A 144,179-nucleotide genomic window follows, 5' to 3' on the forward strand; every position below is an offset into this window, starting at 1 on the left:
AAAAAAGTATTTCAAATACAACAAGGCTCAAGTTTATGAGTGAATGAAAAGCGGCGCCCTTCGCCAGGCACCTGAAAACCTCCAAACGTCAAGCTGCAGCCAAGCAGACAGAATGGTTGAGACAACAGCGCCGTTTTGGTTTACGTATGCCAATATACAAAGCTGTTGTTGGTTATGTTGATTCATCAACCAACCCATTCTTTTCAAATGTTCCATATTTCAATTAACCAGCGGCATTTCTTTAAGTCGTAAACATGAGACACTCCCACATTTGACCTGGCAAAAGAGAGTAAAACCGGAGCAGTTAAGACAGTGTGGTAATTGGCAAATGGTCAAATGTAACCCGCGAAATACCGTCTGTTACCAATTTTCCTGAATTAGGGGTTTTATTGAAACTGTTCGACGTGTCCCAACACTGTTTTATCAATGACTCTCTGGAAAAATGCTGATAAGAGTAGGAGTTAATTACGAGACGAACACAATCAGTGACCCTAGTTTTCTGATCGGAAAATCAATAGGTCTAATGGCTTTACCAATCAAGATCTGGAAGTATTTACTTTGTACAGTTCCCCGTCTTTCAGTGCTCTCAAGAACCATTCATCCAATCGATTCCATACTTGCTAGGTGTATTGTTGATGACCCAAGAAAGTGCAGGATAGATTACCGAAACACTGAATAGAAATTGAGCTGATAATGCACTGCCTTCCGTACCCATGCATGTATGCTTTTGGTTTAACGTCGTACTTAGCAATTTTTAAGTCATGTGACGGTGAGGAGTCATTAGGTGTTTGCACATATACTATATCTTTTTGTGGAACGGTGAGTCCATGCCACCAAATTGCTGCTGCCATTGAAGTATCATGCCCGAAGACACCAGATATGACAGGCCACCCAGTTACATTGTACTGACACTGCGCCAGTCAGTCCTGTTTCCTTGCTCTAACCTCTCAGTGCTAGGCTCCAAGCAAGGCAGCAACAAGTACCATTTTTAAAGTCCTTGGTATCACTCGACCAAGGTTCGATCCCAAGTATCCCGACTTCTATTTATTTGCTTATTTCATTGGTGTTTTCCTCTGTACTCCAGAATATTTTACTTAGACGACGACCGGTACCGATATCTGAGTTGACAAAGAGATCCAGGGTAAATTCTGGGTCGGGTCACACCTAATTTCTTCGAAGAGGAAGTTCTAGCCTCCTCGCTTCGCGTTCACCATTAGGCCTCAGACCCCCATTAATTTTCCATAAGCGACAAAGTTAACGTCTAGCGCTGTAGCTCAGTCCGAAACATTCCGTGGCCAATAAGCTTTGGTGCATACCTGGCCCAGCCTGTGAGAAAGAAGCCATAAAAATCTTGACATAGGTTGGCCGTCAAAATCGAGACCTTTCCATGCCGGCAGCTGGGAGGAACGCCAGCCTAGCAACGCCAAGGGGACGTCACTCGCAGCCTCATCCCTACCGCACACCTTGTGCCCTCTCGCCCAGAATTTCAAACTTTCATCAATAAAGCTCATACCTCCTCAAAGTTTAGACAGTTTTTACATTTAATATATTTTAATACCAAGCATGCACCTGTACACCAAAAATAGGCGCCTGGGAGCAAAAATAAAAAAGACTTTATACCCTAAAATACACAGAATTACAATCGTCCCTACTGAAAAGCGGTAGTTGTAATGGGGGTCTGTGTTCATTAAGGCGAAGTGTAACGAATGGTTGACCCGCATCAGTATAATGACTCGGGTGGGGCTTCTTACATGGCTTCGGTAAGTCATCTCAATGAAACAGCACTAGACAAAAGAGCCCCGGAAATTCGTCATGCAACAAGAGGCAGATTATATACACTCTAATGACTCCTTCGTCGTCATATGCCTGAAAAATTCTTAAGAATGACGTTAAACCCCAAGCACTCACTCACCCACTTAGATGACGCGGCTGGCATTATGGTGGGAGGTAACAGAGCAGAGCCCGGGGAAACCCATGACCATCCGCAGGTTGTCCCGATTTTGATAAGGATGTTCTAACGATTAGGCAAACGACACAGTCGGTTTGTACAAGCTGCATTCTTAAGATCTCTAAAACGGCTCTCAGCGACTGTCCCATAGCTTGGAACCAATACTATACGAAAAAGAGACATACCAGAGACAAACGGCTAGAAATACAACACATGATACATACTCCTTACAGCGCATGTGACACTCTCTAAACTCCACTGCCATCACCAGACACGCTTGACCTGTCGAGCTTGTGCCAAGCATGCAGGCTTGTTTAGGCTTAGCCTCAAATGAAACATAGGAGAAATGAAACATAATTGAAAATATTTCTCGAGATATGTATAGTTTTATTTTGTACATGTACATGTATGTATACATATATTAAAACAGAGACAAATGAGTATATCAAATACAACAAAGTTGGGTAAACTTCATGAGATAGGAGCTCCCTGTATTGTCACAACTATTTTCCTTGAGCCTGAAACAAGACAAATAAAATGTCAAATTGATCTAAAACAGGACTGACCTGAAAAGACAGTTCAGAGTGGGAAGGTCAGCTAACAGCCTGTGGATGGTCGTGGGTTTCCCCAGGGCTCTGCCTGGTTTCCTCCCACCGTCATGCTGGCCACCGTCGTGACATATTATTGAGTACGACGTAAAACACCAATCAAATAAATAAATAAATAAATAAATATACAGTTCAGACACAAATGCAGATAAAAGCCGTTCAAGACAATGAGAAAATTGAATTTATGAAATTTCTGACTTTTTCAATAAATTTGCATTTTCTCATTTAACTCTGTGATAATGAACTTTTTTTATACCTACATGTACCTTTATATGCCTTCATTCCTTATCAGGAGGTAAATACAAAATATAACTTAATTAAAAAAAAAAAAACTGAAATGGAAGTGTCTGCCTTTGTGCTCGATCTTTTCATATATATTTTGATAAAATATGAATGTTTAGACACATTTAGACGCATTCGTCTTAAGATAACATTGGTGAGGGGGGCAAAACTTCAATTCGCAAAGCCCAAAAATAAGTTTCAAGATGGTACTTCAAATTTCGGCCTAAATGAAAATAACACATTTATGCAGACTATACCTTAAATGAAAGAGCTATACTTAAGGTTAAATAAAATATCTCAATTTTCTGCCAGCAGTGCTTGTTATTGGACTATTTAATAGTTAAACATCAAAGGCTTAGCAGTGTCCTTTAGGACACCATTATAACAGATTACACACGACATTGCGCTTAGCTTTGCCCAGTCACTAGCTCTTCAGGGCATGGCATTCCAGACACATTTTGGCAGCCTACAGCCACAAATGTAGACATGATGTGGCCCTCCGGCACATCCCAAACTCTTCCTTCTCGAGTTGGCATTTACCTTAAAAGCCACAATTATCATGGCATATGAACAGATTCAGCTGAGACTGGAAATGCATATTAATCCCACAGTCGGAGTAAAAGTTCAAGCACAGTGACATCACAATGAATACTCAAGAGAAGGAAAGGAGGCTTTTCATTGTACTAGTCTAAACCATGATAGGACCTTTAATGTGTCTCCAATCTGTGGATTTTACAGAAAATAACAATGTTTAAATCTATTTTTCTCTCTCACCAAAAACATTAAAGAATTGAAAAAAACAAAAAAAACAACAACAGAATTTCACACAGTTTGTATAGCATTTTCAATTAAGGTATAGTTTGTGTTAATGTATTTTCTTTGAAGACAGAAATAGTTTCAGGAATCAGCCCCTGGCTGTAAAACAGCTAGCAAGGACTGTAATATCAGGATTAACAAGAAAGATCAGCAACTCTGATCATTGTGGCATTAGTATAGAGTGAGCAGATTTTATTTCTCCTTTTTTTCCCAACCCTTTGTTATTAGGTGAATTATCAAAGAGTTACCAGAGTTGTCTGCCCTTACCTCCTCTATCTCTGTGCTCGCACAGCCAGAGACCTTGCCATGTGCCTAGATTGGCTTTACCGTCTGTTATAGGTATCGTAACACTGCTGCCAAAAAATAGGGCCTTCAGGTGTGCAGGCTGTAATGAAAGTCAAGGAAAGACTTGTATCCACAAGAGATTACAACCACAAAGATTGCTATATTTACAAGTAATTATTCTGAAATAGAACGTCTTAATGACTTTCAATACGTTGTGATTTGCAGTTGTGGTGGTTGATGTTGTGTCAAGAGCTACTCTGGTAAAACATCCAGATATCTTCCCAACATAGGCTTGTTTGCTTTGGATTTAATACACATATTCAACATTATTTATTAAGGCGGAGCCTCCTTGTAGCAAGCTGGTCTCCATGCTGACACATGTATAGTGCTGCCTCACTAGAATACCATGCCAAAGACACCAGACACGATGCCCCAGGCAGTCACATTTCCAGATTAACACAAGGAGACGACCAGTACTTTACCTATCCTGATATGGTGAAAACTGAAGGTGTATCAACTACATAAGACATAACAGTACTGCCAGCGGAAACCGCAACACGGCCAATGTAAATCAAAACACAGCCTAAGGAAACCATACTACAGCCAAAGGAGACCATATTACAGCCCAGGAAACCACAAAACAGCCCAAGGAAACCACAACACAGCCCCAGGAAACCACATTCATAACAGTAAACTCAAGGAACCGCTATCACAGCCAAAGTAAACCACAACACCGTCTTATGTTTGTTACTGGTCTCCCACCAATATGGTGTGTACGTCTGTATGTCACATGTGGGGAGGTTGTGAGAAACTTGCCATTTGTCAAGGTTTTTGGGTTAATTAAGGCATTCCTGACATGAAACTGACTGCCATTCCATCAGCGAAAATCTCTTACAGCATTTAAGAAATGTCAAATAAAATAGATAAACATGAGACACTGCCAAGATATGACATGGACAGAAATAAATATGGTAACTAAATATCTGTATAAAATTAAATCATCTTACCATATCATCTGGTCCCTCACAGGAATGTTTAAATGGAGTAGACTGAAAGAGATGAGAACATCAATGAACCAGATGGTGACTGTTGTGGAGGAATATTTGAAATGGTCAGAGAGAGCAGGTTCTGATACTCAACATAAACAAAGCATGCAAGTGCCCTGATGCCCTTTCAACACTCTCACTTAAGGTGACTTTAATATCATACAAGGCAAAGGCTTCCCGTATTTAATTTTTAGAGGGTAAAATGATATCTAGTACTTTAAATGAAATGTTCAATAAGCTATTTACCTCTGGTACAAGTTTATTCATGAACATCTCAGTATCGTCTCTGAAAAGAAAATGATTAGATTTATTTAAAGTCACCCAGTTCAATCTTCAGTCAAGCTTGAAAACAGGTGTCACATGTTTTCTTGACATACTGTTTTGGAGAATTAAGTTATACTTGTATTATCCATGTTATATGATACTGGACCATGGTTACTTGTATAAGGTTTCAGGGTCCCGTTTTACGAAGCACTCACAATTTACGCCTGGAGTAATACATCACCATGGTAACTCTGCTTCATGTTGTGACACCTATAGGTTTCAATAGGACAACAGGCAGACAAATGGTCTGCCAACAGACAAACATTTCATTACCAGCTGGGAAATAAAGAGCAGTGCTCACGTGAAGTCATACAGAAATGGGTAGGCTTTATGAAGTCGACATCTAGAGAAAAAACTCAACTCACCTCACAGAAGGATCCCAGTTCTGGGGGGATAAAAACAAAAAAATTTTAAAGTTTGACCATAAAGACATATTGAGTGAATTCTCAGTTATTATATCTTCACACTGACCTGGGAGCTTGGCCATCATACTGTTCTTTTCTCAGTATAGACGAATCCAAAGCATAACATGGGAATAAGACAGGTGTGAGGCTCAGACTGATTTGGCTGTTCCATCTAACTGGGGGACCTGGCTCCTGGGCCTCAGTATTTGTTTTTATATGCATCTGATTGGTGTTTAGGGTCATACATGAAAATTTATCACTTTCAAAACTGAAGTCAGGCTGAGGGGTGAAGGAAAACTGCAGAGTCCGGAATGAATCAGAGAATGGCTAGGAAACTATTGCCTGGTAGCTAACAAGCCATCTGACAGAAACAATGTATTTAAGGTACTAAATTTTATTTAGAGTGAATACTGTACTCAAACATTTTTCTTTTGTATAATCAGCCGCACAATTTAAGGAGAATGGTTACATGTGCAAAGACCCCTCCCCCCCAGATGTACAAAGATCCCCTGAATGTACAAAGATCCCTTGGATGTACAAAGATCCCCCTGACGTACAATGATTCCCCTGACGTACAATGATCCCCCGGATGTACAATGATACTCCAGATGTACAAAGATCCTGTGGATGTACAAAGATCCCCCAGATGTACAAAGATCCCCTTAATATACAAAGATCTCCCGGATGTACAAAGATCCCCTGGATGTACAAAGATCCCAGGATGTACAAATCTCCACGGATGTACAAAGATCTCCCAGATGTACAAAAATCCCCTGAATATACAAAGATCTCCTGGATGTACAAAGACCCCCTTGATGTACAAAGATCCCCTGGATATACAAGATCCCAGGATGTACAAAACGGTAGGTCCACAGAAAATAATCTACATACACTAAACTTATCACCTGAAGTAATGTTAAGAAAAGTCTTTCCATGTACTATTTATTTATTTATTTGATTGGTGTATTTCACTTATACGTAAACACAACTACTTAAAACTGATAAAATGCTTGGAATAATTGTACATGAGTATGAGCTTGAGATTTCCTACAAGCACAGACAATTAACTGGAAGCACTCTTGCATGGAAGCATCACTAAATAATAACCCTTGCTGGTGGAGAAAAACCTCTGACCTCACAGATCAAGGTAAGTATGACGTTAAACCCCAAGCACTCACTCACTCAAAGATCAAGGTAAGTATGACGTTAAACCCCAAGCACTCACTCACTCAAAGATCAAGAACCAAATGGCTGCAAGAACCCAGGGGCCTATTCCACACAGCCAGTCGCAATTTGAGTCAAAATTTAAACCCTCAAAACACGGATTAGTTTTTTGTACTAGAAGGTGAAATTTCCCACATTTGTCTTAAGGTGAGGTTAAGGAAGTCAAAATTTTAATTTCTAGTGACCTAAAAAGAATACTGGCTTTATGGAATAGGCTCATGTGCCTTTATATTGACTGAAAGTGAAACTGTTAGGGGAGGTAATCACTTACCTCATTCAGGGCTATGCTGGCAGATGTATGTTTAACTGGAAAAAAAGGAATGAAGAAAACAAACATGAACAATTGTATCAAATTAATCAAAACATTTAGTGTATGTTATAAATATGAGATAATATATCACTTAATCAATACACCATAACTGTACTGGCAACTGACAAGAAAACGTATGTACATCTGTTCACTTCGTTGGTCGTTGGATCACAAGCAGTTACACCGTCTTAGGCCAACCTTAAAAATTCATTTATGTTGTCTGGATCAAAATAGAACCTGGATGTCCGAAACACCCTCTTTCCCTCTGCAAACCCATTATTGCACAAAGTACCTGAACAGGAGTAATTATGAAAAAAATTACCAGATTTAAATGAAACTTAAGCATGTTCAAGTTCAGATAATAGGAAAAATGCAAGGTAAGTTTGATCAAAATCGCTGTAACTGCGGGTGCACTGGAGGGTGGGGGGTGGTATAAAACTAGGGTCAGTGGGTAAAAAACATGTATTAATACATGTTATATTAAAAGAACATGCATGGAATACTTACTAAGAACATGCATCAGTCCCACTTTGATATTCTTCATCTCTGGTGTATTTCTGTGAACCTCTTCACCTATGAGATGACATCCTCGTTTTTTGGGTGACAGCTGGATCTCTTTCTGATACCATACCGACCCCGTGTAAGCCTTACTGGCCATCACAATGTTCTTTGTCAACAAAGATGATGTACGACCCTGTTGGAATTTGATTCATTTAATTGGGGCTCAGTAAGAATGTTTATATTTATTTATTTGATTGTTGTTTAACTCACGAATTTTTCACATATATGGTAACAGTCAGTTTCATGGGTGTAACTCAAACCACCTGACATAAACCACTGAAAATTGGCAACTCACTGGTGAACTTACTCACATGTGACATACCACAATATGCAATGTATTGGTGAAAGACAAGTGGTCTTTAGCAAACATTAACAATACTGCATGTGCAAAAAGTATTATTCTGGGCCGTATCTAGAGTCACTTTGCTTCTGGAAAACATTTGGGCTCCCAAACTGTTGGCTGCCCAAACTAAACAAGCTGTATTAAAACTGACTAAAGTAAATGTAACAAACAAATGATGGTTTACTAATAAAAAATTAAGTTTTCAGATAAATGTCTTTCATTCACAGACTCAAAAGCTCTTAGAAAGCATGATTTTGTATTGAATTTATAAAATTTCTTTATGCACAGTTACGATGTCACCATTACAGTTTGGGATCAGAACCTTACATGTTTTCCTAGATAAGGCCCTGTGTCATCGGCTACTTACTATCACCAAGGCACCTTAGGCTGTAAGGTGCACGAATCTACAAATTACTCGTCCAAAGCTAGGTTTGAACCAACACTTAATCTGTGCTAACAACTGACAGATAAGTACCATTAACCATTAGAGCGACATTTGTTAGATATGCTGAGTCTGGCAGTACAACAGGCAGTACAAACAAACTCAAGCCCTTGCAGCCCAGAAAATAGCCAATCGATGTTGCACTTGAGAAAAATCGACAGACGAAAATGTTAACAGTACAAGGTGTATTATTGTAGCCCAGACTCCTTTTCCTCCACTGATCTAGTGTGACTTTTATTTGCACGAGACTTGGTGGATAACATAGACAATTGTTCTTGACCTTCGTTGAGTACCACTGTTAGCATCTGAGACCCCATCAACGCTAAGCCGGTATAAGAAAAGGAACTGGAGACTTTTGGGGCTAGTAAGCGTAGTATTACTGCAACCTTAAGGACGTGTGAATGAAGATTTACATAACAGGTAATATTTGTCTCAAAGAAGATCCCAAATCAAAGTATACATTCAACATACAATTTATAAACTACACATGAATTATGTTTCAATGTTCATCATCATAATCAGTTCATCACGTGAACCGATCCACTGCTCGGATCCACTGCCATAGGCCGGCAGTTAGCCCAGACGCTTAACCGCCGGCAGTGTACCTAATATCTGCTACTAACATAACAGTTATATTAGTCCTAGCTAATGTCATCTGCTAAATTCACAGTTTATCCAGCCTTCGAGTTGGAGTTCCATATCTTATTATGAACAATGACAACTGCTCACCACACATCTGTCACCTACCAGTAATTCTTTCACGCAGACTAGCGGCCCTGCCTCTTGCCCTCCACAGACGGAATCAGTAAACAAACTTTTAGCAAAGAAACCAAGAAACAGTCTAACCATGTCCCAGTGCCCGCCGCAACAACAACATGCATAACGTCAAACTCACTAGTCTCTCACGGGTGTTAGATACCTCGCGCTTACCAAGATCATGGACATGTATGAGCCGCCATTTAATCAGAGTTAAGGCGCACCAGGCTAAGTTTATTCGCTGCCTTTGCATAAAAAGCAAATTAAAACGAGCAACTATTTTAATAACGTTGAGAACTATTTGGATTTTCAACCCAACTGCCCACTTTAACCAGGGCTTGTTGACAAATTTACCTCTACGATTGCCGTTATACTGAGAAACATTTTGGTTGGGCTCTAACAATTTCCATACGCACGGAATGCCATGTAGGCTATATCAGTATAGAACCTCCATTGATAGGCCAATTATGCCAAATTCAAACTCGGATAAACCTGAAATACCGAATTTAAAATTCGCCATGATGAATTTCCAAAGTAGCTGTAAAATGAATTTTTCCTAATCACGATCGTGTACATAACATCACATGCATGTGCAGAAAATCCAAAAATAGGCCTATGCAACGGGCAACTGAGGATAATTGATATTCATGGTTTTGCAGCGATGTCATATCTCTGAACCAATCAGCACACTCTATGGCCACGTGACAAGAGTACTGCAGGTGGTAACATAGCGAATTTAACCTAGACACAGAAGAAGATTTTGGAATTTGAAAAAAAAGAAGAAGAAAAATATAGCTTTTAGGTAGGAAATTCTGTCCGGAAAAGTAATTTGGGTGCATCTAGCCTTCAAATATGATAGTTTCAGTGCCCTGTGGCACTTTTGAAAAACTCAGGGTGTCGCCCATTTAGCCCCATGTCATTTATCATCTCCTCCTCTTTGTCAATAACCGGGTGCTCAAAGCTATGAATACGTGCTTCTGTGGAACGGAATGTTTCTTGAACTAATGAAGTGCAGTCCGATTACTGGTACATTGACTGTTGGTTGAGAAATATTTGGATACGCCATGTTCATGGCTGCTCATGAATATGGCGAATCCAAACATTTCTGAACCAATGGTCAGTGTACTCGGACTAACTGAAGTGACACTATATGAAAGGCTTGATTAGTTCCTGACGATTTTCACACACGCGCACGGCGGGGCATATACTTAGGCTACGTTCCGCTCTTCGGCGCAGAAGGTGTGTAGTGAGTGTCAAGGCAAATTTGAAAGCTCTGCTAAGGAGAGTAACTTACCTTTTCCACCATCTGTGACGGTGCACTCATGCTTGGTGCGTTCCTGAAGGGGTAGGTAAAATATTTTCTTGTTTTATTTGTTGTAGCTCTCATCCAAGGAATTCGATATGTGCATTGCGACGAAGGGAATGTAAATTGCTAAGGGGGTTGTAGCCTTTGGCTCGAGTGATCTTGAAAAACGTTGCTTTGGTTGGTAACATTTTTCTGTTGACCGATGTTGTTGTTGTTGTAACGTGACTGACCCAATGGAGTTCCGGCAAACTCCGACTCGAACAGATAAGTCGATACTTTGGGGCAATAAAAATTTTATACGTCTGCGTTAAGCAAAAGAAAATTGTAGGTACACTGACCACATGATCAAGATGTTTCAATACGTTAATTTAAAAGAAAGAGAAAAAAAAAATGTTTGATAGCCTGGTATTTGGCTTAATCTGTGAGAATTGTTGTAATTAATTTGGCGCATGGTAATTTGGATTAAGCTCTACAGATGACGGGTGTGGTCATGGTTTCTGGTGATCCAGTGGCCAAGTTACATGTAATTTGTAATACAGACCATTGGAAAATCAGCCCACCAATGTGAACGCTGGTGAATGTACTTCAGAAATTTATCTCAAATAATTTAAAAATTATTAATGACCAAAAAAACATTGCCTGACTTCATTTTATTATCTGTCAAAATCGGAGTCTTCTCATCAGTTCAAAACTGAAACCATATAAAAACCATAACCCAAGCTGGACAAACCTGTGCATTTATAAAAACCACAGAGATTTGAGTCAGAAGTCTTTTATATGTGGTTTACTGTTGTAGAGTGACTAAAACAGTCACACTGAGATTCGTACAAGATTTAGTGCGGCTTATTGACCTGGACCATATCATTAAGCAGCGTCAGGTATATTTGATATTTTAGGTACACCATGTCGTTTTTTAAAAACCATAGAGCTATGTCTATTAACATGAAGTGAAATAGCCGAACTCAGCTCTTGGCAATTCTGCTGTGCTCAATGGCGCCCCGAAGCTTTGAGTTTATTATACCCCTGTCATATAGATGAATTTTTTCTGCTTGGTTTTCATTAATAGGTGAACTAAGATGAAGTGGGTGTGGTTTGTTGCCTTGGTGTTGGCCTTGACATGTGTGTCCCTCTCCCACCAAGGTCAGCATCCTGATGCTGATATTGAGGACAATGAGTTTGCGGAATTTGAGGAGTTTGATGAAGGTAATGATTGTTGATAGCAACCCATTTATGGGAAACAAGGGGATGACAACAGAGTGATTTATTATTCAAAATAGTAATATATAGGCTACTTGTTGAAAATGCAGTCTTCATAACATAAATATACTTAAGTCAGATCATTTTTGGAAATAACAACTCTGTGTACACGTATCAGCAATGTGTACAGTGTAGACAGTCAAGCCTTGGTTGATGTCTTTTTTTCCTTGTCTTTTTAATATTGTCCCAGATTTCATTCTTCTGATCTTCTTGCCATGATATGGCTGAAATATTGCCGATGTGGCGTTAAGCCATTATCATTCATTCATTCTGATCTTCATTTCTTCAATTCTAGCTGTCTATTTCCTGTTTGGAGTCTGTGACCTTTGGCCTAACTCATTTGATTTACAGGAAGCATTACTTTCAGATTGTCCGAAATTAAGTAGGTTTTACTGATGCAGTCTGAATTGTGCATAGTTTATAACACACATTTATCTCCCTTTGTTTAGATGAGCCAGATGACACTGTAACTGATGACAGAACTGAACACACACTACCTGACGGCGCTGCTTCCATGGACACAGATGTTGATGAAGACGATGCTACAGTGGAGGTGAGTTATGATAAAGCTTTCTTTTTCACATGTATTTGATCAACACTACCCTGTTGTTAAAGTTTTCTATGCAGGGTGAGCGGGCCGCCATGGCTCAGGTGGTTAGCTCAGTGCGGTGCAATGCCACTAACCAGTAAGGTTACTTTGAGCTCAGAAGGCTTCCAGTCGTTCAGCTTTTTGAGTTAAAGTTTATTCATGTCAGCAGTACACAGTTTTAATATTTATAACATCTTTGGACTTGAAGCTGTGAAAAGGCTGTTTCAGATGCTATTGCATAAATGCTAATTTTTATTCCTCTTCATATTGTTTAGATTTTAGGAGGCATGAATCAGAATGTGTCATTGCTGGCTCAGTAATCTCAGGTTTTGCTCTCAAGGCAAACAAGAGGCCTGATCATTGAGGAAGCCTGTTTAAATGTCACATAAACACATCTACCCTTTTGTGATCATGTGATGGAACTTTGGCATTTGTACGCCAACCTCATTTCTTTCTCACAAGCTTTGAAAAATGATAGGAACTGATGTCAGCCTTTTGATACTCAAGAAACAAATCTGCCAGCTAGTGCTTTAGAATTATAGACTTCTGTGGAACTGAAAGTTAAGCTTAACTTCTGTTTGTAATCTATTCACATGCTATTTTTCTTTATTTCGGAAAAAGTATCGCTGCTTTCACAAGCAATGTACATGTACTTCTTGCTTTGAGCAGTCACAATAATAGCTCTCTCTCATAAGAGAACATAAAAATGACAATGATTTTGTTGCAAATGGACAAAATTACCCAATGGCGAAGGAAACGTGTACCAAGTTTCAGTTCAGTACGATCAACAGTTTTGAAGAAAAGTCTGGGTAAAGAGTTTTTCATGATGGAATGACCGAGGAGGTGCAAACTTATAATTCTCCAGAGCTGTGCGATATTTACTAAGAAGGATATGTGAGAGAACAAAAAATTTTCAGGTTTCTACTAAAACCTTTGGTTTTTTTAACATAGAAATATTTGTTGGGAATTAGATTATAGTTTGCAACTTGTTGTTGTCAGGATGAAGATGATGAATTTGATCATTTCACGGATGATGAGGAATTTGAAGGCTTTGACAAGGAGCGTCCAGGAAAAGGACAGTCCAAGGAGAAACCTCCAGATCTGAAAATTACCAAGGTAAGATTTCCGGAGTGTTTTAAAGTGCTTCACATCATGTACATGTAGTCCCTGGTGGATAGAGCATTTGCCTCGAAGTCAGAAAACCTGGGATCAAACCCGTGTAGCGCGAAAATGGTAATCATTGCTGCCTTGGCTGGCGCTTAGAACTGAGAGGTTTTTCAGTTTGACTGGGTGGGTTGTCTTATCTGGTATCTTCAGCATTTTGGCAGCATGGACTCGCCCTGCTACAAGATGACAAAGTACATGTATCTATTGACGTCTTCTCGTCATATCATATGACTGAAATATTGTCAAAAATGATGTAAAAACCCAAGCATACATATGTCCATATATATGTTTGTCTGCCAGACGTCTTTGAAACACTCCTTCAGAGAAAGTGGTACGGCCTATAATGCCCTGTTGCCAGTTGTTCAAAAGTGTATTCTGACTTAAGCTCGGTTTTAACTTAAGTTGAGATGAAAGTGCCATTCGGTTCTCATTACAGTGAGATTGGTATGATTTAAACCTGGATTAACTGTTAATACACTTTTGAACAACCGGCCCCAGGGGCCCATTTTACATTGCTGTCGCAGCGTTAAGCGCCGTTGATGAAGGTGTACATGCAAGTCAGTTAGTTGGAGGATGGCAATGGTTTACTCTAGGCATTCCAGCTTCCTCAACCTACGCACTTTACTGTCATGATAGAAGTACAAAATTCTATAGTGTTTTAAACTCAGGTTTTGTAAGGGGCCTTGAAATAACAGGAATTTGAAACAGATTTCCCAGACCTTGGACGCTTTACAGCCTCAGTTTTTTTTTTCTTTTGTTTTAGTTTTTTTTTTCAAAAAGCTTTGAAATTGAGACTTCAGAGCCAACCTGAACTCCTGTTTATAGTTTGCTGACAGTTTCTTGGAGAAATGTTTTTTCCGGCTTTGCTAAATGGTTAATATGCTGCTGTGTGTATTGAAGTTCGGCTAATTACGATGAATTTACATAACTCTTTATGAATATGGAATATTCATTGAAATAACTTGGATAAAGCCTGGAAATTTGAAATTTTTAAAAGTGTACTACTCTAATTCCGCAACCTTTTCACATATGAAACAGCAACTTTCAGTGCAATTTATGCACATTTTTGGATTTCATTTTGGACACAAAGCTACATTGGTTGTATTGGCCAGTTTCAGGTCTTCATAAAAAGTATAATTTTAATCAGTCCACACAGAAAATTGCCTTCGGTATATGCTTGAATAAACACCTTTCAAACATGCAAAATGGTTGAAGAATTACCGTAACTCTGCTAATAATCAATTCCTATCAAAATCTTTGTTCTCTTTCTCCAGATCCCGTTACATTTGCGGACGAACTGGGACAGTTTTCTGATGGAGATGCTTATGTTGGCTGGACTGGGGGTGTACTTCCTCAACTTCCTGGCTGGGAAGAGCAAGAATCACAAGTTAGCACAAGCCTGGCTGACCTCACACAGAGAGCTGCTGGACAGCAACTTCTCACTGGTTGGTAAGTATGCCAAAACATCGGAAATCTTGAGATATTGGAAATTAAACTTGAAGAAGAATTCCTGCTGTTAAATGGTGAAAGGCTTATCTACGTAAATTGGTGCATAGCATCTATTGTATGCTTGATATCTAGATTTAAAGTTGAGTAAAACACTAAAATAAATTATATATCAGATGAAAGGCGTGATTTAAATAGTCGTGTCAAGATGCTGTAACAGAAACCACTGTCACTACTGATGTCAAGTGATGACAGTGTGCTAATGTCGGATAGAACGATATGACAGTGGCCTCAAACTCCGGTAGTTGTCATAGAAGTCTGCATGAAATGCACATGTAATGTCAGTTGCTTTTCTTGGCAGGCGATGACGGTACCTCTACAGAGGCACAGCCCGGCGTCCTCATGAAGGAGTCTGACAACGTGTACGCACTATGGTGTAGTGGTCGCACCTGCGTGGAGGGAATGCTGGTTGAACTCAAACTGCTCAAGCGACAAGATCTCGTCAACACCATTTCTCGGATATTCAAACCAGCCTCCGATCAAATTGTGAGTACAGATACAACTGGGCCAATCCCAGGTCATTTTTCACGTTAGATTTTTATGTATAAATTGAGGATTTTGCTACTTCACCATCTTGGCTCTTTGTCAGTACATGCATTTATAATATATGTTGCCTGGGTGTGGGCTCACGTATGGTGTCTTTGACATGAAATTTCAGTTCAACAGCACTGTAAATATTTTGGCATTGGTACAAGAAGACACCCCTGTGATTTTTTTCCCCAAAATAACTGACCAAAAGGACTTGTTGCTCTATCTGTGGCCAGGAATTGAGGGGTAATATTATGGGAAAATTTTTAGCTGCTGACCTGTGTTTTCGCTTGGTTTTATGTTGCATTGGCTACTTTTGTATTTCTGTCTGAAAGTATCTGTAACGATGTGTGGTGGTTTCTACCACAGTTTTCTATTTAAATTCCTTCAAACAGTTCAAATTCCTTACCTTATGTATTAGTTTCATAAAGTGCAGTTGTTTGCAACCCATGCCAGAGCCTCGACTCTAAAACCTGGCTTGTATGTAGGAAGGTCTGCCAACAGCGTGTGGATGGCTGTAGGTTTCACCCGGGCTTTGCCTGGTTTCCTCCCAGCATAGTGCTGGCTGCTGTTGTATTTGTATTTTAAAATCATTATTTTTTGATTGGTGTTTTACACCATACCCAACAATATTTCACTTATACGATGGTGGCCAGCGTTGTGGTGGGAGGAAACCCCCAACCATCCGCAGGTTGCTTTCAGACCTTCCCACTTATGACCGGAAAGGAAGCCAGCATAAACTGGACTTGAACTCACAGAGACCGCATTGGTGAGAGGCTCCTGGGTCATTACGTTGCGGGCTAACCAACTGAGCCACAGAGGCCTCGGCTGCCATTGTAGAACTGAAGTGACATATCCTTGAGTATGGCAAAACGTCAGTGAAACCAAAGAAATAATAAACTAGTCTGGTAGTCCCATAGTACAATAATTTGGAATGTTGTCAAATTTTTGATTACAATCATTAAATTTCTAGGACATTGAGTTATTTGTAGAGTAGTATGTTGTGTATGTTGTCAGATGGTGACTGTGAACATGGACCCTAATGCCATGGAGAAGTTTGTGTTTGCGGTGGCTCTGAAGAGGACTTGCGGGAAACTGTCTCGTGAGATGAACGACCTGGTGAGTAGTAATTCTGGTCACCAGGTGTCGCCGAGATTCCGTCCGCTCTCCTTACTATGATATTCATTATATCAGAGTTTGTGAACTGCAACGCAAAACCCAAGGGAACAAACATGTAGCCATGCTACTCTTCTCTTTTCACTTGAATATTTGATTTTTTTACAGTACAAACATACAGCCGTATTATTCTTCTTTTTTCACCTGAATATTTGATTTCTGTCACATAATGCATGGGAACAAGCATGTAGCATTTTTCATTTGAATCCTCCACTTCTGACACCAACAACAAGGGAACAGACATAAGCCAATATATGTAATTTGCATATTCATTACCAGGCCATATTCTACTGAAACCCAGGTTGTTGTTGTAAAGAATGTTACTGCTTCTGTTCTGTTATTAATATTATATTCATTTCATTTCATTCTGATACAGCATACATTTTGTTGTTTGCCGTTACCACTAAAGTTTATTCTTTAGCGAGATCCACCAACTTCAGCCAGCCAATGTCACCTTCTGCTGTAAAGGTTGAAGCTGAGTGGGTTTACCGTACCCTGTTTGATAGGACAGTCAGGTTGTATGTCTGCCCATGATGATTTCTCACCATGCTGAAACTCACCATCCATACATGCATATAGATTAGGTGTACATGTAGAATTGATCATGGAAATCAGCTGTATTATGACTTCTCACGGTTGTTGTGTTTCAGAGTTTATTTTGTCAAGAGAAAAAGGCGTCTGACAGGTTTGACCTGCCTCAAAACTACCAGATGCTGAGTGAGATCGGCGAGGCAACCACTGCTATCATGGACAAAAAGGTACTTTAGTCAGTGTCAGTAAACCAGTGAAATGTAAAACAGAGCAATAGCAAAGGGGTCGATTTCTCAAAGCCATTTCTGACTTAAAGGATACATGAAACGCTTAGTTTTCATTTTAACACAGAGTATTAAGGTGGCCTAGCATATAACAGCTCAAAAAAGCCCCTCAGCTTTGTTTTGGAGAAATATAACTTTAAACTACAGTTTTCCTAAGGTCCAAGCGGCCAGTCTGGAAAATGAGTAGCTGGGTTGAGTGGAATGCTTGAATTGAAGTGCTACGCTGGTCAGGAGCTCATTATGTTCATTGATGATGTCATTTCCCAATATTTTCCAGCATTGATAGAAAATATGCATACTATTGAAGGGTTATTAAATATGCCTCAACAGTGGAATTCTGGCATTTTTTTCTTTATTTTCTTTGAAACCAGACTTTTTGTGTTACGGTACTTTTCCTGTATCCTTTGAGACAAAATTTGAGACCTGTTTCCTCATGTAGGGTTTATTTTTGGGCTGTAAATACATGTATTTACATTTTGACCACCTCATCAGTGCTGCCTGAAGAAAAATATGTCAAAATTTCCGGACCACAAAAACAAAAGCATTGTGGTATGGTTTTAAATTTTGAGTCAGAAATGATTTTGTAGAATCGGCCTCTGATGATGTATAAAATACTAAGCATAAGACATCAGTACGTGTACATGCAAATCACATTTGCAGATGAGGAATTCGGCAAATGTTTCTTAATCTACTTCCTTGTCTCTTTACCTAGGTGTGTCAGTTGCTAACGAAGTATGAAGGCCTGGTTGAGTACATGCATTTTTCTGACCAATTCTCAGGGCCTAAACCACAGGAGTGAGTATTCTTGTACTTCAGCATTTATCAAATGGAATTTGTGTGACCGGGTTGTTAATGATGCTTGTCTTTCTATCAGGGAATTTGTGCGACCGGGTTGTTAATGATGCTTGTCTTTCTATCCCATACATGTTCACCCCTCGTGTCACGCAGGGAATTTATAGATACCTGTACTGAGGTGCTCACAGGTATTTGATGAAAATAAGTTCATTTCCATGTTAAACAGAACTATCTTAGGGTTTTTCCTTCTGATGGCAAGACACAATTACTATGGTCACTATAGGACTTCAGTTTTCCGGATTTCTATACCAGGTTTGCTTGACTTTCAAAACCCTTAGTAATGTGGCGCCATCTTCTGCTGTAGTTTGAAACATCATACACTTAGGTGGCAAAGGGAGAAACCCCCCTAATACAGGCCTTTATTTATTTATTTTTTTTTTTTACCAAAATCTTGGGAATGCACTAGAAGTCAGCCCAGACCTAGTACCATAATGGTGTTGCTTCGGTATAATGTTCTAATGCAGGAAAAAGTGAACAGTGGCCACTAATCATTAATAAGGTTAATCATATGAGATACACCTGTCCACAGGAGGTACAGTAGTTAAGAATTGAAAAATTCGAGAACTTTTGGTCATTTTGAAACTCATTTTTGTGAATTGGATTCCTGTGGTTTTGGATTACAGGAGTCTTGACAAGAATTGAATTCCTGAATTCTCATCAAAATAAAACCTTGGATATAATAATAGGAAAAATAATATGTCAAGTTTATAATGGTGATTGACAGCTGTTAGTTTCTGTGATTTTTATGTTATCATTTCTTTGTTCTTTGCAGTGATTCTCAGCCCAGTAAACTGCCTGATGGGAAGCCTGTCCTTATTTTCTGTTTTAACTGTGAGTAATTTTTGCCCGTTACTGTGTGGATTTGAAGCATGATATTTCGTTCATACCAAGAGGTGTGAAGTACCCGTAATTTTGAACAGGAACAAAGCCAACATTTTAGTATTAAGCGCAATTTCCACAACTCAACAATTACCACAACTGTATATTTGTTTCTTAAATTTTTTCGCATGTTTGCAAGGTGTTTATTCAAACACATTCTATAGGGATTATTCTGTGTTGACTGATAAAATTATACTTTTTGTGAAGCCCTGTCACTGGGCAATTGAAACAATGCAGTTTTGTCTCCAAAATCAAATTAGAAATGTGGATAAATTGTGCTGAAAGTTGCTCTTTCTTATGTGAAAATGTTTAGGAATAACATGTAGGGCATATAAAGTTATTTGTACAGGGGCAGGTCATACATGTAGCTGGGTAGGTAAGGGACTTCCAGTGGCTAGTTCACATGAGGGTTAACTGCAATTCACCGACAGGAAATATGCAGATTGCTCGTTTTCGTTGTTTTGGATCTTCGATGGCAGTTAGTTGTGCACATTCACTCTCGATAGGGTACATAATGCTCTAATGAATTGATGTGGTTTGCTGATGTTGTGATATTTGTTGCATCTGCAGTGTAGTGGCAGTTGTCCTTGATATGTGAACAGTATGATCGACATATAAAACATAGCGACACTTTCTGAAACTGAAATTGTTTTTCAGTGTAGCATAAAACACCAAATGAACTGTCCAGGGAATGAGTAAAACAGTACATGAAGTAAAGTCTGTTCCAACAAACCATCCGTTTTCTTGCTCTGTTTTTGACAGTGCCTGGTAAAGGTAGTACTAGTACTGCTGACATGGAAGATCTCAAGCCTTTACTCAGACTTGTGTTTTACTGTGTAGACAAAGTCAGCAAGATGAATCTATCCAAGGAGGTAAGTGATTGGTCAGAATATTAGCCAATCCACGGCTATTATTATACAGCATCCTATCCCACCTTTATTGACAAAATACAAAGGTTTAATTTCCATAATTGTTCTTAGTTACTTTTGCACAAGTTTGTTTTTTCTGTGATTCCTGGGATTTTTTTGCATTGACTTTTCTTAGAGTTTTAACGGCAGTTGATGTCGTTTGGGATAAGGTTTTTCTTAAGTCTATGCATGTACAAGGGACCTTGGAATGTAACGGAAGTGATTCCATTGGTGCTGGTGATGGAGGTACAGGTAACTGTCCTTGGAGGATTGAGGGATGGGATGTGAGGGCGGTGGGGTGAGGACATAATTCATGTCTGAATGAGGTGCCCACATGCCTTTATTTTTGTTGTGTGGTTAAACCCCAATGAAATGAATAAGTACTGTATTTTCCCTATATTTTCACTGAGAAAATGCATTTTTAGACGCAAATAATATCATTAGATATTACTTCTGGCTTCAGAAACTTAACATTTTTCTGGTGGGAGATCATCTTACCTTCCAGAAAAGCCTTGAAACACATTTATAGGATCAATAAAACTCTCAGAATTAGGTAGTAACTTAACCCTTGATGGCCATTGGTGGGAAGGTGTGCCACCAGTTGTGGGCTTCCCCCAAGCTCTGCCCGGTGTCCTTCCAACGATAATGCTAGCTGCCATCGTATACAGTGTTAGTGAAATAGTTTTGAGTACAGTGTAAAACATCAATCAAATAAATAACCATTAACCAATAAACAACCAGTAGGTTGCATAGAGTAAATAAAGAGACCAACTCTTCAGACAATGATAAAAGTATTATGGACAGATTCACTAATGGATGTCATGTCTAGTTATCATCATGTCAACTGACTTTACTGTAGGCCCGATCTAAAGCTGAGAAACACAGACAAAAAGCGGAGGAGACGTTCTTGAAGCAGGCGCACACGCAGCGGCAGGAAGCAGCGCAGCTCAGGAGGGAGGAGAAGCGCCGCGCTGAGAAAGAGCGCATATTGAATGAAGAGGATCCTGAAAAAGCCAGAAAACTAGAGGTGTGTATTTCCTTTAGGAATATTTCTTCAAGTTTTGCAACATTTTCTTCATGCCAACTGGCATTTCCTTCAAGGTCTGCTTCATTTCCTTGAAGCTATTCCTCATTTCCTTGAAGCTTTTTTTCATTTTTTTCAGTCTCTGAATCCTTTCCTTCAGGCTCTTAATCATTTCCTTTAGGCCAGGCCTCATTTCCTACAAGCTCTGTCTTGTTTGTTTCAGATCTTACCCTGGCAATTGATTAAGTAATAACTTCGACTGACACAAAAACAGCAACCAAAACAAATTAATGTGAAACAGGCTGTTTTTGCTAAGAAACTTTTTATGTAAAATTTGTCACATGTAATCTCAATTTTATATGGTAATAATATGGAGGCCGTTCAGACAAGGTATACTCTCATTTGTTTTCATTGAGGATTAACCTGTGACTATTGATGTTGTATGTTTGTAAGTCCAGAATGTTTGTTGGAAACTTTCTTTCATGTTTTCTGAATGTCTCTTCCTGGTTTCCTCAATTCCAAAATATGTATTATTTTTTTGAAGACTGAAACATTTTTCACAACAGTTGTGTATGGTTGTGCATCAAACAAATTCTTATTCTCCTTTGATTTGCTTTCAGGAGCGTGAGCATCGTAAAGAGATGAAGAAGAAGCACCCAAAGATAAAAACTGCTCAAGACCTAGTCTGCTCACCGTAGTTTGTAAGTCGTGATAAAACTGCCAGAAAGTCTGCGCACTATAGTGTATAAGGCCTGATAAAACTGCTCAAGACCTAGTCTGCTCACCGTAGTTTGTAAGTCGTGATAAAACTGCCAAAAAGTCTGCGCACTATAGTGTAATAGGCCTGATAAAACTGCTCAAGAAATTTGGCTTCTCACCATAGTTTGTAAGTTATGGTAAACTGCTCACATCATAATTTGTTCACCATAGTGTGTAATTCGTGATAAAACTGTTCAAAACTGAGTTTCCTCACAGTTGTGATGAAATGCTCAAATTAACTCTTCTCGTCATAATTTGTAAGCCTTTTTGGATTCGTTTTTGATTTCCAGGTTTCTGACAATAGTTGCAACTACTGTCAGAATATGAAGACAAATTACATGAGAACACTCTTGTATGTTATCTAATTTTTTATCTCTTTTTTTTTCTCTTGCAGTTTAACAATGGGCAGAGACTGCCAAGCATCTCAAGCATCACGTTCCACAAAGATGAAAAACGAGTTTATATACGGACACAAAAGCTGGTGCAAATGTGCATCGATTCATCGTTGTCAAGACCTATGGTGGAATTTGGTGCTGCCTCAGTGACAGACACTATGGTGCAATGGACAATTCTGGAATATACGTATATATGAGGAATGGATAAAAAATGGACGATACGCCAAGAAAACTAAGAGTCAAAATAAGCAAATGTTAAAATGTAAACAAGGATTTGTATGTATATATCTCATTAGTCCCCATATTTGTGTAGATTTCAGGAAACATTCTGGTTATTATAATACATGTATTTTTATTTCACCACTTCCAAGAAGAGGGCTGATGTTAAGGCGGCAGAGGTGGGATCTGCATTAGCTCTGTGCTCAATACGTATGATAATGTTTTATGGTCTCTAGCATTTCATTTAGATTAATGTTACATATAGCCATAGATGGCATAATGCAGTGTTTATATCATACCCCCATGCCTTCGCCAAGGGGCGCTTAAGTAAAAAAAAAAAGACAGAGGCTTGATAATGGTTGGAAAGGTATCATAAGGTCGCTTTCCCATATTAAATGACGTGCCAGCTAATGACATGAAATCTTCAAGGCGTAAATTTACTACTTTGAACACCAGTCAAATAAATAAATAAATAAATAAATAATGGAGACAGGACAATTGGCATGAACACCATTAATTGCTATGCGGTCTTCTGGAAACTGACGATTTCCTTGAGTGGTGAAATACATCAGTTCGCTGCAGGGGGCCTCCCAGCATAAAATATTGGCCTCCCAAGTATGAAGACCGTTGATCTTATTTTTATGTTTCGCCAGAAGGTTTTGCTCTTCGTAAACTTTTCTGCTCTGAAAATATTTGTGTAATATTTTATTTCATTTTTGGATTAAAGAATGCTTCCAACGGTTTGAATCTGTCTTGCCAAAAACAACCACCAGTAGTCCATAAACAATAGCCATACGTTGTTTTAGTCATTGTTAAGTCATGTCTTGCGTTGTGTATAGCATAGAAATGAATGTAATAATTGTTGTGTGAGAAACTCTGGGACTTTCAAAGCTATCCAAAACCGTTTCTTGAAGCCTTCATTTGTTGGCGAATAATGGTGAAAAAGTTTTTCCCATTGTATGCATTGTAAAACTCGCATTTTTACCGCGAAATGTTTGGCTGAAGTAACATTTGCATTTTGTTGCTAATATGAAGGATACCCTGGAATAGAGGGACGCAGTATACAATACTGGCCTCTGAAGTAAGAGGAAAATGTTAAATTTAATTCTCATGATTCGCCAAAGATTCTTTTCATTCTGGACATTTCTGCTGTGGAAATATTCATTTCATTTTTGATTAAAGAATGCTTCCGACGGTTGAATCTGAAGTGGGCCCATCAGGAGATCGGCGGCGTCACGGTACGTCGGCCGATTTCCGTTAATTTACAGGTGGGCATAGAAATGTTGATCACCACGGGAGATCGGGTCGATTTACAGCTTGTGGAATTGGAAGAATGTCCTTCGGAATATCTTCTCTTCTTCCAGCATGATTTTAGAAGGTTGGAAAACCTGGAGGCAGCAGCGCTCCCATCGAGTAGACAGATGGTATTTTGGAAGACCAAGAGAACAAATCTAATCGGCCTTTACATGGGATCTTAGTAACACTATAACCTCAAGCCCAACAGTGTGTAAAAAAAAATATGATTCAAAGTTCATATGGCATCCATATAGTCTATGGCATCGAGTCCAGGTTGCCCTGGCTTTACGGGGTATGACGACAGTTTATGCTTATTTTGAAAGTCAAAATGATGATTTATCACAGGTTCTCTTTCCTATATTAAACCTGACCAAGTTGATGTCAGTAGTGTTTAGTGCATTGTAAACCACCAACCAACGAAAGAAAAAGAAAAAAAATGCGAAAGGCATAAAGAAATAAAAGTGTAAAATTACAAGATGTATACAGTGTTTTGACAAAGCTTTGGCTCAGCACCCTTAAATGCAATGTGATGTCATGTCATGTGAAACACTGCAAAAAAGTAACAAAGCAAATAAATATAGTCTCTATTTTTTACAGTGCACTAACTGATATAGGAGCAAAGAACTCCATGAAGCATTTTATCGTCAGCATTTTCAACATAAAAATGTTAACTGCATAACTGTCCAGATCTACCCAGTGCATTTATACTAAATTTGAATGAATCGTATTGTCCTCGTTTCTGGGTGGTGTTGGGTGCGAATGAATGACCCGATGCCCTTTTTCAAGGATATATTTTAGGCATATAATTATATACATTCTACACAACCGTTTTTATCTGTATTTAGCACATTTATACCCAGAAATAAACCACATGAATATATTACATTGCGGTAAATTGTATCTTTATTTCTATATAGACACATCCTGCATCAGGCTGAAACTTTGTTTAGTAATTCATTTAATTGCCTGAGTGGCATTGCAGAATTTCTCACTTTTAGGCTACGATGACGATGTGTCGTAAGCCCAACGAGCTGAACAAACCTGACATACTCCCTAAAGCGCAGGTGACGCTCTCTGCGATCGCTTTATATCACTGCCATTAATAGACAAGCTTGACCTTTGGAGCCAGAGCGACGCACCTAGGCGAATGCAGGCTTAGCCTCATCACTGGTGTTCACGTGCTGAACTATTTAATCAGCATTCATTAATAAAATTGTTCCAGATGTTGGTTAGAAGTATGTTTTAGACAAAGAGAATGCTTGTGTATAAGGTATTATTAAAAACAAAGGTTGGGGAGGATCTTTTGTGTTTGATGACAATTCCTGCCTTCTCAATGTGACCCCAGTGATCTCGGTGTTGTTTAAGATTTCTGTACAAAATTTACTAGTGATGTAAGGCGAATGTGGAGAGCAACGCGTGCGCTGTCAGGTGTATGAAAACCGGTCGTGCACGGGTTAACAAAAAAAGTTCAAAGAGGCTATACTAATTATCTTATAGCGGGGAAGGAACAGTGTATATGCTTTTACGTGTTTGTCATGAACGATTGGGCCCTGTTACCGAGTGTATTATATGCGGTGGCTAACTACCTGCACTCAAAAAATTAATCCGTTAATTTTATCAGAAAATCTGATCTCTGAGTGACACGAGAATGCATTCTGGTATTACAACACAATATTGTGTCATCTCCAACATAATATCCATTAATCTAATAGAATCGTTAAGTTGAATTAACAGAACACTAGTAAGTGTTTCATATCTAACAGAATAATCTGTTCACATCTAACAGAATAATCTGCTACAAAAACAAGATACATTCTAGCATCATTCAGATAACAGAATGTCTGTAAAAATTAACAGATTATTTTTTTTCAGTGCATGTGGATATAATAATGTTAAAATACATACTGAGTATATTAGAACCCAGCCCTCGCTGTGTCAGCTGCTGAACGAAACAAAATCAGCGGAAACAGTGATGTCAAAATATGTAGGTCTACTTCTTGGACATTTCACTCAAAGATTTAATCTGTTAAATTTAACAGAAAGTCTGCTCTCTGAATGATTCCAGAATGCATTCTGTTATTACAACACAATATTGTGTCATCTCCAACATAATATCCATTAGTCTAATAGAATCGTTATGTTGAATTAATAGAACACTAGTATGTGTTTCATGTCTAACAGAATAATCTACTGCAAAAACAGAATACATTCTAGCATCACTCAGATAACAGACTTTCTGTTAAAATTAACAGATTATTTTTTTGAGAGTTCCGAACGGTTTTAACCTCTCAGTTAAGTTGGTTCGCCTTGTCTGTAAGTCATGCTGTGCTTTTACCATATATAGTGTATTTGATTAGCACGTCTGAAATTTTCTATTTGCGTTAATTCTTTGCCAACTTGAGCAGGTCAGCCGTTGGTTGAATTATACGATGACAGTGTTAAGTTCGCGTATAGAAAGACGTAGGTGTTGGATCAAGGCAGTATTTATTTATTTATTTGATTAGTGTTATACGCCGTACGTGAACTCAAGTATATTCACTTATACGACCACGGTCAGCATTATGATGGGAGGAAACCGGACAGAGCCTGGGGGAAACCGGATGAGCTAAATTTGAACTTACAGATATCGCATTGTGGTGAGAGGATCCTGGGTCATTACGCTGCCCCGGCACGCTAGCCACTGGGCCACGGAATCACCAGGCAATAACTGAAACAGAGTGATTAATAAAAGTTTAGCGACATACATGTATGTAGTTCCGGCTTGATTCTGGCCTTGATGGTCTTGACTTGTATGTTTTGCATTTAGATGTTTGTCTAGTGGTATACATGTGAGGCTCTCTCGTCTCACACACGATTAAACCCTCGAGATCAGCGCCATTGGATAGGCGGCGTTGACTAATCAGGTCTCAGGCCCCCAATTAATTTTCCCTAAGCGCCAATGCTCAAGTTTAATGCTTGCCTTCAGCCTATGGCCAATGCACATTTCTCAAGCTGTGAGAAAATAGAAACCTTGACACTTAGGTTGACAACTGGTAAAATCTGGATCTTACTGTATGCCATAATCTGGGATGGATACTCTCAGAAAATTAATCAGTTAATTTTAATAGAAAGTCTCTTATCTGAGTGATGCTAGAATGCTGTATTGTGTTATTATGACACAATATTCTGTCATATTCAATATAATATCCTGTTAGACTAATAGAATATTTGTGTTGAATGAATAGAATGCGTGTGTTATATTTAACAGAAAAATCTATCACAATAACAGAATACATTCTAGAATCACTCAGATAACAGACTTTCTGTTAAATTAACAGATTCGTTTGTTGAGTGTACCTATCAAGGAGATACCTACATAAGGAGACGTCACCCGGAGCCTTTATCCCGCGTCAGAAAAAATGCTCCACTTTTCATTGGACAACAGTCATCTGGGGTGCTGATATATATCCTCGAATCCTGCTGATAACGTCAGATGTTTGCTGAGTAGGTTATGTCCAACGATGGTCACATCGCCAAAGCGATTCACCTATTCATCGGCCTTCTGCACTGAATTGATGGGTCTTAGCAGGATAAATTCGTTACACGGTGACTCAGTGATAGGATGATCGGCTGATGCCCCGCCCAGTATGAAGATTATTGACACCGTATATTTGCGTATCCTGTCACTGAGTCACCATGTAACAAATACAATCTACCTGACACGTCCCCTGTACCCGAGCATTCGCCAATTTAAGAGTTTCAAACTTTCATCATTAAAACTCAAACCTTCCTAAAGTTTAGACAATTTCTATTATTCTCATACCAAGCATAGGCACATATACACCCAAAATGGCCGACTGTCACCGAAAAAAGTATTTGCACACGAACGCGCACGGGATATGGCTACATTCGTGTAATCCAAAAGCACGGAATATGGCTACATTCGTGTAATCCAAAAGCACGGAATATGGCTACATTCGTGTAATCCAAAAGCACGGAATTGTTGTCCTGGTTTCTATGATTAACCAGTAAAGGTCACAGCCTGGAGGTCGTCATGCAGAGGTTAAAACAAGCTAGGCATTTGATTGTGACCATACGGTGAGCCCCATTCGATAAAGAGTGGATTATAAAGCCTGGACCGAGCATAGTTTACATGCATATATACAGCTAGCCCCATCAGGAATAACTAGGGCTACAGGCGACTTCTATACAACGACATGAAATGCGCCCGCCACATTGGGTGTTCAGCTCATATCTCCTGAATACGTTTTCCAACAACAATATATTTGGTGTGATATTAGACGACCTGTGCGTGGGGACAAAGCCTTTACACAACAAATCAGGAGCATTTGATCACATTTGCAGGAGTCGAACAACCGCGGACAACGCAATTCTAACAAGGGCTCGAAAGGAGAACTCAAAAGCCCTTTTGTGGACAATAAAATGATCAATAAAAGCGAACGCGGCGCTACTTAAATTAAGAGAAGCACTTGATGATTGTTGTAGACAATTACATGGTGAGATGAAGAAAGTCAAAGTTGCCTTGACTCTGAATAATGACACAATTAACTGTCTTCTATCCCGCGTAACATCGATGACAACAACGCCTCGAGCACCGTCTTGATAAGCAACAATGACAGATGCCCTATGAATACTGTTCAAAGGGCCATTTACAGAAAGGACCATTTACAGAAAGGACCATTTACAGAAAGGACAATTTACAGAAAGGACAATTTACAGAAAGGACCATTTACAGAAAGGACAATTTACAGAAAGGACCATTTACAGAAAGGACAATTTACAGAAAGGACAATTTACAGAAAGGACAATTTACAGAAAGGACCATTTACAGAAAGGACAATTTACAGAAAGGACAATTTACAGAAAGGACAATTTACAGAAAGGACAATTTACAGAAAGGACAATTTACAGAAAGGACCATTTACAGAAAGGACAATTTACAGAAAGGACAATTTACAGAAAGGACAATTTCGAATTGTGGAAGAAGCTACATGTAAATGGGCTCCACGTGTTAAATTTCCCCATCCCAGGCAAGTCACAAACTCAAGCGGAGAAAAAGAGCATTATCACCTCAATACAAATTCGACAAGCAGATGGGGTATGTATGAATTTATATAAAGGTTATTTATTTCTCTTATACATGTCTTTTTTTCAATTCACTGATTGTTCAGTCATATATATAGATATATGTATGTACCTTCATTTTAAGCTAATAATTACAACACAGTGATTCCAGCCATTATTTTAATCTCTTCAGGTATAGCTGTGGACTGCTTATTTCCAAAGCCGTCAGTTACATGGCTGCCAAACTAACGCATGGTAAACCCGATCACTACAACTGACTGCCGATTCTCTTGCGATGGGACTCGCTGTCAAAGAAGGACTCGGTGGGAAGGGTTACCAAATTTTTGCAGCTCCAGGACAACCTAGACAAGCAGAAGTTTAGTGACGTACAAGATATGTTTCTTGATCCCATTTATAAATGATGTGCAAGTCGATATCAGATTATTTCTGGTGTCTGTAGTTATTTTTCACTCTCAGCTAGGGCAGCGACGTCAGTCCTTTGTAGGAACCATATACAGCCTATATGATTTATTTGATTTATTTATTTGATTGGTGTTTTATGCCGTACTCAAGAATATTTCACTTATACGACGGCGGCCAGCATTATGGTGGGAGGAAACCGGGCAGAGCCAGGGGGAAACCCACGATCATCCGCAGGTTGCTGACAGACCTTCCCACTTACGGTACAACCTATATGCTCCAAGGTAAATGGATGTGTAAGAAACTATACTGACCAGGCCTCGGTGATTTCCATTTGTGTTTTTGTATGGCACACCGATCATTATTTTGAAATGTTTTCACCATAATTGTTTCAGTAAGCGAGAACGAATGAATGATCAAATATCAATATCTTGACAACAGTAAGAAAACTACACGTTCTTAGCAATTTTCTAAATCGATTTATCCAATAATATCTGTTTATAACGACATGTACTTATATGATTGTTGTTTAACTCAACTTAACGTTTAATGCTTTTTAATCGCATGAGATGCAGATTCAAACCTGACCTTCGGCAGGATATTTGTAGATTCTTCCACTCTCACTGCTTGTGGGGCTGCGGTAACAATAAATGACTGAACAGTCTCGGACGTGTGACCTAACGTTTGTTGAATATGACTTGTATTCCACCAGTATAAATACACGTATATGTAATTCCCTGAGGGTGGCTGTGGGTTTCTCTTCGGGCTTTGTCCGATTTCCTCTCACCATAATGCTAGCCGCCGTCGCACAAGTGACATATTCTTGAGTACGCCCTAAAACAACAGTCAAACAGAAAAATAAATAATTATCGGTTCAAAGTTTGTTATTTCTAATTGACAACATTCTGTGAACAAAAATATTATAATTTTCAAAATAGCTAATATCGGTATTTGTTTTGTCTTATACTGTAACTGTAAAATATAAGGCAACCTACAGGTCTGACATCGATAAATCATTCGTTTGTACAAATATATCGTGCACGGCAGTTGATCACATTTTCAGCACAACTTTCACTGTTTCAAATGACATGTATACCAAGAGGAGAAAGTTGTTATATAAAAATGCAGGCTTGAGCATAAGCCTGTTACATAGAATGATATCCCTTAATACTTTCAGTAAAATCTGTTCCGGAATAGGTGCATGAAAAAATACCATTTCCACCACTAAAGGTTTTTGACGTCGTTTATTTGTCTGTCTGTCGGTCTGTACGTCAGCAATTATATAGACAAAGTTATCTATAGTTACAAAGTTAATTTTGTACAATTTGCGATCGACATTCAGATTCATGGATTTATTAAGCGATTCCTTTCTATTTAGAGATAGGACAGTGTATTGTCCCTTGATCTGTAGTTATTGTGAGAGAATTTGTACATTTCGCTAGCTGGTTTTGGGGTATACAATCTCGGAGTGACTTGTAGTCAACTAAAATGTGTAGGACTGAAGGGTGCATTGGTGAAGCATTCTCAAAGCTTTTTTATAATTCGAATATAAACATGTACACAGTTATATGTATATGTTCTATAGCTGTGTGAACGTCATGTGTTATATTGTATAAGCCTCTATAGGTCAGGTCCGGTTCCCTCCCACCATAATGCTGGCTACCGTCGTATAAGTGAAATGTTCTTGAGTACGGCGTAAAACACCAATCAAATAAATAAATAAACTAAAGGCCGTACGCGGTCGACAGTGTATATGAACAAGCTAGCTTTTAGCTCAAATTCTGATCTGTGTCTGACCGAGCGAATAAAATTTCTCTGCAGGTGTAAACATTTAGATCCCACGGCATATATATACCGGAACTAACAGTATGTACAAACAGCTGGGATGCCGATTTTGTATAAACAAGTATGAGAAAGAAGTACTGGAGTAAATGAATTGGAGCATTCGTGGGTAAAATGATACCGTACTCAGGCCGTCTTGCAGAATATGTCGGCCGGTTAATGATATATCAGGACAGTTTCAACTGCGGAACGTCTATATGTTTATCAACATTTCAGGAAGACATCTGTTCAGAATCGAACCTATGAATATACGAGCAGAACGTTGTTTGCTATAAAAGTATACAGGCGAACCAAATATATTGATATATAGAGAGAAAACTGTAGTATGTGTGTTTATATATGTATGAAGCCTGTATGGGAATAAATAATTATTAATTTATTATTTATTTGATTGGTGTTTTACGCCGTAAGTGTTATTAATTAATCCATATCGTGTCAGTATACTATCACAGACAAGAACCATAATAGCGTACCCATACTGTTTCAAAGTCAGCACCAGTACTCCACGTCAGTGATGTCCGGCGAAGTCTTAGACATATTATAGACTGGCCTGTAGGAATTCGTGCCGAATGACACATTATTTTGACAGCAGAATACTTAATGGACTTAGCAGCTACCGTGACTGTCAAAAGACATATTTCCCACTCTCTCTGCCTGGAGAATTAAGCGAGTTTCTGTAGGTATGTCTATTTAAGAGTCATGGCATTGCAAAATCACCGGAAATCAATCCTGATCGAAAATATGGAAACGTTTGACTAGACTGTTTCGGAGACAGCAGTCCATGGCAATTGCGTGACTCTTGAAGGTGCCACTGAACTGCCGTTTAATTTCGTCGTACATAACATAGTCTGGCCCCTGACGGCGTCCACACATACTGTTTTAGTGGCTGGCATCACTTCTTGATGCTGATATCGAATTACAACTGACGCGACTTTCCGTGCCTGCCTGAGTGTCTGCGTGCCCACAGGTTACACGCATGGGTGGAACGCGATGACTCCATCAGCGACGGTTAAAGCTAAGGCGGACGAAGTGCAAATTGAAATCCAACTGTGGCGTCGAGTTTCACATCCTATATATAACGACTCTCGGCACCCAGTCCGATTTGAAGTGACGTTTAATTGGTGTCGTTAGTTTAGAGGTCTTCGATCAAGTAAAGAGACGTGAATTCATCAGTGAAAGGCGCTAGGTGAGCTGGAGATCTTAACGGGTGGTGGCTGTTGAACTGAGGTAGGGTATACTTGTTGTATGCTGTCGAAAATTAGGATAAATTTTACTAAAAATTTAACTGATTAATCAAACGAGTAGGCCCAACCTGCTTTTTTAAATTTTAAATTGGTACCTTTTCGTGGGGCCTATATATAGGAAAAAGTAGGACGAGTGAGAAGGTTTTCGAGTTCGAGTTTCTAATTGTGTTTAATGTCATCCTTTTGACTTAAGTTGAAAGCTGTTTTCTGAAAGCTAGCCCTGCATGACTGTGTTCAAACTATAACGTGAAGCTACTAGCAACCACCAGCTGAGCATTATCAGTTTGGTTTTTTAAGTACAAATCCATGTTTTGCGCTCTCTCGTAGAAATCATATTTATGCTGTCTAAGGTTTACAAGATACACAAATTCAAAATAGGGGAAAACATTCAGTCGGCTTTCCATGGATACAGTAGCTCTGACAAGCCGTAAGCGAGTGTAGTAGTGTGCACGTTGGTACTGTATCGAAAAGATTTATCGCTGTGTGCAGTTTGGTTAAACCATGTGCTGTGTCCTACTATCGTTGGGCATTTCGTTCGTCTACAGGAAGTACGCCCAGCTGAGAAGCCGGCGAGCGTCTCAAATTCTAGTTCGCTCCGACCCTGTAATGGTCTTAACTAAACGGGCGTGAGTTCAACGGCTCAAGTTTTAAATATTAACAGGCGTTCTGAAATTGAAAAGCGCGTTAGAACATACGTCATGAATTGAGTCATATGATAAACAGTTTACTACATTAAGACATTTTACACGGGTTAGCGTTCTTTATCGCATATAACATGGGCGGATAGTTATACATGTATATAGTGATCTGATCCATGATCGAAGAAAACTAAGGCGTCATAGACCTACTGTTTTGGGGTTTTTTGGGGTTTTTTTTGAAAACGTAAAACAGTGAACACGTTATGTACATAATATTTCTGAAATGGCGTAATAGTTGAGGTGGGGAAATCTTCACTTCCTGAATCGTGGTGTTTCTCCGGTAGTATACAGGTATATGTCGAATACAGCCACGATATGCCTGAATCGTGGTGTTTCTCCGGTAGTATACAGGTATATGTCGAATACAGCCACGATATGCCTGAATCGTGGTGTTTCTCCGGTAGTATACAGGTATATGTCGAATACAGCCACGATATGCCTGAATCGTGGTGTTTCTCCGGTAGTATACAGGTATATGTCGAATACAGCCACGATATGCCTGGAGTATTGTCGATATGGCGTTAAGAGTCAATATTTCATTTATTCTATGTTGAATAATTGCAACACATTCAGTACGTAAAACATGGAGAGGAAATATTGGAAATACTATAATTTCATAGGCAGTACACTACAAGCCTTGTATTATATTAAAGTATATACAGTGATGTTCAGGTGACGTGGCGGACCATTTGATGGATAAAAGTGTTGTGTGTTTATTATAAAATAAATTAAAAAAGAAATGCACGGTGTTGAAAATGTACAGAGTGGTTATAAACACGCGCCTAAATAGGAAATGTGAACAGTGTTAATTAACACATGCAATAATGACCACCAGTTAAGAAAGAAAACTTTACAAACATATATTTCTTTCTTTTGTTTTAAAATTTAGCAACAAATTTATATTTTTAGCCTAATACAGTCTTGGTGTAGAATTATTAGAACACGTGCAGGCGCTGCATGTATTTAGCAGAATAAATCTACCGCTGTAACATAATACATATTATATACCATCAATCAGACGGCACACTTTCTGTTTGATCACGTAATAAATTATTTGAGAATAACTGATAATTATATAACATCAAGGAATGGTGAGTAGTCTGCGTTACCTTTTCTATACCTGTATAGATGATGATTTAAGGTTATGCGCCGCAGGTCTGTATACCTATACTTTGCTTAAAATAACTGAACTTTGCATGGGAATATCATTTTAGAAACCGAAATAAAACTGTTTTTTCCCGATTCGAAGTCCGGAGACTTCGTATCATAGCCGGGTCGGGACATACCAAAGACTACAAATATAGTATTTATTGCTGCCTCGCGTGGCGCTCAGCACTAAAAGGCTATACAGGCATGCAAGGAAACGGGACTGGTTGGCCCGATGTCATGTACTGTGACTGGGTGGGGTGTCATGGTGTCTTCGTCATGATACTTCAGTGGCGGTAGCACTTTAGTGGCACGCACTCGCGCTGCCACAAGAAGACACAGTATATGTACACACACCTAATGACTCCTTGTCGTCACACGACTGAAAAATTGTTAAGTACGACGTTAAAAAAACCCCCAATCATCCGTGCAGTATAGTTATGTCATTTGTGCGAATATAGATTAACCCAGTTTTCATAGTCTAGATTGTGCGAATATGGATATTTGGTAATATAATTTATATAGGCTAGATTGTGCAAATATGGACGTTTGGTAATCCAGTGTATATAGGCTAGTTTGTGCGAATATGGATGTTTGGTAATCCAGTGTATATAGGCTAGATTGTGCGAATATGGATGTTTGGTAATCCAGTGTATATAGGCTAGATTGTGCGAATATGGATGTTTGGTAATCCAGTGTATATAGGCTAGTTTGTGCGAATATGGATGTTTGGTAATCCAGTGTATATAGGCTAGATTGTGCGAATATGGATGTTTGGTAATCCAGTGTATATAGGCTAGATTGTGCGAATGTGGATGTTTGGTAATCCAGTGTTTATAGGCTACATTGTGTGAATACGGATGTCTGGTAATCCAGTGTATATAGGCTAGTTTGTGCGAATGTGGATATTTGGTAATCCAGTGTATATAGGCTAGATTGTGCGAATATGGATGTTTGGTAATCCAGTGTATATAGGCTAGATTGTGCGAATATGGATGTTTGGTAATCCAGTGTATATAGGCTAGATTGTGTGAATATGGATGTTTGGTAATCCAGTGTATATAGGCTAGATTGTGCGAATATGGATGTTTGGTAATCCAGTGTATATAGGCTAGTTTGTGTGAATACGGATGTCTGGTAATCCAGTGTATATAGGCTAGATTGTGCGAATATGGATGTTTGGTAATCCAGTGTATATAGGCTAGATTGTGCGAATATGGATGTTTGGTAATCCAGTGTATATAGGCTAGATTGTGCGAATATGGATGTTTGGTAATCCAGTGTATATAGGCTAGATTGTGCGAATGTGGATGTTTGGTAATCCAGTGTATATAGGCTAGATTGTGTGAATACGGATGTCTGGTAATCCAGTGTATATAGGCTAGTTTGTGCGAATATGGATGTTTGGTAATCCAGTGTATATAGGCTAGATTGTGTGAATATGAATGTTTGGTAATCCAGTGTATATAGGCTAGATTGTGCGAATATGGATGTTTGGTAATCCAGTGTATATAGGCTAGATTGTGCGAATATGGATGTTTGGTAATCCAGTGTATATAGGCTAGATTGTGCGAATGTGGATATTTGGTAATCCAGTGTATATAGGCTAGTTTGTGCGAATGCGGATGTTTGGTAATTCTGGAAGGAATAGTTCAAATGTATCTAACATTACTTGCACACATAAAAGAGAATATATTTTAACTCGTGTACAGGTCAAAGTCTAGAAATGTTTACGCATGTCCATATATATTAATCAAAACCATACCGATACAATTTCTGCAAATTTTTGTGATTTTGTAAAATGTCGTGCTTTTCCGGTGAATGTCCGGAGCAGACCCAACAACAGGACATCGTCCATTGTTCCACTTTATTGACGTCATATAACTTTTCAATTTTCTTTGACTTGAGTCAGAGAGGCCACGGGGTGTATGCGCGCATGTGTGTGTGTGTATTTGACGATAAAGTAAGACAGTATTGGCGCTTAACTGGAAGTAGCCACGCGTTATTGCGGAAATATGGGTGGAAGAAGAGAGTACGTAATTATCGATACACCGATACTTCGAGATTGTTTTATCTTCAATCGTGCATCTCTTGAGAACCCGTTATAGAAATGTCCCACATAATTGCGTCGTTTTCGAAAGCCAAATAATTGACGTCACTCTTTGTAACTGTGTCTATATACTCGTTTGTAGAATCCTGAGTTGCCTATTTATCCTGAACTGTAAGGAATGGAATATTTTGTCTCTAATTTCCATTAGATATATCAGTTCGCTTTTACTTAGTAACACTACTGTTATTTAGCGATGAGAAAAACTTGGTCCTGTACACAAATAAATGTATTATACAAACACAAATAAATGCAACAGCAATATTTAAAATGTCGGACAGTGTATTCAAATTTTCATGTTTAATTCACAACAGCGTGGTAAATTTTCATGATTTTTTAAAATGATTATACGGATCGGTATTAATATAAGAAATCGCACGCCTGTTCACCAAAGCTTAATTTTTGTCCATGCGCCCTAAAAATATTGTTTACATCAATAATTGTCAGTTAACTGCACAAAAAATTTTCCGCAATTCTCATTGGCTGAATGGTACTCGCTTCCATTATTTCATGGCACGTGTGCCTTTCAGTTGTTAGAACACAAGAGATGTGGGTTTAAACACGTCCTAGGACAACGAATTGGTAGATTTCCCGTCCACTGTTGCTTGTGGGAGATTGGTGACAATAAACTGTTGGCGGCCCTCAAGAAATCGTTTGCACAGCTTGTAATATTCGTTGAACATCGCTTAATTTCCACCCGTATAATGTTTATATCTGCATGTTACGTGTTAAAATGCTCGTATGTAAGTTGCCAAAGGTGAGTGGTTTATGCCTGACACCCCAATTTCCTCCTCCTGTATAACACTGACTCACATGTATATGTATTTTGTAGACGAATTTCATGATGTTGATAATTTCAAGAAGTTCTGTAACTATTTTTTTAAGCAAAAGTCACTTAATTTGACGTAGCTTACATTGTGCATTTTGACTTTCCTGTACAAAGTTATGTATTAAGAAAGAAAAAAAGAAACTATTGTTTGCTTATAAACTTCATTAGATATATAAGTCCTTTGATTCAATTTAGCTGAAACCCATAAATGTTTAAGTTAATTATCTCAGTTAAGAATACTTCCATGTATTCTCCTTTAGGCGTATTTATCACTTCGGAAACTGTCGACCATTTCCGGTGAATGTTCCGGGATCGCTCGAGTAGCGGACACTGCCAGTTACCGCCCTTCTATTATACTGAGAGTGAACGACGTCATTGGACTTAAATTTAAATTTTCTTCGTCGGTTGAGATACTTGAGATGAAGTGGTGGTTTACTTAAGAACTGGCATACAAATGCCCGCTCTACCGGAAGTCACTGCCGAGGATATAGTGTAATTCATCTCTATGAGATTTCTGCTTCCATCAGCTAAATGAATCCTGACTTGTAAGAAATATTGTGACAAATTATTGTCAGTAATACATAGAGAAATTGGCAAATTGTTTAATTAATTTACTGTGACCTTACACCATATTCTGGAATATTTCCCAGTGAAGTGCTGTGGAGTCAAGAGTGAAAATCAACAACTGAACGAACAACAAAAGTAGTATTTTATTGGTGTTTTACGTCGTACTCAAGAATACATTTCACTTATACAATGGCCGCCAGCATTGTGGTCGAGGGAAACCGGATAGAGCCCCGGGGAACTCACAACCATCTCCAGGTTACTTGAACTCACAGGTATCGCATTGGTGATGGGCTCCTGGATAAATATATAAATGAATGAGTAAATAAATAAATAGGCTATGTAAAGCTAGAAGGCTGTGTTCATGTTAGTGATACAATAACCAGCTAAAAGTGTTCATAATACTGGAAAGATCTAACCCTTATTTAATGTATGGCGCTATATACGAACATGCAAAATTTCCCAAAAATAATTTTTATAGCGATTTAATTGAAGAATGACTCAAACTGGGCATTAGGGATTTCTTTTTGCCACTTGTTTCATTGGTGTTAAACGCTGTGCACATTTTCCAATATGACGGGGGTCAGCTTTATGGGGTGGATTAAATCGGAATGCCCAGATTCTATAGCCTACGACCTCACTGGCCAAGGGCCGATCGTTGTAATGGAGAAGCAAACTCTTTAGCCGAATGAGTTTCTTGGATACGGTGGGATTTTCATAGGAGGAATTTACAGAAAGACACTACTCTGTCCGGGAATGCCCGAACGTGGCCGCAATCGCCCAACACACGACGGAGTGTTCCGGAGTGTCGTTTGTGGTTTATCGGACGCTTTCCATCTGTGTGGCAGGACAGGCACTTCACGACACGAGCTGATTCGGAAACCACTGTTCCGCAATAAAGCTTGTGTGACCTGAAATATGAATGTCAGCGAGAGGGTGTGGTTAGAGTAAAAATAGCGTAGTAAACAGGCATAGCCGGGCTTCATGCGCCAACAGGGGGCATAGAAAGATCATGTGAACAAATACATGTGAATGGAAAGAAACTATAAATAATTAAGATAAAAAATGAGGAGCTGGCTATTCATTAACATTGACGTCATTGGTTCTGACATTTGTTCTCTGTGACAGATATACCAGTGAATAAATATCTCTTTTACGAAGGCGCAATTTTCTTCTTTTGCAATAAATAATTCCCCAATTTTCGAAGGAACATGCAGTTGCCATCTTTACCAATCAGTAATTATCCCTTTTACCAAAGGAAAACTTATCTTCTGTACCAAAAACACTAGCATCATTACCAGTGAAGAATTACTATTGACTGGCTAGCGCAGCGTATTGACCCAGAGTTTCTTACCAGTGCGGTCGCTGTGAGTTCAAGTCCAGCTCATGCTGGCTTCCTCTCCGGCCGTAAGTGGGAATGTCTGTCTGTAACCTGTGTGCTCTGTCCGGTTTCCTCCCAATATAATGCTAACCGCCGTTGTATAAGTGAAATATTGTTGAGTACAGCGTAAAATACCAATCAAATAAATAAATAAATACTATTGAGTGTAAATATCATAATATGTGCAGAGGAGAGACTTTATTAACGTTGGTCTACATGGGCACTATCTGAAACTATTTATATATACATATGGTTATAACCTATAGCTTTACATCTGTTTTTAATGCTTTTAAGGATAAATTTTTTCTTTATTACTTGACGTCTTAAGATTCTTGTCTATTGACGATTGGGGACAGAAGTGTACAAGTGTAGGAGCAATGATGATTACACGCAGAGGTAAGGCTTGTCTAGCTCTACAGGCTTAATATCCTAACTGGGGTAACACGACAACAGGCCATATTTAACCAGTTACGCGTGACCATTTGCCAGCTATCACACTGTCGTCGCTGCTCTGGCGTTAATCTGTGCTGTATGCCCTCAATTACATTGTATTCCTGCATGAATCAGGATTCTGCTGGTGGACTAAGCACTCCCGAGGGAGGGTGCCTTTAATGTGGCCGTATGTTAAATGTGATGACAATACAGCATTTTGAAACCTGATACTGCTTAAGCCATGGTGCTAGGAGCATGCAAATTGCTACTATTTTTGCATTAACATGAACAGTTAGAATGAAACCCTGACTGAGGTAAATTGACAAGAGACCGTATTTCACCGGTTACGCATGACCATTTGTCAGCTTTTTGTCATGCCAAAGACACCTGACATGACACCTTACCTAGTCACATTATACCAACACCGGGCCAACCAGTCCTGTTTCCCTGCTCTAACCTCTGACTGCTGAGCTCTAAGCGATGCAACAACAAGTACCATTTTTAAAGTGTTTGGTATGACCCAATCTGGATTTGATCCCGTGCATGCCGACTTCCAATAAGCTTAGTATCACGGTTACCGTTTTCCTGTTTTAAGGTATGCTTTTGAAGTGAGGGTAGTCGGGATTTTACGGATAGACTAAATTTCATAGTGACATAAAACTTAACTATCTGAATATATGGACTGATTTTGTTGATAAATTGATAGATTACCTGCTGCAACTAGTTATATATTCTCAGTAGTGGTCTTTGTAAATATATTGAGATCGCGTCATGGATAAAATTCTGCTATATGCAGATGAACTGCTTTTGAATCATTTTCGTGTGGCAAGTACTTTTTCATAAGTAACACGGATTAAATACTCATTTAATGGTGAAATAAAACCGCTGAGTCTTGCTTCCAAATTGAGTTGCCTGTAACACGAAGGGATGCCCAATATATGCTGACTGACTGACAATGGAGATAGGATTTATGGGGTTAAAGTTCCCAGCCTTGGTCGTGCTTGAATAAATGTACAGTACCGGTTCCTAACCTTCATCTTCGCCTAGCAAGGATTCTGAAAGCTGATGGGTCTAATATTTTTATTAGACCCATATACAAGCACATGGTACGTGGGAAGGTCGGTCAGCAACCTGCGAATGGTCGTGAGTTTCCCTCGGGCTCTGTCCGGTTTCCTCCCACCATAATGCTGGCCGCCGTACAGCGTAAAACACCAATCAAATAAATAAATAAATACAAGCACGTGTTGAAGATGTTCGCTGTTGGCGTTTAATTACTCCTCGGACTTCTGGTTACATTCACTTTCCCGAGATTACATCATTTTGGCTCCATAATAAAAAGGAATTAAGATGAACACGGAAATTGATCTATGTCCAAGGTGGGCATTTGTTTTTGAAGTGACCGCGTATATCACGTGAAGACCATTTGAGTAAAAATGTATCGATCACTGATCTACATCTGATAATCACTAATCATTTTTTTAACAAATGACCAGGTGGTTTTACACAGATCATGTTGGTCACGTGACGTGATAATCACGCATCAAACAGACGCCGTCTTTATAACCTGTGCTCAAGATGGCTGCAAAAGAAAGAGAGGATTATTAGTGGTCTTAACAAGCAATATCAACTTGCGGAACGAATTGGTTCTACAAATCACTATAAAATGGAAATGAAAGATGAAAGCTAATATAGAAATACTTGATCCATTCTTAGATAACCAAATCAAAGACGGAAAAATGGAATTTAAGGTGGATGCTAATGTGTTAGCCGTCTGCCACGGCAAAGAGAAACAAATCTTGATCACAGAACTTGGCAGCGCCCTCTATAACAAGTTGGGGAGATAGGTCTGCCCATGACAAAAACTGTGAACAAAAGTTTTTCACTTTGTAATATGTTACATATGTTAATATAATTGTCCTCATAAAGCAATTTAAAAAGAATTAAAATTCGAATCGGGATTTTGTGGTCAGTTAAACTGTTTCAAAAAATTATCTTTTTCACAACAGCTTGATACAGACAATAATAAAGGATGTCAGGAATTTTTCGAGTTCTCTTCTGTTGGAGCCTAGAATGTCTGTGTTAGTAGATCTTTTATGAGGGGATGGGCTGATATAACGATATAATGAAAAGTCTCAGGAGACTTTAAGTGCTTGTATTACTACATTTAATAGTAGACAACATCACTCCACTGGAAAACGTAGTTCTGGTCACACTTTCCAGAGGAATTGCAAGTCAAACTTCTCTCTACTTTTTACCTCCAAGAAAGTAATTCTGTACAAAGCCGCGTTGTCCTTTGTTCAGCAAACTGGTAATTGTTTACTCATGCATCTTAAGGACACAATAGTCAGTCCTGTTTGGGCCCTTGGCGTATATTTGTCATTGTGAAAAGGTACCCCAAAGTTGTCGCGACAATTAAAAAAAGGTTTTGCACGAAGTTTTTGGGAAGTTTTTACTCAGGTGTCAACTCCACGTGTGATCGCAGTGAAAGAAAGTCACAGCGAAACGTCAAAGATTGTCATCATAGTGTCACGTGAGGACAGGCGATTATATTAGATTCTAGCAGTTTTTTTAACACCTGTCACGCGACAACTACCTGTAATTAAGACCACATAATCCCATCTATACACATGAATAGATTAACCGGCTTTGTACTAATCTTTTAATTGCTCTAATTACTAATTGACTTAATGATTTTCACAATCCCAATACTACATGTATGCACTGCATATACCGTATTTCGCTTAAAGTTTGGTATGTAAAATACACTTTCTCAAGCATATAAAGGACATAAAATGATTGTTTTGATGCCAATATTCAATTTTTTGTGGTAAGAAATTACTCAAACTTCACAAAAAAATTTCAAGTGGCCTCACAATATGGTTAAATCGATCAGAATCAAGTAAAATTTGCCCATTGTAAAGAATGCTAAACTTTATGTGAAATACAGTAAGTATATTTCTTCTTCAGACGCTCATGAATAATCATGAACATCTTGTCCAATCACACTGTACCTAATGTAGAGGTCAACGCGTGAGGTCAACAAAACTAAACTAATGAAAACGTCAGGCGAACAAAACACATCTTACTGCTCTCGATTCCAGCTGTAACAATATCTTAGTTTTCAACTTACCCGTATATTTCCGGTAAATAGCCTGTCCATCATAGATTTTAGATCATATCATATTCAAAACCCTCCGTAGGTCTAAATTTGATTAATTTCGCAGATATTGACATCTCCCACAATTACAGGGATACAGAATCCATGATGACTGGCTGACAGTTGAGATAGGATTTCCTGGGTTAAAGCTACAATCTTGGTCACGTATGAATACATGTTCCATACTTTCCATGTGCATGCGAAGACGCATTTTCATTGGTCCAACTTCATCGAACGTTTCTGAACTGGTTGTCGTATTCGCACTGTCAAGGGATGACGTTCAGCAAGCCGGATTTTCTCAAATCTGATATGTATGTTGTTATATATAGTGTAACTGCTGATTCATTATGGCTCCATAAGACGCTGGAAGAACCTATACAATCATTCGCAAATTGTTATCTTTTGTTGAAAGAACAGGTATTCTTCTTTTTTTTTCTCAATAAGCACCTATAATTAATCTTTATATGAATTGCTAATAAACTAAGATGAATATCAAGTATAGCATTCTTTTTATATATTCAACGCACGAAAATGGCAAATGAAGATCCCAAAGCAGACTCCAATAAATAGGCCACCATGCAGTTTATATCCTTAACGTCATTTTTACGGCTGCTTCCTCTTGTGTACGGCTTTTCAAATATATTTCTTTAGAAAGTGTTAACCGTCAAGTTTCTCAAGTATTTGTGTTTGATCTTCCTGTCGCAATGTTGTTTGCCTCCCTTATGGTGTACAGCAGGGGATTCATTAAGAAGATGGATTCGTGCCAATACCTTACTTTAATCTCGTGCTGTTTTCTCGGCTGAGAACGTCTACTTTGTTTTAAAGAGTATAATTGTCCGTTTTAATCTAAAACAACTGTAGACTCTGCTCAGTTTTACCGATGTTGTGGTTTATTATTTTGAATTTCTTGAATTTTGGTATTATAGTCTTTATAGAAAAATAAACTATGCCACGAAGAATTAGTGTGCTGTGAAAGGAAAAGAGAGTGTTTTGTAGAAATGAAAAATTGTTCTTTGAAACAAGAAAAATGTACTACTAAGCGAAAGTGTTTAACGAAGCAAAAGTATTTAACGAAGAGAAAGTTTGTTGAAGAGAAGATTGTGTCCTTTAGTAAGATCGTATCCTTAAGTAGAAAAAGAAAGTGTGCTATAGAAAAGAAAGTGTTCTCAGACACGGTACAGACTGACCATTGATTTCGCTGAAGAACCCCCCCCCCCCCAAAAACCCTCAAAACAGACTACATGTAACACATGCTACCCAACTTAAATGAAGGAATTAAGATTGGTTATAGACCTATATGATTCAAAGTATTGCATTACGTTGAGTAATTTCTGAGAACCACCGAAGCACTGACATGAATAGCTAGTCTGTATTTACACAAGGCGGAAACATATTTATGTAACAGTATACATCACTGCAGCTATTATTTGAAGTTTTTTTCCGGTTCAGCTATACTACTGTACACACATGCGACACGATGCATACACCGCATGCGATGTCTTATATCCTGCCCTCAATCACCATCTTTCCAATCTGCCATAGATGTATGTTCCACAGTTTCAGTACTGGATATTTAGAGATGCGTGTAAACACACGTGTATCCAGTCTCGTCTGATCCGATCTGTGTGCCTGTCTGTCTGCCTGTCAGATTGTTGTTACAAAGATTAACTCAAATTAAAAAAATAACAACAGCAACAACATTAAAAAAACAACTGCAAAAGTGTATTGAACGATGTTGTTTGAGGTTGTCTTCTACAATATGTTGTTGTCAGCGCATTGGGAAATTATAGCTGTGTACATCTGAACGCATGGAAATAAGGACAGCGGCTTAATTACTCTTTGGGACCTCCGTGGCTTGTAGTTGGTTAGCGCGCTAGCGCAGCGTAATGGCCCAGAACCCCTCACCAATGCGGTCGCTATGAGTTCAAGTCCAGCTCATGCTGGCTTCCTCTCCGGCCGTACATGGAAAGGTCTCCCAGCAACCAGCGGATGTTGGTGGGTTTCCCCCGGACTCTGCCTGGTTTCTTCCCACCATAATGCTGGCCGCCGTCGTATAAGTGAAATATTCTTGAGTGCGGCGTAAAACACCTATCAAAAAAATATATAAATAAATTAAATACTCTGTATTCACTAGACCAGTGGCAACAGATTGCAACGTACATCACCCCAGTTTTGTTTACCCACCTCTGCTTAAGACATGGCGCTAGGACATGAACAGTATGAATAAAACCCCAATTGACAAGAGGTCGTATTTGACCCTCTACATGTGACCATTTACCGAGTATCACACAGCCTGTGGCTGCCCTGGTTTTAACCTATTTTATATTGATACGGACTGCAGCTTATCCTAGATTACGTATAACCACGTAGTCTTTTTACCACTTTTGGAAAGACCGATTGTTGAAAGACCAATTTATCGTCATTTTACAATTGAACTTCACTTCATTATTGACAGTTTACATAGCGAGTCTACCGAACTGAAATCATGCTCGATCATGGTTGTCTCGGGATAAGTTTGTGTCGCTTTCAAGTTTTGTGTCACCTGACACAAACTTTGGTCTACCAGCATGGGGTTCCTTATGAGTGGGGCTAATTCCAGTGTTAGTATGTTACAGTATTATTCATTGTCTATACAAACACCAGCATTCAGGAAGGTACCTCCCCCATCGAGAGCCTCTGGTGAGCATCGGCCTATATAACGTAATAATTATCCGGTGGGAGGGAATACTTATCGAAAACGACTGAAGTGCTCACATGTTCTCACAGAGGTCCGCGCTATACATGTACTTACATCTGCTAGTGGTCAAACACCTGGGATATTCTGACTTGACAAACTTCTCACCTGTTGACTTTAAACAGCAATCCTAACGCATAATATTAACAGGTAAGTGAGCTGGAAATTTTGATACCCTGAATATGTAGAGAAACCTGTAATGTCACTGGCGTTGATTTGATGCTGAATATGGTAATCAGTTCTAACGCGACTATGTTTTACCTGATTTAGGTTTTAGTAACAAAAAATGAAACTGTTTTTGCGAGAAAAAGTCTATGATAATAGTAATACACTTATTTACAGGACCTATGCTGTTGTTAGAAAGTGCAGGTTTTGTGATTTCGATGAGTTTCATGACCGAAAATGATTGTTTTGATAAGTGTAATTATATGAGTCATAACCCGACTATCAGGTGTCGGAACTGCTGGCTGTCCACAGCAGTGTGGCTTTTGTGCATAGTGCTATGTGCTAAAATAGCTTGTAATACAGGACAACTGAAAAACACTAAACACCACAGCAAAGCAACCCTTCCTCAGGTGCGTTGTATTAAATTGCGTCAGCAAAGGTAATGGAAGGTGAAAAGATTCTCAGAGTTGTTCGGGATTCACAGCTTACAGGATTGAAGTTTATTTAAATAGATCGCTTACAAATTACATGATCAGCGCGGGCACTTTAAGCTTGAGACGATACAGTTTGACTTTTCTTGTGACCTCCACGGTGCTTGCATGCATGGATGACACGAACAGGGTGTGTTTGGCTGCTACTAGAGTGCGTGCGTATTGGCCGTTATAAGCAGTGGGCTACACAGATGGGGTGGATGGGTTTACGTAGGATGGAGATCAAGTTTGCACAAAACGGCTTGTATATGTGTGCTGTCAGAATTTGATATAAGCTGAGATTCCAAGCCTTGAATCGGATAATTTATCTGATAAAGACATGATGTTGTCTGGATTTAAAAAAAAAAAGAACATACTCGGGATAATTCATTTCACTTACACAGAGGAGAAATTAACCAGCACGGAAGAATTGAAATGCCCAGCATGAAGGCGGATTGCACGTGTATAGCGACGCAAGCTGTATCCGAACTCACTACCCATAGTTGGAGATGAAAGCTTTGCTCGAACATATGCGCTGTGTTTCAATTGTGTATTACAAACCTGATTTAGATATCATTACGTGCCCATAATAGTTTTACTTTCATGATGATAGATGAAAGTAGGTGTGACATCACAATTTATTTATTTATTTGATTGCTGTTTTACGCCATACTGAAGAATATTTTCATTTATACGACAACAGCCAGCATTATGGTGGGTGGAAACCTGGCAGAGACCGGGGAAAACCCACGACCGTCCGCAGGTTGTTGGCTCACCCTGCTAGGTGTGAGACTTTGATATGAACGGAGGGTAATAATTATTGTTTGTGAGAAGGCTAGTGAGTAAAAACTGCATGGTGTTATACCTTGTTTGTATCTTGGCAAAATTCGGTGGTTTTACCCCTGGCAGTCTGATAGGTGGTCAGGAGTTCTGCCAAACACGTGATCACTAAATGCATGATTCTTGTCTCCGCCCACACCTCAATAACCCCGTGAGAACACTGGGTAGCTAAACGACCTCATTCATTCGTCCTACGGCTGCACCGAATGGACTGGGGAATAACCCCAAGGGTTACAATAACAATAAGAATGGAACCTATCATCAATAATCTATATCTCGTGCAGAGGGAACGGGAATGAAGATCCCCAGGTGAAGGTCATTTTAATCGACCACACGGAATTTACGCCTTTGTCATTCTAACGTTTCTCGAACACAAACGCAACAGTTTCATTGTTCCAATTTCACAAAGCTTGTTTTCATTGGTCCAAATATGAAGTCTGTTTTGCATACCGAGCTGTCACCTAGCGTTATACTGAACTCCCAAGTAGTGACTTGTCAAAAATCGCTTTGTGCAATGCCTCGATCAAAAGAGCCAAGACATTAAAACTCACAGTGAACAACGTTCTGATATAGGCCTGTTTTCCCGGGAGAGAGCTGCGTTGAAGTGGTGCAGACAGTAAACGTTAGCCTCCACCTCAAAGCTTACCAAATATGAAATCTTTAGTGGAATACAGAGACGCCATGCTGAGGTAATAATCGAATTTCCCACGCACCAATTCATGCAGTTCCTCACTTAGGTGTAGGTTATTGTAAATTTTCACTTACCCCCCAACCTTTCCCCACCCTTCCCATTGAATCTTCAAGCCATCCAAAGACCGCTGTCCCCCACGTGCAACACGTATGTTCAAGTTCCCGTGCCATGCAGAGCTCCAGGTGCCTCCCCTCCCCCCGCTTCTCGTTCATTTTTGTCGATACCCGGTACAGAAAATAATAATTAAGATTTTGGGGGACGTACCCACCGGAATACTACCTGCAGACAATCATCGCGGGCCTTTATAGATCAAAGCGAGGGACGTCGAAATTAGGTCTACATAATCAAGTTTTGACGCGGTCGATACAGAAGCTATGCCAGTACATAAAGTATATATACTGGAACATTTTCAAGGTAAACTCACAGTTGTTACGTTTCCTCAGATAAATAAGGCGTGAAAAAAGGTGATTTAAAAAAAAATTAAACTTGCATTAGAAATATTTCTGAGGAATTCCGTTGTAAGATTTCAACATCCTGCATATTTTATCGCCTCACAAAGTCTTCAGTATTTTATTTATTTATTTATTTATTTATATAATTGGTGTTTTACGCCGTATTCAAGAATATTTTACTTACACGACGGCGGCCAGCATTATGTTAGGCGGAAACCGGTCAGAGCCCGGGGAAACCCACGACCATCCACAGGTTGCTGCTAGACGTTCCCTCGTACGGCCGAAGAGGAAGCCAGCACGAGCTTCAGTATGATGCGACTGGAATACAATTCTATACTAATACATGTATTAAGATTTCCCGTTGTTTCTATTCAAATATAATTTCTGATCAACGCTAACGGCTAGTTCATCTGCTATCTGTACTTTAAGCACATATCTGTTCGATATCGCAATACGCGAACTTGTGACCTACGTGTAGCTACAAACTTTAATTTCTGGTTGCTGATTTAAGCATGGTTAGGCACTCCAACAAGGTCAGTCCAACAAGCTCAATATTTATATGGTGAAAATAGTATACAAGCTCAATATTTATACGGTGAAAATAGTATTATGTGGAAGGAAGTAGTAAAATGTTCCATACGGTTGGCGCTATTCGACCACGTGATTGTTCCATGAGGGCGATAGCCACCTTCTCGTCTGATATAGATTGATTATGCAGCAATATTAGTCAGTCAGAATTTGTCGTTCGTTTTGCTGCAGTGTTATGCGAAATAGTGGCATCGCCCAAAAATTTGGAAGAGTCATATAGGGTACTAAAACATTTCGGACTTATTATTTAGGTCGATACAGTTTTTTTATAGTTCCAATGGCGAAAACTCTCCATTATCTACCGGTACTTCGCGAAAAGGCCACAGCTTTTCAATCACAACCGTATTAATTGATCATTTACATGGTTCGTCAAGTGACTCTATTCAACCTCCTACTGTTTGACTGTTTCAGGATTATGGACCGTTTTCCAAGTTTGATCGGTAAACATCGGCACTTTTCGGACTCGGACCGGCTACCTGGACCTCATACGCCGTACTCAGGCTGCCGGAAATTGTCCAATATGGAGGCTCTGGAGGATACCCTTGCCAGTCTGAACCAGAGGATCAGTGTGATGAGTTTGTCGTCACGACCCGCACTGGACAGCTGGGAGTCCGGTAAGTAAGCCATCACCATCAACAAACGTGACAGCACTATGTGCATGTCGCATATCAGCGAGGCGACACTATAAGTATGTCGATATTAAAATGGGACTGCCACAGTAGGTTCTACATTAGCATTGCCAACAAAGACACATCTGCACTAGCATTACCAGCACAGTTCTGGATGGGTCTAAGCATTTCCAGTACAGTTCTGGATGGGCCTAAGCATTACCAGCACAGTTCTGGATGGGCCTAAGCATTACCAGCACAGTTCTGGATGGGTCTAAGCATTTCCAGTACAGTTCTGGATGGGCCTAAGCATTACCAGCACAGTTCTGGATGGGCCTAAGCATTACCAGCACAGTTCTGGATGGGTCTAAGCATTTCCAGTACAGTTCTGGATGGGCCTAAGCATTTCCAGTACAGTTCTGGATGGGCCTAAGCATTACCAGCACAGTTCTGGATGGGTCTAAGCATTTCCAGTACAGTTCTGGATGGGCCTAAGCATTACCAGCACAGTTCTGGATGGGTCTAAGCATTTCCAGTACAGTTCTGGATGGGCCTAAGCATTTCCAGTACAGTTCTGGATGGGCCTAAGCATTACCAGCACAGTTCTGGATGGGCCTAAGCATTTCCAGTACAGTTCTGGATGGGTCTAAGCATTTCCAGTACAGTTCTGGGTGAGTTTAAGCCCCGAATGGATCTTAGCACTGCCAGCATAGTTCTTCATCAGCATCAAACACAACAAACAGTCGTCGGCCTTAGCATAGGAGCACAGTTCTACATGAGCATCAAACATTATTGACACAGCTCCATTACCAGCACAGTTGTGGATGGGTCCATGTATTACCAGCACCGTTGTGGATGGGTCCAGGTATTATTAGCACAGTTGTGGATGGGTGCATGTATTACCAGCACCGTTGTGGAAGGGTCCAGGTATTATCAGCGCAGTTGTGGATGGGTCCAGGTATTATCAGCACAGTTGTGGATGGGTGCATGTGTTACCAGCACAGTTGTGGATGGGTCTAGGTATTATCAGCACAGTTGTGGATGGTTCCAGGTATTACCAGCACAGTTGTGGATAGTTCCAGGTATTACCAGCACAGTTGTGGATGGGTCTAGGTATTATTAGCACAGTTGTGGATGAGTCTAGGTATTATCAGCACAGCTGTGGATGGGTGCATGTGTCACCAGCACAGTTGTGGATGGGTCCAGGTATTATCAGCACAGTTGTGGATGGTTCCAGGTATTACCAGCACAGTTGTGGATGGTTCCAGGTATTATTAGCACAGTTGTGGATGGGTCTAGGTATTATCAGCACAGTTGTGGATGGGTCTAGGTATTATTAGCACAGTTGTGGATGGGTGCATGTGTTACCAGCACAGTTGTGGATGGGTCCAGGTATTATCAGCACAGTTGTGGATGGGTCCAGGTATTATCAACACAGTTGTGGATGGTTCCAGGTATTACCAGCACAGTTGTGGATGGTTCCAGGTATTATTAGCACAGTTGTGGATGGGTCTAGGTATTATCAGCACAGTTGTGGATGGGTGCATGTGTTACCAGCACAGTTGTGGATGGGTGCATGTGTTACCAGCACAGTTGTGGATGGTTCCAGGTATTATTAGCACAGTTGTGGATGGGTGCATGTGTTACCAGCACAGTTGTGGATGGTTCCAGGTATTATTAGCACAGTTGTGGATGGGTATAGGTATTAACAGCACAGTTCTGAATCCGCTCAGTACAGTGCAGATACAAAGGTCCCAATGGCTACGTGCGTCCATTTGACAATTGTCAGACTGTAGTTACTGCTCTGGTTTTATTCTCTGTGCTGATATTATATCATAATTACCCACACATCTACATAAGAATCAGCACTACGATACTCACAAAAAACATCTACATTAACATTTATCAGACATCAAAGCAACAGTCTTATCCGCGTGAGTTGGATTGGAACCCGTGATCTCATTGTTGATAGCTTGAACAACCTGCTTGCCGGCTTAGTCATTTATCTATATATGTGATGCTGACCCTACCTTGAGTTTAGACCATCAAAATTTTCTCCAATAAAACTAATGGGCACAGAAAGTAGTCTAATCGTTTGTCTTGATCGTGCAGTGACACAGTTCTACATACCTATTTATATATTCTAAGTAAGCCACGTGGCCATAAACCGCTGTAAGAATAACAACAGGTAAGGTCTTTTAAGTGTGCTTGACGATTATAAATGTCACAAAACTGTGTCGCGAAAGGATATATTGGCTAATTTAAGGCGGGTCTTTGCTACAACTATAGAATAATACTGACCTTTGTGTATGTGGGCTACAAATATTCGTGTAGTCATCCGTCAACTCTAGCTGTTTTCGACATTGCACAAAACCTTCATGGATATATAGCAACCGCATACATGTCAGAAATGCCTAAGCAATCTTTTGCTGAAATGTTCGTCTGACTGGATACTGAATTACAACATCGATTTGGACGAACATTATACGGTTTGTACTGGCAAATTATAGGCTCCACATAGAGGTCTCAATAGCTGGTGTCGCTCACAGTGTCTGCGTCGGGATGATTCACTGCGGCAGCGCCATGTATTCTGGCAATGTGAAACCATCCTATGACACGAAGACATCGTCATGAGAGCGACTTTTATTCCAAAGTAGACAACAACCTTAATGACCTTGAGTATGACCTTGAGTTTATTATTCGTGTTACAGAATACTCCAGTGGATATGATGAGATGAGTTTACAAAGTGGCAGCAGTGTGGACTCCTGCTTCAGTAGTGAGGACAGCCTGGACTACACGGTCATCCCCAACCCACGGGACGAGAAGACCCCCACCCAAGGACAGGCACAACTGCCAGACTTCTCAGGTAGAGTACAGCCGTGAAGGTCGTGGCAATGTCACGCAATTTTCTCTCTTTACACAATATTGTATTTCTGTCTGAGGATAGGTTCTGTAGTATGGAATATACCCGCTAGATTGAATCATTTCCTGATACAAGATCAAATAAAACAAAATATAGGAAAGTATATTTAAAGGTGAAAATTCTTACGAGCATGTTTATTATAGCAAAAACAGTGGTAACTTTAATAATTGCAAATTATGTTGTGTTTTTATGCCTAATCTCATCATCTCTGACTTCAGGCCGCCCCGATTTCTTGCAAAGAAGTTTCTCCACTCCCAACAGCTTTCCATCTGTACCACCTCGCCGTGATGTCAGACGGTCGTTGCGTGAATCAGTGACGTCACAATCTTCAAACTACAGCGTGATCGTTTCAGCGCAGTTGAAAGACCCAAGCAAGGTATTTTGACTTAACATCATTTTTATTACATTTTTCGGCTGTTTGACACGTGTGTGCGCATATGCTCGTTTGTTTTAATTAGGTACAGCCTTGAAATAATAAATTTAATAGCAGCGAGACTACTTATAGTCCACGGTATGTTTAATTCAGTTGTCGTTAGGATGTCATTCAAAAATTAGTTACAAATTTTATTCTCAGAAAGAAACTGGCTGGCGGACATGGTTACGTGGTCAGAGCAGGCTGTCGCTAAGAGACAACAGCACGCGCAATAAGGTAAGCGGTGAGGCCAAATATTCGAGATTACAGACAGAAAAAAAATGGAAAAACCTATAACTAAGGGAAACTACTGAAAACTATACGATTAGGAGGCCAAGATGTGAACAGGGTTACATGTTGGACTTTTTTGTTCCCTCAGACGAAGTTGACGGTGTTTGACGAAGGCGGAGGAAGTCACGCGGTTTTGGTGGACGAGAAGACGACAGCTGGAGACTTGGTCAAGTCGATGGTGGCCCGAACACAGAGCAAGGACAGCATTCATTGGTCAATAATCGAAGACCTGGATCTTGGAAGAGCAGGTTAGGGTTGTCTCCACTTTAAAACAAATATTTATTTAAAAAGATAAACAAAAGCAGTAAACCGCCATATTGTATGTAAGGTCTCCCAGTAAATCGATTAGCCCAAAATGAAGCTTTTATTTTCTATCCCCAGATTTTAGTTATTTTATTGAAATAAAAAATGAAGAAGAAAAAAACATGACTGGATACATGATAATTGTTTGGCTGAAATTGCGAATCTGCCAATAGCGCTCACATATCCTTCTGTCGAACATCAGTTATACAATTATAATTTTATTCAATTTTTTTGTACACCAGAATTAAGCCACTGTTAGAAGAGGTGATTTCGAGAGGTGTTCTGTCCTTCAGTTAACCAATCAAGCGATCCATATTCGAATTTTCAGAAAGACTAGTTGAAGACCATGAGCAGATTTTGTCCATCCGAACAAACTGGACATCGGCCCGGATGAACAAAATCGTATTCAAAAATGAACCCAGGAAAAACGACCCATTCATGCATCCAGAGGTGAGTTGTGTGGAGACAGACACGCGTCTGGCCTCTACAAACTGACTGCATGTGTACATACACTTCCGGACGAAATCTCTTCATAGAGACACACGCTTTAAGCTCTATGATTTATGACGTGTTTCCAAAAATAAGCAATGTTTATAAAAAGTAGACACATTATAAAACACTTATAATCCGGAGCTGGAATCTTGAAGGTCAAAACTAATTTTAGTGGTACATTTCAACTCTAAAAACTAAAGATTTATTTTTTTAACAAGTAGCAGCCTTCTATGTGGTATTGTTTCTTGCATTTAATTAGAGACTCACCAAATGAGAATACTATAATATCATGTAGACCCTAGCTAAAATACGAGACTGCTTTTTTTCATCTGGGAACTTCCTATATTGTGAAATAAAAATCGAGTATCAGTTAACGTATGGATAAGGGCGATATAGGCTATACAAAATGACAAAAAATTATTTGGTTGAAGGGAAATATTCTTGTCATAAACTCGCACTGTCCCAAAGACTAAACATTACTGACACACTATTAAGATTTGTAGTAAATACTTATACAGCTAATCTCGGTTTTTCCAGCGTCTTTTCTCCGAGCACATGAAGGACCAGAAGTCCGACCGGAAGCGGTTGACAGCAGACGCGGAGAGAGCACGGGAAATCCTTATGATGGTTGGTCACAATTTCAGTCCATTTTACCGCCAAAAATTTATCTCCATTGACTTATAACTGCGTTTAATGTGATTAAAAGTAACTTATATCTGACGCGAAAATATTTATATTTTTGACAGGTAGTCATTGACTGTATTTTAACACAGCGTTTCTTAACCTGACATCATTCACTGCGCGTTGTATAACCATGACTGTTTTGGTGGTCGGATGTGAAACTGTCACAAGAATTTGTCCAGTTCTTAACACTACACTGTCCATTTTGACATGTACATCATGCTTATCAACTTATTCGTGTTCTCTATGTCCACAGGACTTAGTAGCGGAGTCAGACCGCACACCTGACCTCCAGGGAAAGCTGCACCTGAAGTTAGCCGGGGAGAGCAAATGGAGGAAGGCCTACTGTTACTTGAGGGGTTCGGGACTGCACTACTCAACTAAGGGCAAAACTCAGGTATTTATGTTTTAATTTATTTCATTGTGGTTTAACACCGTACTGAAGAATTTATCGGTTGCCTGACGGCGGCCAGGATAATAGTTTAGGGAGACTTAAAGTAAGGGTTGATATGGCTCTCATCTCCAAATTTGTGCCCATCACCTTTCATGGATAAGATATAAAAGGGAAAAATTTGAGCAAAGCTTAGCACCCCCCCCCCAAAATCTGGGTACATTGGGAAACCGCAATCAATCAAGAACTCTCGACTTCCCTCTCGCACATGGTTAAATTGTTGACTCATTGCATCTATCAGGCCCTTGACCATAGAAGTCACGTGTTCGAATCAAACTCTGGTTATCCGGCTGCGGCTTCAGGTAAAGAGACTTGCCTGGAACCAGACGAAGGTCGATGGTTCACTCCGGTTTCCTCCAACATGACCGTCGTCAAATTCTTAATCACGGCATTAAACACCAACCAATCATTCGATCAATAATTCAATCAGTCAGTCAATCAATCAAATTACTGAGACAGGCACACCCACACGGGTATGGTAGTCACAGTCTTATTCAAATGTTTCCATTGTAGGATCCTAAACACTTGCGTTGTTTCTGTCGGCTTGAAGACGTGGACATTTTCCTGGTGAGGCGTTCTGAGAAGAAGGACAAACTCCCGACGAGACACTGTCTTATGCTCAAGGTTCGTCATCATTTAGGTTATCATTAGCCAGGTTATATCTTTGACAGTATACTCCAGAATTTTCACCTATACGACTTTTACAGTCAGGTTTGTATATTGTTGAAATCGGTGTTCACGTTAATCCATTGCCCTTCTCCACGTACCATACAAATCTGATGACATACAGCTGCAACCGAATTATAGCGAGAGATTCTAACCTGTGTCATCACTGACTAGTGAATATAAGTTATGGATATCAGGTTAACAGTAACCGAAATAGGCTCTGAAACACATTTTAGCACATATACTAGTAGCTCTTGAAAATTTTATTTATACACCAAGCCAGCGAGGACCTTCTTTGAATTACATATTAATCTATTTCACCTAACATCGGTCCTGCATAAATGTCATATCAGAGTGAGGGCTTTGACATGATAATTCTGATGTCAACGCTTTGGGTTTTCCTCGGAACAAGTTCATCAGACTTCACAAAAAAGCTCGTAATTGGGTGGATAAGGTGGATGGATGGGTGGATAAGGTGGATGGATGGGTGGATAAGGTGGATGGATGGGTGGATAAGGTGGATGGATGGGTGGATAAGGTGGATGGATGGGTGGATAAGGTGGATTGATGAATCGGAATCAAGGAAAATGTGTCACTTAAAAATACCGAACTTCAGGTGAAAATACAGTACAATGTGTACTGGGATAGGCGCCTATTTTACAGGATGCAGACTATGTACGGATAATTATACAAATTTCTGATTTGTGTTCTTCTTTTTTTTTTTTTTTAGAATAAGAGGATCCCATTGGGAGAGGGTATCAAAGAAGTGGGCTGTATCTGTGCTAAAGACGAGGAGTCCTTTCTCACGTGGTTGTCAGGGTTACGGATTGGAAAGGTAACTGATTCATTTCGCGCGCTTCATACGAACACCAGTAGAATGCAGAGTAAAACTAGAGCGGGGATGACAGTGTAATAGTTGGCAAATGGTCATACACAGGCAGTGAAATCCGGCCTCTTGTCAAGAGCTAATTTGTAGGCATTCGTACATGCATTATTATTTATTTTTCGCCTTGGGTTTATTAAATATCACTTTTATTATTATTTCTACCATAGCAATACTGTAAAAGTTGTTATGTCCCTTTGTTGTTCCAGTTTGGACCCCTTCTACGTCACAGCTTCAAACGGAGGCTCGGAAGTGCTGACATCACATTTTTGGCGGAGTCGTGATGACGTCATTGCGCGTGGGCATTATTTATTCTGTCATTCTATCATCATATACTTGGAGTCAATACTCACTGTGGCACAAGCGCATTAAGGACTGACTAAACCTAGATGCAGAACGTCTATATAGATAAGACTTGATCAAGTGCCCAAATACGTATACACTGTATATCCTCCCACTGTATACACTCCGAATCTCCTCTCACATGGTTTCTTAGAGAAAACAACCACCTGTGAGGAAAATGCAGCAGTAATCAATACATATTCATATTCTATGCAGATTAGTATTATGGATCACGTGTGTAAAGGTTCCAATAATATTTAACGTTATCGGTATTTATTGCACAATTCATGTATTATTTATCGAACAGATGAAAGGATAAAGCGCATGGCCATTAAATCCAAAACTATGCAGGCCTACATCGTAATGGTCCTTGATGGCTGAGCGACGTAATGGGCTCTGCCTCGTGTCCACTTGCCGTGAGTCCACTTGGTGAGGTCGTAGCTTCCAGTCCAAACTTTGCTGGATCAGCTTTGGATGCAAATCTGTTTCTTTCAAATGTAAACTTGGCGGGTGTCACAGAAGTGAAATACTCCTGAGTTCGACGTAACACAATGGAATAAATAAATTCTACATCTGTAATGTGCGAGTGTGCAGGTGATACCCAGGTACTCACTTTTTAGCCATTGACATTTCGTTCGACGATTTGTTACAGCCGGGTTGTCTCCCCTGGGGTGTGCCGTTTTTCTTCATCCACAATTTGTACCTGATCCCATTGTCCACTGTGCAAGTGAGTTTTATCGTTGCTGGGTGAAAATACGATCGCCAAAGAAACAACAACAACAACATAACTAATCACTTTAGTGCTATAACAGATTGAACGCGGAAATGCTTAAATTTTATTGAAGAATGTTACTGTAGATATACACAGGTGCTCTAGTCTCTCGCCCTTTCAACAATTAATCTGTGTTCTAGTCTCTCGCCATTTTCCTAGAAATGTGGGCACTTATGGGCGTTTATTGACAAGAAAACACGACTTCTGAATTCCCAATCTTCAGCAATATTTATATGCCTCGCATGCATCTGATTTCACAGTAAATATTTGTTGGAATAAGTCAACATATACAGCAATGCGAACATGCGAATTCCTTGTGAAATAGGGTAGAGGGGCAAATTTCATGGAGCGTAAAACTTGCGGAGATATTTCTTGCAATACACGCTGTCCGTGCTGTGGTTCTGTGTGAAAATTCAAATGGCGTCATTTGCGGAAGAATATCTCCATATATGAAGCAGCCCGAGGTATTATTCCAGCCATCATATCACGTGACCAAAGAAATTTACAAATTGTATGTACAGCTGTTCTCTGCGCTTAAATTTGTGGAAACATTTACTCCAGTACAAACTCTTGTTCACTTCACACGTAACAGTACGCTCAAATTTGAGGAAATGTTTACCCCATTCATGATATTAGTACATTTTAGCCGTTTTGCTCAAAATTGGGCATCTGTTACTATGCTCAAACTGGGGAAACCTTCATTTCATTTTTAATCTGTGTGCAGATCAGTTTATCGCTCATATTCTGTTTTTATTATTGTCTCGTTTAATTGTGCCATTGACCAAAGTTATATATGAATATACAATATTTAGTCAAAAGACACGTTATATTTTTAGATTATTCTTTACGGAATAAATAGTTGCTGTTTTAATTCGATTATTGCTTGTGTTTTCATTTATAACTGCCAGAGGAATGGCGTTATGGTCACTTAGCCCATTTGATAGCCAAAATGATAGGGCATACACGTCGTAAAGGCCCCTGGTTCGAATCCCAGTCGAGTTATACTCAAGACTAGATTTTTATTTTCATTGTTTTTCTGCATATTCAGTTAGCAGAATGGTTTTGATTGGTGGCAGACTAAAATACATCATTTTCTGACGAAAAGCTGCAATGTTTGTGTACTTCAATCGTGAAATTTAAAGTTGAATGTATATATAGGCTTGCGTGTTTTGAACTGTCGGACAACATGCTCAAGAATGGGATCCAACACCAAAAGCCCAAGTTAGAATCTGTATAAATGTAGTGATGACAACAAGAAAGACTGCGAATTAAATAAATATTGTGCCTGGCCTGAATACCAGAATTGCTTAATATGCGATATATCAAGTGATTTCGAATTGCTGTCTTAGTCAGCAGAAAACTGTGCATATATATAAGTTGCTATATGGAGGTTAAAGGAGAAGAAAACACAAAAATGATGCCAAAATCAGATAAAGGAGCATCAAAACTTATTTGCAAATATTATCTTTAATATTTTTTTTTCAAAAGAAAAGGATATTTGAAAATATTTGTGTATGATGGGTTTTTGGAACCAACTTTTGGTATTTATCGTTGTTGCATAATAATGTTCTAAATAAGGATGTCATGCTTGTCTAATACATTCATTTGAATGTAAATTTGTTCGAAACATATGCATTTTATCTAACTTATGATAATATTTATGAACATATTAAAAAAATAATATGATCCAAATTAAGGTTTAATACATTTGCTAGCTGAAAAGACCAAATTCTAGAGCATATTTATTAAACCTGTGTTACATCCTCATTTATGACATTGAATACCAAAAGGTGGTCATAAATACCCACCATACAAAAATATTTTTCAAGCGTCTTTTTCACCTGAAGGAAAAATCAGAAAAAGTATTGAAGACCACATTAGGAATAACTTTTCGCACTCTTTCCTCTGAACTTTCCTCACCTTAATAGATCTGAATAGGAGAGTTTTTTTCACAAATCACATGTAGAGTATGTCTGTTTTACCTTTACCGACAAAAGAGTTCGAATTCGGAACTCCTCCATTATACGAGATTGAGGGGTTATTTGTTTAAATAAATGCACATACACTCAGAAACACTTAAATCTTAGCGCGGTGGGGTGAGGTGAGGAGTTCCATTAAATTCTCAGTGCATCAAATATTTCAGTTTGCTAAAAGCATTGTAAATACTATATTACTTTGGTGTATTCACGCATTGTGCAGAAATATCCAATTGTTCTCTCCCGTCAGCATTATGGTGGGAGGAAACCGGGCAGAGCCCAGGGGGAAACGGACGACCATCCCCATGATGCTGGCAGACCTTCCCACGTACACCTGGAGAGGAAGCCAGCATGAGCTGGACTGGAAGCCGGGAGGTTTATGTTTTAGTAGTTTATATTTGTCTGTGTGCTATCTGTCTGTCAGCAGCTTTACGGGAAAAGTTATTGACAGATTTGGATGGAGTTTTGTATACAACATGGCTTTAGACAGAAACAGGAAATCATCAAAGCTTGAGTGTTGTCCACATAGTTCACCGTAGAGACTCACCCACCGTAAAGTGTAAAAAGTGTCATAACACAAATAAAACGATATTTGGAATCCGCAGATAAAATCACTTTAAATGGTCTGTTCACTTAATACAGGCCCCGCCCCTTAATTTTCGTTGCAGATGTCCACACATGAATGCAATACCATGTATAGACTCTAATCTCACTTCTTGTGACAACGTTACTGTCCATGGTAACCTGTCAAACGTTCGGCAGCAGGACATCAGAGTATTCTATCTAGCATTAGTTTATCTATTCTAGAATGAAGTTACAGGTTACTAGTTGAACTTGTTTCTTCTAACCGTAAAGGTCGCTAGTGACGTCATTTTATCACGATGAGCTGAGCAGGGAACATCCGACGTCACATTAAAGACAGTACGACGCTACAATAGAAACTGATACATTGTAATATTGTAGACGTTGCGCTATAATTCACTTTTGATGTAAGAATGGTTTGAGGTCTTGCTTCCCACTAGCGCCACCTCACCTGATTAAAAAATATCCAGCCTCCTGATTCCATTCTCGCAATAGGCAGCGCTGCGGCCAAGTGAAACTTGTCTTTTGTTGCGCGACGTCAATCATGTTGCGCGATGTGGTTTAATCTATGACGTAAAAGGTGTTATTATTTATATATCAGTGAAATCCCAGTATTTCCTTCACTGATAAAAATGATATCTTTACAAGTTAGATATCACTTTTTTTTTATTATATTTTGCTATTACACTGCTGGAGACCTTCACCCATGACCCACAGTTGACCTTGCCGGAACTACTTTTGTACATGCCGTCTGCTACATTCACGTCTGGATTTCACGTCCGCCGTGAAATCTTCGTGGACCGCATCACAAGGCCCTGCACTTCCGTGCAATATATAGTTCACCAAAAAAGAGGTAAAAAACTATTCATTTGCATAATTTACGTAAATACCTATATTGCATTAGCATTAAGCACCCTGGTGGAATGTCTAATTACTTACAGACAGCGTTTACAACTGCAAAAAGGTTTTGTGAGCGCGGACTTGAACGAAATTCCAGCGCGTATGAATGAAATCAGAAATACGACGAAGATGGCACATTGTTTATTTTTTTCACGGATGCAACAGATAAACTGATACGCATTTATATCCATGTAGAGAAAATGTCAGGATATAAATAATAAGTAGAATATTGCACAGTGAAGGCTGAATAGTATAAATATTGTTCTCGTGAAAGGTAGTAATGATAACTCACGAGAACAACATATATGGTATTCAACCTTCACTGAGCAATATTCTCTATTTCTCACTCTGACTTTGCGTTACTGTCGAAGCGGTATAGAACGTTGCTGTAGCTAGACCGGGCTACTAGGAGGTATTCTTCCGGTAGACAATGACATTAACAATTCAGATCATGACTATGATTGCTTAAATGTATATTCTTGGTTGACAGTTTGGACATGTCTTTTCACGTCTTCATGAAAGGGCCGTTATGATTATTAACCCAAGATTGTGACGTAAAAATGCCATAACCATGGGATGTTGATACGTTTTGTGACGTCACGTCAACATCAAACTTTCAAACTGATGACATATCTCGCACGAAATGTCGGCATAGTTCCAGACGTCATAATTGTTCGCAAAGCGTCATGAAACGTCACAGAAGACGCTGATCGGGACAAATTTGGCGGATGCTATGTTCAAAATGGTTACAGAAGCATGACTAAAGTTTAGCCGTACAAATATGCCCCAGGGCGAGATAGAGGGAGACGTATCGCCTATCGGGGCCAGATTGAACGAAACAAGATGGCCGACTTGTGAAGCACCGGTACCGATATCGACAGAGTAAGTCAGAAAAAATGTACGGGCAGGCTCAACGGTTTGCAAATGGCGGCCTTGAAGTTGTTGTTGTTGATATACATGTATATGTGATGTATTGTACAGACAGGCTTTTCCCAGTAGCTGCGGTTATTCTACAACTAACCTCTATACAATATACAGATAATAGCAAACATAGATTTATATCTTTTTGTCGTTTGGGAAATGGTACAGGAGATGTTGCCTGTATAAAAAACGATTTTTTCTATGGGCCCCGTATAGCTCTCTGCAACGGTCAGGCTCTTGGCCAACGAGGTCGCGTGTTTGAGTCCCGCTTTTGATGTTTATAAGGATTTAGGTCAGCGGGTGAGGTACCTGGCAAAGGTCGGTAGTCCATCGCGTCCTCCATCTTTAACACCCTGTAATTTATGCTGGGGGTGTGTTGCCTCTCAGCCAATGAGAGTCGTTGTTCGAGAGGCTTGTTGGTGTAAACTCGGAACCTACGTCCAACATTCCGGTTTCCCGATCGTCAAGCGGAAAACGAACTATACTGTTCGATACCTTCTGGGAGGAAGAGTTCTACCGGAAATGTACAGCACTTCGGCGGTTTTCGACGGCAATTTTCCTACACAGAAGAATTTTCAACACAGAAGTCTTTAGGGCTAGTTCTTAGGCAAGATGGAGTCGCCTACAACGACTTTTGGCGCTGACTTTACTTATAATTTATCAACTTGAGGTACATATTAGAATTTTTTTATGGCATACACCTGCGAGGAAATGCATACTCTTTTCATTGGTATTTGTTTGATATTTACATTTTCTTCTCCTTTAACTATTTCTCCATTCTTTCCCCGCCAGACTCACCTCGCCACCCAAAGTAGTGGATGGGGCGACCTTCGGTGGTCAATGCGCATGCGGGGTCGTTCTCTTGGCGCTATATATCGTACTGTGTAACTACTGGCCTGAGGTGAGAAATCATGCATATACCTGGGGTTAGCTTCAAGAGTACAGACAGGCTGAGTCTAAATTGACAAAGGGTCGAATTACATCCATTACGTGTGACCGTTTACCAACTATCATTCTGTCGTCGCTGTTATTGTTAATTTTCTTCTCTGATGTACTGTAGGCTTTCATATTTCATATTCATGAGAACGCATTAAAGTTGATTAGCCAAGAACACACTAGTCAGTGCGCCTGTGTTGGGTACTGATGAATATGGATGAATAGTTCTATTAAAATTTGAAATCTATATTGTTCCGTTTCTCAGTATATGTAGACAATGGATGTGGGATACAGACTACAGCTAATGTCATTAGTAATGGATGAACTTCACGTAGTTAGCCACACTTAAAAATCTTTTTATATTAACAGAAAATCTATTGTCTGACTAATACTAGAATGTATTCTGTTATCATAACACGATATTCTGCCGTATAAAACATAATATCTTGTTAGTGTGATGGAATATTTGTCTTGAATTAATAAAATATGTGTGTGATATTGTAACGGAATAATCTGCTACAATAGCGGAATACATTCTAGAATGACTCAGACAAAAGACTTTCTGTTAAATTTAACGGATTATTTTTTGAGAGTATTGTGGATTTAGGCTCCAATAGTGACCATTTACTTTTGTTTAGAATTTTTATCCTTCTTATACATTGTTTCATTGCGAGAGCTGACTGTGACGTCATTGTTTATGTTCTCAGATCCCCACAGCATTTCTGGCTCTTGTGACAGCTGTCGGTCTCTCCGGCTTTTTGGACAAGAAACCAGTCGCAACAGGTAACAGTTGAGTGGCATCAAAAATATCTAATAAAATCACAAATACAGAAAAATGTCCACTCTCTACAGAAATAATCTGTTAAATTTAACTTTTGTCCGAGTGATGCTAAAACGCATTTCTGTATATAGTGCTACTGATTACACATTCTGTTAATAAATATAGCGCTCATATTCTAGTAATTCAACATAAAGATTCTATTTGGCTACCACGGTATTATGTTGAATGTGACACGATATTATGTTAAAGCCTATACATTACTCAATCAACAGACTTAAATATTAACAGATTTATATTACAAGCAGCCATTGTAACCGTGCATGTTAAACCGGAAAACATGTATCAACAATGGTAACCATAAAAATGTTAAACCGGTATACATTTATCAACAATGGTAACCATGAAAAATGTTTAACGGGTACACATGAATCAACAATGGTAGCCATGAAAAATATACAGATCATGACCTTCTTGCCTTATGGCCGCAAATGCTTATATATATAGCACAAAATTTGTGCTATTACAGTACATATAATATCAGTACATATGTATTACAGTACATATGTACATATCAGTACATATAAATACGGTTTCTCTCCGACCGTGCGTGGTAAGGTCTGACAGCAACCGGTGGGTTTCCGCCGGGGTTTGTCGAGTGTACCCTGGATATCAACCTGCATGTACATGGAACACAAATTGTCCGGTTTTGTGTTGATAAAAAAAGATGTTGCCGCTTTTGACAGTGCGAACGTACGACCATTGACAGGTATTACCAAAAGCATTTTATGCCTGTAAAGTAATGCATCATGTGATTCTGTACGCAGGATTTCTGTTTACAGTGTCTTCACAAACGTCGAGTACAAACCAGGCCACATATACACAGACGGAGGGTCAAACGTGCCCCTGGTCCAGTCATTTACATTACAAGACGAACCAAGAGAGCGTCCACGAAGAACGACGATTGAGCTTAAAGGTAACCCACAAAGAACACCAACTGTTCCCCCAGCCAGGTGAAACAGAACATGAAACGAATGACCTAGGTCAGAGAGAACACCAGTCGTTGTCAGAGCTAACCCACAGAGAGGGACACACGAATGACCTACATGTAGGCCAAAGAGAACACCTCTCGTGCTTAGAGCTTGCCCATAGAGAACGTCAGACGAATGACCTGGGCCAGAGACATCGTCATTCGTGTTCCGAACTAGCCCATAGAGAACGTCAAACGAATGAACTAGGCCAGAGAGAATATCAATCGTACTCAGAACTAACCCAGAGAGACCATCAAACGAATGACTTAGGCCATAGGCTTCGTCTATTATGTTCAGAATTAAACCAGAGAGAACGTCAAACGGATGATCTGGGCCACCACCATCTTCAGTCGTCTTCAGAACTAGCCAAGAGAGAACATCAAAGAGCTGAAGAAAACCATAGGGATCATCTACTAAACGTACGTTCAGAGCTAGCTCAGACAGATCGTCAAACAAATTACCTGTGCCAGAGGGATAGTCAGTCGTGTTCAGAGCTAGACCATGGAGAGTTTCGAACACAGCTATCCCACAGTGAAACTCGGACGAATTCGGTGGATCTACGCCTGTCAGAATTTAAAATGGGCTCGGGGCTGATCCAAACAGAATCCGAAGCAAATGTAGAACACACCGACGCGGAATACAATGGAGGAGAGTTTGCTACTCCAAACGTATACCCCAGTCAGTATTATGGAGGGACAACATTGAGTCAAGGCGTACAAACTGACGAAGACGAAACAACGAATATCAATGGAATTTTTCAACGAACCGTGCGACAGCCGTTTGTTAAAACGAGAGATTTTTCCGGATCAACAACGGATGATAACGAATGGCCAGATTTATCCGATGCTGAGACAAATGTGGAAGATTCAAACCTGGAGGCAGATTTGGCGACAGCAAAACCGGCTGGCGATACTTCTCCTGGAGCACAAGTTAAGGAGCATGTGTCCCAAGCTGTGGATGGGGCACCAAAGGGGGGCGAAAGACACGCATCCGTCTTGAAGAAACAATCACCAAATTTCAAGCACATCAAAACACAAAACGGCCAACAGAGTTTGTCAGCGACTAAGGCCAAGAGAAGCCCCAGAGTCGCGCCACGAGTACGAGTGGCATCCTCCGAGACCGTCACCAGCAGATTGGAAATACCGGCATTCGGCAAGGTTTGGCGGGAACCGGAAGAGCGGGTAAGGCAAGCCGATGTTAGCCATGCAGGCAATTTCCAGCAAAACAAAAGCCCAGAAGACGGTCATATTGCCGAGGATGTAACGAGAGAACCAGATAAACCATCTGCTTACAACGAACCTTCAAACGACTGTAGTTCAATAGTCACAGGTAATTCCATGGACCAAAATCTCAATTGTCACAACTGTTCTATGTATGGCCACGCTTCGTCAGACTGTCTTCGTGAGCCTATTTCGTCGAGGTCCGAGGAAAAGGGTAAGAGTCAAAACGCTGACAGTTCAGCACTTCAGTCGAGGAATAAACCTAGTATAGATTTTAATGGCGTACACGGGGAGCATGCACAAGCGCCTGACAGCGGAGTTTCACAAGTGCCGTCAGTGGTAGACGGCGGTGTATCAGCAACGCCCCCAACCGGCGAAGCTCACACTCAAACTGTTTTGTTCTCGGACATTTTGAGGATCAACATTCGGAGACAGCTTCAGACTGAGACAAGACGCTTCCACACTCGGCGTAGTCGGCTTCGGCTCAGATACGCCCGAGAATGTAAGTATTGGAGCGTCTTTGATGGCGTCCACACTACAAGCACCTTTCATAGCACCCAAACTCCAAACACTTTTAATAGTACCCAAACTCCAGACCTCGATATGGTGTTATATTGGACACTTGGAATGGCATGACTTCATCTAGGACACTATGGTAGTTCACTTTCGGAGAGAAATAGGATTACACTAGTACATGTCCTGGTAATATGTCTTTCGTTTAAACTTACGAATCGAGCAGTCGATCGTGTTTTAATTACGAACTTCCGCCAAGCTAAAGGAACGCGCATGCGGTCGTTCGAAGATTTCTTCCTACGCAACCTTTCGTTGAGAATTTGTTTTGTATAGGCCTTCTTATACTTGTTTTTTTTCATTTGAAATATAAGGTTGCTCTTGGGACCATTTGATTTCGTTGTCAGAGTCTATCTATCAAATAGTCAACGCGTTCCTTACTACATCTTGGAGGAAAGTCGAATATAAAGCATGGTGAACGTTGCTTCGACTTGGTCTATTAAAAATTTTAAACCGCTTGAATTACTGTTAAAAATGGTTATCGATGCAGGCTTTGACGTTTCTGCACTTTGGATGACTTAGAGAATCAGTGTATACCAAATAAGTGGAAGGGTTCGAGTTGTACAAGTCAGTGGAAGTAATAGTGAACTCTAAATAAGGATAACTCAGCTGACCTTGGAACTAGTCCTTGACACACGAGAGTTTTGCAGAATGATGGTGTGTCTGTCCATTGCTGGCCACTTTCACAAACTTCGTAAATCAATCTTTCGTAACGCTTCTCGTAAATGACGTCTTATGGCACGATGACGTAAAAAACGTCGAAAAAAAGTTACGACAAATACGACTTACGAAGTTTTGTGAAAGTGGTCCCAGCGTCTAAACCTTGTCTAAATATTGGTCACTATAATATATTACTGTTCCATGTTCAGTGTAAACATGGCGAGTGTGTTTTATTGGAACAGTGGAGAAGCTGAGACGGGAACTTGTAGGGAAGAACCAAATCCTGTCCTCCTTACAGCTCAAGATCCCTACCCTGGAGCAAGAGATCCACGGACTCAGGATGGAGAAGGCTGAGATAATCCGGGCCCTACAGGAGGAGAGAGGGAAAACCCTCACCCTGATGGGACGCTTAAAGGACGTGTACGACAGACTCATGGTGATCAACTCCGCCCAGCTGCTACAACAACAACATCTGCAGTTTGATCATTCCATGTAGGCTAGCTTCCGGGACGCTAAATGTAGAGTGTGTGGACAATGCATGTAATGTTGGAATTAGGGTATATCCGAAACAACTCAGAATATCTAGAGACTAATTTTCATTTCGAATAGTTAAAACAATTGAGATGTTTGTTTTGTGAAAGAAGAAACACAATAATGGTGGTATCATGAAAGGACACGCATATTCACAGTGCGTTGTACGTGGCATTTTCTGACGGTTTTCGGCGCTATAAAGTCTTTACGCAGTTACCATGTATTTCTCTCATCGGTCATCATTTGTACGTTGGAAATATCATGTATTGGACCAACATTCTTTGAATAAAAATATCATTTTAAGAGAGATGGCGGATGCCGTTCTTCTGCTTATGATGGGCCTACATCCGTTAAGCGAAAAATCTCACGGATATTTCGTCTCCCAGCTCCCTTAAGCTTTTAACGGAATTGTGTAGGCCAGGGCCCTCTTCCACAAAACTTCGTAAATCAGTTCTTTTTAACTTTTCTCGTAAATGACGTCGCCTTATGGCAATTTAACCTAGACAACGTCTTTTAGGAAAACGTTTGGTTTCTGAAAGTGGTCCCCACTCTTTGTTGGTGCATAAACTCGTGACATGATTTTGCATTTTGCATATTTTGTTTATTTATTTACTTATTCATTTATTTATATATATGATTGGTGTTTTACGTCCTAGTCAAGAATATTTCACTTATACGACGGCGGCCAGCATTATGGTTGGAGGAAACCGGGCAGAGCCCGGACGAAACCCACGACCATCCGCAGGTTGCTGACAGACCTTCCCACGTACGGCCGGAGAGGAAGCCAGCATGAGCTCACATCGACCGCATTAGTGAGAGGCTCCTGGGTCGATACGCTGCACTAGCGCGCTAACCAACTGAGCCACGGAAGCCCCAGCATGGTCATGTAAACCGTTGCTTAAATGATCAAGAATAAATGCTATTATATAATGGTTCTCCATCTTTCTATTCTCCTTTTGGCGGGGGCCTCCGTGGCTCAGTTGGTTAGCGCGCTAGCGCAGCGTAATGACCCAGGAATCTCTCACCAGTGCGGTCGCTGTGAGTTCAAGTCCAGCTCATGCTGGCTTCCTCTCCGGTTGTACGTGGGAAGGTCTGACAGCAACCTGCGGATGATCGTGGGTTTCCCCCGGGCTCTGCCCGGTTTCCTCCCACCATAATGCTGACCGCCGTCGTATAAGTGAAATATTCTTGAGTATGGTGTAAAACACCAATCAAATAAATAAATAAATAAATATTCTCCTTTTGAAGATCTTCTGGGAGCCCGCTGATGGTGATGGGTTTCCTTCGGGCTCTGTCTGGATTCCTCCGCAAATAACATTGGCCGGCATCGTATTAGTGAAATATTCTTGAGTATGGCGTAATACACCAATAAAATAAATAAATATATGTTTTTGGATAACAAAGGTGCGTGTTTAACCAATAATTGACTTCATACAGACACTCCAAAATTAGACAGACAGACAATCGCATATTCGTTTACACTACTAATCACATTCCAGTGATCAGGCCACCAAACAAGGGTATCTGCGATCCAAACAACTGACACAACCGGTCCCTCCTTCCAATTATGTTGGAGTGGGTGAGTGAGTGCTTGGGGTTTAACATCGTACTTAGCAATTTTTCAATCATATGACGACGAAGGAGTCCTTATAGTCCTGCAAAAAGGAGGCACATTACACGATAATTTACTGTTGGGTTTCGACAATTTTACGTTTTGTTAATTTGTCAACTTTTGCAGGCAAAACTGGCTGCTCAACAAAATTTGTATTTAATTTTTTGGAATTTATGATTACGAATAATTTGTATTATACATATACATCCATTTTATACTTATAAAATAGAAACTACGCAGAGGCTTCGTATTCGAAAACAATATTTTTCTCATAAACTAAAATAAGATGAAAAAAATGTCTAAATAATCTATATTTTCAAATACATCTGTTACAGAAAACAAATAAAACTGCATACGATGCCTGTAAACCGACTCAAATTGAATACGTTATGGCATGCACGAGTTGATACTGTGAATCATAGTAAGCTATAACCAGTCTGCCATGCTGAAACATTTCAACCAGTCAAACTGAGCATGTTGGTAGAAGCTACAAGACGATATTATTTAAGACGATGGGAATTTTGCCCGTCGGGGATTTTGTCCGCGAGGTTCCTGTCCGCGAGGTTTTTTTTCGCGGGGTTTTTGTCCGCCGGGGCTTTTGTCCTGGATTACATCGGGGTCGGTCGGATTATATTGGCACTGTAACTGCCTCTCTCCTCGTACAGGATTTCGTGTAGTCTTCCGCTCAGGTCAAACGTTAAGCGAATGACAAATGTTTAAAGATCGGAGGACCAGGTTCAAAGATAAGATGTCAAACATTCTGATTGACCGATGGACAGGCAGAACGACTGATTTCTAGACCAGAGACGTCTAATAAATTGCAATTAACATCACTGTTTTTTTTTTACCTAATTCTGCTTCAGCCATGGTAATTGGGGGCGTGCAATTTGCTATTATTTATGCATTTAAATGAAATTAGAATAAAACTCTAACTCACATAAACTGACAAGAGGCCGTATTTTACCGGTTACGTGTGATCACGCTGTCGTCGCTGCTCTGGTTTTGCTCTATATGCTGTACGTGTACCATACTGTCATCTCTACTCTGGTTTTTCTCCCTATGCTGTATATCTATCACACTGTGGTCGCTGCCCTGGTTTTTCTCCCTGTGCTGCACGTCTATCACACTGTCGACGCTACTCTGGTTTTACACTCTATGCTGTACATCTATCACGCTGTCGTCGCTACTCTGCTTTTTCTCTCTATGCTGCACGTCTATCATACTGTCGTCGCTGCTCTGTTTTTACACTGTATGCTGTACATCTATCGCACTGTCGTCGCTACTCTGGTTTTACACTCTATGCTGTACATCTATCGCACTGTCGTCGCTACTCTGGTTTTACACTCTATGCTGTACGTCTATCACGCTGTCGTCGCTACTCTGGTTTTACACTCTATGTTGTACGTCTATCACGCTGTCGTCACTGCTGTGGTTTTACTCTCTATGCTGTACGTCTATCGCACTGTCGTCGCTGTTCTGGTTTTACACTCTATGCTGTACGTCTATCGCACTGTCGTCGCTACTCTGGTTTTACACTCTATGCTGTACGTCTATCACGCTGTCGTCGCTACTCTGGTTTTACACTCTATGCTGTACGTCTTTCACGCTGTCGTCGCTGCTATGGTTTTACTCTCTATGCTGTACGTCTATCACACTGTCGTCGATGCTCTGTTTTTACACTCTGTGCTGTACGTCTATCGCACTGTGGTCGCTACTCTGGTTTTCTCTCTGTGCTATGCGTCTTAATTATGGCCACGAGTTGTTTGCATCTGAAGCTTGGTTCAAGTCGATCTGTTGTGCGAAAAGTTAGTCATGCGTGTCTTGTCGGTTTTACCTTGTAAGCCTACATATCCTTCTTTATCGTCCTACATGGCATTTATACTTTTAAAGATCGGAGTACCAGGTTAAAGATAACATGTCCAAAATTTTGATTGATCGACCGACTCGAAATCCAATGGGCAACGCCAGCCCAAGTTCGAATCCTCCTCGCAGCGGTGGAAGGTTTTGTAAAACATATTTTTTAAATTCTTTTTTCTTGCAGGCTAACGGACTGAGATATAGTTACGGAAATTTTCCCAGCCTTGCTTCATTCTCTCAACCCAGATAATATTTTATTCAAAAATAACTTTTTTGCAACTTTCACGGAATATCTTTACTTTGAATTTTCACTTTATTTCTCGCAGTTTCGAACCCTGCTCGCAGCGATTCTTTTTCATTTGGTCTTTTGCAAATTCCACTACTTCCCGTTTTGGACTTGGTGCTTTGCATCTTTAAACTACTCTAAATTTAGACATCACAAGATCATTTTTCTTGCATACAATGCGGTTGTCAAGAGAAATTAGCTGGCATTTAGCCAAGTAAAATTACCTAAGCTCTGATCAATGCTCGAGAGTAATGAATAGTTGGGCGTTGTCTTTTAAAGAGATGTGATGGCTAAGTGGTTAATGTGTTGGACTCGAAATCCAATGGGTAATTCCCACGCAGTTTCTAACCTTACTCGCAGCGGAAGAATGTTTTCTAAAACATATTTTTTGTAAAACATAATTTTTAAATTCTTATTTCTTGCAAGCTCACAGGCTGAAATGTGCCTTGGGAAACTTTCCTGGCTTTGTTCCATTCTCACCAGCAAGGAAATATTTTATGGAAAAATAACTTTTTTTTGCAACTTTCACGAGGTTAATTTACCTTGAACACGCACATAGAAGATGATTTTTGATAAAATCACATTAAAGTAAATCACATTTATCATAAACATCCAAGCGGCTGTCAGCAGAAATGAAGTAGCAACTAGTTAAAAGAAATGAACTAATCTCTGGTCAATACTTGAGAGTAATGGATATTTAGGCGCTGTTTTTATCACAGCTGTGATGGCCGAGTGGTTACGGCGGATGTTCAGTGTAGGCACTGGACACAGACCTCTATTACAACTTCCGTTTTTCGGGAGGGACGAATGTAATTCTGTGTATTTTAGGGTGTAAAGTCTTTTTTTTTAATAATGAAAGTTTAAAATTCTGGGCGAGAGGACACAGGGAAACAGGTGATGATGAGGCTGCGAGTGACGTCCCCTTGGCATTGCTAGGCACCCGTCCCATCTGCCGGCATAGAAAGGTCCAGATTTTAACGGTCAACCTATGTCAACTTTTATTGATTCTTACTCACAGGCTGCTCCAGGTGTGCACCAAAGCTTATTGGGCACGGAGAGAGTGAGCGAGAGAGGAAACAGGTGATGATGAGGCTGCGAGTGACGTCCCCTTGGCATTGCTAGGCACCCGTCACATCTGCCGGCATAGAAAGGTCCAGATTTTAACGGTCAACCTATGTCAAGACTTTTATTGATTCTTACTCACAGGCTGCTCCAGGTGTGCACCAAAGCTTATTGGGCACGGAGAGAGTGAGCGAGTGCTTGGGGTTTAACGTCGTACTAAACAATTTATCAGTCATATGACGACGAAGGAATCTTTAGAGCGCATGTAATGTGCCTCCTTGTTGCTGGACGGATTTCCACTGCTCTTTTATCTAGTGCTGCTTCACTGAGACGCCTTACGGTAGGCCAGTAGGCCAGTGTAGGCCATTACACTGATACGGGTCAACCAGTCGTTGCACTATCCCCTTCATGCTGAACGCCAAGCGAGGAGGTTACAACTTCCTCTTTAAGGTCTTACGTGTGACTCGACCCAGGATTGACCTTGGATCTACCACTCCCGAAGCGGACGCTCTACCAACTGTACTATTGGGGCTGGTACTATTGTCCACGGAATGTTTGGGACTGAGCTACTGCGCTAAACGTTAACATTGTCGCTTATGGAAAATAATAGGGTCTGTGGCCAACTGAGGTGATCGGACCTGTTTTTGGAGTTGCGAGTTGTTGATGTTGTAAGCGTTGTTTCCCGAATCGATATTCTCGGAGTGGACGATCTTACCAGAAGGATTTATCGCTGCTTGTGGAGATTAGAAATAACTCTGAAAGTCGAAAGTCATTTTGACTCGACATTTCTGCATTCTGTGTTTACCGTCATTACAAGAGAATTTCGCTTTTCAGAGTTATAATACTTGTGTATTGCGTATATACATTGGGTTTCGTCTATCCTGGCTGTAATCGTCTTAGTCTAAATCCGCGTTCACACGGCGCAATTTGTCGTATCGACAGATCGAATTCGACACGTGGAATAGTACAAGTTTATTTAATAAGCCATGTTCAGACGACACGATTTGTCGAATGTTACAATCGTATCATATTTTCCTTGGACTAGTCGAATCCGACTGAATACTTCGGCCTTTCTGAACTGTCCATACCACGTGGTCAATCATGACATTTACTGAATACTTCGGCCTTTCTGAACTGTCCATACCACGTGTACAGTCATGACATTTACTGAATACTCCGGCCTTTCTGAACTGTCCATACCACGTGGACAATCGTGACATTTACTGAATGGTCGTACAGACTTTGCATTGAGAAATGGATTTGACCCAAGATCTATATATAAACTGACGTCCAAAAGAAACTTTACAAAGAGTTCAAATCAATTTATTCTGCCAAAGCAAAAAAAAAAAAAAAAAAAAGGATGATTGAAGTTTAATACATTGAAAAGACCAATCACTTTAGATATTGAAAATCTTGAGTAAGAACGGACAAAGCAGCCCTCAAATCATTTAACAAGTGAAGAAACAGAGCCGGGATAGAAAAATAACCATTCCATCTTGGTTATCAATGGGTAGAGTATACAAAAAGTTGATTATTTTTAAAATCAGTCAATATCAAAACCAATGAATATAGCGTGTGACCACCCCTTGCATCAATGCATGCAAAACCTCTCTAACGCAAGGAAAAAGTCGGTCGTCTGATGAGATGACGTGGGATTTCTTTGCCATTCACCTTGGAGAGTGATCGCCAGTTCTTGTCGGTTGGCTTCAAGGTGTGGCCGTTGTCTTACTCGACGACCCATGATATCCCAAAGGTGTTCTATGGGGGACATATTTGGGGAATGTGCAGGCCACGGCAAGACCTTGACGTTGTTGGCGTCCAGGAAGTTCTGTACAACTTGAGCTGTATGGGGCCTGGCGTTGTTATGCTGGTACAGGACACCACGTGGCTGCTGTTGAAGGAATGGCAGGACAACAGGACGTAGAATTTCATCCACGTAACGTTGAGCTGTTAGGTTCCCGTTGATGATGACCAGTGTCGTAAGTTTCTCTCCACAAATTCCACCCCACACCATCACGCTGCCGCCCCCAAACGGTACCAACTCCTGGGTGCATGATCGTTCGCTTTTTCGACGGTAAACTCGTTGTCTGCCATCGGCTCGGAACAGGCAGAAACGGCTTTCATCCGTGAAAACAACACGTTGCCAATCACATCGCTGCCAATGGCGTACAATGCGAGCCCATCGCAACCACTGGCGACGATGTTCGGCTGTCAACAACTGCCCTCTGAATGGTCGATAGGCCCTAATTCCGTGAGCCATGCGTCTCCTGGACACGATCTGCCGACTGACTCGGTGACCTAAGGCATTGATTGATATCACTGTCAGGAAGCGGTTCATCAGGTGTAAGGTGCGCAGGTACCCGTCTTCTCTTGGCGTAGATACCCGAGACCTGCCTGTTCTTGGCCTGTCCGATGTCTGCCCTGTCTGTTTGTAACGTTGCCTCAAGTTTGACACAGTTACACGCGAGTTGCCGAAGATCCTTGCAATGTGGGCATGGGTGGCTCCCATGAATACCATACCATGGCCCACTCGCGTTGTTCTGGAATCAATCGAGGCATTACTTTGGTGGTTTTTAGTCAGTATGCAAGTTCAGCAGACTGTGTGTAACTTTTTTGTACACTTATTACATATGCAGTTGCGGCCATAAATGGGTCACGTGATTTTTCAACTGTCTCTGTTGTCTAAAAACAAATTCGTGTGGGCGTATATGACGCTTGTCGCACCTGGGAATATGCTTCGTACGTTTTCCTACAATAATTTGGTATTAATTTGCTGAAAAGGCTGGTTAAATTTAACTCACGCAGTCGTAAAGTTTCTTTTGGTCGTCAGTTTAGTTATGAACGGCACAGGTAGTACAAAAATTTAGACCAATTCCGTTTGGACTGTCAGTGTATGAAATCTGATTTCGACGCTTATATTTTGGAACTCCCTGGTCTTAAAATTTTGAAAACGTGACAATTTATTATGTTAAAACAAATGTATAACAAACTTAAGTTTAATTGCAAACTATGCAACATAAAAAAGGTTCGAATGACGTTTTCTGGGTTAAAGGGATGTAGAATCGATTCTGATTGGCTGGTGCGGGAGATAGGCAAGCCCAGACTAGGCCTAGCCCAAGATGAATTTTAGGTATGGTTAATTTATCCAAGTGTGATCATGGCTGCTGTGTTTAACCCAGGGAATCCCATCTCCACTGTCAGCCAATCAGCATCGATTCTGTGTCCCTTTGCGTGGACAAAAGGCGATCTTTTTTACGGGAAATTTACAAAAAATTGATTCACCAATTTTTGTAGAGGGTCCATGCTCCTGTGTGGGCTCTTGAGGCAGTTTACCCAGGATAGAGAAGTGAGATGGAACAATCCATTCTTATCTCAGACAGTGATTCAAAATAAAAAGCCATCGTTAGGACTGTCGCAACAATTTTACTTTCGTAATTGTTTTGTACATCAACTTCATACATGTACGAGTCTTAAACATTGTATTACAAAGATAATACTTCAACAAGCCATCCAGAAGATAAATTCTATTCAATCTCAAAACATGTGTGAATGTTAACATACGTTGTCAAAAATGCATCAAGGTTAAATGTATGCCGATGTTAAGTGGTGATACATGCCCACTGAAATGACGAACAAAATGGCACATGAATTTGGGAAGGTAAGTGGAATGCATTGGGTTAAGCCTGCTCCCACCTGAACATAAATATACACAAGTCTAGGTATATATATATATATGTGTGTGTGTGTTAGCTAAACGAGTAAAACAATGAAAACATTTAACAATGTACTATACCGTTCCAATTAGCTGTATGTTCAGCAGAGACTTTTTATGTCTTATAGTTGGCTCGATACGTCAGTAGGCCTACATCTCTAAGATCAATCCAGCCACATGTGCGGCTACAGTAGGCACAGAATATGCAGTATTAGCCGTGATTACACTAGAACAATTAGTAGGCTGACGACGGCTCGCACGTTTACACTAGAGAAAAGGGCTCCATATGGACCGGCTCTTTCTCATTTTAGGGGCCTAAATTAGAACGGCTTGGTTTGGTCCACAATTTCCGTCCGTGTAGAAACGGCAATTACCGGTTCAGGCACATACTAATATTCGATCTGACAGCCACGTGTTCATACAAGTGGCGTGATGTGATGTGACGTCACATGACGTTCTTCACAATTTCCCCTTAATTTGTCCATGTGACATTTTGAATATAGTTAATTTTTGTGAATCACCTCTGATGAACTACCTTAAAGCAGTTTTAATAAGTTTTAATTCATTTTAAAACCCTGGTTCAAATCCTTGTCTAACTTGGTCATAACAGCCGCTAAAATGTAACGGAACATGTACATTTCGACTGTCTTGGGTTTATTACAATACATTAAAATTTGCAAAGCACTGTCACGTTGTTAGACCAGCTAACAATTTATTGAAGACACGCTCAAAACTAAATCCAGTATGTCATGAATACCATTTGCATACTAATCAAAAACCTTCAATAAGAGATTGCAAACCATCAATAAAAAATATCAGTGCAATAACATATATGAAGTTAACTTTTTACATCTCACTTGTTATTTTCAGCCAGCTGAGAAAGAGAACCTAATATTCAAATATATATTCTTTAACATTAAAACTGATTAATGTATTCTTTGCTGAGTGAGTGAGTGAGTTAGTGCTTGGGGTTTAGTGTCGTACTTGACAATTTTTCAGTCATATGATGCTTCACTGAATATGACTTAGAAGGCAAGCAAGGCGACCCGCAACCTATCAGTTATAAGGTCATTTTCAACAAATTTCAACCACTACCAATGGTTTCGAGGATAAGTGAGTCCAATTCCCTACAACAATAACGCATGAAGATGCTATGACCTTCAGAGACCTACATGCAAACCCCCTTAACAAATCCTGAGGTGCTGATTTGCTACTTCTTGTCACATGATACAATGTTGCACAGCAGTTGTCAGGACGTAAAAAAATGTATTGGAATGACTGGGTGTTTATGACATAAAAATACTGTAGGGAATATTAACTTTGCCATGTAAGAAATAAGTGGTTTCCAACTGTTTATTAAAAATAAGATAAAAAAAGAAATGGTTTTGCTGTGACAGGTGACCGAGTTCACGTTCCAGTGATTTTAAGAAAACAGTATTGGGCTTTAAATGCCGCCTTGAAAGGTAATAAAATATCAATTTTGGAGGTGAAACTTAGATACTCGGTATTGGACAAGTATCATGCTTCTAATATCAACAGAATTATCAGAATCAGACATAATAAACAACTTAGTCGAGGAAATAAGAATTCATGTAGACAGGAAGAAGAAATGAGATGTGGTAAGTACAGCTTTCATGAAAATGATTCCGGATTCATACCAATGTGTGCAGCATCTATTGAATAAAAATCATCTGCGCATACATATTATTATTACATGGGGAAAATGCACAGGTAAAAATTTATATTGGCTCAAAATACATTTTGTTAAAGTTCAACTATGGTGGAAATTTCAGAAAAATTTGTGTTGGGTTAAAACAATAATATCAAAAATAAAAAAATAGTGAAATTGTACTTCAAAAAAATGTTCAACAATGTTGCATATCAACAATGTTTTATCGTACTGCTGCCCGGATGTCCACTGAAACCAACGGGGAAAATCACTAAAAATTGAGTTCATTGTAAATAAACTTAAAGGGCATCTAGAAAATCTAGTAAAACTATTCAGGTAGGTAAAATGTGCACATTAAGAATAAATATCAAAAATGACATGTACCCCTTCTCAATATCCTATAGCACGGCAGTCATTAGTGGTATGCCTACGCCATGGACGATTAAGCTATCCGAAATCCTCACACTTGGCTGTTATGAAAGATGAAAAAAAAAATTAATTTTATCATTGTAGCAATGCCCTTAAAATATGGCTAAAGTAATAAACACCATGTCTCATGCCAACAAGTAAAGAAAATACAGTATACATGTAGATGTATATTCTGATGTCAAGCAAACTTCTGTATCCCTGAAGAAATACTGGAGACCTCCAGTAAACATCTGCATCACTGAAGAACTACTGGAGACCTCCAGTAAACATCTGCATCCCTGAAGAACTACTGGAGGCCTCCAGTAAACATCTGCATCACTGAAGAACTACTGGAGACCTCCAGTAAACATCTGCATCACTGAAGAACTATTGGAGACCTCCAGTAAACATCTGCATCCCTGAAGAACTACTGGAGACCTCCAGTAAACATCTGCATTCCTGAAGAACTACTGGAGACCTCCAGTAAACATCTGCATCACTGAAGAACTACTGGAGACCTCCAGTAAACATCTGCATCACTGAAGAACTACTGCAGACCTCCAGTAAACATCTGCATCACTGAAGAACTACTGCAGACCTCTAGTAAATTTTGCCTTTCAATGTTCACTTCAACAACAATCGTGTCTCTCCTTGTAGCAGGCCCATCGTAATGCCATGTTTATTTACAGTGCTGCCTCACTAAACCACCATGCTTAATACACTGCATGTGGAGGTGTGACTCAAAGTTCACCAGCACACAGCCTTTGTCCTATTAAAATCTGAGTACCAAGTAAGGATTCTGAAGAAGGTAGCCCGACGGCTTATTTCAAGGTCTTGTAAACATCAATCAAACAGAAAACCTAAAAACCAGGCTCTTTCTTTTACCCATCCTTCCTCTATGCACCTCTTATCACCTCTTATTTTCCCTAAACATGGACAGTCATGTTTACCACAGCACACACGTCTGTTCGTCCTGTCATGGACTTGAATGATGGAGATCGGGACAAAAACAGTCATGTTTAGCACAGCACACACGTCTCTCCGCCCTGTCATGTGCTTGAATGATGGAGATCGGGACAAGGACAGTCATGTTTCAGATTAAAATATCTACATTAGACACTTGCAATAATAAAACATTGCATGTTTAACACAAACAACATAATCAAGCAGCACGCTGTTGTACATCAAATGTCCAGGGGCCTATTGCAGAAAGCCATCGTAGCCTAAGTTGACTGTAACTTAAAAATACCACTGCAACATATGCTTTTAACATGTGTCACCATGGTAGTTACGATCGAGTTAGGCTGCAATTACTTTATGCAAACAGCCAGTGAACTGGCAAATTTAAGACTTTTCACTTAATACATTTCATTGATGATCTACACATGGCAAGATAATAACTTGTGTGAAATCTGTTCACTTTGGACATGTGATATACTAATAAGAAATGACTTACTGTAATTCGTCAACCTTTTCGCATGTTTGCAAGCTGTTTATTCAAGGATATTCCCCTGGCATTATTCCGTGAAGAGTAATAATACTTTTTTCGGAATCCAACCAATGCAGTTTTGTCTCCAAAATCTAATCGTAAATATGCCTAAATTGCACTGAAAGTTGCTCTGTCATATGTGGAAAGGTTGAGGAATTAGGGTACTTGTAAGGGTAAAAAATTCCAGCACACTCCCTCTCCAATGTACAATAGTCACATTACATGCTAAATGTTTCCATATAACACCGCTTGCTTATTTACGAAGAACTTTTGCTATCAGCACACTGTTGACGACCTTTATCACCTCCCGTTTTATTCTCCCTCGCATCAGTCCCTAACCTTGTCCCTGACTTTGTTCTTGACCCTAAATTAGAATTTGAACCAAGGTCTGGTTTAGGCCCTGAGTTTGTCCTTGCCCTTAACCCTATTTCTGACCTTGACCCAGTTTCTGTTCTGGACTCCACAGAATCTCTGTAGCTATGCTGGTCAGGATAGTGCCGATGCCTGTGTCTTCGTTTTTCCACGCTTTCCCATTTTGCATCCTCGAATACCTCGTCTCCTCTAGCCTGCCTGTGCTCCCTGCTACTTTCCTCCGGACCCTCGTGGAGTACTGGCGAATTGGAGTGCGCAAACTTCTTGGACATACTACTCCCGGTCAGGCTGTTGTCTTTACGGTGGTAAGTGTGACCCCCACTCTGCACCCTCCTGTATGGCGGATCATTCGAGGGCTGAACAGCCTCATCTTGGTCACTGAAGCTTCGACGAAAATTCCTGTCGCTGATCTGCCCCCCTTGTCCTCTTCCTCTCCATGAGCCCCTCTTCTGTCGCTGGTCAAACCCCCTTCTTGGACCTCCCTCAAACTGCCAATCATTTCGGTAGCCACGCCCACCTTGCCACTGAGGACTGTATCCCCTCCCACGGCCACGCCTTCCTCCTCTTCCTCTCCTGTTGTGATTGGCGGACTCTTGAACATGACTAAAGCTCTTGGACCTACGCGTGTCTACGTCCGTCTTCATCACATCTTTGTTACCACTGGCCTGTGCCCTGGGTGAGTGACCCTGGGGCTTCATTGAGCTCTTACACTTACAGCAAACCTCTGCATAACTCAAGTTCAGAGGATCTTGAGGCTTTCCATCAGAATCACTGTCAGAGAAGCCAGCAAGGTTGTCTCCCTTGGCAGCAGAGCTCTTCTGGGTTTGTGAGCTACCAATGTTGTTGTTGCTCCGGGAGTATTGGATATCAGAGTCTGACATGACGTGAGTGAGCCAGGGGAAAGGCGGCAGTGACTTAGCTGTGCCCGGGATAGGCTTTGGAGAGAAAGAGGCAGGGATATTTGGCACGGAGGGTTTCCGCCCCATCACAACACTGGACCACACATTCGGATCTAGAACATCACAAGTACGAAGTTCTAATAAGCATCAGTTTAAAATATGAGCCTGAGTGGGGAAGATGTGTAATCCAAACACAGATATGCTAAGTCAGATTTGAGTGAGTGAGTGAGTGAGTGCTTGGGGTTTAACGTCGTACACAACAATTTTTCAGTCATATGACGACGAAGGAATCATTAGGGTGCATGTACGTGTAATGTGCCTCCTTGTTGCAGGACGGATTTCCACCGCTCTTTTATTTAGTGCTGCTTCACTGAGACGACTTACCGAGGGCAAGTAAGCCAGCCCGCCCGAGCCATTATACTGATTCGGGTCAACCAGTCGTTGCACTATCCCCTTCATGCTGAATGCCAAGCGAGGAAGTTACAACTTCCTCTTTTAAAGTCTTAGGTGTGACTCGATCAAGGATTGATCCTGGATCTACCGGCCCCGAAGCGGACGCTCTACCAACTGTGCTATCCGGGCTGGTAAGTCAGATTTGACACCACATGACAGATAATGCTACATGATTCAGGCCACCCCAAACAAACTGTTTGTTGAGGTATCCAAACCCTATCAGAACAAACAGGGTAGGTCAGTAGGGAAATTTATTTGTTTTTTTCTTTTCAGTCTGAATAATGAAAAAAATTTGGATTTTAAACATATAAACCTTGAGAGAAAACCAAGGAGAAAAGGAAAAGAGACGGCATCAAAAGCCCCATAAAAACTCTAGAGTAAACCTTTGTGGAGGGTCAGTTAAATCACCCCCAACAAACATTTATGCAAAATAGCGAGTTATCTTAAAGCAGGTTCAGAAGCATCCTAAGCGGAATCTCTTAGCACGTAACATTGTGACGAGGTCTTCTCACCACAGCTGTTTAACTAACTGATAAACAGGAATGTAAGTTCAAATCCAGGTCTTGTTCATTTAGCTGCAGCTTTAAGCTTTGTCAGGAGATATCTGGCAAAACTATGTGGTGAACTCCAGCATTCTCCACCCATAAAACCTGAAGGCGTGGAAGTGAAAAATTGACAAGTGGGGCATTTAACACCAATCCAAAGCAAATAAACTTACCCGTAAGAATTATCGCGGTGGAAGATCATACTCAGTTTTAATGACTCACTTTTATTCCTGGGGACACTGACGTGAAACTGGGGTCTGTCCCACACCCCCTGGGGCTGAGGCTTGTGGCTGCTGACGACGGACTGACATGACTGATAGGACTGATAGGACAAGGGGGGCGTGTCAAACCCTGAATCGCTTGTGCCCATGGAGGGGTGGAGGGTCAAGGTGACGTCTCTCTGGGAAGTGGATGACTGGCCTGATGGGTCAATCTTGTGGCTATATTTTGTGGACTTGGGTTTCTTCACTTTGTCAGTCTAAGAAGACAAACATCAATGGTTAGAATTATTGTCAGGTTGACTCTGTAAAAGACATATTATGTTTGTGACTTGGTTTGGTTATTTGTCTTTTATTTATTTATTTATTTAAATATTTGTCTTTTAGATCCAACAGCATACATATACCCTAAACCTGGTATGTACCCTGCAAAATTGTTAACTATTTACTTATAGATATGATTGGTGTTTACAGTTTAGAGTATTTCACTTCTCTCACAGTATTCCTGCAAAGAAAGAGTGGAGAAAACCATGCAGCATAGGTGGGAAAACCATGCCACTTTACCAAGAACCTCACAAACACCTTGATTTAAGTTAGTATTTATTTGATGGTTGTTGAACACCACACTCAAGAAGTTTATGCAACAGTGGCCAGTTTCATGAGTGGTTGAAATTGGATTGCCTGGAGTAAACCACATAGCTGTGGTAAGTTACTGACAAACTTTCTCATGTATTCTCACATATTTCACACTGTTAACAGCTTCTTCCCACCACGGCCAGGCCAACAAAAATTCATTGACCAGGAGTGGGATTGAACCCACATGTTGTCTCACGTAGTGATTGAAAGGTAAGCATTTCCACCACATGGCTACAATCTGCTTTCTTTCCAGTTTCAATTGGCAGATAAATTAGTACCAGGTGGAACTGAACCCATGTCCTTATTTATTTACTGATTTATGTATTTATTTGATTGGTGTTTTACGCCATACTCCAGAGTATTTCACTTATACAACGGCAGCCAGCATTATGGTGGGTGGAAACTGCGCAGAGCCCGGGGGAAACCTACGACCATCTGCAGGTTGCTGACAGACCTTCCCACGTACGGACGGAGAGGAAGCCAGCATGAGCTGGACTTGCCCATGTCCTTATTGATGAAGGGCTTATCATCTTCCAGGAAAATCTAGCCCTGGTCAGCAGAAGTCCTAGCCAATAATTAACTGATATTCATGAAAGTTGATGGAACCTTGAGCTTTACGAGCAAAGGAAGAACGGATCAAATACAGAATTTACACATACCTCGTACGAGACGGTACAGTCTATCACCATGTCAGGACCAATCCCTACACACCACTTCTCCATAATGTAAGGTGGCTGCCAAAATACACACGCAACAAGTTCAGCACATTTACATCGCACTTTTAGGAACTTGATCTGAGGGGCCACAACATTAAGCTGCTCACAAAATTATAAAAAAATCAGACAATATTTGTAGCAGATATTGCAGGGAAATGTGAGCCAGATGGACAGACACATAGACAAACCCCACACAAACTCAGGCTTGCCTATAGGAGACACATGGATGCAAAACTTCAGCTCAACGCATACACTACTGAAACATTTACCTTAAACATGGAGTCCAATACACAACAAAGATATGCAGGGCATCAACAATGGAGGATCACGCTTGAGTTATTCTCCTTTGATTAGCGCGCTCAACCATACACAAGATTTATTAGTGGAAGAAACAGAGTGGCCGGAATAAACCACCGACATTTGTTAAGTGCCTGATAAACCTCCTGACCCACAGGGCAGATCTACTGGTGAAGGTCACATCATGAACAGACACTCATTAGTTTCACTTGATTGGCCCTTTATACTCACATGAGAAACCTTAAAGCTGTCATGAGGAGGAGATCTACGAGTGAAAGTCACATCTCTGATGCACATCAGTGGGTTAGTTTCACTTTCACTATCTTCATCCAGCTCCAAATACATCTTCCACTTGTGTTCCTGTAAAATTGCGTTCTTTACAAGTAGCTAACTTTAGACTGACAGGCTTTTAGATTACTCTAAAATGGTCGTACCGTCTATTCTGGTGCATGGCCATAATTTGGGTGCATCCAAAATTTTCAAAGACTACCCCTCATTTTAACGAACCATTTGATTTGATTTATTTATTTCACAGAAATTTTACGCCATACTCAAGAATATTTTACTCATATCATGGTGGATGTCGTTACGGTGCACGGAAACCTGGCAGAGCCCAGGGAAAACCCACGACCATCTGCAGGTTGTTCGCAGGCCTTCCCACGTACGAGCGGAAAGGAAGCCAGCATGACCTGGCTTTGAACACGTCCACTGCATTGGTGAAGTGAATCACTCTAGTCTCTTTAATTAACAAAATGAAAACAAAATTCTTACTTGACTGATGAATTGTGTATACCCCACAGTCAGTTCTTTTACTATTTATAAATTTTTCATAAAGCCCAGTGTTGATACATTGTACACATTCACACAACACAGACATGATGTATTCATGTGCATAGTTCAAATGAAGCTTTTTGTCATTGGTGTTTGATGCTGTGCCAAAGTTGCTTGGCAAAAAATGGCTGCTACTCGCCATTTATATATACCTACCACCCTTTCAGGTAAGAAGGTGAGTTACCTGCGGTGAGGCACCCAGCCTAATGTGGTGACCAAACATGAGAGTGACTTTCACGCACTGATAGGAGTTCATCTGCTGGACTTTGGACGGTGTGGAGATCTGGAAGTGAAGACACAAGCACTCATCACACGACTGCTCAATAAATGTCAGCCTCAAAAAAGTGCCTTAAAATTCTGTGGCATATCTATTTTTCATCTTAGAACTTTTTGTTTGCTCAGAACAACATGAAAATGTTTAAATGCTATTGCCGTTGTATGTGTCATTCTAGTTATGTGTTTGGCGCATAAGACACAATGATCTCACACTTCATTCCCACCAAACACGGAAGAGCTCTTGTACATGTCTATAAGTATTGTGTAATTCTTCAACCTTTTAATACGTCTGACAGGTGTTTACTCAATCACATTCTGAAGGCATTAATACCTGTTCACTGATAAAATTATACTTTTTGTGAACCCTTGAAACTGGCTAATCCAACCAATGTAGGTTTGTGTCTAAAATCAAATTAAAAATGTGCATAAATTGCACTGAAGCTTGATATTTCATATACGAAATGGTTGAGGAATTAAGAGGACATTTATACATGTATTGTACATGGTCAGCGTTAGATTTGTGCAATAATATCAAGATGAGCATAAAGCACGTCAAAAATACATCGCTGGAAGGACGAGGATCCTTGGGAAGGAGGAGGATCACTGGAAGGATGAGGATCACTGGAAGGAAAAGGACAGCTGGAAGGACGAGGATCGCTGGAAGGAAAAGGATAGCTGGAAGGACGAGGATCGCTGGAAGGAAAAGGATAGCTGGAAGGACGAGGATCGCTGGAAGGAAAAGGATAGCTGGAAGGACGAGGATCGCTGGAAGGAAAAGGATAGCTGGAAGGACGAGGATCCTTGGGAAGGAAAAGGATAGCTGGAAGGACGAGGAGCGCTGGAAGGAAAAGGATAGCTGGAAGGACGAGGATCGCTGGAAGGAAAAGGATAGCTGGAAGGACGAGGATCCTTGGGAATGCTGTCAGAACACTAATGTAGAGGTAACATGTAGCTATCTCATGGTCAATATACTTGAATAATTGAAATATTCACACTACACTACGACTTTATCAGGTTTTCACTTACCACTGATAGAGGTGGAAAATTCAACAGCCTGTAATTGTGTGCTTTGAGCAGTTCAATTTCGGTCTGTAAAAAAAAAATCAAGGAAAATTTATAAAGTTTTAAAAAATCCACATTGAAATCATAAGTCACAACACATTTACATTTATTTCAAAAGTGTCACAACAAATGTAGAAAGATTTACAATAATGTTTCATAATTCAGGATAAAAAATTTTAAGCTCTAATAAAACAGAGGAATTATAAAAGTAATTGCTATAACCATCATCAGGGAATACATTAATATTTATTTTGTATTGAATCTCTAACAGTGAAATTTTGGATGAGTCCAATGAAAATTATGGCCCTCACCAAGCATGCCATTGCCATCTGGCTGGACAGTTCAGTTGGTAGAGCTTAAAGGCTAGTTATTGAATCCCAGTCAAACTAGTATTTTCACTAGTGTGGTGACACTTGCAGTAGATATTTAGATTTGAACAATATCATAGATAATGTGGACGCAATTATTTGGGTGTAGACTAAAAGTTCAATATCATCATTAAATAGAAACAGGCAAATGTGGTTCAAGGAGTTCAAGTCCAGCTCTTGCTGGCTTTCTCTTCATGGGAAGGTCTGCCAGCAGTCTGCGAATGGTTGTGGAATTCCTCTGGGGCTCTGCCCCGGTTTCATCCCACCACATTGCTGGCTGCCGTTGTATAAGTGAAATATTATTGCGTGAAACACCACTCAAGTCAATAAATAAATAACTAAATACGTACAAAGAGATCAAGGATGTGCCCGACAGATGAAATGCCCATGTCTTTGAGGTCAGCCTGGGTCATACGTAACAAGCGCTTCCCGTTGATGTTGTTCTTCATGAACAGTTCAGCATACTCGGCCAGGTCAGGATGATCTGCAGGACAACAAATATCTAGTGATTTCAAAATTTAAATTCAAAATAAACCTGTGATGTTTTAAAGATGAAATTGAAAGCTTTTGATGAATTTTTCTGAAGCAGATTTACAAGGGAGTTCTTTCTGCTGTTAATTTCCAAACCTTTTCATCTGCGGATCTGAAAATTTTTTTCGTATTTTTTTTCTTCATATTTTGGAATCTGAATTATATGCACTTCCTTTAAATTGTTTCCCATCTCATTTGCATATAGATAAGTGTCAGGCATCACTGCCTGGTAACTAGACAAATCTGTGACATATATAGTTAGGGCATTACTAGAAATCAAGACTGGGTTTGTTTATAATTCTGCACATGGTTACAATTAGGAACACCCTTTGTCACTTCTATTTCAACAAACAATTCCACAAATGCAGAAGAGCAAGCCAAGGCACTGGATGTAGTGACTTACCATTAGCTAACTGCAAAATCCACTGGCACTAGCAAAATGAACAGAAAATAAACATGACCAAATCAAAGTGTACAGCACAATATAAATTTTAAAGTTGGCTGCAAAGCAAATTGACTGATTCATTGATTGAAATGATCAAAAGAGTGAGTGAGTGCTTGGGGTTTAACGTTGTACAGTTTTTCAGTCATATGACGACGAAGGAATCCTTCATGTGCCTTCATGTGTCATGTGCCTCCTTGTTGCAGGACAGATTTCCACCACTCTTTTGTATAGTGCTGCTTCACTGAGACGACTTACCGAAGGCAAGCAAGCCACCCCACCCGAGCCATTATACTGATACTGATACAAGCAGTCATTGAACCATCTTCCTAATGCCGAACACCAAGCGAGGAAGCTCTAACTTCTTCATTTAAGGTCTTAAGTGAGACCCGACCCAGGATAGACCCTGGACATACAAACCCCGAAGCCGAGGATGTACCAACTGAGCTTAAGTGAGACCCGACCCAGGATTGACCCTGGACATACCATCCCCGAAGCCGAGGATGTACCAACTGAGCTTAAGTGAGACCCGACCCAGGATTGACCCTGGACATACCAACCCCGAAGCCGAGGATGTATCAACTGAGCTTAAGTGAGACCCGACCCAGGATTGACCCTGGACATACCAACCCTGAAGCCGAGGATGTACCAACTGAGCTTAAGTGAGACCCGACCCAGGATTGACCCTGGACATACAAACCCCGAAGCCGAGGATGTACCAACTGAGCTTAAGTGAGACCCGACCCAGGATTGACCCTGGACATACCAACCCCGAAGCCGAGGATGTACCAACTGAGCTTAAGTGAGACCCGACCCAGGATTGACCCTGGACATACCAACCCCGAAGCCGAGGATGTACCAACTGAGCTATCGGGACCTGCCGCATTGATCAGAAGAGCCAAAGCAGGTTTTCACAAAACTTCTATAGTAACCGTTTTGTTTGTCCTTTGATTTTTTTTTTTTTTTTTTTTTTTGATTGGTGTTTTACGCCGTACTCAAGAATATTTCACTTATACGACAGCGGCCAGCATTATGGTGGGCGGAAACCGGGCAGAGCCCGGGGGAAACCCACGACCATCCGCAGGTTGCTGCAGACCTTCCCACTTACGGCCGGAGAGGAAGCCAGCATGAGCTGGACTTGAACTCACAGCGACCGCATGGTGAGAGACTCCTGGGTCATTACGCTGCGCTAGCGCGCTAACCAACTGAGCCACGGAGGCCCCGTTTGTCCTTTGCGTAGGTGGATTAAACTCTTGTTGTTGTTTTGAAGTATCTGTAGAAAACCACATGCATTTGGCCAGCACTTCACGGTTTTTCCCACATGGAAGTGTGTATGTCCTATAATGTATTATGTGCTTTCATTACCTCGTTTATTATTTGATTGGGGTAAATGCTATACTCCATGTTATATGTTATTATTTAACACTAATATCACACTTATTTGATGGCATTTACTTGGCTCTAAAAACACATTTTTTTTAGGACAAAAGTTAAGATCGTTTACCATACTTGTGTTTACCTTCAGAGATCAGACTTACCACATCTACCTCCCTCCATGTCTGCACATCATATGAGTCCAGCTTCTACAACAACAACCGGTGTAATTCATTTATTTATTTATTTATATCACTGTTGTTCAATGCTCAAGAATTTTTTACTTATATGATGGCGGTAAATTTTATGGGTACAGGAAACCGACCTTTGGCAATGCACTAATAAACATTACAATAACAACAGATACACACACCATACTGGTGGAAGACAAGGTGGTCTTAAATGAGTATTAGACAGTACAAAACAGGCAAATGACTGCCTTCAACTACTTATTGTCATCACGTCCCATGAGCTGTGAAAGCCCAGGAATCTTTACATATTATCTGTCCCAGACCAGGCTAGAACATTTCTCACAGCCAGACAGCATTGAACAAATAACAGGTCACAGCACAGTTCAGGCTACTGCACCTTCCAAAAGACATCCCAAAACTTCCCGATGTGAAGTCATGATTGACCCAAATCTGAACACAAGAACTCTTCTAGCCTGTATGAGACACCCGTAACCATGCTCAGTCAGAAAACTTCAATACACTGTACATGAGTACTATTACTTCATTTGATTGATATTTTACGCTGTACTCAAGAATATTTCACTTATACGGCGGTGGCCAACATTATGGCCATCCGAAGGTTGCTGGCAGACCTTCCCACGTACAGCTGGAGAGGAAGCCAGAATGAGCTGGACTTAAACTCCCAGCAGCCACATTGGCAGGGGAGGCTCCTGAGTCACTGCGTCATGCTGGCATGCTAACCCCCTCGGTCCCAGAGTACTGTACTGTGGTTTATCCATCACAATCCTTGCCCCCTATGAATGCATTTCGGTTTGTTCCTGGTCTTTATCAAATATCAGTCTTTATGCAAACTATCTGGCACAGGTTTAAAGCTCGTTACCACCAACCCATTTACTTATTTACCTGATTGGTGCTTTTCACAGTACTGAAGAGTATTTCACTCATACGATGGCCCCAGCATTATGGAGAGAGGAAACAGAACAGATACAAAAAAAACACCAAAAAAACCCCCAACCATCCGCAGGTTGCTGTCAGGCCTTCCAGCATGAGGTTCAATCCTTTACATACTATTTATATACTAATTTATTACCACTACAACTGAACATTTAATTGTTGTACTTTGTGTGTACATTACAAGAAAGATAATACTAACGACAACTTTAAACTGCTGTTCAAGGTTTTCCTCTCGTTGCTGTAGTTTCACTTCTCTCTCACGAAGTTCTCTTTCTTTTGCACTCAGGTCTCTTTCAGCTTTCTTCAGGCGATCCAGTGTCAGCTGAATTTCTTTCCTAAAAGCAAGAGAAACAAATTATGATAAACGATCACTTATTTTTGTTTGTGTGTGTGTGTGTTTGTCTGGTCTAAATGGGGGAAAAATTAAACAAGTATCAGTAGAAAGACGACCGACTACTGTATGTGGAAATACCTTGTTTATTTGGGGTTATTCTGACTGTTAAATGTAGTCAAATGTTTTGCTTGTACGCTCGGCTACTGTAAATCGTCAACCTTTTCAACCACTAAAGAACTTTTTTGAGTGGAATTTATGCATGCAATTATTAAGAAAATACCGCTCCATACACCAAAACAAACCTGAACAACTGCAGAAATGGACAAATGTATGTCGCAACACATCATCATCTCTTATATATCCACCAAAAATGAAGATTACTCAGTTGGAGCTATAGCCTGGACATGAAATCGTATCTATTTATATAGTATATATAGGGAAATTGGCAATCTGGTAAACAATAACAAACATGGAAATGAATAAATGTGAGTTGTGACACATCGTAATCTGTGCGTGTGTGTATCCACCAAAAATTAAAACTCTTTGCAGAAAACAGTTGGAGTTATAGCTCGGACTTGAAATCATATCTATTTATATAGTCTATAACAGGAAAATGACTATCTGGTTACCATGACAACCACAACAATAGACAAGAATGAGTCACGACAAATAATCATCTGCGTATCCATTTATCCACCAAAAATTAAAACTAAATTAAAACGAGCTAATTATTTCTCCACACCAGATAGCCCTCTCAGAATGTTTAAAAATATTTGTTGCAGAGGTGGATGAAAAAGTTGTAAAAATTATCGTAAATTACATTGTCAATGAGAATGTGTCCTTTTTGGTGGAATCAAGTGATTTCCACCTTCATGTACATCGACATAAACAAGCAAAGTTAATCAAAGCCAACAATGCAGCCAGTGACTGAGGCTGGGATTGAACCAGCAACTCTTCTGTTCAGGCAAATTAAAGAAAAGAATCTGAACCATGTAGTCTTCTGTTAAATCGTTTGAATAACACCATGAGCCACAGAACTTTTCAAGTCACACCGTGACGCACAGAATAAATGCCAGTTTGGAACAAACGAATGAATGGTAATGATTTTATAAACTGTCAGCAATTTCAGGGATAATACTGAGCCGAACATTAGTGGAGGTGTTTTCTTCCACATGTACAAGGTGATTTGAAACTTATACCATGTGCCTGGGCAAGGATTACGGATTGTTCAAAAGCTGAAAATGTTAGTACGAGGGCAATACTAACTGAAACATTAACATTTAATATTGTGCAATCTTTATGTCTGTCTCTTCAAGTCACTGAAAGAATTCGGAAACAGACATCTTTGGCATCTATGGAGGAAAGAACATTGCATGCAAACTCAGGGGGAGACAACTGCAGACCGCATAGAAAGCCCTGGAAAGTTGGATGGTCTTAAGATCCAATCAACGACATCACTCTTAAATTTTGCAAACAATAGTGAGTAAACTTACTTCCAGATCTCCTTGTGCTCCAGGAAGGAATTGGTCAGGTCGGGTAGGCTGACTGCAAAACAAAACATCAATACTTATATAATACACAGCAATTTTTCACAAGTTTGATGAAATATAAAATGAGGAAAGCATAAACAGTCCAAGTGCTTTAGTCTTTTAGATAGATCACAGGAAAAAGCAAGTGGAAATGTCTTTACTAACTTCATTTTTGTATTGATGTTTATTTTGGGGAATTCATGGCCAAATATTTGTGGTCTGATAGACGAGAGAATTTTTAAGTAAAATGTTAAGTTTGACTTTTACCGTCAGAAAACATCTTCTCCACACAGGTAAGTATCTGCCTGAAGGAGGGACGTTCTTTAGGTTCAGTCTTCCAGCAGTTCCTCATCAGGTCAGCAAAGCTGTCAGGACAGGTGCTGGGGATGGTCAGTCTCTGCAAAGATAATAACCCACATATTTGTTCCAGATGTCAAACTCATGAAAGTTTGCATGAAGTTGCAAAAATCACTGTTTCTGCATCAAAATCTGATTTCACACCAATCCTCTTGACATGGTCAAAGCTCTGGGAGAAGCCATTTATTATTATTATTATTATTTTCCAAAATACTGTATTTCACCTCAAATTTAGCATTTTTCGCGTAACACATTTTGCTTGAGTCTGACTGATTCATCAACCTTATAGGACCAGTCAGGAGCTTTCTGTAAAGTTCAATTAATACCTTATCGGCAAAACTTCAGTCCTGGCATCGGAAAGTACATGATGTTTTGCATACCAAACTTTCGGTGAAATACTGTTTACAGAAAGTTAAGAGTGATGGGTTAAAGGTTTAGCACAGGTAACCAGAAGAAAGAAACTTATAAAGCAATAACTGCCTCTTTTATTGTGGGGGTGAATTAAGCCCAACAAACACTGACAAGTGGCGTTGATGCTTTATTAACAATCTTCGGTGTCTAATCCAAGAGATGAAATATTTACTAGCCGAAAGCTGGAATACAAATGTCAGACATGGGGCTTACCTTATAATTGTTTTCTGCTAGAAAACACATTGAAGAATATGGTGCAAAATACATTAAAGAATTAACTCCCGTACCTAGCCTGGAAGCTTGCTAGATTATTTCAACTGCTAAGGGACTAGACTTGCGGACTTACCTCCCCTTTCTCCACTACCAGCCAGGCCACCTGGAAGCCTTCAATGTCTTTAAAGGGCACTTCATGTGTCAGTAGTTCCCATAATACCTGGGCATAGAAATCATAAAACACCATCAAACAACGGTTCAAATGTTTGGAAATGAAGTTATCAATGAACATGGGGCGAGCTTAGTGCCCATATTTGGTGCTTCAACCAATAAACTTGTTCTGACACTGCTGATGTCACCATGACGTCAGGCTATTTCATTTCCGGGACTGGCCTCTTGGGCCTTATGGAAACTGCGATTTAAAGACATTTTTATGTCTAAAGAAGAAAGATGGGCTTTTTTGCACATTCCACATTAGAACATATCCTAAAATGAATATTAGAAGATGGAACCAAATATTACTTGTATCCTTTAAGGTTTTATTGTCATGGTGGGATCATGCCCTGAACAGATCACTCTGAAAATACAATATGGCATTAAACACCAACAAAAGCACTTTGTTGAAACAGCAAACAAATGTCATAATCTAATTTATTTATTTGATTCGTGTTTTTTTAAGCAATATTCAAGAATATTTCATTTATATGATGGCGGCCAGCATTATGGTGGGCAGAAACCAACCAGAGCTCACGGGAAACCCACGACCATCTGCAGGTTGCTAAAAAAACCTTCCCACGAATGGCCGAAGAGGAAGCCAGCATGAGCTGTCATAATACAAACAAAATATTCTGTAGGAATGACTATTCTACCATCAAATCAAAATTTAACATATTACATGTAGTTTGTAGAGTGTATAGTCAAGTTCACAAGCCGCAGTTGACGTTGTTGTAACTCACCACTCCGTATGACCAGGTGTCACAAGCTTCTGAAACTGGTAAACTCTGAATCACCTACAACACAAACACCCCTACACAATGTAATGAAACAGATCTGGGACAGACAGGACCCAGGCAAAATGAACAATACCATTCTTTTTTAAAGGGGTTACAGTTTCTGAAAGTGTGACAAACACACAGACATACGGATACACAGACACCATACTGTAACTCCTGAGCTTTAAGGTAAAAGAAAGCTAAAATATGAAGTAAGGTTCATCTTACAGACAACTGAAAACTATGTGTAAAAATACTTTCATTCATTTTTTTTAGATTTTTTAAGAGTGTTGAAAAGCATTCCAATATCTGAAAACTATGGTGGGCCATATGAGCCATACTGACAGTATCAAGGAACTCTTCATGTCACATCACCTTGTCTTCCTAATATTCACCAGAAGGAAGGAATTTTTGGGGAACATTATTTCAGTAATCTTTCATACATGGGTAAAAACAGTTATTCTAACATTCAGTGTCGTAATAGAGTTGAAAAACTCCCTGTGATGTCAGAGTTCCTAACCTCTGATACTATGATCCATAAAACCCACATTAGAATTCAAATGCATGAGCACCCTTAACTCTTTTCACAAAAATCTTAAAAAAATAAATGAAAGTATATTTATGTATAGTTTTAAGTGGTCTAATTAGTGATAGCTACTACGATTTTTAGAGGTCTTTTTCTTTAATAGTCTAGCTCATACATTTACATAATTTATTTGACAGTCGTTTAACATCATATTCAAACACTTTAATTCATTTGAAGGTGGTCAGTTTTACGGGTGGAGGACCATAGGCCTTTAACAATGTAACTGACAGAATTTCTCATGTATGACAGGTTGACTTGCACGCCTGATTTGGGACAGACAAGTAGTCTTCAATGAATGTAAGCAGCCACCCTTTTCCAGGCACTAATGAATTTTAAAAAAAACCTGATAGAATTAAAAAAAAAAAATGGTGGGAATACTGATGTCAGCGGCCTAGCCTGGCCAATCACCAGGTGTTTTCATCACAATCATTCTGTTCAAAGCAGTTCAAATCAGGGTGACCAGATAATCCAAAAAATACCCTTGCTCATAGGATTCTGCTAAACTGTGCTATTCTGAGTGAAATTGTTTTTCAAACTGTAGGTTTAAGAGCAGGAATGCTTTTGTGAAAAAAGTAGGAGGTATATGTGTACTTAAATTGCATGGCCCTGGGCCGGTTTCATGAAACATACTTAGTGTTAAGTATCCCTCAGTGAAGTGCACTTAATATCTATATATGTAACCATGGCAGTTAAGGGCTTATTTAACTGAGTGTGCTTCATGAAACCGGTCCAAGGTTAGTATGTTTCCTGGTCTGGACTGTGTCATGTGCTCCTGCTCTAACGTTACCTCTGGAGCCATCCATGGGAACGTGCCGGCCAACGACATTTTGGTTGTGCTGCCCATAAAGCGTGAAGCACCAAAGTCACAGATCTGAAGGAAAACAATACACAGATAATGAAAACGAAGTACTACAGGTAATCAACTATTTTCTCCCAGGGTCTGTTTTACAAATCCCTAAGTCCTGTTAAGCACCTACCTGTAATTACCATGACACACAGCATTTTAGGCAAGACACCTGTAGTTATAAGCAAATAAAAAAATGAAATTATTTATTTGACTGTTGTTACATGCCAGACTCAATAATTGCTGAAAGCAGTCAGCTCTGTGACTTGGGGCAACCCGAATATCCAGGGTAAACCACCAACACTTCACAAGTTCCTGATCAACTTTCACTCTTGTGACTGCAAGGTGTCTTAAACGAATTCTCGACTTCTCAAATGACAAAATGACTGTCTCTGACAGCTTATTGCCAAATGAAGGCCTAAAAAACAGTGAAATCACAGGGAGATCATGTCATACATATAATTCAAAATGGACCAATAATCCGATAATCTGGAGAGAATTAAGACATGGAGCGTAATTTACACACCTAGATTCACACTCCTCAGATTACTGATTTTAAAAGACCACCTATGACTTTAAGTTTGAACTGTTTTTACCTGATTTTGAGAAATGATCTTAGAACAGTGTTTTGAGGTTTGTCTCGAAGACAAGATAGTATCCTACCGGTAAGTTTCATCACAAAAAGCAAGATTTTGGGACATTTCAAATAGGAATGCACACTGTACACTGAATGAAAACCAGGAGTCATATAAAGCCAATTATCTCACTGCTATTCTGAGAATGGGAAATTCAATAAAGTACATCAGTTCAGTGAAAATTTACTGCAATACTTCGTAGGACTGAGACTTGTTTACCTTGCATGTCCAATCTTCTGTGATGACCACTGCAAAAACAAAAAAGACAAACACATATAGATATAAATCAGTGCATTTCACAGAAACAGAAACTTTTATGTTTCATTGATTAGTGTTAAGTTGAAAGGATTTTTGACTTTAAATTAGCTGATCTTCACTTATTCAAACTTTTTGAGACTACAAATTGTACAGGTAAATTTATGAGATATTTAATGAAAGGCAACAAAAAGCAACTACCCAAAGAAACCGAAAAAAACAATATAAAAACTGGTAATAATTTTATGGTTAATTCATTTCTATATGAGATTTATGAGTTTGCCATGTGTCCAAGAGACTGTATGTTAATGTTACAAGCCATCAGGACAAGGATACGAAAGTTGTTTGATCTCACCATTCTTTGATTTGAGATCTCTGTGTATGACTGTAACAGGGGCTTCTTCATGAAGGTAGTTCATTCCTATATAGAAAGGGAAAGTAAAAGTACACATGTACATATACTGATGAAATGGATCTGTTGGGAATTAAACAAGAACTCAAAGACAATTCACAACGAGAAAATGTAAGTAAAATGACAACAACCATCACAACATGGTTACCACAAGCACTTGTTATACTGCAAAACTTATCACTTTTACTACACAACAGAGAGAAGGTGCAGTAGAGTGAGTGAGTGAGTGCTTGGGGTTTAATGTCGTACAATTTTTCAGTCATATGATAAGACAACAGTCCTTAAAGAGCATGTAGTGTGCCTCCTTGTTGCAGGACGGTTTTCCACTGCTCTTTTATCTAGTGCTGCTTCTCTGAGACGACTTACCCATGGTAAGTAAGCCGCCCTGCCTGAGCCATAAAACTAATACAGATCAACCAGTCGTTGCGAGGAAGTTATAACTTCCTCTTTTAAGGTCTTAGGTGTGACCCGACGCAGGATTGACCCTAGATCTACCGCCCAGGGTAGTGGATCCGAAGCGAACGCTGTACCAACTGAGCTATTGAGGACGGTTAAGGGCTGTAGAAACCAGGGCCCATTTGTTCAAAAGTGAAGTGGCAGTTAATCCTAGTATAAACTATAGTCTGGACACAAGTTCAACTGATTTTGCATTCAAAGAAGACTGGTGCTAAGATTTAAGCCTGGCTTAAGTTAAGTACAATTTTGAACAACTGGCCTTGAAGTGTTTGGGGTACACTGCCTCCCTCAATTTACTGGGTAATCCTTGTGACTCAAAACCAAGAGCATGGTAAACATCACCAGAGTATACTTGGTAATCTTTGTGACACAAAACCATGAGCATGGTAAACATTACCAGAGTATACTTGGTAATCCTTGTGACTAAAACCATGAGCATGGCAAACATTACCAGAGTATACTTGGTAATCCATGTGATTAAAACCATGAGCATGGCAAACATTACCAGAGTATACTTGGTAATCCTTGTGACTCAAAACCATGAGCACAGCAAACATTACCAGAGTATACTTGGTAATCCTTGTGACACAAAACCATGAGTATGGCAAACATTACCAGAGTATACTTGGTAATCCTTGTGACACAAAACCATGAGCATGGCAAACATTACCAGAGTATACTTGGTAATCTTTGTGACGCAAAACCATGAGCACAGTAAACATTACCAGAGTATACTTGGTAATCCTTGTGACTAAAACCATGAGTATGGCAAACATTACCAGAGTATACTTGGTAATCTTTGTGACGCAAAACCATGAACATGGCAAACATTACCAAAGTATACTATTCCTAAAGTCTGATTACATTACCTAAAGCGATTTCTTTTGCCCATTGTAGAATGCACTGGAAGTCCAGGACAGCTGCAGGGTTTTGCAAAAGAGCATATAAGGAACCATTTGCTGCAAACTCTGAAATGTAAAAGCAAAATAAGGTCAAATGTCATTTAATGTATTTTCAAGCATCCACTGATGTATATGAGCAACCTCAATTTAATCAAAATCAAGTTAACATTAAAATATTTGTTTTGTGAGCCTATTGGTACATGACACACAAAGTGTACTACTGTCATTTTTCAACCTTTTCGCATGAATGCAAGGTGTTTAAGGCATTGAAACATATTCTGCAGGCGTTTTTCTAGTTATACTTTTTGTAAAGCCCTGAAACTGGCCAATCCAACCTAAATGTAGTTTTATCTCTAAAATAAATTATAAAATGTGCATGAATTGCACTGAAAGTTGCTCTTTCATACGCGAAGAATTTGGGTAGCATAAGAACCAAACCAAAGCCATACAGGTGGACGGCAAACGGTAGCTGACAAACTTCATGTAAGGCAACACCGAAGAGCACTTTCCCTCACCTATTGTCCCCCATACCCAGCCTAAGACAGCGACTTTTAAGTCTTACCTATGACCCCACTGGGTCATATGAACACCTTCTGATTAAAAGAAAAGGGCATCAAGTGGAGGCACATGTGCATGACTTAGATTTGGTGGCAAGACTACCAGAGCTCGCGCCCTCATATACACTATTCTTGAGTATTAAAACACAAATCAAATGAAATAAATAAATAAATAAATCAATAAATACATATCAGAGCTCACCTATAGGAGAACATACTTTGGAAGAATATAAAAGCCTTGTAATACTATACCTTGGAAGAACATAAACGCCTTGTAATACTATACCTTTGGAAAAACATAAAAGCCTTGTAATACTATACCTTTGGAAAAACATAAAAGCCTTGTAATACTACACCTTTGGAAGAACACAGAAGCCTTGTAATACTATACCTTTGGAAGAACATAAAGACCTTGTAATACTATACCTTTGGAAGAACATAAAGACCTTGTAATACTATACCTTTGGAAGAACAAAAAAGCCTTGTAATACTGTACTTTAAAAGAGCACAAAGCCTTATAATACTATACCTTTGGAAGAACATAAAAGCCTTGTAATACTATACCTTTGGAAGAACATAAAAGCCTTGTAATACTATACCTTTGGAAGAACATAAAAGCCTTGTAATACCTGTTTACTACAGATTTCATAAAAGGATGAATACTGTACATGACTTAAAATTACATTGATGCATATTACATTTAAAATTAATCATTTTCCCGGATCCTGAGAGTCCTGTTGACCTTAGAAAGGTGTTACAATGTCTTCTTGGAAAGTCCAGGTAAGATGATGTCAGCCCAAAAAAACAATACTTTATACCAGTAACCTTAACCTGCACATAAAAATGCATTTTTCTTAACGCAGTGGATTTTAGGTCTTTTACAATGCTTGGGAAATTATTAGCGTACAAACCTGTAACCAGACAGTAATTTGGCTCCTCCGTCACCGCCCCGTAAAACTGGATTATATTTCTGTGGCTCAGGACACTTAGCACTTGGGCCTGTGAGCATAAAGATGAACACATGAAATACTTCACATAGTAGGTTATACTGTTGATACGCCCAACCAGAATGTGTATGAGTTTACATTGAATACAGTTAAGAACACACTCACAGAAGATATTATTCATTGCACACTGGCTTCAACTCAGGTATGTGACTTCCTGAGCTACATGTATACTGGATCTCTGGCCGTATGTGAGAAGGTCTGCTAGCAACCTACGGATGGTCGTGGGTTTCCCCAGGGCTCTGTCCAGTTTCCTCCCACCATAATGCTGGTCGCCGTCGCATAAGTGAAATATTCTTGAGTACAGCGTAAAACACCAATCAAATAAATAAATAAATATACTGGAAGTACAGTATGACATATTGGGATGCCTTTATTTGATTTATTTATTTGATTGGTGTTTTACGCCGTACTGAAGAATATTTCACTTATACGATGGCAGGAAGCAATATGACAGGAGGAAACCAAAACCAGGTTGCTGGCAGACATTCCCACGTACTGTATGGCTGGAGAGGGAACCAACATGACCTGGACTTGAACTCATGGCGACTGCACTGGGGTGGGGCTCCTGGGTCATTGAGCCACGCTGGCTTACCAACCTCCTCGGCCACAGAAGCCCCTGGATGCCTTCAGAAAGGAATCCCAACCAAACAGCGCTTTCCCAACCGCATTGAAAGGAATCCAATATGCCCACATGGATTCCCGTGGGAAGGCGGTATGTCGATGGAAAATCTATACTGACAGAATGCAGACTTATTATGAATCCGTGTGTATTGAACGCAGCCGTATTTGGTGTGTCAACACCTTTACTCTCATCTTCAATCTGCTACTCAAGATTTGCTGTCAAGATGCTGCTATTAAAACTTAGATAATAACTGACCACTTAATACACCAACAATAACCACACCATACAAATGTGCTCTAACTAGATGTTCACGTGATGAGTAAACTTCGTCAGCTAAAATGCTGACATCAACCAATAACAATTACAAGTAGGCTGATGATGTATTTTGATAGGCAGGTGTTCGGTCAATTATGGCCTTTCATCACATTTGTGATTTTACATAAAAAGTGTTATGATTAGGCATGGAAAGTGAAGCAAGCATAGAATGTATCCAAAACAAGGCCATCTTATACAGACATTACTTAGGGTTTATAGTTCTTTTTGACATTATTTCAGCTACATACACCACAACAATTTGTCAGGCAGGCTGAATGGGCCTACCCAAATTGACAAAATGTAAAGTAAATATGGTGCACAGCTTTAAAATATCTATTGCTTTTTAAAATTCAATTGATTTCTTGCCATGTTACAATTCCTCAATGTTTAATGAACATTACTATAAAAAGTAGAAAACGGAATTAAATTTAAGGCTGAATTAGCAAATTTTACAAAATCCTTATCAGATCAGAGTTGGACCAAATCATAGCAATTCATAGCCCTACCAAATTAACACCGCCTAAGGAAGACCACCCACCTCCTTCTCCAGCATCAGCAGCTTTTTGATGGCGACTTCCTTATCTCTAGACTTCCACAGCGCTCTATAGACGCTGCCAAATGCACCTCCTCCACAGCGCTCAAAGAACAGAAGATCGTCAAACTCAATCTGGTGGAAAACCTGCCCTCCGTCCATTGTCTCGTCTTATCCAATTGTTCCACTTTCCTAAAACATGATCCAACAAACAAGGTTTAATATCTGATACAAAAAACTGGGCCTGAAAGCATGATCCCATGAAGCAATGCTGGACACAGTGAATCAGTGATGAAAACATGATCCGGTGAATCAGTGCTGAAAACAGGACCCAGTAAATCAGTGCTGAAAACATGATCCAGTGAATCAGTGCTGAAAGACGACCCAGTGAATCAGTGCTGAAAACATGATCCAATGAAGCAATGTTGAAAACATGATCCGGTGAATCAGAGCTGAAAACATGATCCAGTGAATTAGTGCTGAAAACATAACCAGTGAATCAGAGCTGAAAACATGATCCAATGAAGCAGGGCTGACAACATGGTCCAGTGAATCAGTGATGAAAACATGATCCAATGAAGCAATGCTGAAAACATGATCCAGTGAATCAGGGCTGAAAACATGATCCAGTGAATCAGTGCTGAAAACATGATCCAGTGAATCAGTGATGAAAACATGATCTAGTGGATCAGTGCTGAAAACATGATCCAGTGAATCAGAGCTGAAAACATGATCCAGTGAATCAGAGCTGAAAACATGACCAGTGAATCAGCGCTGAAAACATGATCTTGTGAATCAGTGCTGAAAACATGATCTTGTGAATCAGTGCTGAAAATATGATCCAATGAAGCAGTGCTGAAAACATGATCAAGTGAATCAGTGCTGAAAACATGATCCAATGAATCAGTGCTGAAAACATGATCCAATGAATCAGTGCTGAAAACATGACTAGTGAATCAGAGCTGAAACATGATCCAGTGAATCAGTGCTGAAAACATGATCCAATGAATCAGTGCTGAAAACATGATCCAATGAAGCAGTGTTGAAAATATGATCCAATGAATCAGTGCTGAAAAAATGATCTGGTGAATCAGTGCTGAAAACATGATCCAGTGGAGCAGCACTGAAAACATGATCCAGTAAATCAGTGCTGAAAACATGATCCAGTGAATCAGTGCTGAAAACATGATCCAATGAAGCAGTGCTGAAAACATGATCAAGTGAATCAGTGCTGAAAACATGACCAGTGAATCAGAGCTGAGAACATGATCCAATGAAGCAGGGCTGAAAACATGATCCGGTGAATCAGGGCTGGAAACATGACCAGTGAAGCAGTGCTGAAAACATGATCCAAGGTCGGGAACAATTGGTGTGCCAGTTTGTCAAAATTATAAAGCAGTACAAGGGAGCATGTGGATCGTGGTCAAGAGGTTTATAAGTTTGTATGGCTGCTGGCATGGCTTAACGTCCCATGGAAGACTACTTGTCTTCCACTTTTCAGCTGCCACCAAAGTCATATAACAGGGTGTGCATTTCAGTACATCACATTACGGAAAAGTTTCTCAGTAATTTGTCAACTGGTTTGGTTTCCACCACCCATAAAATTGACCAACATTGAATAAATGATGAATATTTCATATGACATTAAACAGCAACATATGATCAAATCATATTAAATCAACTGAAGTAGTACAATCCGGTGGTTCCCCCCCCTGAGATTTGGCCGGATATTTTCTTCATGAAGCACCATGCAATAAACCATCACTGTGCATATATAATATATAATATAAGAGAAGCAACAATGGGATCAGTATTGATTATTGCAGGCCTACCCTTAAATTGCTACTCAGGACATAAACAAATGCTGTTTCAATTTTAGTCTCGGAGATCGAATCCCCGACTGAAATATTCCACACCTCGATCCACTAACTTCTGGTCTTCCCTTGGGTTAAGATAGACGTCATCTTAATCTTAACCCTTTCCATGCGTAATTCCATATTACATAACATATAGCCCTTGCGTAATTAATTACGGCTTTTTTGATCAAATTGCTATCCTTGCTCTTGTTATGGTTTTTATAGAGTCAAGTGTATAATTTTAGCCAAGAACTGAGAGGGAATTAATTATCCTCTATTTCTCTTTTTTTGAAACACCAACAGTGCGGTACCCATTCACAGGGATGCCCATTGGGAAGGGCAAAAAGGGCACTATATGCTATGTAGATATGAATTTTCAAAAAAACAATGTATATATAGCCACAGAAATCCACAAAAAATAAAACTGATGGTGATGAAATCTCATTTATTTATGAATCCTATGAATTCCAGGGTCTATTCGGCACTAGTAATTTTTTTTAGTGTGGTACAAGCCAAAACAGGGGGCTGGGTGGAGGGCTGGGTGGGAGCCGCATGTACTACAATAATGAACTGATTCTGATTCTGTGTGTTGAGAACTGTCACCGCCTGAATGATCGTCATCAAACTGGTCTTCTACTTCAAAATCACTTCCGTGATCACTATTTGCACTGTCATTGCTTCCTAGGCTATCTTCCGAATCATATTCGTCATCGTCCAACCAGTCACTGATAATGCTACGAGCTTGTTCAGCGGAATATCGCTGACGTTTTCTTCCCTCACATGCGGCTTGCATGGGCGCCGCCATTTTGTTGGCCTCTCGCCTTGTAAACAAAGTCTGACTTAGTTTTACCCAACAGTCCTAGTCGGGATAAATGAAAACGAGGCTAGATCGCTCTAAATTTAGGCTTTAGTTAAGGGGGAATCCCTTACAGGTCACCAGAATAGCCTAGCCTCGTTCTCAGAAAAACTACATCACGGAACTCCCTACCTGCATAAATTACGCGTTTACGCGTCTAACGCAAGCTGATGTGGTCTACAGAAAACGCGTATACGCGTCAAACGCATGGAAAGGGTTAAACCCAGGTCTTCCACACAGTTCGTAAGGAACATTTAATTAATTACTATTTTACTTACATGACATTAATGTGCCAGCTTCGGTGACCTAATCTGTGCCGCATACAGATTGGATCATACCAAAGACCAAAAATGGTACTTAACTGTTGGCCCAGTGTCAGTATAATGTATAATTTAAAGTGTACTGTGTCATGCTGGTGTCTTTGGCATGACACCAGTGGCGGCACAGACTGGCTGTTTGCCGAGGATGGTATACCGGGGAAGCCTTCATGGCTATAATAATAAATCTATTCTAAATTGAGTGGCGTCGTCTGGTGGTGGTGGTGAGGTGCGGTGCGGAAAGCAGGTCTTTAGGCTGGTGTCTTTTATTTGCGCGAGGCCTGTTCAATAACAAAGACAATCAACCTGGACCTTTGTTGAGTATGAAATTAACATTGTTAGCATCGAGACTCCAACGACATTATGCCAGTATAAGAAAAGGAGTTCAAGTCTTTCTAGGTTAGTGGATCTATATGACTGCAGTGATATCAAACGCTATAAGAATACGTCACATTCACACTGATTTTACAAATTGTATGAAATAACTTTTGTTGGGAATTTTAAAGCGGAGGTTGCTGTCTCCTGGTAGAGTTTTTTCACAATAAACATCTGTGATGCCTGATGGGGTTCATTGATTAACACAAGGATCAACCTGGTCTTTACAAATCTCCTTTTGTGTTGGTTTTGTTTCACTAATCCAATTTTCCAACACACTTTCGACCTGTCGAGCGATGCATGGCCTATAGGGATGCTATATTCTCTGCATCGCACGAGGGCGTTGCCGTTGGCAGGGAAACGAAGACATGACCATGGATCGATGTCATGAAAGGATGCTGTGACAGCGAGCATACGACTGGAAAAAATAAAGAAAACAAAATGAGCATAAACAGAAATGGGTACAATGTGAGAGTTACCTTTTCTACAATCTCGAAGACAGACGGCGGCATTGCCTCTATCTTTGAACTTTACCAATGCTAGTCATACCACATCAATAATGTGAACTTGCACCTGCGGAAATGTGTATGCCACAAAAGGGTCTACCTTATGGCTGTTGTCGTAATATTATGTGCATTCCTACAACAGAGCTGTTCAGATGTGATTGATATAATTAAATTCGAGTGCTCTTTGTATTGATTGATAGATGATCATGTAATGATATTTTATTTAGAAAGTTGTGGTTTCGGGGATCCTTTACCAAGCTGCCTCTGATTCAGTAGCCTGTTAACGACAACCGGAAGTGGGTCGTTAATGTATTCGGTAAGCATGGAGAAAAAACAAGAGGACTTCGGCGACGAACTTGTGACGGCATTTCTTCTACAATTCTTATTAAGCGAAGTAAACCTGGGACAAACCATGCGCTCGGTCACGTGAGGTAATATTTTTTTTGTAATTACCAGCATCCTTCGTTTGGTGATAAATTTGTTTCTCGCGCCGAGCGGGAAGAAATCTAGCCGTGGACTAATCCATCTAGATGACTCAGTGTACTATTTTAAAATTCTAACATTCGCTGTCGCCACTCTTCCTCTCTGGACCCATCCTGCTATCCTGGGATTCGTGTTCTCTGACAGCCTTTATTCTGCCTCTCAATGGTGAAGAGACCGACCACTTTGATTTGGAATGCTATGCTTCGTACAAAAGTAAATAAACAGTATACGTAGGCCTACATACTCAAAATAAGCAGAAACAGAACTTTTTCTTCAACATAAACCAATATCTAACCTGTCTCTTAAAGAGCGCTCACTCTAGAGCTGTGCCAGTGGCATAATGTATTCGAGACAGCCCCAGCAGAGTCCAGAGTTCACCTCACCTCTCATCCACTTTATATGTAACATACTGGGCCTAGGCTAACTTAGTTTGAATCCCTGATCTGGCTGGTTCGGTCCAAAAAGTAGCTTTAGGTCAAAGCATTCATCAGATACCTTATTGCTCTGTAGGTTTAACCATGAATGTGTTGTGTGTATTTACAGGTGTTGTCATGGTGACTGCAGCATCAATCATGACAGACCCTGCAGAACTGACATATTCGGCCGAGCAGATTCAGCGCCTTTTGAGGTGTCCAGTTTGCTTAGACAGGTACCAGGAGCCTCGACTCCTACCATGCCAGCACACCTTCTGTCTGAGGCCCTGTTTAGAGGGGTTGGCAGATGCAGGTACCCGAACCCTTCGTTGTCCTGAGTGTAGAGCTGAGCACAGATTGCCCATGAGGGGTATCTCAGCACTGCCCAAAAACTTGACTGTCATTAGCTTCCTGGAGCTTCCTTCTCCAACCAATGGAGTGAGTTCATCAACACCCAGAGACCCAGGGCGCACCCCGAGGAACGAAGGCACTGTGGAGGCTCATTGCGCTGGCTGCAGTCAACATGGCCCTCTGACACTTTGCCCTCACTGTAATGATCAGATTTGTGATACCTGCTCCCGTTCACATGCCTCACAGCTGCGCCAAGACATTGCCAGACTTGTTGGTCAGATTAGACGAGGACTGCCCAAGCTGTCGAAAATGTTTTCTTTGACTAGCCAGAGATCTGACCAGCTGAAGCAAAACTGTGAGGTTGTGTCAACGGCCATTCAAGATGCAATAGAGGGCTTGATCAGAGAGCTGAAATCTCGCCAAGTAATGCTGAAAAGTGAACTGAACACCTTTCTGCTTGGAGAGCAGCACTCACTCCGACTCATTCAGGAGACCCTGGAGGTGGAGGCTGCCACTGTGGCAAGTTTTTGTGACCTGACTGAGTCGGTGCTGCAGTGTCCTCAGAATGAAGTACCTATTGGAGACTTGGTGCCAATGCAGCAGCAGTGCACCGAGCACCTCCAGACAATCCGTACCCAGAGCAGTGCCGGGGATGGACTCATGGCTGTCAGACAGCCTCGCTTTGTGTGCGACACGCAGGAAGCTTTGAACATTATATCAAATCTTGGTGAGCTCGTCGTCAATACTGGGTCCAACCCGACCTCATTTGGGAGAGGGAGTCTTCCGTCTTCGTCAGTGAGACAGACTGCCTTCAGTGAAACATCTTCAACTCCTTTGCAGACCAGGTCATCGATCTTGTCCATCAGAACAGATTTTTCTCCCCACACAAGACATGTGTCAAGGTACCTGCGCAGGCTACCTGTTGAGGAGAGGAATGGACTGCAGGCTGCTCAAGCTGACCAGGGAGGGGAGCTGAATAGGAGAAACCCCAGGGATCGTAACAATTCTGAGAGAATGGCTGGCTTGATTACTGGGGACCCAAACCCTAGCAGGTCTCGTCGCACTTGGAATGTCAACAACCGCATCAGGCCGTTAGAGATGGTGGCTTCGGAGAGGTCAAATAGCAGGGCGGAGAGCACACCTGAGCAGTCGTCAGAGACGAATTCTGATGCTCCCACCCAGCCCAGTGGAAATATTGATGAACCAAGGAGCAGACAGACAGATATTCCACGTGTTATCCGGCGCCCTATCCCAGCCCCAGTGCGCTTTGATATAGACATTAACGAAAACCTTGAAGACCTTGCAGATGACCTTGAAAACACTATGACATTTCGGTACAGCACAGGTGACAGCAGCTTAGTGTCCACACCCAGGAACAACTACCAGCAAAAAGGCCGATCCATTTTGAGATTCGGTGAGAGAGGAAACGGACAGAACCAATTCACCTGGCCCAGGGGCGTGGCAGTTCACACAGTGACAAATGACATTCTGGTGGCTGACAGCAGCAATCATAGAATACAGGTGTTTGATGATTGTGGACGCTTCGTACGAACCATTGGCTCATATGGTCAGCGGGAGGGCGAGATCGACTGTCTGGCGGGGATCACAGTAAACTCGGCTGGTGACATCATCATCGCTGACCGATACAACCAACGTGTGCAGGTTTTTGACTCAAATGGTCAGTTCAAGTCTACGTTTGGTGCAGAAGGTTCAGAAGATAGTGAATTAAACTACCCTTGGGGTGTGGCATGTGACCAGCAAGGTAACATCTACGTCTGCGACAAGGAGAACCATCGGGTGCAAGTCTTTAGGGCAGATGGAACCTTCCTGCGCAAGTTTGGACAATTGGGAAGCCGACCGGGACAGTTCGAAAACCCCAGTTACATTGCTGTGAACCATAATGGTAAAGTTTATGTGACAGACAGCAATAACCATCGTGTACAGGTGTTCGATGAAAACGGTGCCTACTTGTTCATGTTTGGGGTTCAGGGGACGCAAAGGGGGCAAGTGAAGTACCCCAAAGGGATTGCAATAGATGAACAAGGGTTTGTGCTCGTGGCAGATAGTGGCAACAACAGAGTGCAAGTCTTCAGACAAGATGGCCGATTTTATTGTATGTTTGGATCTTGGGGTAGTGAAAATGGCCAGTTTAAAGGTCTGGAAGGTGTTGCTATTATGCCGAATGGAAATGTGGTTGTGAGTGACAGAGAAAATCACAGGATCCAAGTCTTCTAGCTCATTATAGCGCACAGCTGATGTGAAGTGGTTCCCACAGTATAAACATGTACTGTATTCATTATTTGGAGAGGGCAGACATACATGTTCAAAGATTAGGCATATATGGTGGGTTGCCATTGTACATTCATTGCACCTGCCATATGTGTGTTCATAGTTTAAATGTGGATTATGCTGCTTTGCAGACATGCATACACATTTGTGTGCTATATTGCTCAATTTCTTATTGTGAAAACCTTATATAATATGCAGAGATATGTTAGAGCTTGTATGAAAAAACTTCCTTTTTTGTCTTTTCTCAAAAGGTACATGTACATGTTCTGTTTTTGTTACAACAAATTGCTTTACTTATAAAGTATTGCTTTGCTCATGAAGTATTGATTTACTTATGAAGTATTGGTTAACTCATGAAGTAATATTTCACTTGTGAAATTTGTGTATTACTCACAAGTTATTGCTTTACTTGTTAAGTACAGCTGTACTCACATGAAATACTCATGAAATTTTGTTTTTTACATGAAGAATTGCTTTTCTCATCAAGAATTCCTTTACTCTTGAAGAATTGCTTTTCTCATCAAGAATTGCATTTCCATCAAGAATTGCTTTACTGATGAAGTAGTGAGTCTCTTATGTTGCTTCATATGTGTGCTAGCAAAATTTGTAGACATGATTTCCTATCGAGAAAGTGCTGAATTTAATTTAACTTAATTACATTAATGTGTCTACACATATAATAGACCTCTTGCACATTTCTGGCTTCTGAATTTCAAGATTGTACCTGAAAGTAGCAATTTGTAAGCACAGAAGGTAGCAATTTGTAAACACAGAAGGTAGCAATTTGTAAACACAGAAGGTAGAAATTTGTAAGGGGCCTATTTAGCCTGTGTCGTGCCATAAATTGCTAATTTACCAGCCCCATAAAACTCACTGCCATCATACAAGTGAAAAATTCTTGAGTATGGTGAACAAATATTAAATGGACTCTAATTTGACCAATGTTATTAATTCTGGTAAAGTTAGGGTACTGCTTTATAGCTGTTTTCTTGGACAATGTGTGAAAAAAAAAGTTTTGCTTACTGCTTGTCTTTTCTAAAGTCTAAATTTGTTGCACAATCTTTTTTTGTCTAATATGCAAATATTCTGTAAGAGTGTAACTAAGGTTAACTCTTTGTTAGTGAACAAGTTAATTAATATTTAATGACCAATTTTATGTCTCATTTATGTTAATTTGGATTTGAGGTGGGATGGTTTGGCGAGGGGAGGAGAGGAGGTGTGAGGGGGGCTTTTGATACCTACGTTCATATCTATAATGCTCATTTCGTGATATGGTTTGACGTGGTATAAAACGATTAAACGTCTTCGGATGCACATGAATCGAGAGAAGTTTATCACTGTGTTATATACGTATGATAGACCGTAAGTCTGTTTTCCTGCCGGTCTCAGAGATGTCTTGGGCAAAGTTACTTAAAATAAGCTATACTGAGGAATTATGGAAAATAATGTGTTCTGCATGTCCTTGATCAGCCAGCACTGTCAGTTTCACTAGAATGCATTGTGCCATTCATCCATAAAACAGAAATGTCTGATTGGCTATTGCTCTGACAGTATGCACTAATCAATGTGGAGTGGGAGTATCTAGATGGAGAATAGTGTAAAGAGGGTGTGGCACACTTCTGTCTGTTCATGTACTTGGCTATTGCTCTGACAGTATGCACTAATCAATGTGGAGTGGGAGTGTCTAGATGGAGAAAGTGTAAAGAGGGTGTGGCACACTTCTGTCTGTTCATGTACTTCTGGCGTCATGTTATGTACATCATGTTTATAATTTGTGGTTACATATATTGTGTGGATCCCCCCCCCCATATCCTGGGGGTACTTTTTGTTAAGACTTTTTTTGTCTGTTAGTACAGTTCTATTTATCCTACTTTTCTAGAATGCATTTACATATCTTTATCTTTTGTTGACTGTGATCATATTTGTCTGGGTTATCCAAGATCCATAGTTATGTGTTTTTGTTTTTTGTTTTTTTGGAAAATGTAAATAATTTTTTGGTTGAGACTATGATATCTTGCAGGTGTTGTGGCAAGGAAAGTCATAACATGTCTACTGAGTTTTCTCCCTCCTTTATAATATGCCCATGAGAATGTGATTTAGTAACACTCATCCTTGCAAATTATGTACTTGTATAGATTAGTCCACAGGATTAAGAGATTAAATAACTGTTTAACGCTTACCGTGTTTTTGTGACCAGTTTCACATCGGTGATGGGCTGGGTTCAGAATGCTTCCCCAGACCTTGTCGAACTTTAAATAGAACAGCTATAGTTCAGCTATAGAATTTTCTACACTTCAGTTGTTGTGTAATCCATATTACATAGAAGTGACCTACAGCCCTGCAAAAGTATGAAGTTCCACTGGAATTGCATGTACGTATAAATAGGTGCAGATAAATTGGGATCACCAGTCAGTCTGGTGCTTTCATATGCTAATTGTCTGTCCAACCACACGGTGCCCGGTTGTTCAACTTTCACGAATCTGGCCTAACATTTGAGTAATGCAAGGCTTAATTTGCTGACCTAATTATTAAATTAAAAGATGATTAACAGCTGAAGCTCAACTGTCACATCAACAACAGTGTTTCTGCAATAGGGTTGTGGTGAAGCCAGTATTAATTAAGGCTTGTAATTAATACTGCATGGGGCTGTGTTTACTGACCTTATAATGCTCTGGAATGAACTGATGGATGGATAGGCCTGCTGTTCGGGTCATTTAGTTTGTGGGTTTGCTGTCCAATTGCTATGGAAACCAAGTAAGCCTTAGTTCTTAATAAATTCGCATATTTATGGACAAACCAAACACACTCCCCATTTAGTATTTCCAGGAGTCAAAATATTTGGTTAGTCACTTGTTTTATAAGTGCTCCAAATAAAAATGACGAACTCATATTGAACTGTAAAGATGACTTTGTATCATGATGTCATATGTAAATAATTTTATTTATTAGTGATATTTCATCCATTTCATTCCGTTTTACTGTGGTACAAATGGAATATAATATATTTGACTCCTGTTTTGGTCGTATGATTAGATGACGTCATTCTGAAGAGCTATAAGTATCAAACATTTCTGACCCCTGATTTCAGTCGAATGTGTGTTATTCTGGGCACATTATTGTGGCTTTCTAACTTCTCCAGTCGAGGGGTATCCTGTATTTATATAACCCCTGAGGCATATAACATGCACTTTGAGGACTCCTTCGTTGGCATATGAATGAAACATTGTTCAGCACGACATTAAATCCAGTGCACTCACTCAAATTGTGCACGTATACATGTTACCTAGTGTCATACTAGATCCCTATTTAAAATGAGATCTTCCAACTCAAATTTGTGTTGGATATAAAACAAAAAATTGCACAATCTACAGTATAAGGTTGATTTTGGAAAATGTGGGCTTGATATGGGATGCTATAATTTCTCATTTTACTGGCTGGAATTGCTTAGAATGTGTTTCAGACAATTTGAGGTCATAAACCGACCCTGGGCTATCATCTCTGAAAACATCAAGCTGTGCCTGTAAACCGAAGTTTCTAATTTGTTCTTTTCATGTGCGATACTTAATTATGGTGAGGTTAATTATTCCCATGAAATTTATGGATTCGATGGCAACACAATAATGCAAATGTGCACAAACCTGATCTGTTGCCGTATCAGGTGATACTGGTATTCAAATTTTGCCTGCAGGTTGAGCCAGTTATATGGTTTGCTTGTCCATTTTTCATATCTTGCTCTCATTAATAACATCTCCACATACATTAGGCTAATGCTGCATGTTATATTGGGATATTAAGAGTGTCGAGCTTAATCACTTGTTAATTAATTGTCTTTTTACGTATTTACCTGGTACGTTGGTGAATGAATTGCCTCCCTTTCATTGTTGTACATGCCTACTATTATGTATTGACTTATTAGGCCTGTTACATGCAATAAAAGCTACCAAACTTCTTTCTAAAATTTCGGACAGATGTTAGTAGTGTTGAAAGCAGAATAGTACATTTCTTTACCAGCCTTTTGGAAAAGTAAAGATATGAGTATGTTGTTCATTAGATGGTACCGTATAACCATGTGAGACAAAAGAAATTCAGCGTTCCTGCTAGAATTACATACATATTGGCTGAAATGAGCAGACCAGGTCTCCCAAATTTTAGAAGAAATAAGGTACACGTTCTGATGTAATGTATTTTCTCATGGAATAGAGATAGAGAAAAGTAACTTAAAATACATTGTCTCTGTGGGAATTGAGATACATGTAGGCCTACGCAATGATCACTGAAAAATGTCTGATTTAATGTCTGACAACAAAACGGCTTGTTATTTTTTTGTTTTTTTGCTCACGTCTGATTTTTGAAAGCTGTATGCTTACATTTGTTTATGGGTGTTAAGACCAGTGTGAATGTTACGAATATATAAATTATTGTTTTCATTTTTTGGAAATACAACACCTTGAATCATTGACTGTATACCTGTGTACTTCATTCATTTCTTAACTTATGTGCATATTCTTGTGTTAAATTAACAGGCGGTACAGAAAGTAAACATGAAAGCATGGTGATTATAAGGTAAATCAGAGTCCCGGGCTGTACTGTGATTCAATTATGAAGGTTGAAGTTGTTCTTGCAGACGGCAATGGACATATAATAGTTTACTTGAGGATTTCAATAACACAACTCAGTTGCATTTCAAATCCAGAATTAGGTCACGTGACACTTCAAAATGGCTGTCGACGGCGAAGCACTTGGTACCGCCAAAGTTCTAGGAGTCAATGTGACCACCATTTAGCGAGTTTCATAGGTGAGGACAGTAAATTAAGAGGATATTATTAGAGATTCCACGATATAATTACATATAGATGAGTCGAGGGAGTGAGTTAGATGGCCATAAGTGAGATGAAGTTTGAAGTTCGCGCGAAAATAGCACTTAAAGTGCATCTTGATGGACTATAGTCTCTCTAAACCAGACCGTCAAAACCTACCGGTTGAGTTGGGTAGACTTACGGCTACGGCCCTCTGCATAAGAAGAGTAGATGGACTATAGTAGCATTAAGTTCTTTTTTCAATTTTTGTTTTGTTTAAATTTCAGCTCTTTTAAATTTTTCTGATTCAGCACATTATTTGTGCACAATAATAAATACAGCATGGTAGAGAATTAGAAGTACTTAAAGTTTCTTATGTTCTACGAAGAGGTTCTCACTGCATCTCTGGCCTTCCCAATTGATCGAGATCAACAAGGTCTGGAATATTGTCGCTTTCTTCTTTTTATTTGTTTATTTATTCTTAAACAAACGTGTTTAGTGCTTAAAGGTACAAACAATACATTCAAAACTATTTTGGTCAATGGTAATTGGCAGAGTAACCTATAAGGTGGATGGGGCTTACGGAAACCAGTTTGCACAACCACGTGGGCGACTGTGGACGCTTCCATTTTGTTTCAGTCACATGACCTACAAGGGATGACGGTAATACTCATTAGTGCCACCCCAATTGCCCATACATTGACGTGGCATGTGCAACGACGTTTCATCCACGTCCGCCATTTTAAGTAGGTTACAGGTTCTGATAGGTATAAAAGATCTGGTCATCAAAGGGGATTCAAAGCGATAGATAGTTTGGATTCAAGTAAGAGGATATTCTTACTTACAGGTAATTTGAAAGAACAAATTGCTGAGTTCTTATAGGGTTTACTTTCGATACAGGAATGTTGTGAAAACCGGCACCCGATATTTTTTACTGTGAGGTTTGTTGATGACCTGGGCGAAGTGGTTTTGATTTATGTCCAATTTTGCGTTGTAATTTCCGCAGAATTTATAGGTATGTGGTCCTTTGGAGTGGAAGGTTAAATTCCACTTTTAGCGATGTATTAATTTAAAGTTGGGCTTTGATAAACAAGCCAGATTTCGATGATTGTCAATTATGTGATTTGACACTCAAGCGACTGTAGTTAACACCGGTACCGGTAAGTTTAGGTTGTATTAATTTGTACAGTTTGGGATTCTTGCATTTATGACTTTGAACCTTTAAGCATTTGTATGAATCAAGTTACCAACTATTGGTAGTATTTCTGTCTTCTATAGCTAGGTAAAAGTTTATTGGGTTGTCATACAACAAGTCTTGACATGCCATGCAAGCCAAACATAATTTGTAAACAGTATCCATCATACATGTAATTAAATATTAAAGTTTTGCTTAATTTATGAACTTTATAATTTAGTTAGCAACAACTGCTTCATTGATTGTAAAACGTGCTAGTACAATCGTTGCTAATGGAACCTGGTTTTAATGAATGTATGACCCACGCACATTGTCAATTAAGTCGCATCAAGCCAAAACACTAAAGCCCAGCGCATGCAGACAACATTTGTTTTTGAAAGTAGGACTTCATGATCTATTCAACAAAATATCTTCAATATTTGTCCTGTGTGCAGGGTAACTACAACAAAGAACCATGTTGCACCATCTGAGTCTCTGACAAGTCTTGCCCATGTGCGGGTAACATGTTCCAAATCATTTGAGACCAGGGTCTGAAAATCCAGTCTTAGACAAGCAATTTTGTTCGTGTGTGCTGGTCTTAAAAATGTGCTAGTCGCAACTACTCTGATAATTGCTGAACTAATGTGTGTACTATCGTCTCAAACGTCAACCTGTTCAGGGCTGAAAGTTGTTCCCTGTGGCATACCTTTCTATATGCTCCGTCTTTGCTGCAAAAACACTATGGAAACCCACTGTCTGTGTTTTTCCCCACATTGCTGTGAGGAATTAAACATCTCCTTCCTACCTGTTGTTTCTAGTTTCGGCCACCGAAACGTGTTTGCTATTTTCACCCACAACTTTGCAGTGTCTCGCAAGAAACAAAATCTCTCCAGCTCAACTGAACTGAACTGACAACTCTCCACAATGTGACTTTTTGATAGAGCTTCCTTGTTCATGCAAAGTGCTCGATCATACTGCGAATACTAAAAGTGGAGGGAACATCATATCAGTTCACAGCCTAGGTGTACATTGGGGTTGATTTAATCCAGCACATTTTCAGTATATCAGTAATGTATCATAGTAACACTTTCTACTTGAAACTTTCATGTTCATGAATCTTTTGCTTTATATTAATATGTAATTTCATTGATACAATATGATGTAATAAACATACTTTTGCTAGCTTAGGTTGTATATCTGGAGTGAAAATGAGCAGTCCAGAAAAGGATTAACCAAGTTCTTAAAATGTTTGGGACAGATAGCAGTAGTGTTGAAAGTGGAATATTTTCTTACCAGCCTTTTGGAAATGTAAATAAATGAGTTTGTTGTTCATTTGATGGTCTAACCATGTAATAAAAAAAAAACTCAAAATTCCCGCTACACTTTCATATATGTTGGCTAAAATGAACAGATCAGGTGTCCCGAAAATTAGAAGAAATAAGGTACCACGAGATCCAGAGCCATATCAAGAAACATTTCGGTTCCGGAAAACATTTAGGCCCCTAAACTAATAAAGCAAAGCTAGTTTAAGTAGTATATCTGGAGTGAAAATGTCAAGTGAATGATTACCACATGATTCAGAACCATGTCTAGAAATGTTTGGGGTTCCTAAACTAATAAAGCAAAGTTAACAAAAATATGGTTATACAGAGTTTTCAGTTGCAGTGTATATTGTGGCTTTTGCGCGTCATGATGCTGTAAGCAGAAGGTGGATAGTGAACTACCTCATTATGTCTATCTACTTTATTTTGACAGCATAGTAGTCAATATCTCCACATTTTAATCATGTTTCATTTTGCTTTTCAATTTTAATCTACATAGGACTTAACAACTAGTGAATGTCTAAATGCTGTTCCACTTTGTCTCTTTCTTTTTTACTCTTACAATTTTGGTAAATTTCCTGGTTATGATTGTTCTTTTCAGCTCTCGGCTGCAGACCCATACTGAGAGTGATTTCCTGAAGAGCAGGCACCATGGGGGCCTTTCAGAGTTTGTTCAAAAACCTTTTTGGGAAGAAAGAAATGAGAATATTAATGGTGGGTCTTGATGCTGCTGGAAAAACCACAATTCTGTATAAGCTCAAACTAGGTGAAATTGTCACGACCATCCCAACAATAGGTGAGTAGCATTTGATTTCTAGTAACAAATACATAGAGGCCAAGATCTGTTGACTAAGTAGTGTTGCAACTTATGGTTTTTGAGTCCACTTTACTGGCACATTGGTTGTAGCTATATTTGGGAAGGTTTATGCAACACAATCACACTGTTCGTGGGGCTTGGCATTTGCGTGTGGTCGGCAATCGTGTGGCTGTTACCACAGTCTAACGTCCATTGGAAGACTATGTCACCAGTATAATTTGCTTATATCTTCATTATATGTGAGGAAGCTTCTCAATAAGTGACTAAAAGGTCAATGGTTAACTCTTGGCATCCTAGTTTCTTCCACCCATAAAACTGGCTGTCCTTGCACAAGTGAAAAACTATTTGGCAACAATGAAATGAATAAGTAATTAACTGTCTAGTAAGTATATGTTTCCAGGCAAGTTGGTTTTGTGAGGATGCTCATACTGGTTTCCTCTTGAATTGTGCATGATGTACATGGATGTGTGTGGACTACCCTCTGGCTCTTCCAGGTTTCCTCCAGAAGTAGTGCTGGCTACTGTTATATAAGTGAAATATTCTTCTATGATGAAAAACACCAATTAAAATACATACATATTTAAATATTGCAACAAAATATTTGAGCTCAACAAAGAATTTTCAACAGTACAGTATTAAGTAGTAAGGATTTTGGGGTCTTTTATGCAGATTTTAATGTGTCTCGTGTTACTTTCAGGTTTTAATGTAGAAACTGTAGAATACAAAAATATAAGTTTTACGGTATGGGATGTTGGTGGACAGGATAAGATTCGACCACTGTGGCGTCATTATTTCCAGAACACACAAGGTGAGTGACTTAAGTATGTAACTACAGTGGGACACCACACTTGTGTATAGTGGACATTCAAAAGCATGTAAATGTGTTCAGCTCAATCCAGATAAAAGTTTTGAGTCCTGTTTTGATTTCTGGTCTCTCTTCTGCTCCTTTTTTTTAAAACTGGACCATCATTCTACTTCTGGTTGTGTTTCTTTCAGACTAGTCAATATATCGTGCTTATTTCACTGTTCAATAATCTTGTGGCAACTTGGTCTCTGAAACTGAAAGTTAGTATTTCGCCTGAAATTTAGCTTTTTCATCTGATGCATTTAGCTTGATTCAGCCACTTGACAAATCTAACCAGGGTGAAATAGAGTATTTATATTCTTGATCGGCAATTTAATTCATTCGCTCAGGGGAGTGGCTTAAGCCCCACCATAGCCATACCCCTTGGTCCTCGTGAGCGGCTCAAGCTGCACATATGACGGCACCTCATTTCCCCGTCTCTGATTGTTCTATTTTTGCATGGAAATTGGGATTTTTAGGGAGCTAAACCAATCAAATACTGCCTTATTAGACCCTATGGAAGCCACACAAGCAGTGTTCATAGATTTTCATTGGTTACAAGCGATAAAAAGGCGCGGAAAAATGTTGAAAAGATTTGACGACTTTCTTTGAGGCATTTGCCGATATGGCAAACTCAAGTGCAGACGACGATTATGAGCGCTTTATGAATAGACATTTGAGAGGATTTCGATTTGGATATTCGGTTTCAGATGTTAGCAGTGACATAGAAGAGTCTTCCGACAAAGGGGTATTAACTTTAGGTCAATTATGCTTCAGAATTAATGAGAGACGAGAACCTGCCCAGTAACAACAACAACGCAAACTATGGAAAAACAATTTTACTCAAATCTACAGATACATTGTTCTAATAAAGTGATTAATTTTACGTTTACACGCTTCACAGAACAAAAATATAAACTGCCACAGAATATCTGATGGTGGAATTATCCCAAAATCGTAAAACAAAAACTTCGAATTTTTTAGGGCAAAATTGTATTTCTGCTGTGGCCTGCTGGGGACCAAGCGGTGATCAGGGCTGCAGTAACCAGGGCTGTATGACGTTGTGGTAGCAAATGAGTTAATTCATTGATAAATGTTAAGGTGTCAAATGAAACCCAGAATAATAATAAACAGGGCTATCACTAATTCCTGGTAGGTAAAACTTGCATATTATGTATTGTGGTCCATTTGATTCGACTCGCATTGTTCTGGTATACACTGCTGGGCATAATGTCAGTTCAAAGAGAGAGAAGTCAGTAAATCCATTAGCTCTGTAGGGCTGTGATTACATCCCTTGCTGGCTTCAGAATACCACTGCTGGGCACCAAATAATTTGTCTGTTCGTAGTCAGTCACCTCGGCTATCAATGCCAGATGGGTGTTACCACGTGTTGGAATTTGTCCAGCATCTACTGTGACTATGGACAGACAAATTATTTGGTGCCCAGCAGTAGTATACAGAACCCAGCAGGGGAAATACAGAGGTGTTCAAGGTAAGCGTATGGAACATGACACGGCTGTGATAGTATACGTAATCACAGCTCTACGGAGCTCTGTAAATAAATCCATGTACATGTATAATGCTCTTCATGTTCGTGCCCTTGTAACAGTTTTGTTAATGTCCACTTTTACTTTGAAAATTAACTGCCAAATTATCAGATTCTGTCTGCAGTCAACACATAACATCCAAGGAGGGGGCTGTTGTGAATTCAGTAGATTTGACGTGTCAGTCACTGTGATAAGGAATTTAAGTGCGTTTTACTTCAGGCTTCAGTCTGGTAGAATTCTTACACATCATATAAACATAGTAACATCTGACAAGTATGCTACAAATTCAGCCGTTGGATGCATGTTAATTGCCCCAATGAGCTTATCAAGTGTAACTGCATTAAGGTCCTTTCACCCTGCTCTAGTGAGCCGCCAATTCCCCGCATCTCAATCCCATGGAATGTTTGTGGGACCAGTTGCAACAAGGGGTGTATCACCGTGTTACAATGGTGTTCAATCTTGTCTAATGATGTTAGACATCTGCTTCAGGTTTATACCAGATTTTAACATTATTTGGTCGCATCAGTAGTCAGTGCACTGTTTAAAATCTCACGTATGTTCCACACTTAATTTTATACCAGTAGTTTCTCATTTGTCTTGTACATTGTAAATTGGCATTGGGTTTTATGTAGCAGGCCCTGATTTTTTGTAGTGGGAAGTAAGTAGTAGAACAATATAGATTGAATTCAAGAAAAGTTTTGTAGCATTTTATAGATGTGTACGATACAGGAAAGCTGCAATAGACACCCACTTTTCTTGACTGGGTTATCTCCCCTGAGCTGTCCAGTTTTTTTTTTTTTAACAATAGCAATCTGGTATGCCTTCAAACAGTTTGTGTGTATTAAATTTCAGGAACTGCAAAGTTTCATGCTTCTTAAGTGTGAAAAACAAGACGTGAAGAAATATGGCATACAAATAAACAATATTGCAGTGCTGATATTTTAGAATTGTAGTTAAATCCTCCAGTAGCACTGTGTTAGAAAAGTTTATGTCTCTGTCCACTGCATTGACAATCTGCAAGGACATGGTTTTGGCTCACTTTACCCAAGTTGGCATTAGATATGTAATATTTCTGCCTCTGCACGGCTTGTTAATTGTAGCTTTCCTTGTTATGTTATGGTCCAGATGAACTTCATGTCTTAGTTTGTTGTGAAGTAATGTGTTTCTGCCGCTCAACTTGGCCTCGGTGCAAACTTCTTGTACATTGTCTTAATGAAACAGCTAAAAGGATACAGCAATGTTTTGTTGCCATGGCTTTCACTTCTGTAAGGTATTGTTTTTTTGTGTGCAGGTCTTATATTTGTGGTAGACAGCAATGACAGAGAGAGAATACAGGAAGCAAGAGAGGAGTTAATGCGAATGCTTGCTGAGGACGAACTCAGGGAGGCAGTGTTACTGGTCTTCGCTAACAAACAGGTTTGTACACCTTATAGCTGTTCTCCTAACAGTGAGGATTGCATTCAGTCCCACCTTGGACAACGAATTTATAGATTTCCTCTATTTTTGTCCATCGGGACCTAGTTGATGATAGGTTGACCGCGTTCGTTACATCACTGGTCTTCCACCAGTATTGCTTACAAGGCTGTATGTCACTCGTAGGAAAGGTCGTTCGTGACTTGCCTAAGATTGTTGATTTACCTTGGGTACTCCAGTTTTTACCTTCCCATAAAACTGGACATATAGCATAAGTGAAAAATTCTTGAGTATTCTTCAAACAAGAGTCAGAAAATCGATTGTCATAGGTTTGCTTTTGTTTCTTAACTGAAATTATTCGGGATTAAAGCGGTATTAATACATTAATATGTGATAGCTTTGATACACACATTACTTTACTGACCCTTGTCTTGTGAGGTCCCACGTTCAAAGCAGGATCTAGATGATTTTGGCTTGTGCCTTATTGTTCTACCATGATGTTTTCATCGTATACAGTAGAGAACAGTAGTTCTCACCCAAACACTTCTGCTGTATTTTTTTTCCTACAGTGTAAAACTCCCCATTATGTTTATATAAATTTGGTCTCTCACTTAGTTTTTATAACTCCTCCAAATTTTGTCTTCAAATTCAGCTCAAAACGAACTATATGACCCTGAGTGGCTGTTAGTTTCTGTGCAATAGCTGCTTTAAATAGGGATCAGCTGTGTGAATATTTGGTGTGTATATTCACTTTGTGTATTAGACCATACATCAAACCAACTGGACCCATGCACAAGTGTTACATCCCATGTTCAGCATGTAATATAAATTCTTTGATTGTTTTTTTGTTTTTTTTTTAGGATCTACCCAATGCTATGAATGCAGCGGAGATAACAGATAAACTAGGGCTGCATACACTACGTAACAGACAGTGGTACATTCAGGCGACTTGTGCTACCAGCGGCGACGGACTCTATGAGGGCTTAGATTGGCTATCAAACACACTGAAGAACGCAAAATGAACACAGACTGGGCAACATAGGAGAAATTAACACATAGCTTTGTGGGGGGTTTCATTCTTTTCAGGGAGCAAAGATTTGGGGTCCAGTCGAATGGGCTCCTCCAGGTACTGTTCATTCTGCAATGAGCTGACCGTTAAAAAAAAAAAAACTTGATAATAGCAAATTTTGTATGTATGTCTGTCTAAATCTTAAATAATAGAGGAAGAACCAGTTTTGTGACTGTTTATTATTTGATATGTCCTGAATATTCCTTTGTTCTATATACCACATGTTTTTGTGGGCCATGGTTATCTTTGTAATTTTATTGTCATGGTTTTTCCGCTTGTCAACTGTCGGCCGGCTGCATATAATTTATACATGTTAACATATGTGGGCAAGAGAGTGCCTTTAGCACACGGCACAACTTCAACAGTTATGGCTAGTTTATTGTGTGTATTATTGAGCAATTTCTGAACGAATGACCATTGAAACTTGTACAAATAAACTCACCTTACCATCCAGTGTGCATGTGTTGGCTTGTCACAGACTTTCCAAATCCTCTCTGTGAATAGTGGTGTAGCATTGAACACACGACTCACTTTCGAATGTAGCACGATTTAGGCTTCCCTTATTAGGACCTAACCGGTATTCCTTGTTCTCGTTGACTGACGCTTTTGTTATTAAATGGCATTACAGTGATTCTCATGAAGTACCATTAATTAATGCTATTAACTTCACCCATGTTAGAATTTAGTTGCACAGGTGTTTTCGAGTGGTGTGTTGGATCCTTCAGTGTCCAGGAGAAGTGAAGTGAACTACGGCTGAAATGAGCGGCATATAATCACGCCACAGTATTCACGTTCAATTTTGATGGTGTCATTGTTTAACCTTGTGAATAAATCGATGCACGCTTGCAGGATTCTCCTTTGGGGCAAGGGTGAGTGGGGTGTTAGTACATTGACCTGTACTATCAACAACGCAAACTCTCTCATTTCTGTTGAACGCCTTGACAGCTTTTTAACTTTGCACAGTGGACATTCTTTCACACATGTCCCCCAGCTTCACAAAAAATTAATATATGCTACCTGTAGAACTTTCATTATATGCACCATCGTCTAGCAATTCGTGATGCCTGTTGCGACGATGTAATACTGACTGTTCAAGACAAACGCCGTCTGAAGACAAATCTAAAATCAGTGACCAGTATCACTGTTCAGTAGCTTGGGGCGGTTTTGATAGGTTCCGCTGGTTACCTGGAGGAGTAAGGATGACTTCAAGAGTAGCAGTGTCGGACGAAAAATTCGTTATCAGCATATATGTTCTTGCTGAAATGACTTTCAAAAGAAAATTACAATTTGTTTCTGTTTTGTCGCCTAGATACTAGGCTCTAATGACTGGTATGGCAATCAAGACAATTGATCGTTCAGACTCCCCCCCCCCCCCCAAATCCCCACCTTTCAGCGTGTTTGGTTAAATTCACTTGTGTAGTTTTTCTTGTCTAAATCATTCCGGAGTGACAGTTGAATCTGTACTCTCAACCTACTTGTTGCATGTAAAACGCATGCAAGGGCGGAATGACCAACGCCCAATATTGTATGATAAATACGAACAAGTATAGCTGCACTGCAATGGTTAGTGTTTCTATAGCAGACCGAGGAGTTACGGACTGTAAAGGCCACGGTTAGTGGCTTTTTAGTAGAATGACCTGTAAGTTATTGCATAGCACATTAAAGTAAATTGTTACCATTGTGAATATATTTTCATTTTGACACCGTTTCGTCTGTACAAAGTGCAAAGAAAATAGGGGTGGTAAAGTAGATAATTGTATGTACATCTATTCCCAAAAGTAATGACATTTATACGATAAGAACTGGCTAATATTAATAAAGTACTCCAGTGTATACTGAACGATTGGTCGATTTGCTTTTATTTTTAGTATCCTTATGGCTAGCCACTGAACTCGTTGCTTAAACATTTGGTGAGGAGAGAACTTCTTCGTCATACAGATTTATGTGAAATTTCTCACTACAGGGCATTTAACACCAGTCAAGTGAAATACAAGCATATTTACGTTCAGTATAGGCTATACTGTTTGTGTAGCCATGAATAACCTCGCACCAAGAGCTGATGTAGCCAAATGATAAAGAGGGTGGTCCGGGGCCCCCTATAGGATCCACATGCTGTAGTAGCCGGTGACGCGTTTTAGCTGAATTTTGGCGGCCAGATATCTGCTTGGTGTGAAATTGACATCCAAGTTTTTATAAGAACATGCAAATTTGCATATGGGCAAGCATGATGGCTTATGACCTTCATATATATTTATATATGTGCACTTCTATGTCTATCATAGTCTAAAGGCTGCTAATCTTGAGTGTGTCAGTCGTAGATTGGAAGTTTATCAACATCCTGTGGATGGTCCTGGGTTTCCTCGCACCTGAATGCCGGCCGCCGTCGTACAAAGGAAATATTCTTGAATATTGCAGAAAACAGATCAAATCAAATTCTATGCAGAATTTGTCTGTTTTGACCTATGACAATGCTGCTTTCACATTTAAACCACATTCAGGAACGAAATTTTGAGAAATCCTTTGTAGCGGCTTCAGCTACTGCTGACAAGGAGTTTTTGTACACAACTGGCATACGCTTAATTGTCTTTGGCTTTTCAACCAGTCAGAAAGAATCTGACTGCGGATATCAAGCGCTGACATCAGACGATCGAAATTTTCATGGGAATGCTCGTCCTTAACTTTTTTTCATCTTGAGATCAGGTGATGTTCGAATGCAGTTGTCGACAGCCCACACCCATAATGAGACTATCTTGTCATGTAACAGTATTATCGCTATTAGGGGGTATAGTTTCTTCATATAGCACAGATTCTGTAGTGTTGAAAACTTGGTGAGTCCAGCAATTTACATGCCTACCGTCTTGCAGAGATGGCAATTGGGACTCGTACGTTTTTCTGTTTGACTTCGGAGGCCTATATCCTTACATTCATTTGTTCATTAGTCAGCTCAGTTTGCATCACTATCATAATTTCAATAATCAATAGAGTTGATGCCCGGAGATTCGCACAGATGGTCAGTGTGACAATTTCGCTATTTGTTTACCAACCTGCTGCTTAACTTGCGTGACAGCGATATTTCTGGGTCGTTTGAAGTTCGCGGAGTGCTGTGGAGTTGAACTAAACACGTGGGGCTGAAAACTGCTGGCGTCTTTTTTTTTTTTTTTTAGTACCATCATGACTTTTTTTAATTCCAGTTTTCAAAGAATGGATAGTAAAGGACAGATCCCACTGTCAATAACCAAAATCTGGAGAAATATAACAAGCGGGGCACTGTTTCTTAAAATGTAGTTGTTACAATCTTTTCCATTTCATTTGATTTCCACACGGCTATAGCCCGGGTCATCCCGTTCAAAGTATAAACAACATTTGAACGTGCTTTTAACAGGCGTAGTTGCGTTGACCAATTTTTCACCGTTAGTTGCATCTCTTCAGAATTTGTCTCTTCCCACTTTACGGATTCAATTTATAAGCGTAGTTAGGAGAGGATTAGCCCTGTAGACGTGACTTCGGCATGCAGTTCGTCCCTGAGGCGACCCATGACAGCTCGGAACAAAATGGAGCCCTTTTCCGCTCAAACGAATACCAATCCTGTACTGGCGGCCATCTTTTCGCTTTGCTGATTATGAAGCGGTTTGGCTGAATGACTTGAAAATTCTTCCACTGCGTATTTAATTTATTATTGTTTCTTTATCTACTACCGACTGCCGTCGTACAAGTAAAATAGTCTTACATACGTACGGCGTAAAACAACAATCAGACAAATAACTTAAATAAATAACCACGGGGTGGGGGGGGGGGGGATAACTGATGAATTTTATTGTTGATTAATGTATTTGCGTTCAAAATCGCTCGAGAAAAAGGCAGGTTAGAGGCAAATTATAAAATACTTACTATTTGTGCTGTAACTCGCATCTTCACAGCAGAACACCTTCCAAACAAACCTTGAAACACCTTTGTTATTCTAAGGTGAATAAATGTTCCAGAATGACCCACGACCATTAACTCACTCATTGGCAACATTTCAGGTCAAATATCGCGTTAGTTTACATTCAGGCGATTTTGTTGAAAGTCTGTTGGCATAGTATAGCAAATTAGTTATCATGTTAGATATGTACCTTATTAGTGTCGCCACGATATGCCTCAGATATTGCTGATGTGGCGTTATTTATTTATTTATTTGATCGGTGTTCTACGCCGTACAGCAGAATACTTCAGGTTGATGCCAAACCTTCCCACATACGGCAGGAGTGGAAGCCAGCATGAGCTGGTCTTGAACTCAAACATCTCAGCGACTACATTGGTGAGAGGCTCCTGGGTCATTGCGCCGCGCTTGCATGCTATGGAACACGGAGTTGATTAAGGAATGAGCACGTCATATAGAATGGAAGACAAAGATGGTTAAGGAATGAGTACGTCGTATAGGATGGAAGACAAAGACGGTTAAGGAATGAGCACGTCATATAGGATGGAAAACAAAGATGGTTAAGAAATGAGTACGTCGTATAGGATGGAAGACAAAGACGGTTAAGGAATGAGCACGTCATATAGGATGGAAGACAAAGATGGTTAAGGAATAAGCACGTCATATAGAATGGAAGACAAAGACGGTTCAGGAATCTGACGTCTTATAGGGTGGAAGACATAGATGGTTAAGGGATGAGTACGTCGAATAGGATGGAAAAAACAAAGACGGTTAAATAATGAGCACGTCATATAGGATGGAAGACAAAGATGATTAAAGAATAAGCACGTCATATAGGATGGAAGACAAAGACGGTTAAGGAATCTGACGTATTATAGGGTGGAAGACATAGATGGTTAAGGAATGAGTACGTCGTATAGGATGGAAGACAAAGATGATTAAAGAATAAGCACGTCATATAGGATGGATGACAAAGATGGTTAAAAGGATAAGCACGTCGTATAGGATAGAAGACGGTTAAGGAATGAGCACGTCATATAGGATGGAAGACAAAGATCGTTAAGGAATGAGCACGTCATATAGAATGGAAGACAAAGACGGTTAAGGAATCTGACGTCTTATAGGGTGGAAGAAAAAGCTACTTAAGGAATGAGTACGTCGTAAAGGATGGAAGACAAAGATGATTAAAGAATAAGCACGTCATATAGGATGGAAGACAAAGACGGTTAAGGAATGAGTACGTCGTATAGGATGGAAGACAAAGATGGTTAAGGAATAAGCACGCCATATAGAATCGAAGACAAAGATGGTTAAGGAATAAGCACGTCATATAGGATGGAAGACAAAGATGGTTAAGGAATAGGCACGTCATATAGGATGGAAGACAAAGACGGTTAAGGAATGAGTACGTCGTATAGGATGGAAAACAAAGACGGTTAAGGAATGAGCACGTCATATAGGATGGAAGACAAAGATGGTTAAGGAATGAGTACGTCATATAGGATGGTAAAAGACGGTTAAGGAATGAGTACGTCGTATAGAATGGAAGACATAGATGGTTAAGGAATGAGCACATCGTATAGAATGGAAGACATAGATGGTTAAGGAATGAGCACATCGTATAGAATGGAAGACAAAGATGGTTAAGGAATGAGCACGTCGTATAGAATGAAAGACAAATACGGTTAAGGAATGAGCACGTCGTATAGAATGGAAGACAAAGATGGTTAAGGAATGAGTACGTCGTATAGAATGGAAGATAAAGATGGTTAAGGAATGAGTACGTCGTATAGAATGGAAGATAAAGATGGTTAAGGAATGAGTACGTCATATAGGATGGAAGACATAGATGGTTAAGGAATGAGCACGTCATATAGGATGGAAGACAAAGATGGTTAAGGAATAAGCACGTCATATAGGATGGAAGACATAGATGGTTAAGGAATGAGTAGGTCATATAGGATAGAAAACAAAGATAGTTAAGGAATGAGTACGTCGTATAGGATGGAAGACAAAGACGGTTAAGGAATGAGCACGTCATATAGGATGGAAGACAAAGATGGTTAAAAAGATAAGCACGTCGTATAGGATAGAAGACAAAGCTGGTTAAGGAATGAGTACGTCATATAGAATGGAAGACAAAGAAGGTTAAGGAATAAGCACGTCATGTAGGATGGAAGACAAAGATGCTTAAGTAACTGGATGACTTTTGTGTTCGCCATAAATGTCAGACAGTTTCATGGCAATAACTGACGATTCTTTCATGTAGATTTTGTAACCACACGACACACATGTACCCCACTGGGTAGATAACACCAATAACAACGGCGACAAAGTGGACGATCCATGAAAGCTCAAATTAATTAATCACCCGTAATTGTATTTCATAAATCAGGCTGCTGTATCCCACTGTTATCCAGTCCTCTTGCTCATTCATTCCATTTGCCCTGACTGTATAAACCCATCAGGTACACTCATTTACGCCAAATTTAAATGAGCTGCGATATTTCATCCCTGTCTTCAAGTGACTTCGAGTGACTGGGGCACTCTTAGTCACGAAGTTCGCCCACGTGGTACGACATAGAAAGGTGAAATATCTTGGATATGAACAAGAGCTCACATACCGTTCTTTATGCGACAATTGTTCGACATGGAACATTCCTCCCTGGAATACTTGATTTTATGATTGACTTCATAGTAGTACGGCGATAACTATTGCGATAACGCTAATACTACATCTGTGTTGATAGCGGTAATACCATAACTGCGATAATGACAACGACAACACCCATACTGATATCGATGACACGTTCTATGCTGATAACTGTAGAAGTACCGTATATAATATAACTTCTGATAACCATAACACCACAGATATATTAATATGTCGGGGCCTCCATGGCCTAGTTATTAGCATGCTATCAACCATAGTGTCTTAAGTGCAGCTCATGCTGACTTACCATCCGGTCCTACGTGGGAAGGTCTTCCAGCAACTTGCGGGTGGCCTTGGGTTTTCCTCGCGATCTGCAATGTTTCTTCTCAAAATAAAGCTGGCCGCCGTCATATAAGTGAAATGCTCTTGAGTACGGCGTGAAACACCAATCAAGCAAATATTCGGGGTTCAGCGAGAGTCTTGTCCTTAAGTCTTTACGTAATCTTCGCACTACCTTGTTTGGCGATCAGCATAAGACGAGTGAAGCAATTACTGGTTGGCCCAGTGTCGGTATAATGTAACTTGGTGGGGCGTCGGATGGCGTTCCAGTGAGGCAGCATTATAAGTATGTCGTTATTTCAGGTCTTCTGCATGGAGACACCTCTGTGCTATGACTGAAATGAGGTTGTCAGCCATCTTGAACGACTAATCAGCAATTAGCACACGTACTTTGTGGATATGTTCATTTTAGTATTCCACAGGCGAATCAAAGGCGGAAAACAGGTGGAACACAGGCAAATAACAGGCCGAAAAACAGACAAGCGATAGTTCAGCGGCTGATTGTTTAGAACGGTTAGAGTAATCTCATACAATCTGATATGTCAGGTCTTACCATTACTCCAAAGGAGAGACCAGCCAAGGAGTTACATGTACTTTTTAGTGCACCACAACTCATAGCTGTTCAAAATCATGACGCAAGTTAGATGAAGCTCTGACTGTCAGTATCACCTATTTTATGTATGTTTATGGATGGAGCTCCACGCTGAGGGGTTATTCATAAAGAAAAAAGGTCGGGGTCTACCAGTTATTAAAAGCTAAGGTGTATCTTGCGCTTCCATGTACTGCTAATATTGATGCTCCACGCGATGTACCCCCTTTCTGTTTGAACTCGTCATATATTGCCATATTGCCTTCACTGGATTTGATCTGCTCACCAACGCGCGCACCTTTTACTCCATAGTTGTCAGTCCGTCAGCACATATTGAAAATAGGAGGGCTAGATACATGACTGTATCTTGAGGTACAGTAAGTGAATTCTTTGTTTTTTAATTAGAAGGCGATTTTATTGGCAGCAGTAAAGTGGTGAGGTACATTGGCGGCTAAGTGTTTAGACAGGTTGTTAGGCTTACTAAACGCAATGTCTTAACTTAGACATACGTTACTTGGACAAGCCTGAGGTACTTACACACTGCAAATGTCTGGAAATATTCATGGAAAATAACTCTTTGTGTGGGAATTATTTCACTCGGTTATTCATACTAAACTCCACAACTGTCTTAAAATCTAGTCATGTTTCCACTAGTTCACTGAATGTTCTACTTTCAGAAGATTCATCAAAAGTTTCGATATGATGGTGTGGATCACTGTTCCAGACGAGTATACTTTCGCACTCTCATTTTGTCGTAATCTCTCACAATCTTACTTTAGCTCTGGTGTCGCAGTAATCCAGAAAAGTGTTGGCGCAGTAACATATTTCCGCTTATTACCAACTGCGTTGACAAATGGTACTTTGAAATGAAAAAACGGATTGTCGTTTAAAATGTACTTACTTATCTGAAACGTCTGAAAACGCCGAGACTGACGTGGCAGCTATTCTGGTTTTTTGTACTTAACTAAATGGTTTGTTCTCCATGCTCGATGTTTCACAAGGCTGAAATGCTTTCAACGTCGTTGTGTCACAAAACCAACCGTAGGTGATACTGTTAGGAAACTTCCAGTTACCGTGATCTCTGCCTTCTGCCTTCTTTATCCTTCGAATCGCACAGAAAGCTATGTATACATGATTCAAAATAAGTCCTCATTAAACACAGAAACTGAAGATCAGATAGGTCAGCGTTGTTAGTGTCTAACAGCTCATAATTCAAAGATTCCATGAAAATGTAAAGTTTCTGCTGACTAGACAAGGGTTGGTCGTAAAGCATGACAAGTTCCTGGTAACGGTTGTGGTGGGGCTTGGCAATTAAGAAAGAAAGGATGGGGCCGTACTGCATTACACACCAATTCAGCAAGGCCTTCACAGGACACCCTACTGCTCGGGGACGCCTTTGGCCGCTCTTTTCACATTTCGTTTGATGAAAGCGTTCCGCCAGTTCTGTAGTCCCGCCGTGTTTGGGGTGCCAGCCGCGCCGAATACCCGCGCGGAGTTGTCAAAGCCTCTCTTACTGGAACCCCCCAGAACAGCCTGCCAGTTGATAAACTTGCTCCTAGAGGGAGACCAAATTCCGAAGCCATCATCATGGCCCATCATTTGACGCTTCTCTTGTCCATTTCCCCATTTTTGAAAGTCGGCTTTACTAAGACTGTTACTGTGTCCGAAATCAGGACTGTTCCTTCCAAAGTCGAAGTCGGAGAAGGCTGAAACGACCGATGTAAAGGCGGTCAAAGCGATGATTACAGCCGAGAAAGTGAAGATAGCCGATGTGGACATGGTATGTAGGCTTGATGAGAAATCTGATGAAAGTATTTCAAAGTTCCAGAGATCAGACGTCGGCCGGACACTAAAAGCAACAGGGAACTCACAGAGGTAAGAATCTTTCTGAAAGGGATCGCAAAACCACCCGGAGAGACAGACTCCTCCGTTTTAAAAGAATCGCCCTAACAAAATGTTGAGTGAACTGATCGAATAGAGAGCGGTTAATCACTGAACGGCGGGCAGGGCGGTGCGAGCAGATGCCCTTGTTGAAACGCCTCGTCTGCTGATTGGTGGTTACGGCAAACGGAGTTTCGTGTAGCTCGATCGATAAAGCAATGTGCCATTTGGTTCGAAGATCTACGAATATAAGGAACCACGATCAGCGTGCTTTAATAGTTCAGTAAAGCTGACTGAAATACCAGAGCACAGATATGGATGACAAAAATATACAATCTACAATAAGTAATTAAAACTCACAGCCATACCGTAAAAAGTACACAGCTCACGTGGTACAATTACTGCGTTTAATGAATACACCAATATAATGCTATATGTACCTTGAACATTTTGTATTGATCGATTGCATTGAGCCAAACGTCGCGTTCTGCGCACTACTTTAGTGATATCAGGATTTTATAACAGCTGCGGCTAGCGATGCCGCATGTTGGTTATGTCTCATTGTAAATATGGCCGTCGTCTGGTTTTCTCCAAACACTAAACAGCTGGTTGAAATGACATCAGCATATAAAACGAATAACTTAATTAAAAATCAATATATATATTCATACACACACAAAGCGGTTTCCGGTCGATAATGTTACCTGCAATTTTATTTTTTCATTAGCAAACACATTATAATTCATTTCATTTGGATTGAAAGGTGAATCGCTCATGACAGAAGTTCGATTCTCGGCGAAACTATGCTCCTTTACTCCAGATTGTGCGGGATCGAACTGTGTAGGGTATTGAATTATACGCAAATGTGACGCAAATGTGATCATATGCGTCAAATATGTTTCATATATGATTTGTGCACTTAGGACCCTGAGTGAAGTTGGCATGTTCTCTGTCCGGCATGTTCTCTACACAGCATGTTCTCTGTCCGGCATGTTCTCTATACAGCATCTTCTCTATCCGGTATGTTCTCTATCCGTCATGTTCTCTATCCAACATGTTTTCTGTCCGGCATGTTCCCTTTTTTAGATCATCTGCGGTTTGAAAAACGACTATAGATCGAGACACTTTCAAGTAAAACCAAATAAAAAAATTGACAGGCTACATAAATCGATTGTAGTACAATCACATCATTTTCCGCAGTAACCTTGCAGTGCTTTTGTACTAATAAAGTAAGTGTTTTCCTTTGGACCGCTCTGTTAAAAACTGGGACAAATCATGCAAGTTCTGTACCAGAGTCAGTTGAAAGAAAGATTTTAAAAAAAAACATTGTGCCAGGTTCGAATTCGTGTCATGATATTATCGTACAGCATACCCCGACTATGCCAACAAGACAGTCCTGTTGGTAGCTTGGAATTTTTCACAAGCCGACTTTTAGGGAAACAGTCGTATTATTTCGGCATAAATAATCTGGTTATGAGGTGAAACCGACACATTCTGCTCTTACGGATACTGACCTGATCAGATTGTCACAACGTTCCTGCTGAAAAATGCATGGGTGGCGAAATCCCATCAGACACAATCAACGCGCTGCTTCAGTAAAAATATTCACATTTGTACCTTTTTCTGAATCACTGAAACGAAATTACTTTTGGGACCATTTTGGGACTGACATATCGCGTGATCTGGTTTGTTGTCATATCAGCCAGTGACGAGTGCGATTTGGTTTTGAGGAACAGGTGTCATCGGAAAGAGAAACAAACACAAGTCGTTATGTGCTCAGAGATTTATATTAATAAATACATAAAAATGTCTGATTGTTTAGAGCCTAAGACCTGGGTGCAAACTGGACAAGACCTAAAACACTTTAAAATCGGCAATCATTGTAAGGAGAATTATTAATATGGCCTAAAGGTGTCCAGTATTGCGACAATACGGCTTCATATTTGATTTTATTTATTGATTGTTGTTTAAGGTCATACTTCATCGTCTCATGTGACGCTCGTTCTCATATGACTGAAAAGTTGTTAAGTACGACGTTAAACCCTAAGCACTCACTCACTCTTACATGCAGTCAGTCATTTTAATAGGTGGAGCAAACGGGACTATCGGAGAAAACCACCTGTCTCTTGGCAAGTTAGTGATGAACTTCGGGATATGTGACGTATACAGATATGCACACAACAATGATAAAAGTCAAGTGATCATGAACGAACGTTAGACCTCGCAAATGGGCACAATTTTGTTGTCGTAACGCCGTAAATGGAAACTAATTATACAATGCATAAGAAGGTACCGGTATTAGAAAACCTAGAGTATGGTTTAAAGGAAAATGATTAAAAAAATTTCGGAAATTTCGGAAAATTCGAAAAACTTCGGAAATGACGTCATCGATGCGGCACCAGGGGCCGATTCCACAAAGCCGTCTCTGACAAGTCAAAATTCGAAATACGACAACAAAGTTTATTTTGGGAGTTTCAGAAATGAAACTTCAAGTATAAAAAATTAAGCATGTTAAGGAGTCATAAATTTTGACTTAAATCAGTAACGGCTTTGTGGAATCGGTCCCAGATTAGCACCAACAGGTTAGCCCCCGCCTCCATTTCAGGTTCTGACCTCAACAAAGTTGCTTTGACAACTATCATTGCTGACGTCACCAAAGCAGGCTTCTTAATTTCCGGATTGACCGCTGTGGCCTAAGGAAAACTGTAATTTAAAGCCAGTTTTACGCCCTAAGAAGAAGCCGATAAGCTTTCTGTACTTCCATATGTTAGACCGTACCATATAACGCGCATTAAAAAATAACAATCAAGTGTTTCATGTCCCCTCTAAGTTAAAGTTCATTAACTCGAGACTACGTAGCTGTCTTAGACTTAACACAGATTTAGCCGTCACCTCTGAGTTGTTTGCGGTGTTAAAATTAGAACTGCCCACTGAAATTTTTATTTTAACACCGTGTGTTGTTCAGAGTAAACTGTCACAATAAAGAGGGAATTTAATGCTTTCAAGGTCAATACCATAAGACCAGGAACATATATATATATATATATATATATATATATATATATATATATATATATATATATATATATATATATATATATATATATATATATATATATATATATATATATATATCCGGGCCATATATCTTATACCCTTTCCTCTGAAGCTATATCGTTTGGCTTCCCACAGCTTATTTCAATACAGATTTTTTCCACGGCGTTTATCCATTTGCTGTATGTATAAATAGGTTATTTTAAAAATAGGAATTTACAGGCTGAGAAAGAGATGTAAATATCTAAATTGAACGTTGAGCACATTCATGCCTCACGCCGCTTATGCCTATTTTTGTTTTTTGTTCTGACGTTGTAAAATTGACCAGCAAATACAGTGAAGTAATTTTTTTTGGCACAATCAGTAGTGATGTTTCATGCAGTTCAAAGGTTAAGTTTGTTAAAATATCATAAACAGTAGTCTAGAGAGGGGCCTTCGTTAAAGGCATAACATGATTTATTTATTTATTTATTTATTTATTTGTCATAGCCCTATTTGATTGGTGTTTTACGACGTACTCAACAATGAATGAATGAGAGCTTGGGGTTTAACGTCTTACCTTTCAGTCATATGAGGACGAGGAGTCATTAGGTGTGTATACATGTACTGTGTCTTCTTGTGGTAGGGCGAGTGCATGCCGCCAACGTGCCGTCGCCGCAGCTTTTCCATGCCCCCTCAGGCCAGGTCTTTCTCATTCACTAAACGGTATATTGATGATCTGCTATAGCTTTAAACAATCCATATATAACAAAGGCTGTGGAAGGTACATGTGCGCCTTCGCTCATAAGCACAGACTCTCCAGGTGGTACATCTCTGTTCTGGACCTATACTTGTACAAAGACCAAAACGTTTTCAGCCTTGGCATTATAATTTACCCTCACTTGGACAACAATATACCGATGGTATGGCGTGTACTTATCTCGCCATATAGCATTTCTTAGAAACTGCCTGTTATTTAACGATTTCAGTCAACGTTATTACTACAAAATCTAATGTGACAAGGTTATTCCATCAGAACGCCTTCACTCCAAGTTTCTTAGGCTTTACAATGAGTATAATTCTCTTGTGAGTAAAAATGGACAGAACGTCCAGAGTCTCTAGCACTCTGCTTCATGATGGTGTCTAATTCCGCTTAATCCGTGGCTATTGGCAATTATCCCAAAACAACAATCATCTCTGGATGCGAGGCGCAATTACCTGAAAACAACGATCATCATTGGATGTGCACCACAATTATCCCAAAACAACAATCATCACTGGGTGTGCACCACAATTATCCCAAAACAACTTTTATCATTGGGTGTGCACCGCAATTATCCTAAAACAACTTTTATCATTGGGTGTGCACCGCAATTATCCCAAAACAACGTTTATCATTGGGTGTGCACCACACTTATCCCAAAACAACTTTTATCATTGGGTGTGCACCACAATTATCACAAAACAACGATCATCATTGGGTGTGCATCACAATTATCCCAAAACAACGTTTATCATTGGGTGTGCGCCGCAATTATCCTAAAACAACTTTTATCATTGGGTGTGCGCCGCAAATATCACAAAACAATATTCATCATTGGGTGTGTGCCGCAATTATCAAAAAACAACTTTTATCACTGGCTGTGCGCCGCAATTATCCCAAAACAACTTATATCATTGGGTGTACATTTGCACGGCAATTATCACAAAACAACATTCATCACTGGGTGTGCACCACAATTATCCCAAAACAACATTCATCATTGGGTGTGCGCCGCAGTTATCCCAAAACAACTTTTATCATTGGGTGTACATTTGCACGGCAATTACCTCAAAGCAACATTTATTACTGGGTGTTCACGTGCGCTGCAATTTACCGTAGTTACACCATATAAATAAACTTTATCAATGGGCGTTCATGGTTACCGTAATGTCACCATAATAACCTTTTCGCTGGGTGTTCACGTTTAACGTAAAATTTTACACAATGATAGTTTTATCATTGATTGTTCATGTTTACCATAATTGCATAATGATAACTTTAGAACTGGGTGTTCATGGTAACTGTAATTAGACTTCATTAATTAGGCTTCAACTTCTTCACTGACGTTCACGTTTGCCTTTCAATTTTACACAATAATGACTTTATCACTGGGTGAAAGCGTTTACCGTGATTGCACCATAATAACTTTTCACTGGATCTTGACGTTTTCCGTAAAATATTTTTATCACTGGGTGTTCACGTTTACCGTAAAATTTTTACAGAATAATAACTTTATCACTGGGTGTTCACACTTACCGAAAAGTTTACATAATAATATCTTTATCACTGGATGTTAAAACACAAGTGTCTTGGTATATTTGAGTTTTCCTTCACACCCTCGCTAGGGAGCAGTTCCTTGTAAATTTCTACGGAAATTACGTCACAATGACGTCAAATACCGGTAATATCTACATGGATTATTGTCTCTTAAATGTCATGTTGAGCTTAAATGTAAACCTGTCCGTCGCTGACTGAGCGGTATTAGACCAGGAAGATATAACCTCGTGTGTTTGCTGGAGGTTTTAGACCGGGAAGTTATAACCCTGTATGTTTGCTGGCGGTATTAGACCAAGAAGTTATAACCCTGTATGTTTGCTGGCGGTATTAGACCAAGAAGTTATAACCCTGTATGTTTGCTGGCGGTGTTAGACCAGGAAGTTATAACCCTTCAATTGAGTTGAGAGAGGGCAATTGAGTTAATCAAGCATGGGGCGGAGTTTGTGTTTATGTTGCCAACCATTTGGCCGCAACTCGACGCACTGCCCTGGAGTGTGACCTAATAGAAATAGTATGGGTTGAAATCCATGAATAACTCAGTACCCTTCTCTGTGTCATATACCGTCCTCTTAATTCCCCAGTTCAGAAGTGGAAAGTCCTAGAAGAAAATATTGAACGCGTTTTAGACCATAATCCAAACAAAATGTCATTATCGTAGGAGGCCTTAACGAAAACCTTTTAGACCTTTCAAAATTTAAGTTGCGAGATATTATTTCTCGTTTGGGATTGAGTCATTTAATTCACACAGCTACAAGACCTCAGTCAAACAACCTTCTGGGCGCTATAATTTGTAATAAACCCAACGTTATTATTGGCTCCGGTGTGCTTTCAAATTTTTGTAGCGACCACTGTCAAACTTAAGTTCGTTTCTATTCCAGTACAGTCTTCGAAAAGAGTTACAGTAGAACAACCTGGAAATATAATCTGGCTGACTGGAATGAATATCGCGATGTTTTAAAGCTCTCTGAATGGGACGGTATTCTTGAAAGCGACTGTATTGAGAGTATTGCCGAAAAAATTGAGAGTAATATATTGCATGCTGCAAAGAGTACAATTCCTAACAAAACAATGGCAGTCAAATACAAAGACAAAAGCTGGATAACACCACAAATTAAACACGAGATTCGAGTAAGAGGCCGTTTGTTTAAACGATCGAGACGTTTTAAAACTTGTCATAATATACGTAAATTTAAAACTCAAAGAAATAAAGTTAATTCACTTATTAAATCCGCGAAACTTTCTCACCAGTCCAAAAATGGCGAAAAAAATCGAGCCGGCAATGTAAGTGAAAAGTATGATGGAAAATAGCTAATTCATTTCTAAAGGGTAAACCTAATCAAACTGTCACTTTTCGGCCACTAATAACCGATGATGGTTCACACGAGTAAATTTCAAGCACAAAGGCCACCATATTAAATAACTATTTCTCCAGCATATGTGCAGTAGAAAATTCACAAATAGATCCACCAGTTCAAAAACTGCAACCTTAAGCAATTCTGCAGGAAATCGTTATCACACCAGAGGATATAAATGGTATCATAATCGGTCTCGACAATTCCAAAGCCTCTGGCCCAGACGGAATAAGTCCCAAACATCTAGATGTAGGTAAGGATATTCTCACACCTGTATTGTCGCACATTTTTAATATGTCCCTCACTGTAGGTAGATTCCCAAAGTTATGGAAAATTGCCAATGTAACTCCAATTTACGAAAAAGGAAATATACACGATTTTAGCAATTACAGGCCCATATCTCTACTAAGCTGCTTAAGTAAAGTATTTGAAAGAGCTGTGTTCAAATATGTTTTCCAGTTTTTGCGAAACAACATCTGTACAGCCCCGCACGGATTCCTCCCATCTAGGTCAACGGTGACTCAACTGCTAGATATATATTTTGACATAGTCAATACCTTAGAAAAAGGGAAATAAGTATGCCTTTTTTGATATTTCAACGGTTTTCGACAAAGTCTGGCATAAAGCTTTATTATAGGAACTTAAAAGTGTTGGTATTCGAGGCAATTTATTAAACTGGGGCGAGGATTATCTCACAAACAGAACTCAACGGGCTGTCATCAATGGCCAGCAATCAGAAATAAGCACACTACAAGCAGGAGTACCCCAGGGTTCGGTTCTTGGGCATGGTCTGAATGTACATTATTGATCTACCGGAAGACGTCATAAATAACGTACGGTGGTTTGCGGACGACACGTGTCTATATATAATACCGGGAAATCTCAACGATCCCCTTGTTGTTCATAGCCTTCGGAAAGATTTACAGAATATTGAGGAGGGGTCCAAAAAATGGCTCGTTAAATTTAATTCTGACAAAACAAATGCTTTACTTATGCCCCGACGCAAAACACCATCCATTCTAACCCCTACCTTCAACTCAGTCACAATTAAAACATCCCCGTTCCTTAAACATCTTGGTTTGACGCTATCAGAAAATGGCACTTGGAACGAGCATATCGACAGTATTATTTCTGGTTCATGTAAAAAGATAGGAATATTTACAAGTCTTAAATACATACTGGACAGGAAAAGTTTAGAAATTATGTATAAAACCTTTCTTAGACCTTCCCTTGGTTATGCTGATATAGTCTGGGGTAACCTCATGGAACAACAAATAAATCGAATTGAAATGCTTCAAAAAGACGCCTTGAGAACTATAACTGGTCTTACAAGAGGCAGTACAACGGCACTGTTGTATGAGGAATTTGGGTTCATGCCTTTAGCAAAAAGGCGTCTCATCCACAGACTTACACTTTTCCATAAAATAGTTTTTCAAACACTAACTCATGTTTTAAACCGACTTATCCCAGACTTTCCTTCTAATAGAAATCCCTATCCGTTTGCGCTCTGTTGGAGCAATTTCCCCTTTCTTCTGCCAAACAGAACAGTTCAGAAATTCATTCTTCCCTCACACTGTTCGAGATTGGAGTGTAAACATTTTAATATACCGGCTTCAAATGGCTGCAGTAATCTGAATGGCGATCTATTTGACAACTTCCTTTCTGATTTTCCAAAATGTGCTTATGGCCACAGGTATGAAAATGCTGAACATTACCTGTGAAAATGTCATCTCTATGATGCACAGAGGGTAAAACTAATGGACGGTGTTACGGAGCCGGGTTATACTGGTGTTATTACGCCTGTTACGTTACTTTTTTCGGGACAACACATTTCCGGCAGAATCTAATGAAATAATTATGTAACATGTGGGTTGCTTTATTAATGAGAGCCGGAGATTTAATTAAGCATTGTGTATTTATTTATCATCAGTCTCAGGCTATACTCCAAGAGACAAAAACATCTGTAATCCTATGGGCATATTTAGCTGTATAATTTCAAGAAATTTTCCAAAATATTGTTCCTAGATATTTGTCGATTTTCCTATTTATTCAAGCACATGTCAATATTATATCGTCCATTTTGAACTGTTGATATGTAGCCCATTTGCAACTGCACCAAAAGCACTTTCTCTTGCACATGTAATTCGCTAGTCTGATTACATTGTATATATATATATACACACATACAGTTATTCATCTGTCAAATTGTTGTATTCATCAAATGGGTCACAGTATAAGTCACGGCTTATTGTGGCTCCAAAGATTACAAAATAAAGACTATATATATATATATATATATATATATATATATATATATATATATATATAAAGTTATAACCTGTATGTTTGCTGGTAATATTAGACCAGGAAGGTGTAAAGGTGTTAGTTTAAACTGTGTGAAGTTTAAACACATCAAAGTAAAAGGTACTTAAACACATGGAGATATAAGTTTTATCGGTGTACGACATAGATAGATGCACTGACTCGAGTTAAACAATGCAGTACGTTGCACACAAAACTCATAATAGATAAAGCAGGTAATAAACTGCATATATAAGTAACTATAATAGTGAAATCCACAAACATTGAATGGAATGAGGACTTATGTCTTGTTTTTCCACCAGATATGACATCTGTACAGTGTCACTGGGCAGACCAGACATGACATCTGATCCGGTCAGAGTACAGTGACACCGGGCAGACCACAGACCAGGCATGACATCTGATCTGGTCAGAGTAGAGTTAGACTGGGCAAACCACAGGCCAGACATAACATCTGGTGCGGTCTGAGTACAGTGGCACCCGTCAGACCACAGACTAGTCATGATATCTGATCTGGTCTGAGTACAGTGGCGCCAGGCAGACCACAGACCAGACATGATATCTGATCCTGTCCGAGTACAGTAACACCGGGCAGACCACAGACCAGACATGACATCTGATCTGGTCAAAGTACAGTGCCACAGTGGAGAATTTCGAGTTTTAATCAAATAAACAAATGAATAAAAAATGAAAAATCAGTAAATGAATATATACATTAATAATTAAAAAACGCATATAAAATAAATAAAAATACCCACGGCTTCATGTACACTTATCTGGTTGTATGTGTTCCTCAGAACAATGGTAACGTACATGCTAATGAAAAGGGAACCTGTACTCCACACTGAAGACCCCAGAAGCCACATCGTGATGACGCCAATTGTCCAGCCAGCAGGGGCTTAGAGAAGGCGGATGCCGGCTGAAGTATTTACCCGTACAGGAATATGAACAGGAGAAGGTACACTTAGGAAAAACAGATCTCAAGATGAGGAAATTGGGAACGCTTCCCAGATCTTTGTTAATGATGGCTAATGCAATTTCGAGAAGGTTTCCGAGAATCCCGACCAACATTATAGCACAACTTAAACCTGGGAAAAGCAAGAGTTTCCAGTGAAACAGGGAAGGCGGTCGATATTCTAGGCAAAACATTCAATTCAAATTTCCAAACTCGTCTTCCGTGAATAAGCCCCATGTTGATGTAATAAACATGGATATTTACACATCCCCGGATTGCGTGGTATTAGATACAATTTAGTCCGAATACCGGACGCCAAGGACAACATATATTTTGTGTTATGGTTGCCCTTGGCGAAAAAAACCACTCAGGCCAAAAAGTCTTGAAGGTGTGAGTGGGTAAAATGCTTTAAGCGATGAAAATCATTATTTAATACTGGCCAACAACCCTCACCTGAATGATTTATCTTTGCGCACACACTTCCACACTGTCTGACACCGAGTATGTCGATCGCTACCGACCACCGAATCTCAAATTTAACACTCACTTCTCTTCTATCGCCATAACTCGCGCCAGTGCAGCCGAAACCATTGAAATACATTTGGGGTTTATGTAACAGGGCAACAGTGCATGCTATGCATGCAAGATACACAAGCTATTTGGTCGCTAGATGTTAAAATGGAACAGCTACACATAGCAGAAGTGAAGTTCCGGATAATCAGCAAAGCCGGGTTTTAAATAACCAAAGAAATTGAAGTAACAAGTAAAAGAAAGTCGTCACGTAAAGTTCGTTTAGTTGTAAGCAAGCTTCATAGCGCTTTCTGAAGTCCTTAGAAGAAATCCCCAATAGCACATGATGGAAAGGTACGTTTATTAACATTGATAAAAAATTCATTCAATTTTTTTCACAGAATTAAGTTTTGGATTGAAATAAATCTTTTTGCTTTACTGATATGTTAGTGACTTCAATGGGATGCCCAATGCAGAACTGTAATTGTTTGAATAGAAAATTTGGTAATTTTTCTGTTTTTGGTTGCAGTTATCTATAACAGTCCATGACTGATTTAGAGAGAGCTGTCCCGCATCTTTTAGATACAAAGCTGGATTCAGGCAAGTGATTAAGGCAAGCAAAAGTGCCAGGAAGGGAATGCTTGCTGTCATGTGTGAAGAAATTAGAAAAGAAATGAAAGATGTTGTGAAAATGTCCTGAACTTTCACTGTTGTATTTAAGTGGCAGTAAACGTAAGGTATGAATTAATTTTTATGATCTTCCTTTCTCCTGCTCAGGGATTTTAAAGGGAGAGAAAATTGCATGCATTTTAATGGCAAGAAAATGTTCAGCATTTTCTCTTGTGTATAAAAGGTTTATGGCGAATTAAATGGAGAAGAAACAATCATAATAATGACACGTGATGTCACTCGACCATATCACGTATCGTTCCTGAGCCAGTGAGATAAATGTTCTCAAGAGAGACTGTTAACGGTGTCCTGCCCGGATAAGGTTTTGATTTTAGCATAGAGGAGAAACAAGCCGAGATAATAAACCCTGTAACAGAAAGGCTGGACACTTTTGGAATACTGCCAACCGGATATGGTAAAAGCGTGTTCTCCTTCCTCCCACCACTGGTGCTGAGCAAGGATATCACCAATTCTTTTTCTTCTTTAAAATTCTATCTATAGTTTAGTCTTAAGAAGGAAATGTGTTGGAAAAATACAGTTTTGTTGTTTCATAACCCCTGTGTCAAAAGGGGTAATACAATTAAAAAATTGAGCCTACATGTATACTCTGATTCACATGGCTTTAACACAAGTGCCTTCTTTAATTTAAATGAACCAGGATTTTGTAGATGAAATATTCTTCAATAAACTTTTCCAAACATTTGTTACCAGTCATATCTTACAAGAAAAGACTAATATGGCTTATATGATTATAAAAGTGTAAATTCCCGTACATGTATTTATCTCCAAACTTAAACAGGCGCTAGTGACACCATCATATTTAACATTCTTTCATAAAGTCATGTTATCTTGCACAGTAATATTAAGAAATATATCATAAAGGTAAAGGACTGGGATAAGACACAAGCACTAACTTGTGATGCCAGCATATTTTTAAAAAACACTTCGGAAAAATAATTAAACAGTTGCAAATTGTTTTACCATTTTCTACTCCTGATAGTACATCTTTCCATGAAATGACTCTTCTGTCAAAGTCTTCCCTGATCTTATCGATTCTTCTCTGTGCTGCTAAGTTACACCAACCAAGTTTGTTCAATCCTCTGAAAAGCTAAATGAAGAAGTATTTATAATTCACATGAGTGATTAAAAATCATAAATGCTGATACTATTTTCAAAGTTTCAAATGAAGGGCCTTTCTAAAAGTCATACTTAAGAAAACATGTTTAGTTATTGATTCATCAGTAATCAGCACATGGAAAAAATAGCTTTATACATGTTGTCTTCTTCCCAAGTCATTCCTTTGTACATCGTGTCTTCGTACCCAGTCATACCTTTGAAAATCTTGTCTTCCTCCCCAATCATACTTTGAACATCCTTCTTCATCCGCTAAAGCATAACTCATGGAAACAAAACCGGTATCGTTACAAAACCACTGAAGGCCTCGGGAGGGAACCATTCTACGCATGTTGTCATCGAGTCAGATCCTGTCCATCCTTTAATTTTTATTTGATTAATTTTATTGTTGTTTTACACTTATACGACGGCGGCGTCCACCCTTTAATCAACTCTGTTCTAACCAGCCGCCATTTATAAGTTAGGAAGATATACTCAGCCTACCTAGGAATATATCCAATCGTAAGCGCGCATGTCCCCAGGCTGAAATACGAATGTCTGTTTCGATGCAGAGACATGTGTAAGGGCTTCTACTATGTAGCTACATTTATACTCCTTGTATAAATGACACAAGAGTGTTTATAATTTTGTCGTTGTCCGGACGACAATTGCAAAGGAGGGGAGTATGAAGGCTGCTGCTATGGTCATACGAAACACATTATACTCTTTTCCCGTAATTTTTATGCAAAGTCCATTTAGGCTTAAGTGTTGATTTTAGTATCAACCTGACATTTCATACTTTGCAAGAATTGCTTTCCAGCATATATTTTTCTTCGTTCGTAATTCTGACCTGTAATTAATTACAGGAGTTTCTTAACTGCCTATTGACATATTCCAAATTCTGGATAAAAGGAAACTGTTAGGTAGCGCATGAGGAACGGAAGCCGCTATTTTACCCAATTTGTCTGTTCGCAGTCACAGTCGTCTCAGCTATCGTTTCCAGGTAGGAGTTCCCATGTGTCATCAATAATAAATTCACACAAGCATGAACCTAGTGGAAACTGGATAAATTTTAACTCCAACCGCCATATTTGA

General features: G+C 39.8%; 7 protein-coding genes across 9 annotated transcripts; 5 read left to right on the plus strand and 2 right to left on the minus strand.

Annotated features, from left to right (window-relative positions):
- Positions 1-2,323: 2,323 nt before the first annotated feature.
- LOC135477896 (UPF0047 protein YjbQ-like) lies at positions 2,324-9,450 on the minus strand. Of its 2 annotated transcripts, none has more exons than XM_064758107.1 (8): positions 9,341-9,450; positions 7,755-7,941; positions 7,209-7,243; positions 5,675-5,694; positions 5,232-5,271; positions 4,947-4,988; positions 3,922-4,039; positions 2,324-2,466 (listed from the first exon to the last, which is right to left on the minus strand). In XM_064758107.1, exons 1-8 carry the CDS (start codon positions 9,440-9,442, stop codon positions 2,420-2,422), a joined length of 591 nt encoding a protein of 196 aa, XP_064614177.1. In that variant the 5' UTR covers positions 9,443-9,450; the 3' UTR covers positions 2,324-2,419. The 2 variants fall into 2 exon arrangements, with proteins under 2 accessions (XP_064614177.1, XP_064614178.1); XM_064758108.1 differs by having other exon boundaries at positions 9,323-9,428.
- Positions 9,451-10,626: 1,176 nt separating this feature from the next.
- On the plus strand, positions 10,627-22,614 carry LOC135477720 (PAT complex subunit CCDC47-like). Its single transcript, XM_064757914.1, has 14 exons — positions 10,627-10,694; positions 11,722-11,858; positions 12,362-12,465; positions 13,501-13,617; positions 14,943-15,117; positions 15,476-15,660; positions 16,720-16,821; positions 17,529-17,636; positions 18,406-18,488; positions 19,321-19,379; positions 20,190-20,299; positions 21,195-21,362; positions 21,980-22,060; positions 22,513-22,614. The coding sequence occupies exons 2-13, from the start codon at positions 11,732-11,734 to the stop codon at positions 22,055-22,057; spliced, it is 1,416 nt and encodes a 471-aa protein (XP_064613984.1). The 5' UTR covers positions 10,627-10,694; positions 11,722-11,731; the 3' UTR covers positions 22,058-22,060; positions 22,513-22,614.
- A 9,838-nt stretch (positions 22,615-32,452) lies between these two features.
- Positions 32,453-58,553, plus strand: LOC135478301 (amyloid beta A4 precursor protein-binding family B member 1-interacting protein-like). Its single transcript, XM_064758575.1, has 12 exons — positions 32,453-32,581; positions 49,264-49,466; positions 52,172-52,327; positions 52,603-52,760; positions 52,959-53,033; positions 53,176-53,335; positions 53,719-53,840; positions 54,420-54,509; positions 54,820-54,960; positions 55,528-55,638; positions 56,411-56,515; positions 56,773-58,553. Exons 2-12 carry the CDS (start codon positions 49,268-49,270, stop codon positions 56,845-56,847), a joined length of 1,392 nt encoding a protein of 463 aa, XP_064614645.1. The 5' UTR covers positions 32,453-32,581; positions 49,264-49,267; the 3' UTR covers positions 56,848-58,553.
- A 3,363-nt stretch (positions 58,554-61,916) lies between these two features.
- On the plus strand, positions 61,917-67,747 carry LOC135478302 (uncharacterized). The gene is made up of 5 exons (XM_064758576.1): positions 61,917-62,017; positions 62,849-62,957; positions 63,700-63,775; positions 64,598-66,523; positions 67,494-67,747. The coding sequence occupies exons 1-5, from the start codon at positions 61,917-61,919 to the stop codon at positions 67,745-67,747; spliced, it is 2,466 nt and encodes an 821-aa protein (XP_064614646.1).
- Positions 67,748-79,436: 11,689 nt separating this feature from the next.
- Positions 79,437-104,993, minus strand: LOC135477665 (mitogen-activated protein kinase kinase kinase 20-like). The gene is made up of 21 exons (XM_064757848.1): positions 104,885-104,993; positions 101,008-101,193; positions 99,437-99,524; positions 97,936-98,034; positions 96,554-96,619; positions 96,163-96,191; positions 95,252-95,335; positions 93,843-93,896; positions 93,020-93,106; positions 92,173-92,302; positions 91,870-91,921; positions 90,242-90,377; positions 89,062-89,106; positions 87,485-87,512; positions 86,901-87,034; positions 86,147-86,209; positions 85,029-85,127; positions 84,245-84,373; positions 83,660-83,734; positions 82,369-82,624; positions 79,437-81,261 (listed from the first exon to the last, which is right to left on the minus strand). The coding sequence occupies exons 2-21, from the start codon at positions 101,161-101,163 to the stop codon at positions 80,135-80,137; spliced, it is 2,937 nt and encodes a 978-aa protein (XP_064613918.1). The 5' UTR covers positions 101,164-101,193; positions 104,885-104,993; the 3' UTR covers positions 79,437-80,134.
- A 244-nt stretch (positions 104,994-105,237) lies between these two features.
- LOC135477674 (RING finger protein nhl-1-like) lies at positions 105,238-108,641 on the plus strand. The gene is made up of 2 exons (XM_064757858.1): positions 105,238-105,342; positions 105,938-108,641. The coding sequence occupies exon 2, from the start codon at positions 105,946-105,948 to the stop codon at positions 108,391-108,393; it is 2,448 nt and encodes an 815-aa protein (XP_064613928.1). The 5' UTR covers positions 105,238-105,342; positions 105,938-105,945; the 3' UTR covers positions 108,394-108,641.
- A 5,312-nt stretch (positions 108,642-113,953) lies between these two features.
- On the plus strand, positions 113,954-123,272 carry LOC135477421 (ADP-ribosylation factor 1). Of its 2 annotated transcripts, none has more exons than XM_064757515.1 (5): positions 113,954-114,090; positions 116,341-116,535; positions 117,254-117,364; positions 120,239-120,363; positions 121,221-123,272. In XM_064757515.1, the coding sequence occupies exons 2-5, from the start codon at positions 116,391-116,393 to the stop codon at positions 121,380-121,382; spliced, it is 543 nt and encodes a 180-aa protein (XP_064613585.1). In that variant the 5' UTR covers positions 113,954-114,090; positions 116,341-116,390; the 3' UTR covers positions 121,383-123,272. The 2 variants fall into 2 exon arrangements, with proteins under 2 accessions (XP_064613585.1, XP_064613586.1); XM_064757516.1 differs by having other exon boundaries at positions 113,961-114,066.
- The last annotated feature ends 20,907 nt before the right edge of the window (positions 123,273-144,179 follow it).

This window comes from Liolophura sinensis, chromosome 11, assembly GCF_032854445.1.
Source record: "Liolophura sinensis isolate JHLJ2023 chromosome 11, CUHK_Ljap_v2, whole genome shotgun sequence".
Lineage (NCBI taxonomy): Eukaryota > Metazoa > Mollusca > Polyplacophora > Chitonida > Chitonidae > Liolophura > Liolophura sinensis.

What these genes read in the sequence shown, in the direction of transcription:
- LOC135477896 (XM_064758107.1), bottom strand. Translation starts at nt 9,442, where the DNA reads ATGGTTAGACTGTTTCTTGGTTTCTTTGCTAAAAGTTTGTTTACTGAT. An exon ending in TCTGCGTGAAAGAATTACTG is followed by an intron (nt 7,942 to 9,340) that starts GTAGGTGACAGA and finishes AAATTCCAACAG; the next exon opens with GGTCGTACATCATCTTTGTT. An exon ending in TGAATAAACTTGTACCAGAG is followed by an intron (nt 4,989 to 5,231) that starts GTAAATAGCTTA and finishes CATCTCTTTCAG; the next exon opens with TCTACTCCATTTAAACATTC.
- LOC135477720 (XM_064757914.1), top strand. Translation starts at nt 11,732, where the DNA reads ATGAAGTGGGTGTGGTTTGTTGCCTTGGTGTTGGCCTTGACATGTGTG. An exon ending in CAGATCTGAAAATTACCAAG is followed by an intron (nt 13,618 to 14,942) that starts GTAAGATTTCCG and finishes CTCTTTCTCCAG; the next exon opens with ATCCCGTTACATTTGCGGAC. An exon ending in AGATGAATCTATCCAAGGAG is followed by an intron (nt 20,300 to 21,194) that starts GTAAGTGATTGG and finishes ACTTTACTGTAG; the next exon opens with GCCCGATCTAAAGCTGAGAA.
- LOC135478301 (XM_064758575.1), top strand. Translation starts at nt 49,268, where the DNA reads ATGGACCGTTTTCCAAGTTTGATCGGTAAACATCGGCACTTTTCGGAC. An exon ending in AGTTGAAAGACCCAAGCAAG is followed by an intron (nt 52,761 to 52,958) that starts GTATTTTGACTT and finishes TTTTATTCTCAG; the next exon opens with AAAGAAACTGGCTGGCGGAC. An exon ending in CAGGGTTACGGATTGGAAAG is followed by an intron (nt 56,516 to 56,772) that starts GTAACTGATTCA and finishes TTGTTGTTCCAG; the next exon opens with TTTGGACCCCTTCTACGTCA.
- LOC135478302 (XM_064758576.1), top strand. Translation starts at nt 61,917, where the DNA reads ATGCCCCAGGGCGAGATAGAGGGAGACGTATCGCCTATCGGGGCCAGA. An exon ending in TGTGTAACTACTGGCCTGAG is followed by an intron (nt 62,958 to 63,699) that starts GTGAGAAATCAT and finishes TTATGTTCTCAG; the next exon opens with ATCCCCACAGCATTTCTGGC. An exon ending in GCTCAGATACGCCCGAGAAT is followed by an intron (nt 66,524 to 67,493) that starts GTAAGTATTGGA and finishes TTATTGGAACAG; the next exon opens with TGGAGAAGCTGAGACGGGAA.
- LOC135477665 (XM_064757848.1), bottom strand. Translation starts at nt 101,163, where the DNA reads ATGGACGGAGGGCAGGTTTTCCACCAGATTGAGTTTGACGATCTTCTG. An exon ending in CAGAAGATTGGACATGCAAG is followed by an intron (nt 95,336 to 96,162) that starts GTAAACAAGTCT and finishes GTTTTCCTTCAG; the next exon opens with ATCTGTGACTTTGGTGCTTC. An exon ending in AACAGCAGTTTAAAGTTGTC is followed by an intron (nt 89,107 to 90,241) that starts GTTAGTATTATC and finishes TTGTTGTTGTAG; the next exon opens with AAGCTGGACTCATATGATGT.
- LOC135477674 (XM_064757858.1), top strand. Translation starts at nt 105,946, where the DNA reads ATGGTGACTGCAGCATCAATCATGACAGACCCTGCAGAACTGACATAT.
- LOC135477421 (XM_064757515.1), top strand. Translation starts at nt 116,391, where the DNA reads ATGGGGGCCTTTCAGAGTTTGTTCAAAAACCTTTTTGGGAAGAAAGAA. An exon ending in TTATTTCCAGAACACACAAG is followed by an intron (nt 117,365 to 120,238) that starts GTGAGTGACTTA and finishes TTTTGTGTGCAG; the next exon opens with GTCTTATATTTGTGGTAGAC. An exon ending in TGGTCTTCGCTAACAAACAG is followed by an intron (nt 120,364 to 121,220) that starts GTTTGTACACCT and finishes TTTTTTTTTTAG; the next exon opens with GATCTACCCAATGCTATGAA.